General features: G+C 41.0%; 1 protein-coding gene across 2 annotated transcripts; it reads right to left on the reverse strand.

Moving 5' to 3' along the window:
- Window positions 1-5845: 5845 nt before the first annotated feature.
- slc13a4 (solute carrier family 13 member 4) lies at window positions 5846-121668 on the reverse strand. Of its 2 annotated transcripts, none has more exons than XM_072552155.1 (15): window positions 121026-121668; window positions 96828-96959; window positions 56682-56818; window positions 45561-45766; window positions 44681-44726; window positions 39027-39081; window positions 31848-32014; window positions 31176-31295; window positions 26282-26383; window positions 26069-26170; window positions 22512-22618; window positions 19143-19297; window positions 18311-18472; window positions 14911-15048; window positions 5846-7143 (listed from the first exon to the last, which is right to left on the reverse strand). In XM_072552155.1, the coding sequence occupies exons 1-15, from the start codon at window positions 121173-121175 to the stop codon at window positions 7006-7008; spliced, it is 1917 nt and encodes a 638-aa protein (XP_072408256.1). In that variant the 5' UTR covers window positions 121176-121668; the 3' UTR covers window positions 5846-7005. The 2 variants fall into 2 exon arrangements, with proteins under 2 accessions (XP_072408256.1, XP_072408255.1); XM_072552154.1 differs by having other exon boundaries at window positions 44681-44729.
- Between the last annotated feature and the right edge of the window lie 228 nt (window positions 121669-121896).

Genomic DNA, 121896 nt, shown 5'->3' on the forward strand with positions numbered 1-121896 from the left:
ATGCAAGACTGTAAATATTGAATTATCTATTCTGTTAGGGAGGAGTAGACATATCAACATCTGCAGAATGAATAACATTTCAGAATCACAGTGAGCCAAATTGCAAGTCACAGGACTTTTCACATGGTGACTGTGATGAGTAAGATCCAAGGGAACAAAAAAGGAGGTTTAGTCATATGTCCTCAAGAGAATGGAAGCAATGAGCTCAAAGTGAAGGTTGCTGTCTGTAGATAAAATACTGCTCTATGTTTGATTTTTTTAGAAAGTCATGGGGTTAGTACCAGTTAGATCTGAGCCTTCAATAATAACCAAGGTTAATAAAATTATAATCAGTCACACTTTGGGACATTGCAGGGATCTGAAATAATCCTTTATGATTTTAATATAGAATGATAGGCTAGAAATAAGTTATTAGATACATTAGAGTAAGAACATAAATGAAAAATCGTCTCAGCTTATGCTCGGAGATAGCATGCTTGTACTCTATGGAAAATCACTGATGTTGCTTAGCTAAACAGCAGAATCTTCTACTAATATATCCCAAGTAAATGGTCCAGTATAATAATTCACCAGTATACTAGTGCCAAGTGAATAACTTAGTGATGTAGATATTGGAGTGTTCTGTTGATGCAGCATTCCTGACTCAATAACATACTGATGTAGCTAATTTATCAGGGTTGCCTGGATATATCACCAACATATCGACTCTGATTGGTTAACTCATTGATGTACTGGAGCTGACCACATTCATTGATGTACTAGCACTGACCAGGTTTTTTATTATTTTTATTCACTCATGGGGTATGGTGATCGCTATACTAGCATTGAATAGCAATTTAATTGGTGGCACAGTGGCTCAGTTGTTAGCACTGCTGCCTCACAGCACCAGGGACCCAAGTTTGATTCCAGCCTTGGGCAACTGTCTGTGTGGAGTTTGCATGTTCTCCCCATGTCTGCGTGTATTTCCTTCAGGTGCTCTGGTTTCCTCCCACAGTCCAAAGATGTGCAGGACACGTGAATTGGCCATGCTAAATTGCCCATAGTGTTAGGTGCATTAGTCAGAGGAGCAACGAAATCGACATTTCGGGCAAAAGCCCTTCATCAGGGCATCAATGCGGACTTCAACTGTTTCCTCATTTCCCCTTCCCCCACCTCACCCTAGTTCCAAACTTCCAGCTCAGCACTATCCCCATGACTTGTCCGGACTTGTCCTACCTGCCTATCTTCTTTTCTACCTATCCACTCCACCCTCTCCTCCCTGACCTATCACCTTCATCCCCTCCCCCACTCACCTATTGTACTCTATGCTACTTTCTCCCCACCCCCACACTCCTCTAGCTTACCTCTCCACACTTCAGGCTCTCTGCCTTTATTCCTGATGAAGGGCTTTTGCCCCAAAACGTCGATTTCGCTGCTCCTTGGATGCTACCTGAACTGCTGTGCTCTTCCAGCACCACTAATCCAGAATCTGGTTTCCAGCATCTGCAGTCATTGTTTTTACTGCATTAGTCAGAGGGAACTGGGTCTGGGTGGGTTATTCTTTGGAGGGTTGGTGTGGACTTGTTGGGCTGAAGGGCCTGTTTCCACACTGATGGGAATCTGATCTAATCAATTAATCAACATACCAGCTCTAACCAGCTAGCTTCCTACTATATAATGCTGACCAGCTATTTCATCAATGCACGAGTGCTGAATGGATAACTCGTGAGTATGTGATATTGACTGGATATCTCAAGTTGGATTCTTCTCTCCATCAGCCTGTGACTGGGGACAGATTTAATTTGTGTGCTGCATTTGACTAGATGATTCATGTGAAGTGGTATTGACCAGAAAGCTGTTGAATACATATTTGTAGTATTCTATCAGTGGACGTGCCATTACATATTGTATCACAAAGTGCTGTTTCTTTCTTAAGTGATAAAGAGGGCAATGAGGTGCTGAAGGAGAATTTATGTAATTAAGAAAAAAGCTAAAAGGTAGAACCTCCAGAGTAGTAATCTCAGTGTGACGTATTGGTGAAATAATATGAAAATTGGTTGATTGAATAAGTGGTTCTAGAATTAGAGTGGAACAGAGGGCATCCGATTTCTGACATTGGAACTCATCCTGGGGGATTCTTTACAAGATGGATGGGTTACACCTTAGCTGCACTGGGACCGATATCATTGCAGGGAAATTTGCTAGTGCTGTTGAGGAGATTTAAAATGACGTTCAGGTTTTTGGGAAGCTGAGGGGTAGCTCAAACAGCAGGAAAAGCTGGTAACAGGAAGTAGAAAAGTGACAAGTGAAACTTAAAAGGTAAGCCAAACAAGGGTAGGCAGCAGCTAAAATTAAAACATCAGATTAGATATAAATTAGAATACATCTTCAAAAAAAGTGAAAGGAATTCTACATATATGCACTCTGCATTCGCAACAGGATAAGTAGATGACTTAAAGCCATGAATAGCAGTAAATGGATATGATGTAATTATGTAAAAGTGATTACAAAAACATGGCTGCAGGGTGAAAAATCTGGGAATGGAATAACAGAAAAAACTGCAGATGCTGGAAGTCTGAAAGAGAAACAGAAATTGCTGGAGGAACTCAGTAGGACTGGAAGCATCTGTGGAGAGAAACCAAGCTAACATTTCAAGTTCAGTGACCCTTCTACAGAACTGGACCTCCTCAAAACATTAACTTTGTTTTCTGTCTTCATAGATGCTGCCAGACCAACTGAATATTCAAGATATTCAACATTTAGGAAAGACAGGCAAAAAAGGAAAAGAAGGTAGATTTTCATTGGCAGTAAGGGATAGGATATATACATTAGTAAGGGAGGATCTCAGGATCTCAGATTTGTAGAACAATGTGTAGAATCTGTTAGTTAGAGCTGAAACAAAAATAGTAGCTAACATCGATAATTGTGCATAGGCCACTGAACAACAGCCGCAACATCGGGGCACAGTAAAAGTCAGGAGCATAGTGTAGTAATTATGGGTGACTTCAATCTATATATAGACTGGATGGACCTAATGACCACTACTGTCTTGCAGAAGATGAGTTCCTCAAGTGTGCTGGGAATAGTTTTCTAGAGCAGCATGTTGAATTATGTAAAGAGAAAAGTGGCTGAGATAAATGTGGATCTATTACGGGCAGAATGAGGAGAAGTTATAAAATGGGAATAAAGAAATGGCTCAGAAGCTAAATATTATTATTGTTTATCTCTGAATTAATTGAGGAAAATACAAGAAATCTTCTAGAATTTGAGATCCAAGGGACAGGAGTTGAAAGAAATTACATAGAAAGAAGACTGTGTTGGAGACATTACTAGGACTAAAGGTTGATAACTCCTCGGGACATGATATTTTACATCTCAGTGTTGAAAGAGGCAGCTATGGACACAGTGGGATCATTGATATTCATCTTCCAAAGTTCTATATATTCTGGAATACTTCCTGCAGATTGGTGGGTAGCAAATGTTATTTCAGTATTCAAAAACTGAAGGAATGAGAAAATAGCTTCACATTCAAAGTAGGTGAAATGCTAGAATTTACGATTCAGAATGTGATAAATTGACTTTTGTATAATAACTATCTGATTGCCATAATCAGAATGGATATGTGAATAGGAAATTATGCTTGTCCAAACTTTATCTTGAGGATGTTACAAACAGAATTGAGAAAGACGAGTCAGTGGACATAGTATATTTGAATTTTCGGAAGGATTTTGATCCAATCCCCCACAAGATGCTTGTTAACAAAATTAAAGCTCATTGGATGGCAGACAATGTTCTGACATAGTTTAAAGATTAGCTAATGGGCAGAAAACAGAAGGTTGAACTAAAAATATCATTGTCAGATTAGCAGTTTTTGAGTAGGGGGATACTGCAAGGATCAGTACTCAGGCCACAGCTGTGTACAATATATATCATAGATTTGGATTTGGGGACAAAGTGTAATATTCCCATTCTCAGTAACAAAGCTTTGTGGGAAGGTATGGTGTGAAGGAGATGCCAAGTGGCTTCAAGAGGATTTGGAAAGATATGGTAAGTATGGCAAAAGCATGGCAGATAGAATATAATTGTGAAAAATGTGAAATGACCCACTTTGGTAGGAGGAACAGATGAGCAGAATATTTCTTAAATAGTAAGAGATTAGAAAATGTATATGTGCAAGGACCTGGGTGTCCTTGTCAATAAGTCATTGAAGGCTAATATTCAGATGTAGCAAACAATTAGAAAGGCTAATGGTATGTTAGCCTTTATTGCAAGAAAATTTGCGTACAGGAGTAGTGAAGTATTTGCTAATATGTATAGAACCTTGATTAGAACGCATCTGGTGAAGTATATGCATTTTAGATTCCCTTACCTTAAAAAGGATAAAATTGCCATGGAGACAGTGCAATAAAGGTTCACCAGACTTGTCCCTGAGATGATATGACTGTCCTATGAAGAGAGACTGGGGAAACTGTGTCTGTATTCTTCAGAGTTTTCAAGAATGAGGGGTACTGTCATTGAAACTTCAAAGATGCTTAGAGGGATAAACAGTATAGATGTAGATAAAATGTTACAACTAGTTGAACAGGCTAAAATCAGGAAGTACAATTTTAAAATAAGGGCAAGCCACTTAGGACCAAAACGACAAGAAGTTATTTTGTCCAGGGAATTGTGAATCTTTGGATCTGCGGAAACTCACTTATTGAGTATGTTTAAAGTAGAGATTGACAGATTCCTAAATAACAATGATGTTAAGCCATATGGGGAAAATGTGGGACCATGAGCGTGCTGAATTGTGGAGCAGGCTTAATGGGCTGAATGGCTTACCAGTGCTCCAATGTTTCTAAGAATGATAATCTGAGAAGCTAAAGTATATGATAAAAACAGAAATGCAGTATTTATCTATTGCCAGTCACTGACACAGCATCTCCACAGAAGAGGTTTAATCACAGGAATTTTGCTTTTATAATGTGAAGCGCAGTATGTATAATAGGACATCAAATTCAAGAAAGATGTACTGATGCCTTTTTAGTGCTGAGTTACAGCTGTATTTGTCATTGAGATACTCTCATTGGCACAAAGGTTTTGTGACACAAAGATATTGCCTCTCTATGAAGTTACAGATGATTATTACTATTTCTTATATTAAGTGTTAGCTGTTTTTAATGTAGGATTAAATCTTTTTGAAGGCAATATTCCCTCCTCAACTTTCCACCGATCAACAATAGAGAGGTGATCATTGAGAGACTGTGGAGAGAAGTTGTTTCTTGTTTTCTAACTGTGTCTTAGCAATAAGATTTATGATCACTTCTCTGCTATTATCATGTTCATGTTGTAACTTGTCCTGAAACTCCCATATTTTGCATGTACTTTTGATAGGTATTAAATTGATATACATTTGTGCTTGGGGTGATGTGTATCAGTACACATGGACAATGGAACAATTTCCTATTTTAGCCTTCCCATTTGGTGTCCGCAAACAGCAACCCTAGGTTAGATTTTGCCAAGTTATCTGTCGAGTATTATATCCTCAGATTTGCCCTCATAATATGCCCTCAAATGCATTCCCATCAGACAAATTACCCATCTTCCAATTTTTACATTATCCCTCAATGTTAAATTAATCTTTTTGTAAAAGCACTGGCAATTTTGCACTCTGGACTACATCCAGTAGGGAACAGGCTGAGACTCTGCTCCACCATTAAAGAGAGGTGATCTTCAGTGTATAAAGGCAAGTAGCCTATGTCAAAACCAACCTATCAACTTGAGCTCAATAGTTCAAATCTTTACATTCTCATTGCAGGGCATCCTAAACAGAGAAGGCAAGGCAAGATGACGTAACTCACATAATGACTAAATCAATGCAATGTCAATTGCATCTTGTTCTATTTGTTTATTTGTTTTCTCTTAAGACTGTGTTAAAAACATTTTTTTTTTAAAAAAGCACCGTAACTTGACTCTCCAGCAGATAGAGAACCTGCTATGGCATAGCATTATTTGCATCCTGAAGGATTTTCAGAGAGAGCTATCCCCAGTTGAATTTATCCCAACGGCAGTATTCAGACAATGAGACATTTACAGTACTTCCTTTTTAATAAAAGAGATATCTGAACTCAGTGTTAAACCAGAGTCCAGATGTGTGATGAAACCACCTGTTGTAGCACTATGAGAGATGTTTCTGAACTATACATCCAGGGTCACTGTTAAACATTCCTGGGTCAGCAGTGGAATGTTTCATATGTGTATTTTGAACTGTCATACACATAGTTATACATCACGCGAGGAATCTGTTCCCATGGAAGTTACTGCTCTTAAACTATATTAAATTAATAGTTTAATCCATTGCATAGCCATCTGCTCCTTGATTAAAATATAATACTTTGAAAGGAGCATTAAGCTGTGATAGTAGGGACCAGACTGACCAGGAATGTTTCATATACAAACTCCAGCTTATGTAGAGAGCAGATGGGGAAATGTTGCAATCAGTCTCTGTACCCTAAGATTAGAAAGGAAAACATTGTCCAGGGTTTCTGCTCTTGATTGTTAATACATGATCCCTTTTGGAAAGAATGCTGAGTGAGGAGGCAGCATGATCACACTTGATCATGATGTCTCTTATAGTCAAACTCCCTTGTTTTGGGCCATCTGTGACTAATATCACTTTAGGGAGGATCCAAAACCTGTGGAACTGAATTTTGCCATGGGTCACCACCTTTGAAAGAAATAGAGATAGAAAACATAATTTGTAAAAACTTTGAAATTCCATGCCCCAGAAACTTTTCCAAAGGTGAAAAAGAAAAGCTGCAACAGTCCTCAAAAGGATTTATCAAATGCTCCCAAGTTTGAAGCTGCCAAATGAGAGGAGTTGGAGGGGTTTGTGCAAACTATATTCGCACTCCTTAATGCAGTGTGCAATCTGAGTAATGATTCTTATCCCTGCTGAAATAGGTCATCATTGATCAAGTGATTTTCAGGCTTGATTCCGTCTTTTGTGCAGACTCCTTGTGTCTCTTGTTCTGTGATTCCTGATTAAAGGCCTCTTGTTATGTTGCTAGTAGAAACCCAGTCAGGGAAGTGTTCAAGTTGGAATAAAGGAAAGCCCCAGGTGGTGATAGCCAGCATCACAGCCACCACCCCAATCACATTCACTCCGAATCCAGCTTTCACCTGAAAATACAGAAATAGGACTTTGAGACACTGTACAATCTTGAAAAATATCTGAGAACTAATTCTATCCTCCTAATGAGAAAGATGTGTCTCAAACATTGTGCGTAAGGAGAAAAGGTTACAACAACACACTCTTAAAATTGCTCCCAGCAAGCAACATCCCCGATTGGAGAGAGAGTTTACAAAACTCACTCTTTGTATGTCAGGGTATCATGTAGAGAAATTGCTAGCATACTTCATACAAGTGGCACATAACTTGATAAATACAATTTTATGAAGGAACCTTGAATAGATTGCCATTCCTTTTCCAATCCTACCAAACCACTTACGGCAGAGGCAAACAATAATGCAAATTAATATTACTTGATTTCTTCACAAGCACCTCCAGAACCTGTGTTTAAAATATCCAGAAAAAATAAGGGTAGCCAAGAAAGGGATCACTACCAACTGCGCAAGTTCTCCTCCAAGTCATTGTCATGCATTGTTTTGGTCTGGAACTAAATCACTTCCTAACAGCATTGTGTCCACCGGGTGGCCTAAAGTGGTTCAAGATGACAGCTCAACAGCAATTAAGACTATGCAACAAGTGTTCTCCTTGCCAGTGACACTCACATCCCGTGAATGAACAATGAAAAGAAACAGTTATTCTGGAAGGTAATAAAAACAGAAAATGCTGAGAGATTAAGCAGGTCTGATAATGTTTGTGGAGTGAAAAACAGAGCTAATATTTCAAATCTGATATGACTCTTCTTTGGAATACAGTCTTTTGAAGAAGTCATATTGGGCTCAAACATTACTTTGGTTCTCTCTTCACAGATGGTATCAGGCCTACTGAGTGTTGCGAACACATTGATTTTATTTCAGATCTCCAACCTCCATTTTCTTTTGCTGGGAGGTAACTGCATGCCACAGCTTTTTTTTAATGCAAACTATTTGGGCATGCTATGATACAGGTGAGCAACAGCTGGGATTTGAATTGATTAGACCTTCTGGCCCAGAGGAAGCAACATTACCATTGTGCCCTAAAATCAAAAATGGAATCAGCAGGATATTCTTCAAAATATTTTCTAATTAACCTGTCCAGAGATGCTATTACACACCCTCTGGAGCAGGACAGACTTGAACATGGGCTTCTTGTCTTAGAGGTATGGACATTACCACTACATGACAAGACCCCTTAGCAAGATATTCTTAGATTTTAACGTATAAGTGTGTCCTGTGGAAAAAAAAGGGGCTCAACTGTGCTTGGGAAATTGGCATTCTATGAGGTAAGGGTCTCAATGATGTTGTTGACTTATAATTCCATTCATACTAATGTTTTGGACAAACCCATTTTGCAAGGATGTTTTGAGTGGCCAGTGTACAGAGTTTAGGCCTTCAGATCATGCGAAGGGCCTGAATCATGCAGTTCAGATCCCGATTGAAATCCTATAGGCACACAGGATCTGTTCCTCCAAGCCACATGGCTACATGTGATAAACACCCACTCTGACAAACCATGCACAGCAAACACCATTCTGACACCATTCACAGCATTGACATGTAATAAAAAGAATTTGCGGAAATGCAGCATGTGGGTCTGGTCGGGCTCCACCATCTTCTGATCAAGAAATGACCCGGAAATCTATTTTCCAAAACATGCTTTTTGTGGAGTCAGAACAAGGATTGATTTTTCTTGAGCCATGAAAATAATGCTGAATAGTCTGACATGACTGTACATCTCCTAGACATCTCCTTGGCCATCCCTATCGAAGGTCTAACTGAGATCTCTGTCTCTGTCCTGGACAACCAACAGATTGTTGAGGCCACTTAAATACCAAGCTCAACTCAACTGGCAAATTTAAATGAGACTAGAGCCTACAAGTAGTCTCTTCACTGTTGGTACAGGTGGATGTGCCCGCAAAGATGAAAAATCACAATCAAACTCAACGTTGTTTAGAAATCCACAACTGTGCTAATCATAGTAGTGTTGGGAGCATGAGTGAGCACCATGTGTCAGTGATATGCACAGAGGGCGGGGAAACTTGCAAGCATATATTCAATAATCAGAAAGTAATTTTTGATCAGTCGTGAATGTGCAAGTCCAGATCACTGTGTATAGAACAATGGGATGTGGTTAAGTTGGAATGCGTTCTTTAATATCTGAAAATGACTTCAACAGAATTGTAGAATTTCTCTTGACTCCTCTAAAATAAAAAAAACAAATGTAATTGCATTATTGTATTAATTTATGGCAGTTCATTTAAATAAAGAAAGAAAATTATGATTTTCTCCTTTCACATTCATCCTGGTGCTTTTCTGTGGAGTATGGTTGATAAGTTGGGATAGTTTCTGTGAGTGCTATGAGTGCTCTTTATGGACTTTATGTTATACATAGATATTATTTGAGTGATTTGGTTCACCATTGGTGATGGTATGCAACACTAAGTTGATATTGTTTTAAAGCCTAATACTCCAGTAAATATTTTTTTCCTCATGTTACACAACTTGACACCTGTTCAAATGTAACTCACTAATGTAACTTAAATGAGATCACCAACTCCCTACAGATTAGTTGCGAGTGATTTCTTCTGCCTGTTTTGTGTGTTCTATATAGTTGTTTCAATTTATATTCATACTATCCAATGGTTTACTATTTGCTGTGGCTTAAGGGAGGTTACTGACTCAATGAGAGAGATTTATCTCAATAATCAGAAACAAGTAGGGAGAAAGAGGAGTGCCAGGAGAGGGGCACAAAGACAGTGGAATTCATTGGTGCGCTTGCCATCAGGAGGGCCCCAGCTCAGGTATGGTCACCCATCTCTCAATATCATCTAATCTGAGCAAGGTCACCCTGAACGTGAGGGAGAGAGAGATAGAGAGAATTCATTAGTGAGTGTTATCAGCAGCAAATGTGGGAGAGAGCCAACTAAAGGTAAGTGGTTGCAATGATGGAGTCACAGAAATTGTTGTTGGCCATGTTCCATGAAAACCAAAGTATAGCCCTCACAAATCAAAAGTAGCCCCAGAGAAAATCATTTTGATGTTGGATCATACTCAAAAAAGCAGAGCTAGTTCCTTAATATAATCAACCAGGTTCTGTGGAATTGTCTGATAAAGTTGAGATTGCACAGTGTTTTAGACTGAAACCTGAGCTTTTTATGGTCTTTATAAATAGAGGCAGAATGGACAAAAGAAAAAAGGTTTTGCTGAACGATTATAAAACAATTAACCCCGACTGTGACTATTCTGGGCACCAGGGGATGTGAAGGCTTTATAGAGCATTCTGAAGAGATTTACTAAAAAATGCTCCAGGGATAAGTGGCTATAGAAAAACTGGATTGTTTCCTTTGAAGTCAAGAAGCCTGAGGAAATTTGGTGGAGGTGCATAAAATTATGAGGGATTTAGACAGAATAATTCAATGGGGGCTGTGCTGAAAATTCTGCACAAGAAGCCAGTGAGGTCTTCATCAATACGAGGCTCATTTTGTTGATTTTTTTTAAATTAAGTTCCAGATTTTGAGTTGACATTGTCACTGGGCAGTGGTGAGTTTTAGCATCCGATCATACCACCTGCTGTGAATAAACTAAACATCAATATTTCTCAGAATGAAGTCAGAATGATTCCTGCTTGCTCCAATGGACTTCCATGTTGTACAGCAAGCAGCAACATCTCAGGGCACATTTCATTAGCACCCATTCATTAACAATCCAACACCTTACCATCTCTCTGTTACTTTCCCTCACTACAGTGCTCACTTGACCACAATGCAAAAAATCATAGCTGCTGCCAAACATTACAGTGCTTACATGATCACAGTGCAAATATCAAAGCTGCAGCCATAAAACAAGCACACCAAGTTTATAAATCAAAACATGCTTTATAGCATATGAAAAAATCAATAATCATGTACATTCCCTTGGTGTCTGTCCTAAACAGAGCTTTCCCAATGGCTGCAGCATTATTTATGAAAGACTGATGACTATCAATGAATGAGATTGCAGGTGCTCTTGTAGGAAAATCAGCAGGAATTATTCGGCAGGAATATCTTGCTGCTTGTGCAGCAATGGAAGCTGCAACTTTGGCTCACTGAAGCTGTGTAATGGTTGAGTCTTTAAATAATGCAACCAGACCTGGCCACCAATTGCACCCTGGCAAGAAGATGCTCCAAGCTCTGCTCAAAACCTTGGTGCCAAGGGTCCTCCATGCAGTGTGGCACACTGACTGCTAGTTCTCTGGAATGTCTCACAGCACATCAAGCATTTTGATGCAAATACCCTTCAGTATTCTCCTCAGCAGAACTTGCAGTGACGCCCCCCCCCCCCCACCCCGCCATTATACTAGAAGCTGTGCTACTCTTAGTCCACTGACCTGACTGCAACTTATTTATGTCGATGTCTCACTATCTCCATGCTATTCTGACAACCGTGCACAATATCAGTTTCTAAACTGATTGTTGTATGTGTGAAATTGTGAATTGAAAATGTGAATTGCAAATTTCTCATCACTTCTTTCTTGGTTTTCCTCCATTGTCTGGCTAGGTAGTATTTCTTTGGCACCTAAAAGGAAGGGTAGAGGTCTGAATGCATGGGATGGAGTTTTACAACTCTCTTCCCCACTCCCACTTTACCCCATATACAGTGCTCTCCCTAACCCAGCCCAGGATCAGACTAACAGGAAGGGGTACATTAAATCAGACACCTTTGTAGTAGTGCTGTCAACATCACCCACCTATTGATGATGGCATTTTACTTGCAGCATGGGAGATGTCACGAGCCCCATTTGCCCAATTATGGCTCTTAAATGGACAATTAATGACCAATTAAAGCCCACCTTTCACTGCCAATGCACTACCAGTTGCTGAGGCCAACATGGCAACTTGGCATCCTTTCAGCTGGCTAGGGATTGAACTATCCCTTGTTCAGGCACTTTTTGCTCAAGGAGACCCTCAAATTGTTCTCCCATTCCCTCCACTATCTCCAAATGCTGGAGCCTGCTAGTCTTGGCCTTGTGGCCTCTGTGTTCTACTCTATGACTCCCCTTCATTGGGAGCTACTTTCAGCAGCAGCAGTGACTATCGGTCCGAGTGTGTGTAACTTTTTAATTATTTATTCACTTATGGGACGTGGGCATCACTGGTGGGCCAGCATTTATCATCCATCCCCAGTTGCCCCTGACAAGTGGTGGCAAGCTGTCTTGTCAACCGTTGCAGTCCACATGGTGTAGGTTGACCCGCAATGCCCATAAGGAGGGAATTCCAGGAATTTTGATCGAATGAAAGAGAAGGAACAGTGATATATTTTTAAGTCAGGATGGTAAGGCTTGGAGGGCAACCTAAAGCTGATGGCGTTCCCATGTATCTGCTGCACTTGTCCTTCCAGATGGAAGTGGTTGTGGATTTGTAAGGTGCTGTCCAAGGATCTTTGGTGAATTTTTGTAGTGCATTTTGTAGCTAGAACACATTGCGGCTACTAAGCATCGAGGGTGGAAGGAGTGGATGCTTGTGGATGTAGTGCCAATCAAGTGAGCTGCTTTGTCCTGGATGGTGTTAAGCTTCTTGAATGTTGTTGGAGCTGCACCCATCCAGGCAAGTGGGGAGGATTTCATCACACTCCTGACTTGTGCCTTGTAGATGGTGGATAAACTTTGGGGAGTCAGGAGGTGAGTTACTCCCATTAGTATTCCTAGCCTCTAATCTAGTCTTGTAGCCATTGTGTTTATGTGGTAAGCCCAGATGAGCTTCCAGTCAATGTAAACCCCAGGATGTTGATAGTGGGGGATTTAGTGATGTTAAAACCTTTGAATGTCAAAGTGTGGTGGTTAGATTGTCTTTTATTGCCTGGCATTTGTGTGACATGAATGTTATTTGCCACTTGTCAGTCCAAGCCTGATATTGTCCAGATCTTGTTTCATTTGAACATGGACTGCTTCAGTCTCTGAGGAGTTGCAAATGCACAAAATTCAGCACCAATCATTGGCAAACATCCCCACTGCTGACCTTATGAAGGGGGGAAGGTCATTGATGAAGCAGCTGAAGATGGTTGGGCCTCTGGCACTACCCTGAGGAACTCCTGCAGAAATGTCCTGGAGCTAAGATGACTGACCTCCAGCAACCACAACCATTTTCCTTTGTGCCAAGAATGACACCAACAAACAGAGAGATTTCCCCTGATACTCATTGATTCCAGTTTTGCTAGGGCTCATTCATGCATTACTCAGCCAAATGTGGCCTTGATGTCACTCTCACCTCACCTCTGGAATTCAGTTATTTTGTCCAGGCTTGAATAATTTTTTTAGTGAAGTTGGGAGCTAAGTGGCCCTGGCAAAACTCAAACTGAGCATCATTGAACATGTTATTGTTAGGAAAGTACTGTTTTCCATCCTTTACGGATGATTGAGAATAGCCTGATGGGTCAGTACTTGACCAGATCAGGTTAGTCCTGCTTTTTGTCAGCAGAATATACTTGGGCAATTTACCACATTGCTAGGTAGATGCCAGTGTTGTGACTGTTCTGGAACATCTTTGCTAGAGGGGGTGGCAAGTGCTGGAGTACCGGTCATCAGAACTATTGCTGGAATGCTGCCTTGCTGCTGAGACTAGATAACGGCAGGTCATTTAATTAACATGCAGCTCTTGAAGGTGGGACTTCAGCCAAGATTGGGAGAGATCATTCCCAAACAAGTAATGGCCCAAGTTGCTATGGGCCTGCCTAGCAATGGACGCATGTTCCTTTATGTCTTAAATCAGAGTTAGGGCCATCGTCCCCATATGAATTTCTTCCCACTTGACAGAAGAGATAAATGATGACATAAGGTCAGAAGAGAATGCGGGTTGTGGGGAATTAGTTAAGAGAAGTAGGATTAGATTTGATGATATTGTCATCGTTGATGGTTTCTACCCTACAACTGACACTGGCCTGAGGAATGGCAACCCAAAATCAGCAGATACAGTCTTTCCATGAATAGGAGAGGTAGTTGGATATCTCTGCTGCTGATTAGGTGTTGCCTACCTGCCCCATTCTACTCCAGTTTGTACTTCAAGCATGAGACATATTGCTGAGTTCATGCTCAATTGCAGATACTGTGTGAAAACTGAGGGAAGTGGATTTGACATGTGCAGCAATATTGAATATGTGAGCATGAGATGAAGTACATGAATGTCAGATAGGGGTCTTAATTGATGGAAACAATTGATGGTTGAGTGGTAGAAGTATGAAAAACCCACTGATATATGTGGTGTGATTAAAATGCTACAGCATTTGAACATGCAATCACTGACCTTGACCACTTCCATAACTTCACTGACCAGGTTGCAGAATTACATTAAGATAGTCGGTGTTTGATTGCTGCTATTCACTAGAGTGACTGACTGATAACCACTTCCAGCCCCTCACAGACACATGACATATCTTCTCCTTTTCACCTCCCCCATCAGGACATCCAGTACATTACCTGTAACTTTTGATACCCATTCTGTCTGATGTTGTATCATTCTTTAATGGTTCACAGCTCCGTCACTTGCTGCATGATTTCCAGGCTTACTCTAAGCACAAAGCATTTCCTCTTCAGGAGGTCGAGGCTGGATTTATGCAGTGAAGAATAGCTTTAAGTGGAGCTAGTCATAATATTGGCCATCTGTGAATGTGTCTAGTCAATCAACAGCATGACCAGCACTGACTGGAAGCTGAAACTACTGAATAAAACCAGCCTCAACAAATGGCATAATCCCAATCAACTTGGGCAGATCGATTACCCTCATCTCAAACTTAGTCCTCAACGTTCCTTACCATATCCTGAATCTGGCAGTGACCATAGCTGAAGACAATGGCATTGGGTGGATTACCAACAGGCAGCATCACAGCAAAGGACACACACATGGTGGCTGGTATCAATGTGTACAAGGGATTAATCTGCAGAGTTTCAGACTACAAGAGAAACAGAGAAAGTATTAACCATCATGTAATTCATCCTGAGCAACGAGTTCCTGTTTATGTGTAGAATAATGCACACTTCACAAGGGATATGGACATTGAAAAAAAACCTGAGAGAGACTGTTATGAGCTTATCACAATGTAACTCTCTCAATTAACCATTAACATGCAATTGTTGGGCCTATGGGAATTGCATCCAGAAGGGAAAAACCAGGAAATTTCTAATGGAATCAGAGACGTCTTCACTGTCAGGATTTCTGCAATCATGAAGGGGTGAGGAAAGAGGAACTAAAGCATGAGAAAAGTGCTGGGGCAGATATTTTAAATAGTCCATGTAGGTGTTTAGATAACCATGTAAATTAATCACAATTACTTTTTAAGTTTGTTAATTTTTTAAGAGACATCACTGTTTGAGAATACGATGATTTGCACATTTTGCACCAATCAGGTGTTAACAGGCATGACACAAATTAATTTAAATGCAAGGTACATCTCCCATGATCCTATTCATTCAGGCATTTTTAGAACAGATGCAGTAGAGGCTGGGTGCCAAATGAAACTTCTACAATTGCGATTAAGACAAAAGGTTTCCATGCACTTGCTGGACTAAAAAAGAAAATATGCTTTGAAACAAACTGATTTATGATTTCATTGTAACTTGATGCAGAGAAAATCTTCCTCCAGTACACATGAACTCCAAATTTGAAAGATTCCCCATTTAGCCTTCATTATCCATAACAGTCTCATGGTCTCACACAATCAGACTGAATGTTCAGTGGTAATCGCTGTTGAATTGTGGCATTTTTTGCACTTGAATTGAGGTGAGAGGAATGTGGTTGAACTTCTAAATCAGATTTCAGGGATCTACATTTTCAGATTTAAAGTGCTAATACAGGCATTGACTCGTTTACTTCCTTGCTTGTCATATTCCATTCAAGGACTTTTCAACACAAAGCCTCATGGAACTTTGGAATTCTCTCCTCTTGGAGCTTTTGTGAATTATAAAAAAATCAAAACTGAGATCATTTTATAACATGAATTACAGAATCAAGTAGATTCACAGATGCATATAGTGCAGAAAAGACCCTTCGGCCTGTCAGGTCTGCACCAACATAATTACCACGAAAAGTGCACTAATCGCATTTTCCTGTACTTGTCCCATATCCTTGAGTATTAGCATATTTTCTTTTTTAGTCCAGCAAGTGCATGGAAACCTTTTGTCTTAATCGCAATTGTCGAAGTTTCATTTGGCACCCAGCCTCTACTGCATCTGTTCTAAAAATGCCTGAATGAATAGGATCATGGGAGATGTACCTTGCATTTAAATTAATGTGTGTCATGCCTGTTAACACCTGATTGGTGCAAAATGTGCAAATCTTCGTATTCTCAAACAGTGATGTCTCTTAAATACTTTTTAAAGGTTGTAAGGTTTCTGGTTTCCACTACCTTCCCAAGCAATGCACTCCAGATTCCCACCACCTTCTGAGTGAAAATGTTTTTTTCCCAAATCCCCTCTGAATCTCCAGCCTCTTACCCTAAAACTATGCCCCTCAACCAAGGGGACGAGCTCTTCTCTATTCACTCTGTCCATACCCCAATCTTATACAGCTCAATCATGCCTGCACCTATTCCTCTTCCGCCCCCACATCCCTCCTGTAGTAAGGTGACCAGAATTGCACAGAGTACTCTAGCTAGGGCCTGACCAACACTCTGTACAATTCCAACATCACCTCTTTGCTCTCATACTTGCTACCAAGAAAGCAAGAGTCCCATGTGCCTTCTTAACTGTCACATCTGCATACTCTGCCAACTTTGGTATCTGTGAATAATTACCCCAAGATTCTTCTGTTTTTCTAAGCTATCCAGTGTTCTGCCATTTATTAAATACCTCTTCATCTTGCTTCTTCTTCCAAAGTGCATCACCTCAAAGTTATCAGGGTTAAATACCATCTGCCACTGGTCTGCCCATCTGACTAACTCATCTATATCTTCCTGTAACCTACAAATATCTCCTTTGTTATTAACAACTCTTGGTGTCGTCTGCAAATTTGCTTAACATCCTCCCACATTTTCATCTCTATCATTTATGCATATAACAAACAATAAGGGTCCCAGTATAGATCATTTTGGTACATTGTTGGACAACGGCCTCCAGTCACTCAAATAGCCTTCTCCCACTACCCTTTGTGTCCTATTACTAAGCCAGTTTCTGATCCATCTCACCAAATTTCCTGCAAGTCATGTTCTTTAACCTTCTCAACTAGTCTCCTTGTGGGACCTTATCAAACGCTTTGTAAAAATCCATATAAGCTACATCAGCTGAACCTCTTTCATCCACACACTTGATCACACTTTCAAAAACTTCCAACAAATTTGTTAGGCATGATCTCCCTCTGAGGAAGATGTGTTGACCAACCCTAATTAACCCATGCCTTTCCAAGTGGGTATTAATTTGCTCCTTCAGAATTTTCTCCAGTAGTTTCCCTATTACTGATCTGTAGTTTTCAGGTTCATCACTACCACCCTTCTTCAAAGTCCTGTGGCACTGCCTCTCCATAGCCAGAGAGGAATTAACAATTTGCGTTAGAGCCCTTGCAATTTCCTGCCTCACCTCCCATAACAGTCTGGGATGCAATTAACCTGGGCTAGGGGATTTATCTGTTTTTCACCCCGACAGAGACTCCATTACAGCAATCTTGGAGGCAATTCATCTGGGCCAGGGATTTTAAGCCCGACAGAGCCTCCAATAACTCCCCATTTATGTCAAACAGTGTAAGCTCCTCACAGTCCCTTTCCTTAGATCCTGTACCTACATTCTCCTTTTCCAGAGTGAAGACCAAAAAGAAGCATTCATTAATATCCTTCCAATGTCCTGCAGTTTCACACACAGGTTGCTTTGTTGGACCCTGATGTGCCCTACTCTTTCCCTGGTTAACCTCTCCCCTTTAATGTATTTATAAAGTACTTTAGGATTGTTCCTAATTCTGTTGGCAAGTCCTTTTTCCTGCTCCCTTTTTGCTCTTCTAATTGTTTAAGTTTCCTCCTGCACTTCCTGTATTCCTCCAGGGACGCAGCTAAATTGCTCCCTCTGGACTTGCTAAAAGCAAAGTGAATGTAAATGAGCCATAATCCAATGGAATGACAGCACAGGTTCAAAGGGCCAATGACCTCCTCCAGTCTTTATGTCCAGAACAAAATGTAACTACAGAAACCTATGGTCCCTGCTTCTATCACTACAGGAAAGCAAGTTACGTACCAGCGTGGAAAGAATCGGTAGGAAAACTGTGATGGTAGCTGGATTACTTGCAAATTCAGTGACAACTGACACCAAAAGGCAAGCAATTAATGTAACAGCCCATGCAGGGAGGTTACTCATTGGTTCCATCTGACGTCCAATCCAATCAGATAGGCCAGACACCTGGAGAGAGAAAAAGACAAATTCAATAAAATGTGTGCATGGGGCGCTTGTGGTAGTATCTCTGCTTTTGAGGCAAGACGCTCAGGTTTAAGTTTTACCTGCTCCAGGGATGTGTGAACATGTAAAACAGGTTGTTTGGAAAATTAAAATGTGGGAAACAGCACATTGTATTTAAAAATCTTTTGTTCGAGAAACAACAATAGTTAATATCAAACACCTGAGTAAGATCTGTGCAATACAGTTCCTTATAGTTTTTACAGAGAGAGGGTTCTGGTCTGAAAACTAATTTCCTCCACACATCCTTCTGCAGTTGAAATGACAAATCTAACGGAGTTTAAGCCTTTTTCAGATCATTTCTCTAAATCCCTAGCTTCAGTCAGCAGAGTGTATTGTCAACTCATCAAGAGACAAGCCCATTTTCTTTTCCTTCAGGAGAAGAAAAGTCCAATCTTTTCTAATAGGGTTGTTTGTTAGTCTTTTTTTTAATTTCATTAATGTGAAGTGACTGAAACAGCCATTATATCACTTGATGTGAAGTAACTACTGTAATCAAGTGATTGTTAAGGGGTCCAGAGCTTCCGAGAAATCGTACCTATCCATAAACAAAATGGTAAAGTTAATAACACGTGCAACACATGAATATTCTGAACCCAATCATGACCAACTTTACCTTGCAGCCTGCTGCCAAGGCATAGCCCCCTCCCACGAGGATAACAATCTCCCATGGCATGTGCTTTTGAAAGTCTTTCCAGTTTATCAGTGGTGCCAGTGGATTGGGGTCCTTTGAGACATTCAAATTCTTTCTGTCTTTCGCACTTTCCTCATCTGCATCAAAACAAAATAATGGAGCTAAGGTGAAAATCACCCAATTGTCATTCCAGCTGAAGGTGGTTGCAAATGCTGATGAGCGCTGAACCCCCAATCTTCAGATGCACTGGCCGAAATGGAAACTGCTGAGGAGTCTTGAACTTCTGATGGATAATTTGTAGTTGTCAGAACCTTCACAAAAGACTTTGAGTTAGAATCAAACACTTCAGACAATACAAACCTTAACAGTATCCTGGAAATGTATGGCAGAAAAATCAGTGTCGAACCACTGCAGGTCTGGCCCCAAATCACTCACACTAGACTCATTGACATCGAACCAACTCCAACTCTCCCCCTATCCCTCTTCAACGCAGCCTTTTTTTTCTGAAAAAATCCATAACCAAATCATCTAATTAAGCCACTAAACAAGTAATGATTAACAAGCAGTGCTCACCAGTGGAGGGGCAGGCAGTCAGGAAGAACCCATCGTTTTAAAAATTAAACAACCACCAAATCATCTGTATCCCTAATTAAATTAAGAACTCATCTTTTCTTCCCAAATTAATTTTTTCTGCCAAATTACTTAATTAAAACAAATAAACTGTAATAATTAACAAGTATTACCCACTGGGGCAGTGTAGAAACTCTCTCTTTTTAAAAACACATCATCAAATCATCAGTAGTAGAATTCTTTTCTTTTCTATTGAGAAATATTATTACACCTCTAGACAGTTTTGGTACCATTGCCAATTCACTTATAAATTAAAACAACAAATGTCAAGCTCTCCTCACAGGAACAATGTACAATAACAAGGATTGAGGAGGGGAGGGAGAAAAGGAGGGGATTAGATTACTTCCAGTGTGGAAACAGGCCCTTCAGCCCAACAAGTCCACACCAACCCTTCGAAGAGCAACCCACCCAGACCCATTCCCCCTACAGCTAACACAGCATGGTCAATTCACCTAACCTGCACATTTTTGGACTGTGGGAGGAAACCTGAGCACCCGGAGGAAACCCACGCAGACACAGGGAGAATGTGCAAACTCCACACAGTCAGTCGCCCGAGGCGAGAATTGAACCCAGGTCTCTGGTGCTGTGAGGCAGCAGGGCTGACCACTGTGCCACCGTGCGGCCCACTAAATTAAAATGGTGTTAGAGGGGGAAATAGTGCTCTCCAAGCACCGCGGTGTCCACCTCTCCCTCTTATAGCATCAAGAATGTTGAAGATGATCTGGAATGTGGGGCTGATGTAAACCAAAGAGCAACAGAAAGCTTTTTAAAGAACTAAACATGGAGTGCAATCACCCACAACCAACATACATATGGTCTGCAGCATCACAAAATAAACAGGTGGGCTGGGAGTCCATGAACCACGGCAATCTGGGATTACATGGGACTGATGTATATAGCATGCTCCGGCCCAGTCCACTCCACTGAGGATGCCCAGCGATAAAATAAAAAGCCAAGTTATGTCTGGGTGAGGGGATAAAGGAGAAAAAGCAGCAGCCCATACAGGAAACACCCCGGTGTCATGCAGAAGGACATAGAGAGCATTTCCGTGAGGTAGTAGGGCATTTCTGGAACCCAGGGAGAACTCATCTTGTTGGATATTTCTAATTAATCTATTCAGAGATAATACAACACATTTCTGGACTTGAACCTGGCCCTAAGGGAGGGACACTACCCATGTGCCATAAAAGTTCCACTGGGACAATACCGATTTTCCATAATATCCCATGATCCCCTACAATCTCTTTGTATATCCTAGCCAATCCGTTCAGAGATGTTATTATACACTTCTGGAGCAACTGGGTCTTGCACCTGTGCCTCTTGGCTCAGAGGCTGGGGCATTACCACTGATTCCTCCTACCATAACACCACAAATAATAAGGCAATGAGGACTCTCTGTCTTCAATCAACCCTGGAGCTGACTTCCTCAGTGTTGGGTTCCTGTGGCATAATGATGGTTGTCCCAATCTCAGGACCAGGTGATATGGTTCAAGTTGCACCTACTCCAGAAGTGTGTCAATACATTTCTATATAGCAGATTTAAAATATCTTTAAAGTGTCTCTCTGTTTCAGCTTTAAAAGGATTTGAATATCTAATTCTGACATTGACAAACATTGAACACACCCACATCTTCTGTTTACTCATTCATCTGATGTTTAAAACATCATTCGTTAGTTTTGTAAAATTATAACTATGCTATTGTGCACATAAATCATAGAAAGACAGCGGGAAATGAACAGAGATGGCTGAATCACCAGCTGATTTGCAATAAAACTCTGCTCAATACTTGAACAAATATGTTATCGAGGGATTTATTCATTTCTACACGATATATTATCACTCAATTCAGTAAAGCAGTTAACAACTCAGCTGCTCATATTCCCAGATTTAAGTGGCTGCTGCATATAAGGTTTCCTCTAGACCAAAATAGCCCAACAACAACAATATTTAATTTGATGATATGCCCACTCCCTGAGAGATATCACTGTCTTCTAGTATCACTGCTCTCAACTGCTGAAAAGCATCATCCTCTCAAGTTCATGACTGATTACATTCTTCAACTTCTGAACACATCACCTAGTGAGAATATCGGCTGCCTTGCTGCAATGTCAACCTTTTAATCTTAAATGGAAGGAGAAGCTAGAAAATGGTAAGAGGTTTTTGCGTGACGTTGCTCTTCCTATTATCGATAATAGCAAATAGAGTAATAGAGGCATAGAGATGAACAGCACAGAAACAGACCCTTCAGTCCAACACATCCATGCATACCAGATATCCCAACCCAGTCTAGTCCCACCTGCCAGCACTCGGCCCATATCCCTCCAACCACTTCCTATTCATACACCCATCCCGATGCCTTTTAAATGTTGCAATTGTACTAGCCTCCACCACTTCCTCTGGCAGCTCATTCCATATACGTACAACCCTCTGTGTGAAAAGGTTGCCCCTTAGTTATCTTTTATGCCAAATGCCAAATTCCTTCACCTAATTATCAGAGAAACAGATTCAAGAATTGGACTTAAGGTGCATAATGGCTCAATGATAACATGCAACACTTGAGGATCAAAAGAGCCTTACTTTGATCTTCAATCTATGCTGAGTTATCTGATCTTAACAAAGATACAGACAATTGTATTAATGATGGACCTCTTAGACGAGGAAGGAGAGAAAACTCTGTTTGGACTGAAAAGAAGCCAGTAGCTCAGCCCATCAGAACTCACCTTCATTCATTTTGCCATAACAGGGGAAAGATGGTTTCTTAGCTGGAATCAAGAAGAGAAGAAACCCCAGGAAGATGGAAACAGTGGCATCTGTCCTGTAGCCTTTTCTGAAAGTCGCAGAAATGAATAAATTATTAGGGAACACCTAGTCAAGAACATTTCACAGATTTCATGTAAATCATGGCCAGTCTGAAGGATGGCTTTCTCATAACCAATTAAAATTAAATAATTTATTCAACCTTAGCTGACTTAAGTTTAAACACATGAAAGTTGGAGAAGAATTGGATTGGTTGGCAGACCAGATTGAAATAGGATTGGGATAACGTAAGAACAATAGAAGTAAGAGCAGCAATAGGACATTCAGCTCCCCTATATCCGTTCTGCCCTTGAATAAGATCACAGCCAATCTCACTGAGGCCATATTTCCACTTTCCTGCCTGCCCCTATAACGATTGCCTCCCTTGTAGATCTGTCTAACACAGACTTGAATATATGAGTTGTGTATAGTCACGGGGGTCAGGTCAGGTCCAAACATAGTGTGGAGTTGTAGGATGTTTGATTCCATTCTGGGGGTAAGGGGGGGGGGGGGGGCTGGTTGAATTCTAGTGGAATTTGAAATCTAACTCAGATGGGTCCAACCAGGTGGGATGGTGAAGGTGCATCAGATACGGATGAAGGGGTTAGTTGGCAGGGAGAAAGAAGGGGGTTAAGATCAAGTCTGGAGGCAGGGAATGGAAGAGGTGGGTTGGGTCCCAGGGTGGTGCATGGTAGTGGTGTTGGGGGAGGGGGGGAGGGGGTGTGATGGCGGGGAGGAGGATGCACGGGGTAGCTGTATGTTATCTGAGGGAGATATTGTTGGGTGTAAGGTAAATACAGGGTCTGTTTTTAGTGTTTCAGGAGTTAGACTATGGATTTAATAATCTAATCTTTCCTGAGTAGCTATTTTACTTAGGTTTTCTGGAGCCCTCCAAATAGCAACATTTACAAGGTTTCAGACAAAGCAAGATTGACCAGCGGAATCTTCAATTTCCAGGCAGTTCCTTCAGAATCTGTTACAATGGGGATTCCTCATGGTTTTCATAAATAACTTGTGTCTCCCCTGGAATAACAACTGTCTCATCAATGGCAAATCCAGGCCAGAATTGAGATTTTCTATTCTTCCTGTCAAGATTTCAATCTCACATTTCCAACCTTATACTCCATCTGCCATTTCTTTGATCCATTCATTTATTCTATTTATATCCCTTTGCAGACTTTTTGTATCCTGTTCACAAAACACTTACCTTACCTATCCATGTGCTGTTAGCATATTTGGTTGAAATATAATCGGTCCCTCAAAGCCATAAATTGTAAACAGTTGAGGCACTAGCACTGATATCTAGGGCATCTTATTTGTAATAGTTTGCCAAAGGGAAAGTAGCCCACTGATTCTCTATTTCCAGTGAGCCATGTCATTCTCCGTGCTACCATTTAACCATTAACACCACATGCTCTTAATTGGATGGAAACTTGAACGTAGTTTTTAAACTAACTTTCTTTTGGAAATGCAAATGCACTACATCTATCAGTTCCCCTTAATCCACTTTGTTCATTTCATTCTCAAATAACTTTCACAAAATTGATTGATGGTTCCAGTGGGATTAGGAGGTAGATTAGTATTCCAGTAGGATTGGGAAGTGGGATTGGGAAGTGGGTAAGTATTCCAGTATTATTGGGAGGTGGATCAATGTTACATCAGGATTAGGAAGTGGATTAGTCTTCCAGTGAGATTGGGTGGTGGATCAGTCTCTAAATGAGATTGAGCATTGAGTTATTGTTTTTCCAGCACCACATTTTTCAACTCTGGTACGCCAGCATCTGCAGTCCTCATTTTCTCCTAGTTGATCTTAACCTACTGTGAATCCTCTTGCAAGGATGTCTACCTTGAAGAAGCTCTCCTCTTCCCTCTAAAGGATCTCAGTAAGTCCCTCTCTCACTGCACTCCCCAGGTCATCTCCTCTGCCCTGAAACTCTTCAGCCACTTCCATTGAATTAGTGTTCCAATGAGATTGGGAGGTGGGTTAGTGTCCTAGTGGAATTGGGAGGTGGGTCAGTATGCCAGTGAGATTGGGAGTTGGGCACATATGTGGTGGGATTAGTAGGTAGATCAATGTCCCAGTGGGATTGGGAGATGGGTCCGTATGCAGTGGGATTGGGAAGGGGATCAGTGTCCCAACGGGACTGGGAGGTGGGTCAGAGTCCCGGTGGAATTGGCAGGTGGGTCAGAGTCCCAGTGGAATTGGGAGGTGAGTCAGTGTCCCAGTGGGATTGGAAGGTGGGTCAGTGCCCCGGTGGATCAGTTTTCCAATGAGATTAGGGGGTGGGTCAGTGTCCTAGCGGGATTGGGAGGTAGGCCAGTGTCCTGGTGGATTGGGAGGTGGATCAGTTTTCCAAAGAGATTGGGAGGTGGGTCAGTATCCAGTGGGATTGGGAGGTGGGCAGTGTCATGGTGGGATTGGAAGGTGGATCAGTGTGCCAGTGGGAATGGGAGGTGGGTCAGTGTCCTGATGGGATGGGGAGGTGGGTCCGTCTCCTGGTGGGATTGGGAGGTGGTTCAGATTCCCGATGGGATTGCGAGTTGGGTCCGTGTGCAGTGGGATTGGGAGGTGGGCAGTGTCCTGGTGGGATTGGAAGGTGGATCAGTGTGCCAGTGGGAATGGGAGGTGGGTCAGTTTCCTGATGGGATGGGGAGGGTGGTCCGTCTCCCAGTGGGATTGGGAGGTGGGCAGTATCCTGGTGGGATTGGAAGGTGGATCAGTGTGCCAGTGGGATTGGGAGGTGTGTCAGTGTTCTGATGGGATGGGGAGGTGGGTCCGTCTCCCGGTGGGATTGGGAGGTGGGCAGTATCCTGGTGGGATTGGAAGGTGGATCTGTGTGCCAGTGGGATTGGGAGGTGGGTCAGTGTGCCAGTGGGAATGGGAGGTGGGTCAGTGTCCTGATGGGATGGAGAGGTGGGTCCGTCTCCCGGTGGGATTGGGAGGTGGGTCCGTGTGCAGTGGGATTGGGAGGTGGATCAGAGTCACAGTGGGATTGGGAGGTGGGTCCGTGTTCCAATGAGATCGGGAGGTGGGCCAGTGTCCAGTTGGGATTGGGAGGTGGGTCCGTGTTCCAATGAGATTGGGAGGTGAGTCAGTGTCCCAGTGGGATTGGGAGGTGGGTCAGTGTTCCAATGAGATTGGGAGATGGGTCAGTGTCCTGGTGGGATTAGGAGGTGGGTCCGTGTTCCAATGAGATTGGGAGATGGGTCAGTGTCCCCGTGGGATTGGGAGGTGGGTCCGTGTTCCAATTAGATTGGGAGGTGGGTCAATGTCCCGGTGGGATTGGGAGGTGGGTCAGTGTTCCAATGAGATTGGGAGATGGGTCAGTGTCCCGTGGGATTGGGAGGTGAGTGAGTGTGCCGATGGGATTGGGAGGTCGGTCAGTGTGCCAATGGGATTAGGAAGTGGGTCAGTGTGAGTATAATGAATGCGGGCTCACGGATAGAAGGGTTACTGGGCATTAGAGAATTTTAGATTTACCTTTCAAAGAGTGATGTCCATCCAGGGACAAATCCTGGCTCCCGGGTAAACCATAACAATGTCATCAGCACAAAGAAAATTCCAGTCACCATTTCTGGATAGCTGAGATATTATAAAAGTAAAAGAGAGTTATATTTAATTAAATGGTGTGAAATTTGCTTTTGAAATAACCTCAATCTTTCCTAACAGTGAGAAATAAATAGCACTGTATACCTGAATGGCCCTAATTTTTCATACTCTTCCTGAATTCTCCTTTCAGACATTTCCTCACGTTTTGTCTTCCTCTTCTTACTAAGAGAACACGTTTCCTTAAAACTGTAATGAAAAATTATACAAGCGATGTAATAAAATTATGTATTCAACCCTTTTGTTTTGACTGGTTGATTTCCATTCCCAATTTATGTAGTCATGATTTGGAGATGCCAGTGTTGCACTGGGGTGTACAAAGTTAAAAATCACACGACACCAGGTAATAGTCCAACAGGTTTATTTAGAAGCACTAGCTTTCAGAGTGCTGCTCCTTTAACCACCTGATGAAAGAGCAGCGCTCTGAAAGCGAGTGCTTCCAATTAAACCTGTTGGACTGTAGCCTGGTGTCGTGCAATTTATGTAGAGTCTTGTTGTGTCGAATAAGGAAGCTTGTGGGAGATATATCATTACATTGAAACTGAGTTATTCACAAGTGAGAATTTGTCCTGAAGCCTTGAATAATTTTTAAAAGTTGCCATTTGAATAGAGTGAAAATTATCTCCTGGCATTCTATAGCCAAAGTCTTCCAAGTAAGTATTCACAATGAGGAATCTTCTCAAGAAGAGATACCTATCCAAAGATATTGGTTGTTTTGCAGTTGGCAGAAAAAAATTGACAAACACTCTTATGATTGATATACAATGGCAATGGGCAATCTTCCTCATTGTTAAGGCATAATAGGAAAATTAAATACTAAACCTATTATATCTAATATACCTGTAATCCACACTGTATCATAAGATGGCGAGCTGGATAACAAATACTAATTTTGCTGAACTTCATTTAATGATGACTCTCTCACATTATGACCTTGATTCTGAAATAAAATATATCTTCTCTTTGTCTGTCAATTGTAGATAAGAGATTGTTTTATAGTAGTTATGTTATTTTTGTGACACTGCCTCACTTGTCTTCGGTATAAATAAGTTCATAGAAATCACAGCACAGAGACAGGACCTTCAGCCCCAGCTTGTCAATGATGAGTAAAATGTTCATCCATGCTAATGGCATTTCCCTGCATTTGGCCCAAATCCTTCAAAACCTTTCCAATCCATGTATTTGTCCAAATATCTTTTAAATGTTGTTAATATACCCACCTAAAACACTTCCACTAGCAGATCATTCCATATGCATACCACCCTCTGTGTAAACAATGTTGCCCCTCAGATTCACATTATTCTTTCCCCTCTTACTTTAAACTGATGCCCTCTAGTCCTCGATTCCCCAACACTGAGAAAAAGACTGAGTGCATTCATGCTTCTCATGATCTGTTAAGATCTCACCTCACTCTCCTACACTCTAAAGAAAAACATCCTAACTTGTCCAACCTTTCCCTATACCTTAGTCCCTTGAGTCCTGGCAAGATCCTCATAAATTTTGTCTGTACTCCTTCCAGTTTAATAACATCCTTTTTATAGCAAGGATGACCAAAACTGAACACAATACTCCAAGTGCAGCCTCACTAACACTCTGTACAACTGCAACATAACTTCCCAACTTCTATACTCAATGTTCTGACTGATGAAGGTCAGTGTGCCAAAAGCCTTCTTCACGGCCCTGTTTACCTGTGACCCCACTTTCAGAGAACCATGCACCTGAACTCCAAGATCCTTCTGTTCCATTACACTCTTTAAGGCCCTACCATTCACCATGAAACTCCTACCTTGACTTGCTTTCCAAAATGAAAGACTTCATATTTATCTATATGAAGCTCCATTTCCTATTTCTCAGCCCACTTCCCCAGCTGACCAAAGTCCTCCTGCAATTTGCAATAGCATTCCTCACTCTCCACGATACCGCCTTTTTTAGTGTCATCTTCAAACTTACTAATCATGTCTTGTACGTTCTCATCCAAATCATTGATATAGATAAACGAACCACAATGGGCGCTGCACAGATCTCTGAAGCACTCCACTAGAGACAGACCTCCTGTGCAAAAAGCATCCTTCAACTATTACCCTCTGCTTCCTACCATGAATAGTGTATCCAATTTGCCAGCTCTTCATGGATGTCATGCGATCTAATCCTCCAGAGCAGCCTACCATGTGGAATCTTATAAAATACCTTACTGAAATCCACATATACTATGTCTACTGCCCTGCCCTCATCAACCTTCCTGGATATTTCATCGAGGAACTTGAACAAATTTGTGAGGCATGATTTCCCCTATACAAAGCCATGTTGACTGCTTCTAAACAAACCCTGTCTCCAAATACATGTACATCTTATCCCTCAGAATCTTCTTAAGTAACTTACCCACCACAGAGGTTAGGCTTACTGGTCTATAGTTCCCAGGCTTTTCTTTGCAGCCCTTCTTGAATAAGGGCTGAACATTTGCTAACCTCCAGTCTTCCAGGACCTCACTTGTGGCTAATGATGATGTAAGTATATTTGCCAGGATCCCTGTAATTTCTTTTCTAGCCTCTTGCAGTGTTCTTGGATATATCTGGTCAGGACCAGGAGATTTATCCATCTTCATACATTCTAATATGTCCAATACTTCCTCAACTGTGAGATGGACTGACCAAAGCTATGACCACTAACTTCCCTAAGTTCGCAGGTCTTCATGTCTTTCTCCATGGTAAACACAGAGGAGAAATACTCATCTGTTGCAATTCCACACATACGTGTCCACTTTGGTCCTTGAGAAGTCCTATTCTCTCTCTAGTTATTCTTTTTCCTTTAATATACTTAAAGAATCTCTTTGGATTCACCCTAATCTTCTCAGCCAAGGCTGTCTCATGCCCCCTTTTTAACCTCCTGATTTCCTTCTTCAGGAAACTCCAATATCCCCTATGTAGCTCCAGGGATTCCCTTGATCCTAGCTGCCTGTACCTGAACCATGCCTCCTTTTTTCTGGTTAAAGCCTCAATATCTCCTGTCATCCACAGTTCCCTACTCCTGCCAACCTTGCCCTTCACCCGCACACAAACATGTAGACCTCGAACTGCAGATTTCTCACTTTTAAAGGCCTCCCACTTGCTGGAGATCCCTTTGCCTGCAAACAAACTAATCCAATCAATCCTTGCAAGCTCCTGTCTAATTCCATCAAAATTCATCTTGTCCCAATTTAGAACTTGAACCTGTGGACCAGTTTTTCTCTCTCCATAACTATTTAAAAATTAATAGAACTATGATCATTGGTTCCAAAGTTCTCTCGCACTGTCACCTCCGTAACCTGTCCTGCCCTATTTCCCAAGAGTAGATTGGATTTTGGTCCTTCCTGAGTAGGACTCTCTATATACTGCTTGAGGAAACTTTCCTGAAGACACTTAACAAATTCCACCCCATCTAAGCCCTTAATACTATGGCAGTCCCAGTCATGTTAGGAAAATTAAAATCCCTTATTATGACAACCCTATTGCTTCTGCAAGTCTCCCCAGTCTCCCTGCATGTTTGTTCCCCTAATTTCCATTGACTATGAAGGGGCCTATAATATAACCCCAATAATGTCACCATCTCCTTCTTATTTCTTTGCTCCACCCACAAAGCCTCACAGGATGATACCTCCGTTATTTCATCTTTGACCGCTGCTATGATACTCCTCTTAATCTATCCATGTCCTGAGTTGATTGGCTTTTCCTCTCAGCCCTCTTGCATTGAAATTTCTGCAATTTAATCCAACAGGCATTCCTCACTCCAGCCTGACCTGTCTCTTCAACTTGCTATTTCTGATCAGTGCATCTCCTTCTGGCTTCACACTTGCCTCACTTGTAACACTGGAAAATGTGACCACCAGGATATTGGTCCCCCTCCAGCTGAAACATGTTTGATTCTGCAAAGTATCATGTAGCTTTTTGAGTTTGCATTTGTATAGATTAACTGAGGTGGAGTTCAAATCAATAAATTGGCCTCATTCTACCCACCATTTTCGGTCATGATGAAAAATTGGCTGTACACACAAAGATTTTCAATGCCCCAAGCATGCAAGGAACCCCAGTGGAAGAGAAGACTTTTAAATTATATCCTTCCAGTGCTGAGCTCCTCCCAACTCAGGGAAAAATATCTCACACTGTCACAAATTTTGATATGTGTTTCTGATGAAAATCATAAATTTGTGCATTTGGGTTGAATTCTGACTTACGTTGACAGGTTAGTGATGGAATGTGAGGAATGTGAAGACTGTCCACAAACATGAATGCTATTCTGCAATTGCAATGCCATGTAATAACACGAATGTTAACAGACTTAGCATTCCTGATGTTGGAGGAATATTCAAGCAAAGGGTCAGAAGAATGGCAGCATTGACTTGAGGGTTTTGGTTGACATTTTCAGTATCAGATTTATCTGGATACGTAGAGTGAATCTTGAGAAGCCCCCCGCACCGCCAACCCCCCCCACCCCCCCTGCCCTATCATCTAGTGCATCACATTTCTTGCAGAAACCATTGACCCATCCTGTGGTCATTTGTTAAGACTGCAGGGGAATGACCCACCCATCAATTATCAAAATAGTTGTTTCAGAGTCATTGAATTATCAATTATGGAAGTATTAATGCATCTCCTTGGTTATACGACATTGAAGTTCATGGTAGGGTGAGTGGCATTGCATTGTCAGCCTTTCAAATTCAGAAACTAGCATGGATTAGGAACAGGGGTGTTTTGAATGCTATTTGTGTTCCACCAATTGCTCCTATACCAGTGGGAACATAAAAGTCTCGACAACTAGATAGCTCTTCTCTCTATTTGGAGAGGAGACGATTTTCACATCCTTCCTTAATAGAATATCGGTGAACTTCTTGAAGTAATAGTGAGGAACTGGGTATGCTTAAGAACTCAGGAAATCAACTCTAACATGAAGAGTTACCTAGTGCTAATGCAAGATGCCATTGTTTTGATTTTTTAGCTTCTTTACTTACTTGCATCCCAGGAAAAGCCAATGCATCCAGATCCATGTGAGCACCAACATGATGATGGCAATAGGAAAACTAAATACGAACCATGTTCCAAAGTTGATAGATCGTGATTCTGGGTAGCGACTGTTAAATAAAACCAAGCAGATATCAGATAGGAGTAAAAGGCTGGAACTAAATGACAACACCAGACAGGTTAGCACTAACTTTACCATCAATCACGAAAGCAAGGCACTGAGTGCACTTATAGCAATCAAATTATTCCATCTGACTTTCCCTCTTATTCCTAGCCTCCTAATGTTTACCCTTAAGCTGTTGGCATTTGACTCTTTCAGTACAGGGAGCAATTTTCTTGAAACATTTTGTTGGTTCATGAATATACAAATGTATAAATTAGGAAGAGGAATAGGCTATTCAGTTTTTTGAGTCTGCACAGCCTTTTAATTATTATCTTGAAAATTTCATTAGATTACAGAAATGTAATTTGCCCAATTGAAACATGTATGACAACTTCAACCTGTATTTATAACTTATGTAATTGATAGCTGATATCTTCATTGTTCTTTGCACCTTAAGGCAAATAGCAATCTTATAATTTACTCTGGAGGAAGAGTTTACTCTTGTACCAAACTGACAGGTTAAGAAACAGATCCACAGTGTAAGAAAAGATGATCTTACTTGTTGAATTGTTCAGCAAAGATGAGATTGGTTGAGGTTCCAGTGATCGTCATGAGGCCTCCAATTGTAGCAGCGTAAGTGATGCTCAGTGACAGACACTTGCAGATCATGTGGTCATGCTTGGTTTTGTATTTACTGCTGTATTCCTTAATGGGATTAATCTGGTTCTGTAGAAAATCAAGGAACAACAACATAAAAATATCTGGGAAACTTTAAACTAGCCAATCACTCACATGAATATCATGCCCACCACAATTCAGTATTCACCAACCAAATCAATTACTTAAGCACTATTAGTCAAACAAAATTTAATAATGTCCCTTCCCTCTGTTTGATACAACTGGCCCATCCAGCTTCTGTACTTAGACTGAAAGGTTAGGTTGGCTAATCTGCTTCAGGGTATCTGCCAGAGTCAATAGTAGAAACTCACCATAAGGCAGATGATCATTTTCATATATTCTTCCCCAATTTTCTCCTTTTATCTTAAAAATGCTATTAACTCTAATGTATTAAGTCCTAAAGATGCTGGGAGTCTACAGCACATTGTCCAGGTAACCATTATCTATGTATGCCTGCAAACTGCTCTACTTACACTTGCTAGCACTTTCTCCTTATAGAGTATTTCACTGGAGGTCATTAGTCAGTACTACGTGGTGGTACTGGGAGGCCTGGATAATATTCTCCTTCCTGACAAAGCACAGTTGATCAATCATAATATTGTGACTGCTAAATTAGCTGAGACCAGGTTTAGATTTGTGGTAGTACTACAGAGGACTATGCATTTAGTCTCACACTAGCAGACCTGTTCCATGAAGCAAGGGAATGAAAAGCAAGGGAACTGTTCCACTCAATGTATTGGTTATAATCAACACATTTGTGTGATAAAGTGATTGCCATTGGTTCAGTAGGAACAGCACGATTCAAACAGATCAGAAAAGCTTCCAGTTCACTCCTGCTTGCTGCTGAGCTAGGTAATGTCAGATGGACAATGGGCATTGAGAAATAATCTTCTTAGTCACTATTTTTGAAGTACATGTTTGAATAAACAGAAAATTTGTGGGGAGGTAAGATTAAATTTGCTCACAAAATTTCCATGGTCCAAAAAAAAACAGATAAAACTCAAGGCTGAATTTTCCTCCAGTCCTTATTCACTAACTGAAATTTAGTGAGACAGGAATTCTGATTAGTTACATTGTTAATCCTGGTCCATTTCCTCAAAAGATTAAGTCTTGAGTCAGCACCTTTTAAACAAAATAGTTAACTAGAGATAAAACTCAAGCAAACCTATTCTGATGACAATGATTCCTTTAAAATGCACTTTAACCTTGATCAGCTGATACTGTGAACTAAGTGCATTTTCTTCACACATGGCTGCTTTCTAAAACTGAGTAAAATCCTGTCTTACTGTGACATTTAAGCATATGCATCATTTCCTTCTCAATTTACCATTTCTAGCAGAAATCCTGACGTGGCAAAAAAAAGTGTAAACTGGCATATTTTCCACACCGTTTCCCTGCAGAATACATTCAGAACACTGTGCCTTGTGCCAATGCACTGGATCAGGAAGTCGCTGCAACTGACATCATCACTCTGCACCCTCATTGTACTGGGACTGGGAGATGTACATTTGCTGTTGCTGTGTCTCTTCTGCCAGATTCACCACCATGTTCTCTGTTCCCATTACTACCCTGTTCCTGACTCCTCGTGCCATCACACACCTCTTCCTCCCTCTTCTCACCTTCCTGCTCTTCCTTCCCATTCTATTCTCTGATCCCCTTTCTGTCCATTTGTTGTTTCGTTTGCACCCCTCTGCCCCCCCCCCCCACCCCCACCGTTGGTCTTGCTGTGTAAATGATACAAGATTTAGCGGAGATATAAATTGTAATTGTGACATTTTCAGCACAACCTTGAGACTTACACTTTTTAAGGAGTAGTGAGCATGAATGGATTGGTTGTCTCAATTTGTATATGGATGCAGTTTTCCAGAGTGAACAGTCACAATGTTGATGAAGGGCTTTTGCCCGAAACGTCGATTTTCCTCCTCCTAGAATGCTGCCTGACCTGCTGTACTTTTCTAGCACCACTCTAATCTTGACTCTAATCTCCAGTATCTGCAGTGCCCACCACTGCCCAGTCACAATGTTCTCCCACATGTCGCTTTTGGAAAGTCTATGGTGATAAGTAGTGACATATGAGACACTATGACTGTATGGCCAACCCTGCAATTTCACTGTCAGCAAATGTAGCTTTGGCCAGTAGCACTGTCCATTTAAAAACATATCCCAATCTTTCAATTAGACTTAAAGCTACAAAATGACACATTCTGAGCAAGCATTAAAACAAAGTATGGCAGTAAAACTATCATTAGATTATGGCTACCACATATGGAAACTGTATCACAATGTGCGCGCATCAGTTCCGCTTTTAAAACTCTCTCTATTCCACATTAAACCAGTTTCTTATTCTATTGCTGTGTCTTCTAACTGCATAGACTTGTTGTGGGGCTATGATCTTTTAATCTTATGTCCTATCATAAAAATATATACTGTAGTGAGCTAAATCAGGTACAGGATTGACCAATTTCAGTCTTATTCACTCAGCAATTTTAAATCTGCAGCTGACAAGCTTCCCTTCTTCCATGTCCTTCTTCACAGGTTCAGTTGGATCACAGCTTTTCAGTGAATGTTTACTCCATAAACATTATCAGTTGTTAGGGGCAAATGTTGAGCAAATATTGTATCAATCTAAGGCCTCGACCTTTTGGATCTATTGAAGTGTTTGAGTCTGAATAATTGGGAGTCCTAAGATTATACGGTTGATGGGGTCACTAGGTCATACAAATAGCGGATTAAAAAAAAATCAATTGCTTTCTGGCTTGTTTATTTGTGTCTGTTTTCACCAATTCCAAAAGCAAGAAATGTTATGTATAGAAGGTGCAAAGCTCCACTTCTAGCTTCTTCTGACAACCAATCCGCTGATGCTAAGAACCAGCCTGTGACCCTTCTCTGCACCATGTCCAAGATTGAAGACGTTTTCCTTTCTGACTATTGAGGGTGTGGGTTAACCACAATAGGCAGTTACAAAATGATGAGCTCAGCTTATTGACCTGAACTTTTACCTTACAGGCCCACTCATCGAGTAATTTACAGCAGATCAGGCTGAATTTAATACTGAGTGAGCTTTTCTGTGGCTCTTTAACTCTGAAATGGCTTTAACATCCTATTTCTATGTTTCTGAAGCAATCATGGTGCAGATTTTGATGACCTGTACATGACCCCATCATGTCATGGCAATGTCAATAGTTGATTTCTGTTTAAAAGATCCAGGATGGGGGTCAGTTTGGTTACATGCTGCATGGTTCCAGAGACTTCAGAATGGAAATACAACCTGGCAAGGCTGCCCACGAGTTTTCTGCCTCTTCCCTGGAGGCCCTGCTGTAGGGGGTGAGGATGCACAATGAAGATTTCTTTTCCTTTGACAGGAGGGACCAGCCTTTCAATGTGAACAGGTAAGGATGGAAGTGGTTCAGGAAGTAATCAGGAGTACAATTCCTCAAACATACAGACAGGGCCTCTAAAAGATCCAGATTTTCAGAGGAGGAGGAAAGATGAGTGGCATATTGCTTGTGTTAATCCACAAACTCTGACTTCATCAATGTTTTATTGCCCAGCTCTTCCCAGCTTGACACACCATATAGTTCCACTCATTCCTCTCTCCCTAAGAACATCTGCATTTCCTTATTTGAACAGCCAGAGTTGTCACAAATTCCCATCCTATTGCCAGATCATACACAACCCTTAATATCTTTCCAGCTTGTCAATACTTTAGAACAATGAGTCTTCCTTATGTTCGCTGACACTGCTGAGATTCATCAAGCTTGGGCACGTGGTCACCAGCTATTAAAGTCAGGATGCTGGTTTAAAATTGGCATCATTGGCTGTTAACCTCTAAATTAGAAACCTGGCATCACCACCAGGATTTCTCACATTTTTCCATACGGCTCAGTTAATTCAGAAGTGAGCAGGATGACATTGGCTTTCTCAAAGGGTGGTATTTTGGGTGCCTGCACCAAAAACTGAAACCTGCCCCCCTCCTCCTTATCAGTTAAAATGGCCCAGAATTCTGTTCACTTTATTTACTGCTCTGCAGAGTCAGGCAAAGTGTTCAACATGCTCATTAAATTGAACTTCTTTTAGCCAATTCCATAGGATTTACTGAATATGTTGCACATATTTATCTCCCAATGTATAATATATAGTAATACTATTTGCAGTCACATAGTTCCTTAGCTGCTTTATCATATTCAATGCTTCTCCATCTAGTTTAGCATTGTCTGCAAATCTGACCTTATATATATCAAACTTCACTGTGAGTAAGTGCCATTTTCATTTTCACATCACCCTAGTTCATTACCACTCCTGTAACTAGTTGTGATGTTTCCTCGGTCTCCAACAATTTCTTGCATGTCACTATGTTTCACCTAGTATGATCACTACCTTATGTTTGTTATTACCTAATCATTACTACAGTGTTTCTTTTTTATTATTTTGTGTGACATTATTGAGTTCCTCGGTAATATAGTGGTTAGTATCCCTGCCTATCATGCGGGAGACCAGGGTTCAATTCCCTGCTGGGAACAACTGTTGCATTTAGCAGCACGGTGGCTCAGTGGTTAGCACTGCTGCCTCACAGCACCAGGGTTCCAGTTTTGATTCCAGCTTTGGCCAACTACCTGTGTGGAGTTTGCACATTCTCCTCATGTCTGCGTGGGCTTCCACCGGCTGCTTCAGTTTCCTCCCACAGTCCAAAGATGTGCAGGTCAGATGAATTGGCCATGCTAAATTGCCCATAGTGTTAGGTGCATTAGTCAGAAGGAAATGGGTCTGGGTGGGTTGCTCTTCAGAGGGTCGGTGTGGACTTGTTGGGCAGAAGGGCCTGTTTCCACACAGTAGGGAATCTAATCTAATTTGTTGAGCATCTTGAGTTCTCCTTTAACTGAGTGGCTTCCTGAGGCATTTCAGAGGGCAGCTAAATATTAATCCTATTGCTGTGAGTCTGGAATCAAATGTAAACAGGACCAGTTAAGGAATACTGATCATTTTCACTGGAGGATGTTAGTGAACTAGATGGGTTTTTACAACATTTGACAAAAAGTTTCATGGCATCAATACTGAAACTAACTTTGAAATCCAGATTTATTAATCAAATTTAAATCTCATCATTCACTAATGGTGGGATTTGAACCTTGACTCCACTGTTTTAATCTATGAATTCCTAGTCTAGGAACAAAATGACTGTACCACCATCTCGTTGTGGGAACATGCGCATGCCGATTAGATGCATTTTCTACATTATAACAATGACCACACTTGAAAAAGTGAAATGCTTTAAGACATATAGTAGTCATGAAAAGCACTTTATAAAACACAAGTCATTCTTTTCTCTATAACAGTCTTTGAGAAGGAACTTCCATGGAGGCTTTCTGTTAGTCCACATATATCACACCATAAGAGTTTTCAGTGCTTCCATGTGCTGCCTGAAGAAGCCCACAGGCTTGGCCAATAGGAAAGACACCACTCCTCTTTTGACCAAGTCTCAAGCTACAAGAGCTGTTTGGGCTCCAGCGATATTATCAGAACCTGACTTGCATATTAAAAGTGGACCAGGCCAATTTTGGCCAGCTGCTTAGCTAAGGGTTACAGTTCAAAAATAATGCATGGATACATTAATAAATCAATGCGATTTCTCTCAGTTCATGTCATGGGAATAAGGTGGTGAAAATCCTTGGTATATGAATTATATTTGTTGCCAAGAAGAGTTTTGTGATGTAAACTGTAGATGTATATGCACATGTTTGATATTATTTAGGTTGGATTTCTGGTTTTGAGTTAGTAACCTGTGAATGTCTGAAGCCAATAATTAACTTGTAAATACTTATAAAACCATGGTGATTTATTTTAAAACGGTTTTTAAGGCCTGGCTTTACAAATTTTGTAAACCACTTACGGGCATTTTTAAAACATAAATTTAAAAAGACTTAAATCTACTGAGGTGTTTGGTATGGAGACTGTGGTGAGAGTATTGTACAGTGATACTCTTTTAGGAGTGTGTTTTGGCTACTACACAAAAACTACTTTGTTTCTTTTCAGTTTATGAAGGAGTGTTTTGGTTTTAATAGGATCATACATTTACTATGTGTTCAAAAGTCTTTAAATTTGCATTATAAGTTGCTGATTTAGTATATTCTATTTTATCTTACTTTCTTTTGTTAATAAACTTCTGTTTTATTGTCCAAGCAAAACCTGCAGCATTGGATACTTATGTTTCAGTGGTAGCCATGATGTGGAAGTGCTGGTATTGGAGTGGAGCGGACAAAATTAAAAATTACACAACACCAGGTTTATTTGGAAGTACAAGGTTTCAGAGCACTACTCCTTGATTAGGTAGCTACTGATATTTCAAAATAAGTCTGTTGGACTATAACCTTGTATTGTGTGGTTTTTAACTACGTTTAAGTGATAGGTCACTTCATTAAAACCAAAATAAATCAAAATATGATCTATCGTGCCAGGTTGATCTGACTTATCTGGTAGCAACATCAGGTCAGGCAGCATCCGAGGAGCAGGAAAATCGACATTTCAGGCCGGAGTCCTTCATCAGGAATGGTGTTGAAGGGCTCCTGATTCCTGATGAAGGGGTCTGGCCCGAAACATCAATTTTCCTGCTCCTCAGACGCTGCCTGACCTGCTGTGCTTTTCCAGCAACACACTCTCAACTCTGATCTCCAGCATCTGCAGACCTTACTGTCTCCTGGTAGCAACATCAGTTCAGATCATGACAGTATATACAAGAAAACTTTTATCAAGATTTCATGTGTGTGTATAACTATCTAGTTGCCATATATTTGATTCACATTATCCTTTAAAATAGGACAAGGTACAAAATGTCAAGCCCCTGCTGGCCACATAAATGTTTAAGTGGGAGCCATAGCACTGGGAGCACACAATGGAAATTATCTGCTAATCCAGTTCCACTATCACATGTAATGAAGCAGCCATAAAACATCATTATCAGACTTCTGCAAAAAAACAGCAGGGCCATAAAACAGGAAGAAACAGAATCCAGTCAGCAACCAAACAAGATCAGTGATAATGCTATAAATTTGATGATGTTACAAACCTGCCCCTGTGGTTCAGTCAGCATTTTCTGGTCAAGTTGGTTCTTCTTTGCTGCACTAGGAAATTAAAATAAAGCTTAAGTAATTCCAGCAAAGCATTTCTGTTTTCTTCAGATTCATGTGGTCTGAAGGACACTCAATATTCAGCTCAAAAGAACATCAAATCATGATTCATAACTTCTGATGAATGAGACATTAGAGATTTCATTCAGCCCTTTGTTGCTGATCATAACTGCAAATAAAGAATTACTTTGAGTTACAGGTGATTTAGTCAATAATTCTTCCAAGACATTGCACATTTTCCAACTGAGCATGACTGAACAGAAGAAATTATTTTGCCTGTTTCAGAACTGATTTGCTTGAGAAAATTGGATTAGTCAGACAGAATATATGCTTAGGGCACTTGTTTAGATTGGACAGGGTGTGTAGCACACAGAGCTGATACATATTAATTTCAAGGATAACATGAATGTATGAACAGGAGGAGGACATGTAGACACGATTCAACTCCCAGCTGAGGGATGCTGATGTGAATCATATTTCTTGTGACTGTGTCAACTCTACATCTCTTGCTTTCAGATCTTCATTTCAAACTAATACTAGTCAAGGTAAACAGTTTTTTGGTACCAACACTGAACTATGATCTTTGTTCCATGTCTGCGTAGATATGAGTGCCCCAGAATTATTTGGGATTTGGTGGTGAGTTCAACTAAGTTTCACAATTCATGAGATTAGCATTTACAGATTTAATGAAAGGATTTAAACTGAATGCTTTCCTCCTTTTTAGCATTCCAAAAAATCCTCATAAACACTGCAACTTCAAGATTTATACCAGGTTCATTTGAATGTTGTGTGAGCATAGTATTCTAAGATGACTTTAGTAAGCCTGCACCAAGGATGACATCACATTTGCAGCAGGGAGACATTTCAAAACTGTACAAAAAGCTCGAATTGATCACCATTCACAATGCCAATTCATTATCTGTGATCCCAAACCACATTCCTACTTTCTGGTTGACCAAATTGTTGGGAGATTGACTGGAAGATTCAAATTGCCTTTATTATCAAATACTAATCTATTTTCTTTGATTCCATTCAATGCAACCAGTATCCTCGTTTCTAAAACAAAAATGTCTTATGTTTGCTCAAGAATAGTTGTTACAGACAGCATTCTCAGCCTTTATAAATTTAAATTTTTCAGTGAGGTCAATCACAAATAACAAAACTAAATGATCATACAATTTGCTTTAGGATACTGGTTGAGAGATAATTATTGTCTTGGGCACTGGAAGAACTTAACTGCTTATCTTCAAGTAGTGCTATCTTCACCCAAGACATGTGATCTCAATTAAAGATATGGCCTGAAAGATATTACAGTACAGCATTCCCTGTAACTTGCTCTGGAGTCTCAACTTTAGAGTAGGCTTGTACTTATATAAGTAGGGCTTGTATCTATGTCATGCTGACTAAGAAGTGCAAGTTCTACCACTGAATCAAGATTAACATCCATATATTCATTTTTACAGGTGAAAAACCAAGTGAATATCTGATGATTGTTCAGTGCAACATTCTCAATTAGAGAATAGCTCTTTAAATATTTATCCCATTTCATCAATGCTGATATTTGAGATATGGATATATTATTTAATTGCACCATTGTCCATTGTTTAGAGATTGTAAACACCCTTTCTTCTTACCAATAATATCTAATATGTGATAACATACTCTAGGAAACAGTGCCATATTGACAATGAGTGTGGTATAACTCCAGTCGAGGGCTCACTCTCTCTCAATAAACAATTGAATCCTAAGAAATATAAAGTGTAGATTTGCTTGAATGTAATGTGCACACACACAGAATGTATCACCACAGTAATCATATTATTATTTATATCTACCTGTGTAACAGCAAGAATCTATCTACACCTGTTGGGAAATTTGAGCTTCATTACATATCTTTTCAAGAGCCATTCTCATTCCGATATACCCTGTCTTTGGAATCAGTCCACTGAAGGTTCCAGGCCCTCTCCAGGATTTGAACGCACAATCAATGATTACATTCAAGTGTTGTTCTGCTGCAGAATTTCTTCTCAATGAAATGTTAAATTAATATTCCATCTACACATTCACAATGGATGTGAAATATTACATAACATTATTCAAAGAATAACAGTAATTTTTCCCAGTCTCCTAACATTTGGAAACATAGAAAATAGAAGCAGGGTTATGCCATTCAGCCCTTTTGAGGCTGCTCCACCATTCAATAGGATCATGGCTGATCATTCAACTCAGTACCCTTTCTTGCTTTTCCCCCATACCCTCTGCTCTCTTCAGACCTAGGAACTATTTTTAACTCCTTATTAAAAACATTCAATATTTTGGCATTAATCACTTTCAGTGGCAGAGAATTCCACAGGCTCACCACACTTTAGGGGTTAAAATTTCCCCTCATTTCAGTCCTAAATAGCCTATCTCACATTCTTAGACAACATCCCTTGGTTTTGGACTCCCTCCATAGCCAAACATCCTTCCTCAGATAAGGAGATCAAAACTGCACACAATATTCTAAGTTTTGTCTCACCAAGGCCCTGTACAACTTCAGAAAGACAGCTCTGCTCCTGTACTTGAATCCTGTTGCTATGAAGTCCAATATACTTCTTCGCCACCAGCATGCATTTCTTTCCTACCCTCAAAAAAAAAAGAGATTATGAACTGCCTCATGGCATTTTCTATTTAGAAAGCCTTGTAAAATTGTTTGTCTACATGATTGTACATCATATGCAAAATATATTGATTATAAGCATTTTGGATAGTTCTATATGTATGTATCTGCATCTCACCTCATTTATATGCAGTTTCCTGTTCTCCCACATGTCAGAGACAATTCCTGACATGAAAGTCAGAATGGGTCACTGGTAGCTCCAAATTACCAATTGTTCCTCTAGGCCTCCAGAATAAGCAGCGGTCTTCAACAGCTCAAATTATGCTTGCATCACACTATCACAGCTCCCAACACTCCCCACATCTGTGAAGGTTGGCATCGGACATGCACTAGCCTCACCACATCTCCCTGATACATTTCTGGCTCACATAGAACACAGCTCTCTACTTCGATACTAAACTTTGGATTGCACCAGTACCTTTCATTGTAATCATGCTGGCAGGCCACTTTGTGTGCAGTAAAAGACATCGAACTCACGGATTGGACCAGACCAGAGGGTTGTTACTTGCACTCTTGATGCTCCCTTGTTTTACGGCCACTTGGATATTCACTGCCTTGCCATTGCTTGTCTTTTCATGCTTTGCTATCTCATTCACAACTTAGAAGCTCAAATTCCTTCTGTCTTGCCTTGCCCTTCAGTACAGACATAAGGTTAGGCAGTTGTCATGTTTGCCACGGTGATGAAGCAAGGACATTTTGCTGTACGATACCATGCTACATCAATGTCACGCCAATGGTATCTGTCACCAGTTTACATAGCAAACTCACTGAATATGCTTCAAACAAATGACATTCTCAAAATACCTAAATACCTTAGTCACATCAGTGGGGATTGTATTCAGTCAAAGGGTAATGGAACAAGTGTACTCTGCACTGAGTATTAGCCAATGAAGCAATTCTAAGAAAGAAAAACATATTCCATGTAATATGTTTATTTCTTACGTGTACATTTGGTATAGCCCATGTATGTGCCTGTGTTCTATTATATCATTCCTTATCCTTATATACTCCACTTTATCTCTATATTCCCATTTGGATACAAAATTGGCTTGAAGGTAGAAGACAGAGGGTGGTGGTGGAGGGTTGCTCTGGAGGCCTGTGAACACTGGTATGCCATAAGGATCAGTATTGGGTCCCCTGCTTTTTGTCATTTATATAAATGATTTGGATATGAAATTAGGAGGTATTGTTAGTAAGTTTGCAAATGACACTAAAATTGGAGGTTTAGTGGACAGCAAAGAAGGTTACCTCAGAGTAGATCGAGATCTTGATCAGATGGGCCAATGGACCGAGGAATGACAAATGGAGTTTAATTTAGATAAATGTGAGGTGCTGCATTTTGGAAAGGCAAATCAGAGCAGGACTTTTACACATAAAGGTAAAGTCGTGGGAACTTGCAGTACAGGTTCATAGTTCCTTGAAAGTGGAGTCTTGGGTAGATAGGATAGTGAAAAAGGCATTTGGTGTGTTTTCCTTTACTGGTCAGTGCATTGAGTTTGGAGTTGGGAGTCATATTGCAGCTGTACAGGACATTGGTTAGGCCACTATTGGAATACTGCGTGCAATTCTGGTGTCCCTGCTGTAGGAAGGATATTGTGAAACCTGTAAGGGTTCAGAAAAGATTTACAAGGATGTTGCAAAGGTTGGAGGGTTTAAATTAAAGGGAGAGGCTGAATAGACTGAGGCTGTATTCCCTGGAGCGTCAGAGGCTGAGGGGTGACCTTATCGAGGTTTATAAAATCATGATAGGATAAATAGACAAGGTCTTTTCCCTGAGGTGGGGGAGTCCAGAACTAGAGGGCATAGGTTTAAGTTGAGAGGGGAAAGATTTAAAGTGATCTAAGGGGCAACTTTTTCATGCAGAGGTTGATTATGGAAGAAAATTTGACAAGATCTTATTCCCTGACACAATTGCGTGTGCACAATTTTGTCAAATTTTCTTCCACAACCACCCTCTGCATGAAAATGTTGACCCTGAGATCCACCAGAGGAAATGGTGGAGCATGGTACAGTTACAACATTTAAAAGGCATCTGGATGGTATATGAATAGGAAGGGTTCAGAGGAATATGGGCCAAACACTGGCAAATGGGACAAGATTTATTTAGGATATCTGGTTGGCATAGACGAGTTAGACCGATGGGTCTGTTTCTGTGCTGTATATCTCTATGACACCAAACCAAAATTTATCCCTCCCACCATTTCCATCTCATGAATATCACTTATAATTCCAGATACACCAGTGTGTTTTTCCACAATCCATAAACTCTAGTGTGTCTTTGCTAAATGACCAGTGACACCTGCTACCATGAAGACACCTGAAGGTTTTCCATTATTGACAAAAGTGAGATTCTTTTTCTTTTGGAGAATCTTTTTCTTTCGGAGGATCTAAATGAGCATGCAAATAAAGAGTATTACCCTGCTTAACTCAGAAGACTGTTCCTTTGTGATAAGATTTATCACTGGTTTACTGTTGTGATGTCTAACAGAATGTTGAGATGTCTTACAGAATGCAGAGATGTGGCTCGTCGGAGGACTTTTCAAAGCAATTCTTTATTGATATTATACTATGTACATTCTATCTACAAACCAAGTCTATGTTGTTGCTTCTGTCTTCAGGATCAGTTGATATGAGCAGAACATCCTCAAGAGTTAACCTTTTATTTTGTACTGGGAAGTGAGTGGCACCACTTATTATTGGATTTAAATTGAATACTCACAAATTCTAGAATTAATTTTATTTTCTCCAAGAATGACTGCATTAGTATTGCCAATTATTGATATTTAATAACTTACTTTGAATTAATAATCAAATAAATTGAATAAATAAATGGAAAAGATCAAGGGAAGCTGTTTCAAGCCAGCTCACTTCCTTAGCCCCATTCCTGGAGTCTGTTCTATATTTTTTGGATTGCATGCAAATAACGAAACTTACTTTTCTTTAAGATAGATTAGTTCCAGCTGCTTTTTCTCATTCTCATCTTCTGGAAGCAATAAGAGACAGTTAATGAAACATTCACACAATAAAGCAATTTTCTCACCTGCACACAAACAACATGGGTGCTGGGGAACACAAAAGCACTACCGCAGTTAGGCGGTAGTGTCGGGGATAATATTTTAAAAATGAAACAAAAAAGAGGAATGCCAGAAAAATAAAAGCAATTTTCTTTGACAAAAATGATTCAACAGCTTTGAGTTAAAGGTACTGTGCATGAGAGCACATGGAAACAGATCAAATTTGACTCCTGATCCATATTTATATAATCTGAGATTACAGCTGAGCTGCTGCCAATTACATCAATGCACCTGAAAGGAAAGGAAGCAAGTCAGCTGATATCCCCTCCTGATCACAATCCACTCACCCCTGGTAACAAACGTCTAAGTTGATAGATGTTATCTTGATTCGGTCAAAGTCAAAAAACTCGGAGATACTCAATTACATGATCAGTGATCAATGATTCATGTAGAATGATTGCATGGGAAGTTCTCTTTCAGCTCTATCCCAAATGCTTTCAAGAAAGGAAGGAGGAAAATGGGGTTGAACTTAACTTGCCCGAATTGACCTCAATGTGATAGTTATGGCCCCATTAATAGTAACAATTAGCTTGTAATTAGGGCAGCCTGTTAGATGGTTAAAGTATTTGTGTGTTTCCAATGGTTATGTGCCATGTAAATAATTTAATGCTGTCCACCAAAAAATAAGGAGAAAAGATAGAAGGAAACAGGATTTGGTTGGGGGACAGAACATACATTGAATATATGTTATCAATGTGAGTTATGATCAACAAAGCTCGTAGTAGATAATTAATACACACCATATTTATGGGAGCCAGAACTAGTGTAGGCATCTTCTATGCTGTCAGTGTCCGTGATTACAGTTAATTCCGCATCAGATTCCAGGCTGGTATTGATGAGCTGCTGCAGCACAGCTTCTGCAATTGGCATCACCATAGCAGTGGTAGAGGTGTTACTGAGCCACATGGACAAGAACACAGTACAGCACATGAAACCAAGCACCAACCTGTGAATAAAAGAGGAAGTAAATACCTTATAAGTAAACGTAGAACTCACCAAATAAGAGGGGAAAGAAACTAGTGATTTAAAGTTGATGTTATGACTTTGCTAAAGAAATTGTCTTTTAACAAACCGCCTCAAACTGGCATCGAAGCATGAAGTCACAGTGGCCAATAGACTAATGGCGCCACACCTATTGTGGACTTGTGATTAAGGAGATCACACTTAGTCAGCTTGGAGGGATTAGAACTCTGTCCCAGATTGGAAGAACACAGTCATTAGTATGCTTGAGGTGGACAGATCTTATAAACCAGCCTTGACAGAAACCAGGAATTCAGAAATGTCACAATTACGCCACTTTGATCCAAGAGAGAGCTAACAGACGAGGAGCCATGCTGTTTTCAATTTCAAAGGAGTACTTAGCTCCCTGTGTAATTAAATAATTCCAGGAATGATTAACTTTTCCCTTAGACATTTTGAAAGGCTTATAATGCATAAGCATGTTTTTTGGACATATATTTTCATTCTAACTCTGTATTTTCAAGTCATCAGACTTATAATTAAACATTGATGTATCAGTGTTTTTGATTTTGTCCTGTCTCTATGTCAATATTGCTTTGCCTTGAACTGAAGCAGTGAATTACACGTTGAGAGGTTATGGATATCTACACACTGTCCCTGAGACTGTTTGATTCCATCTCTAAGTAAGGCTTTCCCACCACTCCAGATGTACTGTAACATTCCTTTCTTTACAGCTGTATGTTGCAGGTAATCAAACACAGCTCACTAGTATAATGTCTGAGAACTCTCTCTCTCCACATGCTTATTATAGTCTACTATCTTCTCTCTTATTGTATCAGAGCCATGTCACCATTTACATCTTCACGATTTGCATGACTGTCATTATACTGCAAACGCACAGCAAGTCAGGCAGCATCCAAGGAGCAGGAGAATCAAGGAATCCTGAAGAAGGGCTTATGCCAGAAACGTCGATTCTCCTGCTCCTTGGATGCTGCCTGACCTGCTGTGCTTTTCCAGCAACACATTTTCAGCTCTGATCTCCAGCATCTGCAGTCCTCACTTTCTCCTATTATACTGCAAACCCCCACATCCTACTCCCACCCTGAATTTCTCTCTACTTGGTCGACCTTAGTCCAGTCATTTATTTTTACTTGCTTACGCAGTAACCATTATCATTAGCATCATCATTATTACCATCTTCACTATTATCATCAACAACAAATCCCAACCCTCCCAAGTCACAACACCTCAAAGTCTGAATCTCAAAGGATACTCTAATCTGAATTATTTCAGTTCAACAGTCAGAGTGTTACAAGGGGACATAAATTTAAGGTGAAGGGTGGAAGGTATAGGGGGGATGTCAGGGGTAGGTTCTTTACCCAGAGAGTGGTGGGGGTATGGAATGCGCTGCCTGTGGGAGTGGCAGAGTCAGAATCATTGGCGACCTTTAAGCGGCAATTGAATAGGTACATGGATGGGTGCTTAAGCTAGGACAAATGTTCCGCACAACATCGTGGGCCGAAGGGCCTGTTCTGTGCTGTATTGTTCTATGTTCTATGTTCTATGTAACATGTTAGTGATGGTGCTGTACCCTGTCTGAAATGGTGGTGTGACACCATGCACATTGGATGTAGTACAGGGATGGCTGCCTACATTCTATGATGATCATATTTGTTCTTACTTCTCAGCTCAACTATGATAAAAACTTTCCTGGTCCTCTTAAATATCCCTTCAGGAATTCTGACAATATACGTTTTGGTTAATCTATTTTTCTGACTATGGCTTCTGATTTCCTGTCCCCAATTAAGACCTTCTGCTCTAGCTTTAAGGTTGACAGATTTTGCTCCATGTCACGAGTTGTACCATCCCTGTTGCTTTTTGCTGTACCATTTCTCCTCTTGTTTGACTTTATCATGGTCTTGAGAGACTATATTTGGCCTGTATTCTAAAACTGGCCTATTCATTTTAACCTCCTTCCTCTTAACGGTTCTATCGGAAATATCCATTATTCAATGGTGTTGCTTTGTAACTGATTAAGCCAACTCAGAGTCTGCATTTGTATGCGTTAGTGACCTCGTGGTCTTGACCACACCCTCTGCCTCTCAGTTTAATTAAGGGTAGGGTAAATAACCTGTCACATAAGTAATGCCTGCCTCAAAACTGAACTTTCTGAAATCCATGCTCCAAATTGAGGTCCATTGTACAGGGAACTCTTCAGGAAAACTGCATATCACAATAATGCTTTTTTACTGATCCAATCAGTGGGAGTGCTGTGGTAAATGAAGCCTTGTTACTTCAATCAGTCTTGAATAACAGTTGATTAGGACTAAAATTGCTTTCTCTTAAAATCAGATATTCCATTGTTAACCTTTCCTGTGGTCTTTCCAGAAATCTTGATGAAATTATTGACTCTGTGGGTTTTGGTTGCGTATGGCATTACAACATGTAATCCTGTACATTGTTCAAAATTCTAGTGCCATCCCTGAGTGTATCAATTATTACCTGTACCCTGTCTGGAAGATAGACTTTGGAATATGGCATACTCACATCTCATCAGCAAAAGGCTAAGCTTTTATTTACAAACAGCGACCTCTGAGATTTTTATGAATCCCAGTAATATTACCAAAGGCTTACGTTCCATCTCAACATGAAATTTCAGTTTTGTGAAGTAGTTTGCAAATCTTTCACATCGTCATGTAGCTGCTAAGACTCCCTTCTCTATGGTTACATACTTTGTTCAGTCTCCATCAAAGCACTTTACATTTGTTTTGTCAGTCTGCACCTGATTAAGGACTGTTTCAAATCTTGTGGAATAATGCAGCCATATAATGTGTTAGAGCTTCAACAGAAAGTAATTACTCTTCAATCTTTTCAAAACTTGCATTCTGTTCCTGATAACAATAGCATTGCTGGCCTTTCTTCAAAGGTTTTCTGACAGGTTGTGTAAGACTTGTTACATTGGGGATAAACCTCCAATTCTAAAAAATGCAATATATCATTCAAGCACTTTAGTGCTGGTAAATCACTGATGATAGCTCTTATCTTCCTTGGATCCACCATTTTTAATTTATTCATTCGCAGGATGAGGGCATTGTTACTCATCCCTAATTAGAGACAAAGAAAGTTGCAGATGCTGGAATCCAAGATAGGCGAGCAGGAGGCTGGAAGAACACAGCAAGCCAGGCAGCATCAGGAGATGAAGTCATCAACATTTTGGGTATAACCCTTCTTTAGGTCTTGAAGAAGGGTTACACCCAAAATATCGACTTCACCACCTCCTGATGCTGCCTGGCTTGCTGTGTTCTCCCAGCCTCCTGCTTGCCCATCCCTAATTGGCCAAAGGGCATTTAAGAGTCAATTACATTGCTGCACCACTGGAGTCACATGTAGGGCAGACTAGGTAAGGATGGCAATTTCCCGCCATAAAGGACATTAGTAAACCAGTTGGGTTTTTCCCAGGAATCAACAACAGATTCATAGTCATCTTTAGATGCTTAATTCCACCATCTGCCATGTTGGGATTTGAACCTGGAGGCCAGGAACATTACTTGGGTCTCTGGATTAACAGTCCAGTGATAATACCACTCGGTCAGCGCCTCCTCTCCATAAAACCTTGCTCTTAGATTCTGTCATCTAGAAATGTTATTATTTTTCGAAAGAATTGCACTTTCTAACCTAGTGTTAGGCCTACAATTTGTAATGTCTTTAGTACATCCCTAATCTGCTGGTCATGTTCCTTCTGCATTTTAACATGCATTATGATATCATCCATCTGGAGAAAATGTTTCCCTTCCAGGATTCTAAACAAAGCTGTTTAGAAGATGTTTGGTGCAGCAAAGATCCCACATGTTCAACAATTGAAGCAATCCTGCCTGACAGTGTAATAAGTGCACTTATTAATTTTGACTCATGGTCTAAGAGTATCCGTCAGAATCCACTGTTAGCATCCAATACTTTGAAAAACTTCTTGTTGGCAATTTTGCCAAACTATTGTCAACAGCTGGAGTCAGATGGATTTCTCTTTGAACTCCTTTGTTTAACTGAGAGAGATCCACATACAATCAAAGTTTGCTATTGTGAGCAGTTACTAGGCCTGAGCGCAGTTGTGTTGGTTCTGTTACTAGCAATGTAACCTTGTTTTCAATCATGCTGTTTAACTGAAATTTAACTTTTCTCATCAAAGAACTTTTCTCATCAAAGGGTGTGTACAACCAGATGGGTTTAGTATCATTCTTACAGAGTAATATATGCTACTACTTCAACTTGCCGAAACATCTTTGGAAATTACTGACAAAATTCTCTGCTGTCTTCATTGTGAAGTATTATATTCAGTCTCCTTCAGTGACCAACTCACAATTCTGCTTAACAATTAGGTATTCGATCCTTCAGTACTTCAGTGACATTTTGTCTTCTATGGATAGGTTTTGTGGTGTTTTGCCCACACATCTGAAGATCTGTGCCTCCCAGACTTTGGAGTTTTACATTTGCTGGTCTGGCTGTCAGAGATTTCAAACAAGGCAGGCTCTCTGCTACTATGAAACAGCTGTTCCTGTGTCAAATTTAAATTTTGCTTCAAACCATTGCACCATCAAGTTGGTAGTCAGAATTGGTTTTGACTCTCTTTAACCTCATCTATGAATGTTGTCTTCACCTTATATTTGTATGTTTTTCTTCTTGAACTTACATCTGGTTGCGTGATTTCAATATCTCTTGACATTTTCCTTTTGCAGAACCATTTTGTTGCTGTTGAGGCATGAGGATGCTGTTAATTTACTATATTTCTTTAAGCTCCCAGCTAGTCACAGTTCGGCACTCAGTTTCCCGAACAGACATTCAGTGCACTTGTGATTATGTTTGGATCCACGTCTTGCAAAACCTAATATGGATGTTGACACTGACACCCACTTTTTTTTTTGGCATTTGACAAGCTTTTAGGGGAGTTACTACACCATTTGGACCATGTTGGAAAAGTCTCTGATGTTTCTTTGCAGAATTGACGCATTTTTGAGCCATGAATTTTTTTTTTTGCCTGTGCAGTGAATTAGATCATCTGTTCTAGTATTAAACAAAGTCTGACAACATCTCATTCTTCACAATTAATCCATCCTTCCAAGTTACCTGTCAGCAATATTCTGCTTGACAATATGAATGAATTAAAAAGGCTTCTATTGATTTTCTCACATGTCAAGATCACAAATTAAACATTGCCCAGCCTATGGATAAAGTTTTTGGGAGGGGCAAAAGAAAGCACTGGTTTGTCTGACCAGAATATACTCAGCTATTAGCCTGACAGCATATAAAGATGCTAGCTAGATGACATTACTCCTTCACATGTGAGTTTGAAACTGTTTTATAATGCTAAATCCGCTTCCTGAGCTCCACATTGGCTCCATTGTGAACCTTCTACATTACCCAATAATTGAGGTCATTGCAGGTCTGTACTGGAACTGCCATCCCTATGAACTATTTGACCTCACTCAGCTGGGTGAATACTTTGGTTTTCTCTTCTTACTGTCAGAAAATTCTTTTCCTGTATTTTTATTCTCCAAAATATTGTTAGTTCATGGCTAAGCTTTGAAGTTGACAATATTCTTTCTTCCACCATTAAGTCTTCCTACTCTATTGCTCTGTATTTAGAATCTTAGAGTCATAGAGATGTACAGCACAGAAACAGACCCTTCGGTCCAACTGGTCCATGCTGACCAGATATCCCAATCTAAACTAATCCCACCTGCTAGCACCTGGCCCATATCCCTCCATACCTTTCCTATTCATATACCCATCCAGATGCCTTTCAAATGTTGCAATTATACCAGCCTCCACCACTTCCTCTGGCAGCTCATTCCTTACACTCTGAGTGAAAAAGTTGCCTCTTAGGTCTATTTTATATCTTTCCCCTCTCACCCTAAACCTATGCCCTCTAGTTCTGGACTCTCCCACCCCAGGGAAAAGACTATTTATCCTATCCATGCCCCTCATGATTTTATAAACCTCTATAAGGTCACCCCTCAGCCTCCGACGCTCCAGGGAAACCAGCCCCAGCTTGTTTAGCCTCTCCCTGTAGCTCAGATCCTCCAACCCTGGCAACATTCTTGGAAATTCTCTTTTTCCAACTTTTTGCCTAAAGTCTTCTGAAGTTGTATCTTGATTTTGGAGTCTTCCTTTTTTAGTTGTGTGCCTTGGACTCTATTTTAACTTCATATCTTGGTTTGGAGATTTCTTTCCCGAAATAAATCTACATTACATTTGAAGCCAATACTGCTTTCTGCCTGTTGAGATACTAGTCTAGAGTATGGTTTGTATTATGGAGTATACCAGGTCTGCATCATGAGCTGTACATGTCTGCACATACACTTTCCCTGGGGCTGTTTGTCCCTTGTCTCTAAGTAAGGCTTTTGAACTCATTAGTTATACATGTCTGCACATTTTAAGTTAACAAATACCGCTGTCTAGTGTGACGTCTAAAATCTCTCTTTTCACATACTCATTGTGGCCTGATGTCTTCGTCTCTTCCTGATGACAGTCATGTTTATCAGTTACATCATTATTTGCATGGATCTAATTATATTACTGACATGTATGCAATTCTCAATCTCTGACCTATTCCCCAGTCTATGGTCCTGACCCTTTCTCATTCCTTTTGTCCTCTGGATCAAGCTGCAAATTTTCGTTGATTTGGGATTTTATGTAGCCGCAGTACCTCTCATTGCCACTGGAGGTCTTCGCATACTTTGACAGTATGTCGCAATTGTCAAAAAAATTCAGTCAAAATAATGGTAAAGTGAATGATGCTCAATAACAGTTATGTGCAGATGCAAGTGCAGATGTTATTGCAATGTCAGGTGAGAGCAGGCATGGGTTTAAGCAAGGAAATTGAGACGAAGCTGTTGAAGACGTACTGGTTCACTGTTAGTTTCTCAAAAAGGGCATCTTGCCATGAGGTTCATCATTAAAATGCACTGAGCAGTGTGAAGTTGCTCTATTTCCATTTTAATGTAAACTAAAGTCACTGCAGGAAGTTAGAGCTGGACTGAAATGATGCAAGAAGCCCAACTTGGAGCCATTTAAGGTCTGCACATGTTTAATTACTTGGACTAGCTGTCAAAGATTCTTCTAACGAAGTGTTAATTATTAACTACTGCCAATGAAACCTCTTTGGCACCAAAATATAACTTTTAGAAGTATGAAGTTTGATTTCCTCAGCCTTTGATGGTCATTGAACCTTTTAAAAACGTAAAATTAGAAACCTTGTTTGTTTTTCAATGCTGTATCTTCTTTCCTTTCGTAATCAAATTTTTCTTTCTTTTTATTCTGTACTTGATGTAACATGCACCCACTCGACTTTGAATATCCTCTCAGTCCTTAATTTCACAATCTTCACTCTGTTTACTGAAGGATATACCCAGCTGGTTGTTCTGTGTACTAATGTCCCCTGTGCTAATTTTACCCTCCCAGCAACATAATCAGCTCACACTTGCAGCATCATCCATGCAAAATATTGTCAAGATTAAACAGCTATAGGCAAGTCTAACTAATGTTGGATTCTGTTCAATGCCCTATAAATTATGGGCTAATGGGGATTGGGAGTAAATGAGATCAATAAAGCACAATTAAGAAAATATATCACAAGATAATTGTTGCTAAAGAACTATTGATGATAATCATGAATATTCAATCAATGGTATATTTCATTTGATGTCAATTCAAGTGATTAACAAATGGCAAAAGTATCAGAAAGCATTGGATATACTCCACAGATCATGAATTTTCTCTGGAGAATCAAACAGAGTTAATAGTTCTGATTTTCCAGTCAGCAGCAAAGTGATAGTATTCACTCGTTCATCCAGCCACCTCTTTGATGCAGATTCCCCCTTTTCTCAGCATTAGAGTCACAGAGTCATAGAGATGTACAGCACGGAAACAGACCCTTCAGTCCAACTCGTCCATGCCAACCAGATATCCCAACCCAATCTAGTCCCATTTGCCAGCATTTGTTCTATATCCCTCTAATCCCTCCTTATTCATGTACCCATTCAGATGCCTTTTAAATGTTGTAATTGTACCAACCTCCAGCACTTCCTCTGGCAGCTCATTCCATACATGCACCACCCTCTGCATGAAAAAAGTTGCCTTTTAGGTCCCATTTATATCTTTCCCCTCTTTCCCTAAACCTACGCCCTCTAGTCTGGACTCCCCCATCACATGGGAAAAGACCATGTCTATTTATCCTATCCAAGCCCATTATGGTTTTAAAAAGCTCTGTAAGGTTACCCTTCAGCCTCCGACACTCACGGGAAAACAGCCCCAGCCTATTCAGCCTCTCCCTATAGCTCAAGCCCTCCAACCCTGGCAACATCCTTGTAAATATTTTCTGAACCCTTTCAAGTTTCACAACATCCTTCCTATAGGAGGGAGACCAGAACTGCACACAATATTCCAAGAGCGGCCCAACCAATGTCCTATACAGCCACAACATGACCTCCCAATGTCTATACTCAATGCTCTGACCAATAAAGGAAAGGATACTAACTGCCTTCTTCACTATCCTATCTATTTGAGACTCCACTTTTAAGGTACTATGAACCTACACTCCATTAATTTGAAACCAACAGCAAGTCAAGGAGATTTTCAAGTATCTAGCCACAGTGATGTCAGCAAGCAGGGTAATCGCACCGATGTATTCTCAAAGACAGCAAACCAGAAGGTAAAACATACTGATTATCCTTCCATTTTAATTTAAACTTTATAGAGAGTGAAATAAATTATTTTGAGTGTACATTGAATTAAGGTGGAATATCACAATCTTAAAATACCTTCTAAAATGTTTTAAGAATGTAAATATTTTGTTATTAAAATAGAGAATTTAACGTTCCACAAATATAATGAGTTTTCTTAAACCAAATGAATTTTTCAGCAGTAATTATAAATTTCAGTACAAGAAACCCAGTCACATTTCACTCAACAAGGTGTAACTTTTCTAGGGGGGGCGGTTTTACTGTGAGACAAGTCGTGAAAAAGAGGACATTTTTATATCTCATAATTTCTATTCCATGCAGCCTGTGGGATCTATTTCAGCACACCCTATGGTGAAGTTTAGAATCACAGACTGTAACTTCTATATTTCCACATTTAACACTTTTAACTAAACTTCCTTCAGTTGCAGAGAAGAAAAGGGCAAATGTTTTGTTATAATTACTACTGCAAATACCAGTCAATGTTTTAATTCTGACCAATGATCACTGACATGAAATACTAACTCTGTTTCTCTCTCCACCAATGCCTTCCTGACCTTCTGAGTATTTCCAGCATTTTCTGTCTTTCTTTTTATTTACGTAGCTGCCAGTCAGCAGTATTTGGTGATAAGTTTGCCAGCTGGTCATATAATGCCACATTTGGTGACCCCAGTGAGCAGTTGCTTTCAGAGGCCATAAATTGGAGATTCAGAAGTGGAGATTTTTAATCCTGTCCGAGTGCTACTTCTCTTCCGACTGTGTGAATTCCTCTCCCCTCGACCCTCATTGCAACTGCTGAACTCCCCAATCCCAAAACGCAGCCTGCCAAATCCTACATCACAGCTCCTGCATCCCAACCCCTGTCCTTCAATCTCTTGTTGCATCTGATATAATTACAGGACAAAAATGGTTTACATACAATTAAGGTTGATTGACAGTGAAGGAGGTGTGACTTCTGGATTGGAATCAGCTAGATGATTATACCAAAGATTCTCAAACATTGTAAGAGTCAGAAGTCTTCCAGTTTCCTACTAAACCAAGCTCTTCCATTGTCTGCACTTGAAGAGAAAATCAGCCTTGGAGATTTTCTTTCCAATCGATCTTCCAATCGTTTGTTAGCATAATGTAGCACCATCATTTGGCTGGCCACATCTTTATTTAATTTGGCTTATATTAGGCCTGGCATTGGGAATTTGCCAACGAAAGAATATGGAACAGAATGGAAGCAGTCCAGAAAAGCTGACTGTCTTTACAAAGCAATATATTACTTCTAATATGCACATTTCCTGCTTTTCAAAAGATGTTTGAATTGCAAAAATAATTGGCAAAACACTGTGTCGAGCACAATAAATGAGAAAGCAAGAAATTGTTATTGTGACTAATGAGAAGAATGGTAGAATGCTTGACCCTCCATTTGATGGCTGATGCAGTGCAAGTGAAGTGTTCTGCATGAGGAGATAATGAGGACTCTCCAGGCAAACCTGTTCTGATCAATCCAAATAGATGGTTCTCTGCCTGTGAGTGATCGTGCGAGGGAAGTACCAATAAACCCAGTCTGTCTGAAGTGCATTTTGAATTAGTCTCTGTTGCTTTTGCCTACTTTCCTGCACATAAACAGAAATAAATGTGAATTCCCAAATGACATCCCACTGGATTACTGTAGTAGATGTATCAAAAAAAGTATCCTTCGAACTGATTGGTGGCAAGGAAAAATAAACAAGACAAACAGCTTTTATTACAGAAAAGCATTGTCCAACATTCCTTACGTAGATATTGCATAAAATTCAGCCTTTAGCAATCCATATTGATATTCTATATGGGGAGATTTTGCTGTCTAGCAGAAAATTGAGGAAAATAAACTAATGTGTAAGTTCATCATCAGAACGCCTATTAAATAACATCATAGGGAAAGGTGGCAAGAGTGCCAAACCCCATTTAAAAATCTGATGGTAAGATTATGTGAGACACTAAATAGGTCATAGGCATACTTGAGTTCCGTCCATACTTTTTGATACATTTCTTAGGTATAACTAATTTGGTTACTCCATCCTTCATCGAACCTTGAAGGTAAAGCTCTGATAGAAGCTAGATTTTCACTGTAGTCCTGCTTTTATGTTCTTGGGTCCATTCCTTCTTAAGAATACACCCGAAGCCTGAAGTAATACTCACATTCCCGGTTTAGCACCTGCCAACATCACCATACGTAGAGCAATCCTCTTGTGCAAATTCCACTTCTCAATGGAAGCAGCCAGGCAGATGACACCAATCAGCAGTAAGGTAGTGTCCTTGAAGTACTCCGATGCAACCTACACAAAGCACAGCAAGTATCAGTGCTGGAACTGAAAAATGGTGTCACCTCTCATGATGCTACATGGGTCTATCTGCTGAAAGAGTTCCCATAATCCAACACAACACACAGCAGAACCGGAATGGTTTGCATGGTGCTGTGTATCGTGCTGGTAGATCTGCACAAAGAAATGAATCATAGTGACAGTCTCTGCACAGCAAACTCTGTTTGCAATACATTGAAATAACAGCATTGATCTTACAATCTAATTGACTTCATCATTAGAGCTGAGATAACAATAGTAATGGGATATGGCAAATCCTCTGTCATGATTTGATTTGATTTATTTATTTGATTTATTTATTGTCCTGTGCATTTATGACAAATACAGTGAAAAGCGTGGTTTTGTGTCGCCACTCTCGGCTTAGGCTTGGAGGGCCAAAGGGCCTGTTCCTGGGCTGTAAATTTTCTTTGTTCTTTCTAACCAAAACACAGAATATACAACCAGAAAAATAAAACAATAAAGTTCATCTTATGTTCTAATCTCAATAAAGTTAGGTGGTGTTTGGACAGCTCCAGCTTCGAGCTCAGCCATAGAGATGGATTCAGGCTCTTCCACCCCCATGCCTCAAGTCCTTACTGCTAAACTGACAACACTGCTGCAAACACACTTCGCCAATGCCACTGAAATAAACAGTTGCCACTCTCTAATGCTAAATTGCAGCCACTAATACTGCTCTATGAGTCCATGCTGGGCCAACCTCACCAATGCAGCTGCCACCGGTGCTGCAGGCTCCTGCACTAGGACCAGACTCGCTGTTGTCAGGTGCCTGGGCCTACCTGCAGACCTGGAGCCTTGGCTCAGCCTGTGAGTCTGGACTAGGGGATTAAACCTGGGACCTGCTCATCGCTCGCTGGAAGACCTTGGGCTAGGGAGGTAGTGGAGCTGCATCTGCCTCATCCTGGCGCTGTTGCCAGAATCCTCCTCCTTTGACATTTACTCAGCCTCACCAGTCCCCAGGCCCGTCTTCATCTGCCATTCCACACTGGGCCTGATCTCATTGCTGCTGCTGTTGATGCTGCTTCAACTAAAGTGAAAAGGTAAGAGAGAAGACACAAAGAAAAAAGAAAAAAAGGAAAAGTAAAGCAAAACAAAAGGAAAGGAGATGGAAATGCTGGATCCATTGCAGCTCATTCAGTCAACAACAGAAATAAATGGTTTTACAGACACTTATGAACCTCTTAACTTGTACTCTCATAGTCGCTAACATGAACTTATGTTCCAAAAGACAGACTCAAATCATACTGTGACAGGCTGCCAAATCACATTGTGAAACACAAGGCCAATTTAAAACTTACCCAATTGGTGATAACTTGAATGGGAGAAAGTAAAATGAACAGGTTACGTACCTGCCAGAAATTAAATTAAAGTCTGGTTTGGTCAGACAAGCAGTAAAATATTATAAGAGGTGCTAGATCTGTGAAAAGTATAATGTGGAAAAGGCTATTAAAGTCAAATTAGCGAACCAACCTAGACAAAAGAACAAATGTATGGATAGACCTTATGAGGTACCTACCGAATAACAGAAGGGAAACCCATTGTCTTGTGATTATGAACCACTATTGATGGGTGGATGCATTCCAAACATGAGACTGTTCCACTTTGATTGTGGCAAAAGTCCTGACTGAAAAACTAACACCAAGATGATGAATGTCAGATACAGTCAGATTGAGGGTCTCAATTTATAGGGAAATAATGAAGCAACACATCAGATACTGGCAATAAAGCCAAGCTTCCATAATCCATACCATTCCGTTCGGGTATGGAGAAACAAACTAACTGAACATAAGCTCTGCCATCACAAAGGCCATAGAAACAGGCGGAGAGATGGTGTGGCTATGAAACTTTCCCTAAGCAATTAAGAGCAACCGAAACTGAACAATTGGGTTATCAATATTTGTGCTAATGACTGGAAGGAAAACATGGCTCTGACGGGAACCATAGCAGAAAGTGTAAATGTGAGACCACTAAGTGATAGTTAGAAGGTATGTGGTAATATTGTGTGAGCAGTTAAAAGGTTTGATACCCAGCATGAGAGAGAGTTGGAGATCATAAACCAGGAAAGGAGCAAGTGAAGCGAGGAGTCGCAGGATGTACTGAAAGCAGGAGGGAAGGTTATGATGAAGAAGTACAATGACGGGCCCAGGTTTCCTGTAAGATGGCAGAGTTTATTGTGATAATGATCAGAGGCAATTGCATATGTCTGGGTATGGCAGGAAAAGGAAAGCGGAACTGTCATTGCAGGTGAAACCACATGTCACACCACAGGAAAATAACCTGTCATCCTTTTAATTATTTTGTATCACATAGATCTCCAGGACAATAGCTGCCGGGGAGATTGTCATAGTAACAACCATTCCACAATGGTCAGCCAGAGCATGAGAGTCCCTCAAGTTCGAAATCATACTGAATATTTGTATATAACCCCACAAACACATGGAACGCAGGACTGGGAAACAGACCACCAAGGCAACATGTCACCTATTTACTGGGATTACTGGTGCAGTTCTAATTCAAGCTGCCCAGACACAGGCTATCAGAAAGACTGAGAAAGCCATTGTGCCAACTAGATTATAACTCCCATACCAGATCCTATAATGTTGACAATCAGAGGGCCCCAATGGAAGTGTCCATTGATGGAGCCAATTACCACACTCAACAAAATTATTCACAAAATCCATTGTGGATACTCACAGAGTTGTAACAATCACTGGAATACATATCAATAAGATGAGATTGGATAGATGGCAAAAAGTTGGGGTTAGTGTGTTCCTGCAGTAAGCATCACCATGCAATGGACTATTATGCCCCCATTTATTTGGTAGCCAGATTTAAAGAGGCAACATTGTGAAAGGTACTGTACCGATGTGGTTAATCAGCTTGGACATAACAATGTGCAATGTGCAATTTATTAATTTGTCGCCTAAGTGCCGAACTCTGAAGTCAGGCTATTAGAATAGGAAACACCTGCTTGGTTACCCAAAACAGTGCAGGAGGACTATGATTTAACAACCTAGGCAACAGAACACATTCTTATGATCATACAGCTATAAGGAGAAGATAGGAAAGAAGGATCTAACATATTACCCAAAGGCTTCATCAAAATCACTGACTCCCAGCAGAAGGGAACAGAATATGGCATACTAGCTCAGAACCTTACAGATGATGTTAACTCAGATATTGGAGATGGGAAATTTGGAACGGTGCCTCAGTATCTGTGTGAGACTAGATCTTAGTGCTTTTCCTTTCAGAGAGTTGGGAACTGGTGGTCATGCAGCCAATGACTGGAGGAGTGGAGAACACAGTTAGGTTCCTGATATAGGTATGCCACAGAGACATGCAGAGGAAACAAATACAGGTTTGACATTCAGGGAGTGGTTTGGGTAGGATTAAGATGGAGGGAGAGAGAGATTGACCCACCCCAAATTTCAGAGGTGCCCTCTTGATGACAATGTGACAATATTGCACTAAGCAACAACATTTATGCTCCTGTAGTACCATGAATTGGTGCTGCCAGAACAGGATGAGTTAGTAAAGTAATTTTAGCAATTTAAACTTCCCCTACTCAATGTTGCGTCTAATGGATAGGAGAGGGATGGAGGATTAGATTGTGCAATAATCATAATTTCTGTTTCCAGACCATCCACTTCTTTACCATGGGAGATTTGCATCTCACAGGCAGGTTTCTATCATAGAATCCCTCAATGTGTGGAAACAGGCCATTCAGCCCAACAAGTCCACACTGACTCTCTGAAGAGTATCCCAGACCCATTCCCCTACCCTATTACTCTACTTTTCCCCTGACTAATGGAGCAAACCTAAACATCTCTAAACACTATGGGCAATTTAGCTTGGCCAATTCACCTGACCTGTACATCTTTTGGATTGTGGAAGGAAACCGGAGCACCCAGAGGAAACCAACGCAGACACAGGAAGAATGTGCAAACTCCACACAGACAGTCACCTGAGGCTGGGATTAAACCTGAGTCCCTGGTGTTGTGAGGCAGCAATGCTAACCACTGAGCCACCATGTCGCACATAAAATTAGAGGCTTCAATTTACATCTCTTTCAAAACAGGCATAAATTCAAGAAATTCTTCCGCACTGAACTTTCTCATAATTCAATATTTGGTAGAGGGCAAATCAGTGTCAAAACTGAGGAGATTCAAGCAGTCCATAAAAACTGGTTTAAATAACTTATGGTCAAATTTCCCTAACCTATTGCAGCAAACATGAGCATTTAAGATATACTCATGATCAGAATTTCCAGAAAACATATGCATATGAGACAGGTCTTCTTACAGCACTGTTAAAGGTATGGGTACCCAACACTTAAAGGGACTGAACAAAGAACAAAGAAAATTTACAACCCAGGAACACATCCTTCGGCCCTCCAGGCCTAAGCTGATCCAAATCTACTGTCTAAACCTGTCACCCAATTCCTAAGCATCTGTATCCCTCCGCTCCCACCTACTCATGCATATGTCCAGATGCATCTTAAATAAATCTACCGTGCCTGCCTCTACCAGCTCTGCTGGCAACACATTCCAGACTGCTACAAGTGCCACCCAAAAAAAGCAAGTATTTTCTTCTGTGAAGCCTGTGGGAGCAAAAGTACATCTCCTAGCTCCTCAACAAAACTACAGGACATTGCCTATACTAGAGCCCCTCCTGTTATTCTTTATTCCCAAATGTTAGTCAAGGATGGATTGCCCAAATTGGTCTCCTTCAAATTAGGAAATAACTACTCGTTGCCTGGTTTCTATTGGCAACTCTCTGGAAATATGTAAATGACATTGAAGGCACAAGTTATTTTAGCCTGATGCCTTTAACTTCTGGTGCATTTTTCCAGCAATTAACCATTCTGAATTGTGAAGGAGATATGGGCACAAAGCCTTTCCAGTTTGACTGTCATAATAGGGCATTGGATTGTATAAGAGAGGAACGTACTGATATTTTCCTCTAATTTGTAATGAAGACATTTTACATGCTCCTAAGCTTCCTGTGAAAATAATGGAATCCCTACAGTGTGGAAGCAGGCCACTCAGCCCATCAAGTGTGCACTGACCCTATGAAGAGCATCCCACTCTAGCCCTGTAATCAAACATTTTCCATGGCTACTCCACCTAGCCTGCGCACTTGGGCAGTTTAGCATAGCCAAACTACCTAACTTGCACATCTTTGTACAATGGGAGCACCCAGAAGAAACCCACGCAGATTCAGGGAGAATGTGCAAACTCTACACAGTCAGTGGGTGGAATCAAATCTAGATCCCTGGTGCTGTGAAGCAACAGTGGTAATCACTGAGTCACCATGCTGCCCCTACTAAAATGTTAGTAGCTTAAATCTAAAGTTTAAACTCTCCCCTGTTTACTTCACAGTGCTCAAATGTTAGCTTAATAGAAAAAAAGGTGAAAGTACCCTATGTTTCAAGTTTACACAGGACAGAGGAATGGCTAAAGAGCCTCACTCTCAATGATCACTTCACAGATAATTAGATTTATCAACTACTTTACAAGTTGAAACCCCACTCCCCTACCTCAGAGGCAGAAGCTGCGAAGAATGCACTCTGCATTTTGGTCCCAGTTCAATGCACATGTTAACTGCTGAGTAGACATGTGATAATGAATAATCCACTACCTTGATGACAAGTGATGTGACTTTAAAGAGGGAACTTTAGCCTTGTCTCTGACGCATTGATCACAGAAATGAAGTTACAAATTGACTTATATCACTTGAGGGGTTTTGCATACAATTGAGTTTTTTTATTTAAAAAGTAACATTTTAAGTGACATGCTGCAATTTCCGTGTGTTGCAAAAGAGTTGGCATATATGCCAATTGACCTTCAGACAAACTGCCATGGGATAATCTCAAACAAGGAACAGAAAGTTTTCCATCCGAAGAAGCAACCTAAATGGGAGATGCAGTGTTTTCATTGGCCACTATTGTACCCCTATTTTTCATCATATTTTCCCATTCCCTTTTACATAGGTTTATGCATAGGTTTATGAAAGAGGAATCATGCTTAACTAATTTACAGGAATGCTTTGTGGATGCAAATAGAGAATGGATAAGAGAGAACCAGTAGCTGTAGTGTATGTGGGTTTCAAGAATGCTTTTGATAAGATCCCAGAGAAAAGGTTAATGGACAATATTAAATCATACCAGACAGGGGTTAATCGAGGGGCATAGATTGAGAATTGGATGACAGACCAGAAACAGCAAGTTGGAATGAATGAGTCTCTTACCAGGAGGCAGGAATTGACTAGTAGTGTACCACAGGAATCAGTGCTTGGGCCGCAACTATTCACACTATACATATCAATGACTTGACAGATCCAAATGCAATAGTCCCAAGTTTGCTGTTCGCACTGAAATAAGTGGGATTGTGAGTTGTCAGAAGGGTACAAGGAGATTTCAGGATGACCTAGGCAAGTTAAATGTGTGGGTAAACACATGGCAGGATTGATATAATGAGGTGTGAAAAACAGAAAGACATAGAATTTTTTAAATGCTGATACATTGGGAAGTGTGGATGTACAAAGAGATTTGAATGTCCTTGTACATCAGTCAATGATAGTAAATAGGTAGGTGCAGCAAACAGTTAGGAAGGTGAATGTACATTAACTGTCATTGCAAGAGAATTTGAGTTCAGAAGTAGAGGTGCCTTGAAGAAGGTATATCGGAACTTGGTAAGACTGCACCTGGGCTATGTGTTCAGTTTTGGTCTCCCACATAAGATAGATAGACTTAGATAGAGTGCAGCAAAAGTGCACTAGGCTAATCCAGGGATGGCAGCACTATTGCATGCAGAGAAATTTATTCAACTGGGCCTGTGTTCACTCGAGCTTAGAAAAATGAAAGGGAACCTGATTGAAACATATACAATTCTAACAGGGATGGATACACTACATGAGGAAATGTTTCTTCACATATGGGGTGGTCACCCTGAAGAATTTACTGCTACAGAAGGCTGTGCAGCCTGGGCATTGAGTATATTCAAGGAAGAGATTCATAAAACTTCTATATTTTGGAGGCATCAAGAGGTATGGAGAGAAAATGGGAAAATGTCATTGGGATAGAGGATCAGTTATTGCTATATTGAGTGGCAGAGCAGGCTCTCAAGGATGCATAGTCTACTCTAATTCTTGTTTCTCTGTTTCCATTCCCTCTTCAAAATGCAGTGAGGAAGGGGCATGGTTGAAGGCATTCACTGATTACTGGGTTGGAAATGAGAAGCACCATATTCTACTTATGGGTCCCTGTGATATGAGTGCCTGTACTTAACCGCCCTTTTCACTAGTGCTTCCAGTGGTTATCCATTAATAACATTAGTAACTGCAATGTTAACTGACACCAACAATCCAATAATATATTTTGTTTGTGCATGCTCACCTCCAATTTTTTTTCAGACTGCATGTGCTTAATCTAAAGCTGATTTTTAAAAATAAAAGACTTTTACTTTCCTTCACATTTTTTCTTCACATTTATGCTTCCTCATTAATATTTGTTCATTGTTAGGCATTTACTAAGTTTTATTTCTCTTCATTTTGATTTTTAGATGGATTTTGCTGCTACTGCACATACTCCTGACTGTCCGCAGACATGGTTTTTAATAATAATAATGTCGCGACTATCTGACAGTAATCTCAATTCCACAGTCCAGCCTCCCCTAATAGTCCTTCACCATTTTGCTTACCAAGAATCTTTAAAATATCATACAATTCTTCTTCCACAACCTTTTAAGGACAGACTACAAAATACTTGAGACTTTAAGAGAAAATAAAATTCTGTTCAGCTGTGTCTGAAATGAGTGGCCCTTTACATTTTAACCGTGATCACAGACTTCTAGGGTATACCACAAGGGGAAATATCCATTCAATATCTACCCTGTCAAATCTCCTCAGGATCGTAGGTTTCAACTAGGCCACCTCTTACTCTTCTAGACTACAAAAAATAGATCCCTAGCCTTTCTAACCTTTCCCCATAAGATAACCCATCCATTTGAGACATTAGTCTTGTAAACCATCCCTGAACCACTTGCAGCACATATCCATTCTTTCTTAAGTAAGGAATTATCAATACTGAACAAAATGCTTAAATGTTGTCTCACCAGTGTCTTGTATAAATGAAATACAAACTCCCTACTTTTGTTAATGTTAAGAGTTTGGTCACTTTTCTTCAGAACTGTTCCTTAGAATGATGGTGAGACTTGAAACATTAACTCCACAGATGTTGCCACACCTGCTGAGTATCTCTTCCTGTTTTTGGTTCAGATTTCTAACATTCACAATATTTTATTTTATTTTACTCCCTACTTTTCTATTCAATTTTCTCATAATAAAATAGTAATGTTCCTTAGCTTTCATACATATTTACTCTGCCATATCAGCATATAAACCTTTTGCATAGATTCATAGTGATAGAGGTCTATGGCACAGAAAAGGCTTATCAATAGGGTCTGTGCTGGTCATAACAAAGACATAATTTTCTAATCCCATTTTCCAGCACTTGGCCCATAGCATTGTATGCCTCGGAATCACAAGTGTACATCTGAGTACATCTTAAATGTAACAAGGATTTCTGTTTCTACAACTCTTACAGGTAGCGAGTTCCAGTTTCCCAGTACCTTCTAAGTGAATTTATTCTAACATGCCCTCTAAACCACCTGCTCCTTGCCTTAAAACTATGCCCCCACTCATTGATCCATTCACCAAGGAGAAAAGTTCCTCCCTGTTTCTCCTATTATTGTCTCTCATACTTTTGATACATCCTAATCATCTCTCCCCTCAGTCTCCTCTGCTCCCAGGAAAACAACCCCAGCGTATCCAATATCTTGTCATTGCTAAACCTCTCCAGCCTAGGCAACATCCTGGTCAATCTCCTCTGCACCTTATCCAATTTAATTATTCCCTCCAATTAAATGGATTCTGGAATTGCATACAATAATCTAGCTGTGGACCAACCAATATTTTATACACCTCAGCATAATGCACTGCTCTTAAACTGTATGCCTCATCTAGTAAAGGCCAGTGGCCCATATGCTTTCTTAAATATTCTATCTACCTGTCCACTTAATCAAGATCTATTAGGGATTTGCAGAAATGCTGTTCTAGTGAGCAACACCATTGCTTTCCTACTTGCTTGCCATGCTTTCATGTTAACTTTGTAATTTGTATATATGAACAGTGAGGTCTTTCTAAATACCAGCCTCTCTGCATTTGAAAAGTATGCTGTATTTCTATTTTGCTTACCAAAGTTGATTGCTTTACATTTCTGTATATCATAATCCATTCTTGCCCCTTACTTAACCTGTATAAATCTTTTCTTGGCATCATTTTGTGTTCTCCTCAACTCAATTTCCTATCAAACTTTGTATCTTTAGCAACCTATGATACATTACAGTCAATTGCCCCACGAAAGCCACTGGCACGGACTGAAACTAGCTGAAACCCAAATTTGATTCTTCCAGTACCTAAGAAGTTACAGACTGCCCACTTATAAATGACCTATTGATTCCTACTCTGATTTCTATCATAACCTATAGTTGGACAAACCTAGAAGACCTTTTCATTACAATTCCCAGCAGCTTAAACCTCCTGCTCCATTGACATCCCTGAAAAGCAGACGTAGAGGATACATCGCATCAAGCTTACTCTTGCATTCAGTATTCCACTAGTCTGACTTAATCCTCAATCCAGGTTAACATATTACACATAATCTCATCAATTCTAGTTTTGTATTATAAGATCTTGAGAGGCCAATTTTAAAAAAAATCCAATACACTACATTAATTGATTCTTCTTATCAAGCCTGCTAACCACCTCAGAACATTCTCTGACAGATTGTCAAATAGGCAACTAGCACACATGCCACAAAAATACTAAGACCATTTCCAATTACCATCACTGAACCCTCCACCATCAATATCCTGGGTGACATGATTGATACGAAACTGAACTGGACTAATCATACAAAAGAAGTGGCCACAACAGCAGGTTAGAAGCTAAAAATCTTGCAGTGAGTAATTCATCTCCAGACTCCCCAAAGTCTGTCCCACCATCTACAATGTAAGTCATTAGTTGGATGGAATATACCCCACTTGCTTGGATGATTGCATTTCAAGAACATTCAAGAAGTTTGACACAATTCAGACCAAAGCACCTTGCTTGACTGGGACCACAGCCACATCCACATCCACTCTCTCCATTATCTTCCTACCATGGCAGCAGTTTGTACCATCTTCAAGATGCATTGTAGTAAACAACAGGTATTTATTTATAAACTTTTCCAAACCTGTGAAGTGTAACATCTAGAAGACCAAAGGTAGCAGGTGCAAAGGGACACAACCATCTTTATGTTTCTCTCCAAGCCACAAACCATCCAGACTTAGAAAAATGGTCAGAATTTTATAGGGGTCTGAATGATGTGGTCTATGGCAAGTCTTGTGGCAGAATCAAGTGAAATGTATCCTGATTCTGGGAGTGTCTTGCTTTATCTTTTCACCTTTCTAGAGCAGCTTAGGGAGTTTCTCACTAGGCAGCGCTGAGTTACCAGTTAAGGGAGACTGTTGATTGTTAAACACTTTGTATTGACAGCCCAACTCACCTCATTGATATTCAGCTTTCTATCTTACCAAACAAGAGAGATTTCAAATAAACTCTACGTAGAAGCCAGAGCAGGTACCTGGTCAATTCAGCTTTCTGTGTGCTTTCGACAGTCTCCATGTATGGGGTTGGATACGGCCAAAGTGCAGTTCGGGACATGATCCACAGAAATAAACCAGCTGCATCCCTCATTGGTAGGAATTGGCATCTGGCATGAGCCAATTATGGCTACTCTCCAATACATTTGCAGGCCACTTAGGAAGCACAGGCTTGTGTTGCAAGTCACTCTGGTAATTAGAACTGAAAGGTTGCAGCAAAGAGCTTTGCACCAAGTACAGAAGCCAGTTCAAGGATTGGACCAGGTTGCATCTCAGGCTACTCATTTGCTCTCTTGGCAATCACTCACTTAGCACCTACTTGCAAACTTGCAGAATCCATTCTTTGCATTGCCTTACCTTATCATGCCATGCCTGTTAACTTCAGCCAGACCAAAGGTTATCACTACTACTGTTTTGAGGTGCTCTTTAGCTCAGACACACAGATAGGCTGCTTGCCATGGTGATACATCTGGTGAAGTGTGATACATCTTGATGCATGCTTCACCAATACTACAAATTCATTCAAACAATTAGCCATGTCAGAAGCTGGTGGGGACTCGTCAGACTCAGTCCAGTCACGTGGGAGCCACTGATAATAACTGTGCAGACAGACACAGTCTAGGAACTTCGCTTCAGTTAGTTATCCACTTGGGATCCTTTGGCTTGTGAGTACCTATTTGCTGTGTGGAACTGAAGTAAAGAACAAAGTGCCTTATAGCAGGATAAGTAAGAATGGGGGAAAAGCTTAACTAACCAGAAGTATATTCCAGGAAGCTTTAATTTTAATAACTACATATTAAAATATTAAGGCAAGATTGAGGAATGTAAGAGTTTCCCATAGTGAATAGGTCTTGAGAAAAACCAGTTACTCAAAGGTTAAAACCATTCTCTGGTTTTATCAGAGAATGGTGAAGCTAACAGCACACACTAGTATAATGGGGTAAATCAAACAGAAATGTTCAGCATCCACTCACATATGCACAGTTAAATATCAAAATCTGGATGCTGTCACCAACAACACTAAACCTCTTTCCATTCCTCATTGAGTGATTTAGCATAGAAATAACTGAAATGTTATGAAGATGGTTTTCCACTAGTTCAGCATGAAAGATACTAATTAAAGTTAGGACTGGAGTAAATTAATTTGAGAACAGATGATAATGGCTTGTTATTTGACAATTGCTCCTGTGTGGAAGATTTTTAATGAAAAGATAATTTAATATTTTTACATTTTCACAAATCTCTTGTTAATTCAATACATATTTTCAATTTTTGTTCACTTTCTGACTTTCTGTGAATGATTTAAATCTAATTTATTGCCACTGCTTCATATTCCTTATTTTAACTCTATCTGGCTCAATGAAGGCTCTGCAATCTGATTGGACAAAAGAGTAACTAGGGAGAGAATAGAGCCCCTTAAAGATCAGCAAGGCCACCTATGTGTGGAATGGCAGGAGATGGGTGAGATACTAAATAGGTATTTACTGTGTTTACTGTGGAGAAGGCCATGGAACCCAGATAACTTGGGGACATAATTAGCAATATGTTAAAAAGTGTTCATATTACAGAGCAGGAGTTACTGGATGTCTTAAAATGCATAAAGGTGGATAAATCCTCAGGACCAGATCAGGTGTACCCTAGAACTTTGTGGGAAGCTACAAAAGTGATTGCTGGGTCCCTTGCTGAGATATTTGTATCATCGATGGATATAGGTGAGGTGTCAGGTGGGATAATATGGTGCCATTATTTAAGAAAGGTGGTAAGAAAAAGCCAGGGAGCTACAGACTGGTGTGCCGGGCATCAGTGTGGGCAATTTGTTGGCAGGGATTTTGATGGACAGTTTTTACCTACATTTGGAAAAGCAAGGACTAATTAGGGATAGTCAACATGACTTTGTGTGTGGGAAATTGTGTCTCACTAACTTGATTGAGTTTTTTCAAGAAGTGACAAAGAGGATTGATGAAGGCAGAGTGGACATTATCTATAGGGACTTCAGTATTGTGGTTGACAAGACTGGTTAACATGGTTAGATCGCATGGAATACAGGGACAGTTAACCATTTGGATACAAAATTGGCTTGAATGTAGGAGACACAGCATGGTGGTGGAGGGGTTGCTTTTTGGACTAGAGGCCTCAAAGAGTGTGCCTCAAGGATTGGTGACTTTTGTCAATTATGCAAATGATTTGTATGTGAATATCGTAGGTATAGTTAGTAAGTTTGCATATGACATTAAAATTAGTGATGTAGTGAACAGCGAAGAAGGTTACCTCAGAGTACAATGGGACCTTGATCAGATGGGCCAATTGTTCAAGGAGTAGCAGATGGAGTTTAATCTAGATAAATATGACATGCTATATTTTGGTAGTGTAGGACTTACACACTTAATGGTAAAATCCTGGGGAGTGTTGCCAAACAAAGATACATTGCAGTGTATGTTCATAGTTCCTTGAAAGTGGAGTCACAGGTAGAAAGGGTAGTGAAGAAGGCATTTGGTATGCTTGTCTTTATTGGTTAGAGCATTGAATATAGGAGTTGGGAAGTCATGTTGCCGCTGTACAGGCATTGGTTAGGCTAGTTTTGGAATACTGCATTCAATTCTGGTCTCCCTGTTTTAGGAAGGATATTGTGAAGTTTGAAAGGGTTCAGAAAAGATTTACAATGGTATTGCCAGGGCTGGAGGGTTTGAGCTATAGGGGGAGGCTGAATAGGCTGAGGCTGATTTCCCTGGAGCATTGGAGGCTAAAGGGTGACATTATAAAGGTTTATAAAATCCTGAGGGGCATGGATAGAGAAAATAGACAAGGTCTTTTCCCCAGGATAGAGAGGTCCAAGACTAGAGGGCATGGGTTTAAGGTTAGAGGGAAAAGCTTTAAAAGGGACCTAAGGAGCAACTTTTTCATGCAGAGGGTGAAAGAACTGCCAGAGAACATGGTGGAGGCTGGTACAATGACAACATTTAAAAGGCATCTTGATGGGGATATGAATAGGAAAGATTTAGAGAGATATGGGCCAAATGCTGGCAAATAGGACTAGATTAATTTAAGATATCTGGTTGGCATGGCTGAGTTGGACCGAAGGGTCTGTTTCCGTGCTGTACATCTCTATGACTCTATGGCTCAGTGTTTCTTGCCCTGTTCACAAATACGACTGACATCCTAAAGAGGGTGATGTTTTGAGTTGAATCCTGATTAGATGAAAAGTCCCCTCTAAATTCCATAAAGTCTGCTTTGGGCTGTTGTTTGTGACATGAGCACTGACGCATGTTACCTTTGCACCGATCACAATACTGCAGCCAGATTGGTGGGTCCTGGCAGCACTCCGCCATGAGGTCTACAAACTTACCATTCAGATTTTCTGACACCTAGGTCTCCAACTAGTTCACTTGCATATGTCATTCTTGGAATAAATGCATACAAACAGAAAAATTTGATCATTTATACATTTGCTCACTCATGTTCATAAATACATAATTGTATCTTTTATTGCCCTTACACTTTGTTGAAACCCTAAAATATTTATTGAACAGAATTGTGAAAAGTCTTCTCTTCCTGCTGGTAGAGCAATAAGTTCAAGTGTCAGTTTCCAAGTGCGCAGAGAAAGCTGATAGCCACAGTAAGTATATGGGGCTGGCAGGATTCCTTGTCTGCTCCCAAAGTAGCACTTCTACTACAGCACGTCAGAAATGGAAAATCACAGCTTCCCTTTTAAAGATGTTCAACAGCAGAATATGTAGGTAAAGCAATCCATACCTTTTGTATAATTTCTCACAAGATTCTTCCTTTTCTGGGCGGATAGAGTCAGCATGTCCTGATAGAGGCATCTCTAGATTCAGGAGGTTATAGCAAGGAACTTAGAAAATTTCAGTGCAATCAAGCACAATTAACATAGCTTTATTAAAGGGAAATCATGATTAATTAATTTATTGGAGAGTTATTTGAGAAAATGACAAGAAACACCGATAAAGCCAAAGTTTGGGATGTGATACATTTAGATTTTGAGAAGTCATTTGGCATGCCATCACATCAAAGATTATGACATAAAATAAAAGCTCATGGGTCAGGGTAGCATGTTTGATTGTGGAATGGTTAGCTTACAGGAAGCAAAGCATTGGGTATTTCTGGATTGGCAAGATGTACCAAGTGACGTGACACAGGCATCACTGCTGAGGCCTCAGATACATATGGTATATAACAGCTACTTATATGAAGAGACTGAATGTATGATTATCAGATTTGCTGACGGCATAAAGATAGGCAGGAGAATAACTTGTGTAGAGGACGTAAGAGGTCTGCAGTGGAAAGCTGACAAGTTAAATCAGTGGGAAAAGGTTTGGCAGGTGAATTAAAATGTGGGAAAGTGTGGAGTTGTCCACTATGGCAGGATTAATAGAAAAGCAGCATATTATTTCAAAGGAGAGAAATGGCAGGACTCTGAGGTTCAGAAGAATCAGAAGTCCTGATGTGTTGGTATACATGTACAGCAAGTTATTCGGAAAGCAAATGGAATATTGTCCATTCTTCCAATAGGAATGAAATGTGAAATTAGGGATTTTTTGCTTCACTTGTACATGGCACTGATGGGATCCATCTAGAATGACATGTATAGTTTTGGTCTTCTTACTTAATAAAGCTAATTGTATTGGAAAAAGTTCAGAGAAAGCTCATTTGACTGATTCCTATGATGAGGGAGTTACCTGTTGAGAAAAGGTTTGAGAGTTTGGGTCTGTATCCTGAAAGTTTGAGAGGCAATTTTATCGAAACATATAAGATCCTGAGAGGATTTGACAGGGTAGATGCTGAAAGGATGTTTTCCCTGATGACGTGGTGAGATCTAGTTGACACAGTTTAAGGAGTATCCCATTTAGGGTCGAGATGAGGACAGTTGTTTTCTGTCGGAGGTTCGTGAATCTGTGGAACTGTCTTCCCCAAAGTGTGGTAGAGGCAATGGGATTGACTATTTTTAAAGCAGAGGTTGATAGATCCTTGACAACAAATGAGTCAAAGGATTTTGAAGGTAGTCAGGGAAATGGAGTTGAGACAATAATCAGATCTGCCATGATTTTATCTAGGGACTGAATGGTATATTTCCATTGCTAATATTCTATATATCAACAAATTTCTTTCACAGATGCCTATACCCTGAGAAGCAAACTCACCCTTCACACCGATCCTCCTCTTATAGAGACCTGTCCCTATCTATCAGGCCCACCCTGCATAAATCCCATTTCTATTTATTTTGTGAGCATGAAATTTACATTGTAAGACTTATAATCTCTTTCGTAATGTTATCTTCAATGAATGTAGTGGTAAGAAAAAATCTTAACACGAGATTGAAAGATTAAACAGAAAAAAAAGTTTGAAAGTTTATGGTGCAGAAGGAGGTAATTCAGCTCCATCTTTTAGAATATTCATTCTTAATTTCTCCTGTTAAAAGAACCTGGGTTACGAAGAAAACTTTAGAGTGAATGTAAAGTAACATATTGAAAATATATTGCCATGTTCCAACAGTGTAACCTGAGAAGCATCAAGACATAAATGTATTACATGGATTACAGACAAAATAAGATAAAGGGCTGACTCATGGATAATTATTATTATAATTTCCTGCTTTTTTCTCATTATTTTCTCCACTCCTTTCCTGAACTCAATACTGGAATACTGTACTGATAATTTCAGCAATCCTCCAGAACCTCGCTTACGCCACTGTTTTTGCTGTGCAGAGAAAACTTGTACAGATGCATCAATAATGGGCAATAAATAATGACATAGTCCTCACCCGCAGATGGAAGAATTCATGGTGCAAAAACTTTCCCTAGGCTATGGATACTGCGCTTAAACAGAGTAGGTGTAAATGAAGGAATAATAAAGCAATAAACAAGCTGCTAGGTGGCTGCAAGCTTCAATGGAGGACCAATCTTCACAGGCCTTTGTCTCTGTGCTGTCATGTCTGACAGAGGCAAAGATTGTAAAGGCCTCAGCATTGGTCATACCAAGGGACACTGCAAAATTCTCCAAGATATGTCTAAGGTATCACTAAGCTGGCTATTTGCTGCCTGGCTTTCCATTTGGACATTAAGCACACGTCCTGCCTCATTTTATGAGGAGATCTGTGCAACCTTGAAGGTTTTCCTTGGGGAATAATAGAAGGCTGTCTTCATCTTCACCAAACACACACTAAGTGCAAGATTTTTACTACCATGGATATGGTTTACATCTTCAAACATTCAACAATGAACTCTCTATGGAATTGGATGTTGAAAACCCTTCAGGAAAGTATCTCAGCAGAGGAGCTAGATCATGCAAAGGTCACATCATTTGAAGGTAACGAACTTCTTAAAGCCAGCCTACAAATCTTAAAAGGGAGGCGCATCCTTTCTGAAGCAGATGATAAAAGTTAGTTCATGTAGAGCTTCCAAGTAGAAAGCAGAATGGAAATGATAAAGCAGATCAACAATTCTGTCCAAGTTCTCCAATGTCACAGTGGTGGTCCTCGTCCATCTATACAAGGCATTATAAAGGCAATGGCAGTATTATGGACAATGCCAGCAGACTATAGGAAGCCAGTTTACTATTCTTTAACACAAATTGAAACATAAACATAAGACAATGCATCATGATTGAATTTATAATGTTCTCTTCTAATAGTTGAGAACTTGGATGCAGTGCCACAAAGTCAGTATCTCACTCAAGGAGTCAAGGTGAATGAATGTTACTTCAAAATGCCATGTTGTTACATATGAAATATTCCTGGAACCATTCACCTCTCTACTTCACCTCATGAACAACATTTTCCATTAAGATTCATAACTAATATTCATAGATTTTTTTTAACCCACACATTTAGCACTGCTGCAAACTTCACACCCAAACATTACAATTTACACACATTGTGAGCCATTCAGTCAAGTCAGATACCCCAGTCACTGACACAACAGCCCCTCTCTTGCAGGACAAGCTTGCATCTAGCCAGTGTCGCCAGCATCAGATCAGCAGAAATAGGAGAAGAAAGTGCTTGCTATCATTAAAGCAAGCATTGGGATATTTAGAAAAATGCTTCAAGCACTGTATCTTTTAAGTTAAAAATCACACAACACCAAGTTACAGTCCAACAGGTTTATTTGAAAGTAGTAGCTTTCAGAGTACTGCTCCTTCATCAGGTAACTAATTACCTAATGAAGGAGCAGCGCTCTGAAAGCTAGTACTTCCAAATAAACCTGATGGACTATAACCTAGTGTTGTGTGATTTTTAACTTTGTTCACCCCAGTCCAACACCAGCACCTCTACATCATGTATCTTTAAGTATCATAGCTGTGCAACTTGAGAGGTCATCGCAGGTATATCAAAGAACTAAACCAAAAGTTATTTTATTTATCATATTGAACACTAGCCATGTCCATTGTAGATTCAGCAGGAGTCTTGCTTTAGCTCTGTAGGGAAGGCCCATTGGAATGTAGCACTCATCAGTTGAGGAGAACCTGGACTGATTTTCTAGGGAGCAATTAAAATGACATTGGGACATTGTTTAAGACATTTGTTGGAAGTCACATGGCTTAAGTTAATTGTCTCAGCTTGTTTAGTGGAAATCATACGGCTGGGTTTACAGTTTTGTTTTAGATTTTGAAGTTTACTTGAGATACAGTCTGCTGAGAGAGTGAGAGAGAAAATCTACCAAGCTCATTCTCTTCCAATTTAAGAAAACCTTTTTCAAAAGTCCAGTGTGAAACCTAAAAAAAACTGATGCAGCTATTCTCCTGAAAAGAAGCTGAGTTTCTGATATTTAAAAGAAGTAAAAGGTTTTAAGAAAAGAAAGAATATAGCATTGTAATGTTACGTAGTATAAAAGCTTTGAGACAAGGAAATTAAAAAATACTTGCAGAAGTACAAGTCTTCAAGGGAGTAAGGATTACAGTAACACTGAGGCACTGAATAACTTAAATGCTGTAAAGTAAGAAGCATGAATAATTACATTAGAAAGTCGTGGCAGTATAAATAATATTAGCTGCAAGATTTTCATATCAGAGAAAATGTAGTGCTGCTCTAAGTTTAAATGCTAAATCACAAGCTGAACTATTTGAACATTACTGAATGCAATTGTATTCAATAGGACTTGCAATGTAAACCACTAAAACACCAAAGAAGGCATAGATATGTTTGATGAAGGTTGGCATTACTTTGACAATTACTTTAATTTGAGAACATTGTTGAAATAGCAACATTTAAGAAAAGAATTCGGCATTCAGGGGATCTATTGATAATTTCATAAATGATCTATGGATTAGTAGGAAACTGTTACTATGAAGCTCTGAAATCTGAATTCATAAAAGATAAAATTATTGTTGGAATTACTGATGAGTCTTTGTCAGATTTATTGCAGTCCAAAGAAGACTTGACTTTGAAGAGATTTTGCATCCTGCAATGAATTAAGTTGAGAAATAACCTGAGAAAATGACAAAAATGGGCATAATTTCTCTGGTGATAATACCAGCTAAATGCTGCTGGGCTTACTTACTTACTTACTTTACCCCAACTTAATGGGTCCATCATGATATGCATTCACCTCAGTAGCTGATAATTGCAAGGGTAACCCACCCTATGTCTCCAGTGGACAAGAATTAAGCCAAATTGACTAAAAATAGAGTTTTCACTAAGTTGATGCAAATCAGGCTCTGGCAGGCGTGCCCATAGATGAACAATCAAGACTACTTACTAAGTTTCTCAATCCATTTGTGAGGCTTCAACAAAAAGGTATTAGAGATTGACACTGCCGCCAAGATTTTTCAATAGACTATTTTGAATATTTTATAAGGTTTAGAAGGTGGCATGTGCCACATGGATGACATTTCAATATAAAGAGAAATGGCCGCAGAGGAACCATGTAGTTTTAAAATACCTATAGGCCAAAGAGCTTTTCTTCTAGTGTGAATTTTCCTAATCTATTCATTTCTTGAGACTTGTTCATGGCAAGCTTAGAGTAATGGGAAACTCAGAAATTAAAGGCTATTAATGAACTGCAAAGACTTCTGAGCATGGTAAACGAGTTGGAAATTTTTTGTCGCCTCAAATGGCAACTGGGATTGATTGCAGTTCCTGAAGAAGACACAAGGTCAATGCTGGAATTCACATCAGGAGGATACTTTCCAAAAAGTGTCCAATACATACTGATGTCAACAAATGTCCTGGTCCAGCTTTTGATTTGAATATGTAAAAGCCTGCCAGGACACAGAGTTGTAGGTGCTAGCCAAATGTGGTGTACAGATGATTAAATCCCTTTTGGAGAAAATTGGTAACTTTCATACAGGCATAATAAAACAGTAGGCCAAGTCATCCATTGTGGCTTATCATCATTGAACTTACTGATGGATATAAATCTGAAGATTCAACTTTTTTCTCGCACAAGAGGGTAACTCCACAGCTGAGTACATATAACAATAAGAATCTATAAAAAGAAGCTGGCTTACCCAGAGTAAGGCTGCCTTCTTGGATGTATCACAGCCACCACACTGGGGATAAGGGCAATAGGAATAGATAAGGAATTTTAACATGAATACTTCAAGAGACAGTGAACCAACAATGATTATATTTTGTCCCTACAGCTGTGGCAGAATTATAGAGGAACCACAAAGACCTTATCTCATTGCACACCAATGATTGATGGGACTGACCCAAAGAAGAACATATTGATGACATGCATGGTCAAGATCAGAACTGGGATCAAGATCAGAATCAAAATCAACAGATCTCAAATCAAATACCTACCAATCATGCAAGACTGAACAGAACATATTCTGGAATTGAACCATCAAGCTCCCGCAAAAAAGCCATTTGATAATAATAATAGCCCTGTTCTTTTTTACTGTAAAGACATAGGACTTCATGTACATCTGATGGAATAGAAGCATCTTTGTTTTTTCACCTTCTATCTGAAAGGTGGCATTTTGATGTTTTAGCACTCTCTCAGTATTGCAGAGCAGCATTAGCCTTGAAAGCAAAGATTGCTTCTTTCAGAGTGTTTTGGAGGGTGCCTTTAAGGCCAATGTTTTCCCAGATGCTATGATTTTGTTTTGCTGATTCTGCTTTCAAATATGCTTGCCAAGTTTCCTGATCACAGAGAACAAAGAGCTTGCCAGTAACACATGTTTTAAATGCTGCTTCTGTAAGTAAGTCTCAGCTGCTGCTTCACCACCAGGAAGTTGGCCAGGTGCCCATTCCAAGGCCTTGACATCATAGAGAACCGTGTACAGTCTGGCGGCAAATTGCTGCTTGCTTCATCCTGAATGATTGAGCACATCAGCCACTGTAATGAAGATGGGAGACTGCTCCCCTATAAGGCAGTTGATTTGTGGTAAAGAAGTCCATTTAACATACCAATAAGACAAATCCATTGTCTATTGATAAATGAACAATATTATAGCAGGTTAATACCCAGACTGTGCCAAGGCAATTATAGCCTTTCAAACATACCACATGCCTCTCCTAACACTGTGGATTAGCAAACTAGCTCTTAATTAAAATCAAACTTAGGTGGTCAGAACTGAGATTCATTAGGAAGGATAGAAGATAATGGGTAGAGCTGAGTGCATGCAGTGACTCAGAAGAATTATTCCAAAGAAAGAAAGGGTGAATAGTTAACAGTAAAAAATTCAGATCTAACTTGATGAATCTACCATGATTAAAGACACTAATATGGTGATCTCTACTGCTTAGAAGAATAAGGGGATTCACTGAGTGGCAACACCAACACCTAGTACCTCATGTACCATCTTGAATTCGAAATAGATCACTATGCTTTCATCATCACAAAATTACAATTCTGGCAGTCTCAAACTAACTGCACTGCAGGATTGCTTCCAGCAATCAAACTGCAGATGTTCTTAGAATTTTGACAGTGTGGAAGCAGGCCATTCAGCCCTTTGGGTCCACACCATCCCTATAAAAAATATCCCACCCAGACCCACCCCACTACTCTATCATCCTGCACTTCCCACAGCTAACGCACCTAGTCTGCAATATGGGAGGAAACTGCAACAAACCCACACAGACAGAATGTGCAAACTCCACAAAGACAGTTGGCTGAGAGTGGAATTGAACCAGGTCCCTGGCACTGTGAGGCAGCAGTGCTAACTGCTGTGCATGTTGAAGAATAGTGATTTATCTTCAATCTCTCAAAGGCAATCTGTCTGCTTATTAGGTTTGCACAATAAGTACTGACCTTGCCAGTGATGCTGACATCCTTTGATCAACTTAAAAACAACAGCAAAGAACAAAGAACAATGAAAATTACTGACAGAAACAGGCCCTTTGGCCCTCCAAGTTTGCGCTGATCCAGATCCTCTATCTAAACCTGCCATCTATTTTCTAAGGATCTGTATCCATCTGCTCCTTGTCCATTCATGTATTTGTCCTGATACATCTTAAATTACAGTGTTTTGCCTACCTGTACCACCTCCACTGGCAACCCATTCCAGGTGCCCACCACCTTCCACACACATCTCCCTTAAACTTTTCCCCTCTCACCTTGAACTCATGACTCCGAGTAATTGAGTCCCTCACTCTGAGAAAAAGCTTCTGGCTATTCACCCTGTCTATACCTCTCGTAATTTTGTAGACCCCAGTCAAGGTTCCCCCTCAACCTCCATATTTCTAATGAAAATAATCCTAATCTACTCAATCTCTCTTCATAGCTAGCACCCTCCATACCAGGCAACATCCTGGTGAACTTCCTCTGCATCCTCTCCAAAGCATTCACATCCTTTTGGTAATGTGGCAACCAGAACTGTACGCAGTATTCCAAATGTGGCCAAACCAAAGTCCTATACAAGTGTAAAATGATCGGCCAACTCTTGTATTCAGTACTCTGTCCGATGAAGGAAAGCATGCCGTATACCTTCTTGACCACTCTATCGACCTGTGTTGCCACCTTCAGGGAACAATGGACTTGAACGCCCACATCCCCATGTACATCAATTTTCCCCAGGGCTTTCCAATTACTGTATAGTTTGCTCTTGAATTGGATCTTCCAAAATGCATCATCTCACATTTGCCCATATTGAACTCCATCTGCCATTTCTCTGCCTAACTCTCCAATCTATCTATATTCCGTTGCATTCTCTGATAGTCCCCTACACTACCTGCTACTCCACCAATTGTAGTGTCATCTGCAAACTTGCTAATCAAACCAGCTATCCCTTCCTCCAGATTATTTATGTATATCACAAACACCAGTGGTCCCAGCATGGATCCCTGTAGAACACCACTGGTTATTGTTCTCCATTTTGAGAAACTCCCTTCCACTACTACTCTCTGTCTCTTGCTGCCCAGCCAGGTCTCTATCCATCTAATAGTCCACCCTGGACCCCATGTGACTTCCCCTATAGAGCAACAGCGCATTAAAATAGTAAGCCTTATTAATGCTCATTTCCAGAATGAAACCTTAGCCTGAGGGCCACCGTGCAACAGCTGAGGAGAGACATTGAGAAGGTGGGAGCTTCGTGGTGACCTTAGCTGGCACAGCAAGTGTATCTGCCCTGTTGGTGTCATTTTGCATTACAAACCAGTTATCCAGCCAGCGGAGTTAACTGACCCCCTATTATCCAGCAATTATGCCACTAAAGTCCACTTTCATTGGTGTCAAATAATGATAGAGTTTAATGATAATGTCCTCATTGCAAATAGTCCATCTATGCTCACTTCTAGGTTGAACATGAAGAATAGCTACTGGGGTGAAACACCAGGAGACTGTGGAAACCATATAATCACATCACAATTCTCCTCTTATGGTATAAATGTAGTATCCATGCATCTGACTCAAGAGGCCCATCTTCAAGTCCCACTGTCTGCAGAGATATGTAGTAACATTTCAGAACAGGTTAATTAGAAAATGTCTGTAATCACATCACAGGAGAAAATTGTAAAGAGGGAAGTTAAGCTACAGTTTGCTAGGACTGATTTTTTTTCTGTATGAGATCTCTAGTCTTCATAACTAGAGGTACATGAGAGAACAAGGGATTATGGGATTATGCATAAAACATCGACACTCTCCTTTAAATAGCATTTCCAAGAATGCTACTGTAAATTATAATGTAGACTACAGCCTCTGCTTCACAATGCAGACAGTGCCAGGCATAAGACGCCTTAAGGAGCTCAGGTATCAATCGGGAAACTTAGGAAGGCAGTTTGAAAGTGACTGAGTCAGGATGTTTAAAAAAAGCTGAGCTTCATATTTTCTTCCTTGCGTTGCAGGCAATGAACATTGGTACAAAATGTGTAAAGTCAAATAAACTAATTGTCATATGACTTGTGACCCACTTTCCAAATTGTTGCTTCTTCATTACACATGGTGTCCAACATCAATTAACATTAATTGAAGGCAGGAGTTTAAATTAATGAGATTAAACATTTACACATTCAGCTAAAATGTATCTTCCTCTTTAAGATTTTATTTTCCTCTTATTGTCAAATACAGTCGGGCGCAAGTATTTGCAGCTCTCCTCAATGATGGGAGAAAGTGAGGATTGCAGCTGCTGGAGATCAGAGTCAAATGATGGTCATGACAGAAGTATATGCCAAGAATTAAATTTGATATAAGTTGTTACAATATGAGGTTTATAAGATTGCTATGTTTTGGGGCTGCATCTGTAAGGAAAAATGAAGAATGTCACATAACCTGTTCTCAAGTCTGCCTGATCAAGTTTGATTGTTGGTGATTAAAGACAACCCAGATAACTTTAGTGAGGAGTAGGTGCAATGTGTTAACACTTTGCAATAAAACAATAGTTAAGTGCTAACAATGAATAAACCATACGTTTCCAAAGTCCCAGGAGAGTGCTCAAAATATTGGGTACAAGCAATTGTGCATCAACCCGTCTAGTTAGCTCCAAAATAAATTAGAATTGGGTTTTAAAGATGAATAAATCAGTAGTTACTTGAACATTTTTGATGGACATTGAGAAGGGAAGGATATGAAGGAAGCCAGTGTGATATCAGGTTTAGATATTGCTGATTATTACAATCAAGGTAGTTTTACCACAGTCTGAAATAGATGGACCAAGTCCCTATGATTCACCATTAAAGAATATGGATGGGCACTCATGATTGGATGGGAAAGATCAAACTTGTCAAGTGTTTAAACAATCTTAGAAGATTTGCCTCGTTTTAGCCAGGTTGGGAAATGAGAAACTTGGATTTAAATCCTCAGGTGCCAAGAATCAATTTGTCTAACAAATTTGATTAACTTTTCAAGGAGTTGATCACATGTGTGGATAAGGGTAGCGCACTTGATATAGTTTCTATGGATTTCAGTAAAGTCTTTGACAAAGTCCCACATGGGAGTCTGGTAAAAAAGGTAAAAGCAAGTGGGATTCAGGCTAACTTGGCAAGATGGATCTATAGTTGATTTAGTGGTGGAAGACTCGATGTATGAATGGAGATTGATATCTAATGATGTACCACAAGGTACAGTACTGGGACCCTTATTACATATAATATATGTGTATAAAGCAATTGATGAGAATATGCGAGGTATGATAAGTTAGTTTGCAGATGACATAAAGATTGGCCAAATGGTTAATAGTGCAGAATACAGTCTTAGGTTACAGTTAAGTTTAGATGGGTTGGTCAGATGAGTTGATCGGTGGCAGATGAAATTTAACCCTAAAAAGTGTGCAATGATGCACTTTAGAAGAAATAACAAGATAAGGGAGTACTCAATGATTGGCGGTTAACTAGGAAGTTGAGAGGAACATGCCCTAAGTTGAAATGCTTGTCCAAAGATCCCAAGGCAGCAGGACAGATTAATAGTTTGCCTAAGAATGCATACAGGACACTTGCCTGATTAGTTGTGGCAGGGCGATTATGTTGGAACTGTAAAACACATTGATTAGGCCACAACTGGAGTAGTGTGCAGTTCTGGTCACCACACTATAGGAAGGATGTGATTCCACTAGAAGTGGTGCCAAAGAGATTCATCGTGGTATCGCCTGGGTTGGAACAATTTCAATATGAAAAGAGCCTGGAGGGGCTCAGGGTATATTCTTTAGAACAGAGGAGACTAAGGGGTGACCTGATTGAGATGTATAACATTATAAGAGGTATGGACAGAGTAGGATAGGAAGCAATTGCTCCCCTTAGATGAAGGGCCAGTAGTAAGGGAACATAATTTCAAGTTGAATCACAGGAGGTTTAAAGGGGATTTGAGGAAAACCATTTTCACTGATAGGATGGTGGTAAGTTGGAATACACTAACTGGAGTGCCATAGATACAGGAAACTTCACAACTTTTAAAAGGTACATGGACGAGAACTTGAAATGTTATAATGTTCAAGGCTATGGACTAAGTGCTAGAAAGTGCACATAGATCAGCACAGACCTTATGGGATGAAGACCACTCCGTGCTATATGACTTCATGATATGACAATAAGCATTTTGGACTAATTTTGGTTAAAACATTATCTACTTAATGGACAGAGAAAAGTATTGGTGTGAAGTGTGTTTTCTCAGTTGTGCTAAAAATAGAAAAAGGAAATTCTATTCTATTGTTTCAAGTAAAAGGTGCCAACAAAAGTAAGGTGTTTCGTCAATATTGCATTTAGATTAGTGTTACAGCAAAAGTCTTAAAACACAAAATATTGTTGTGATATTGTATCAGCTATTAACTGGCGATGGTTTTTTCATTAATATTATCAGTTCCTACAGGGATTGTAATACCGTGCATGTAAAGAGTATGTGTGAGTACTGTCCCGACGGGCACAACACTAATTTCTAGCTACCAATGAGAAGCAATCTAAGCACTTTGATGCAATGTAAGAGAAGCTAAATAGGTGGCTGACATTTTCCCAAAATAAATTCTTGGAAAATCTGAATCACTGTTCTTAAGTTTGCTTGTTCTGGTAAAGCCTTCATTATCTCCACTACTGAAGTGGGCACTGTAATGTTTTTACCCTTGTTTGTTATTCTGTTTATTTCTGGATGGAATTCAACAAAACATTTTGTTAAAGAGTCTGTTCACATTGCAAGATGGGTTGAATTGTTTTTGTTTGTTTAGAATGTTATGGATTGTTCAGCTCCTGCAAGCAAACCTTTCAGCAGGTTGTTGGATGTATTTTCGTTGAAAACTCCTCAGTGAGATGGAAGACCTTAATAAAAACATCTTTTTCACCTTTGTAGCAATAGAACATCGATCAGGAAGGACAAGCCTTAAGGAAGGGCTGTGGCAGTGTCATAAGATTGCATTGGTGTAGAATGGCCCTTTAAGCTGCTTCAACTCTTCTGATAAATATTATGCGAGATCATATTTCCCGAACTATGAACACCTAAAGACTGGCATCAGGAGATAACTATTGTTTTGGAGTTAGGCTGGGTCTGGAAACTATAATTTGGGGCAAACAGTGTTTATCGGCACTCTATCAGCAAAAGCTGCAGACTAGGTTGGAACCTGTGAAAAATTGGTTAAGCCATTCAGTTTAAGTGTAAGCCCCTTTTGGGTTCTGTCTGTAAATGTTTGATCGATGACTCTTATTAAATTGAAGAAATATATATTTACGTCTTGTTTTCCTGAGGCATTGATTTGAAAAATTACTTTTGCAGTCTATGTGGGTAACATTTCAAAGGCCATCCTTATCCACCAAAGAAAGAGACACACAGCAGAAATGTTTCTATGGATGGTCAGCACAAATCCTACATAAAGACAAAACGTAACCATATTGAGCTGAAGTTTATTTTGTTTTGGTTAAGTTGAAGTCACATTGTGTTTTTGGAGGGTTTTTTTGCTACAATGTTGAGCAATATTTATCAATGTCTCTTACCAAACTCACCCCTTTATCTATCTACATCACCCCTATGGTTCCTTGATGTCTGATTCCAGCACCACCTTACCATTTGCCATTTCCAGAACAGTGGATATCTGTCAAAAGACACTTCATTATAAAAGACCATGGTGCACCTGGATGAAGACTGGCATTGTGAAGCTGCCCTGCTCGGTCAAGGGCAAAGTCTGAACAAATCAGAGGAAGGACAAGTTGGCACAGTGATTCTTCGTCAGGTACATGGAGGTCCTGGTCAAAAAGAAGCTGCAAAGGAGAGGAGTCCTCTTTTGGAGAACCAGCAAACGATACTGTGCCACCAGACTCTGCCAGCCTGGTCCATACTCACTACCTTTAATCTCCAGAGTGCAGAGAAACAACCAGCAGTATTGAAGGAAGATCAAATACTTTTACCACGGTGCCAGAGTAAGTGCCATACTCATCCCTCTATCTCACACTCACTTCATAGAATCTCTACAGTGTGAAAGCAGGCTACTCAGCCCATCAAGTCCATACTGATCTTCCAAAGAGCATCCTACCCAGACACCCCACACCACCACTGCGCCCCCCACCCCACCGTCTTCCTGTAATCCTGGATTTCCCATAGCTAATTCATCTGACCGGTACATCCCTGAACACTATGGACAATTTAGCATGGCCAATCTGCCTACCCAATCCACTCCACGTTTGGCACTGCACCCTATCTCCCACTAAGGCTCATGCTCTGCCATTCTCACCATTACCTGCAATCTCTGCCCTTGGTCATTCTCACACCCCCACAACCTCCCAAATCACTAACCCTGCAATGTTTCCAGGCACTGCCTACTCACTCCCTCATAAAACCTCAATACTTTTATACCCTCTCACCAGCAATAACAGTTGTGCAACCCACTTTGCGTCTTTCTCAATTCCTCATTTCTCTCATAACAGGCCAGATGGGTAGGGGCAGTGCATCTCTTTATTGGTTCCTCCTGTAGGTGGAGAGAATCCTGCAGCTTGCAGGAAAAAGTTGGGACTGCTCCTGCAATGATGCCAAAACATTTATGTCCCATCAACCTAGTGAGTACCGTTCTTCATTTCACTGCAACCCACACAGTGACCCTGCTGTCAGTCTCCTTCATTTTACAGCACTTCTAATCATTGGCCACAATTCCCTCTCGCTTGTGTTTTGCAGCTACAGGCAGCAGATCTACCACTTCTGCAGTGTAAAAAAAAACCAAAGCTGCCTCCTTGATCTCTGAGGATGAAAATGTGGAGGTCTCAGTAAAAGCATCAGCAAAGCTGTCTCCTGTAGCATTCTCTCCACATCCCACAACCGAAACCTTGGATGCTAAGTCAGATTTCAAGAGTGTGGGAGCTGGTGATCAATTTACTGGGTTAGCTCCACCATGGCCAAGGAAGAAATACTCTATAAGCCATTGGCACACAGAGGTCTGCCAGACGCCAGCCTCCTGCTCTGCTCTAAGTAGGAGAAAATATGCTTGTGTTGGCAGTCCGGGAGTTCATCCACACGTTCCCATCAGCAGCAGAAGACAGGAATGTGGGATGCAATGGCCCTTGATGCTCAAAAGTTGCAGCAGTGCTGTGAATCATGTGACTATCTATCTGCCGCCATGAGCTGCCATGGAGAGGCGGGCCCAGCATCTTCAAGGTCTGTTGGGGAGGCAGACACACAACTACGCTCCATCAGCCCAGCCCTCAGGGCCCAAAGGCATATGCCAGAGGGACAGGATGTACACGCCAGGGGCTCCTTCCTTACAGCTAGTGAGCGTGGTCCTGGAGGTGGAACCACACACAGGCCTCAGAGAAGTCTTCAGCCAGCCCATGCTGGTGGTGGCTGGGCACTCCAGTTCCACCAACCCTTGGAAGTTCATGTTGAGCAATATAACATTTGTGTCTGGAAAGAAGAGTCAAGAGTGTGGTGCTGGAAAAGCACAACAGGTCAGGCAGCATCCAAGGAGCAGGAGAATCGATGTTGCGGGCATAAGCCCCTCATCAGAAATCCTAGAAAGAAGACACTTGATAAAGCCGTCCAGAGAGAAATGCACCACAGGCCACCCAACCAAACCTCCAAGACTAAAGGCTGATTTGCTGAGCAGGTTTCCTCCATCCCAAAAATGAGACCAGCAGTTAAACTAGTTGGAAGGAAAGGTAAAAGAAAATTTACTGAGGACAATTCAGTGGCACTGGTGACAATGATGTGTCAATGTTTATGAATTTATATATCACTGTATGTCCTTTAACCATATAGCTGGCTGCTAGTCTCTTTATGTCGGGTGGAGGTAAGACGAACAATGTGTGTACAGGTCATTGGGTCAAGCTGACACTTTTGGTCCTCCACATGCAAATTCCCTTTTTTTTGGCAATCTTTGCCCAAAAGTCTAGTTGTTAATGAGATGTCCAGCAATGTCTATGGCAAAGATGTGCAACACATGTACAAGGGAGTTCTTTATGATAGCCAGGGAATAGGGAGTCTGCACATCTGTGTCATGTTTAGCATGTGGGTCTATGTAGAATGTTCTTTACCTTCAAAAGACCTGTCATTGCTTGGTGCAGGAGGGTGGCACAGTGGCTCAGTGGTTAGCACTGCTGCCTCACAGCACTAGGAACTTGGGTTCAATTCCAGCCGAGGGGGACTGTCTATGTCTATGTGGAGTTTACACATTCTCCCTGTGTCTGTATGGGCTTCCATTGGATGCTGCAGCTTCCTCTCACAGTCCGACCATGCTTAAAAATTCCTTAGTGTCCTGGAATATACAGTTTAGGTGGATTACACATGGTACATGCTGGGATATATGGGTAGGGTAGGGAACTGGGTCTGGATGGGATGCTTTTCAGATGGTCAGTGCAGACTCAATAGGCCAAGTGGCCTCTTCCTGCACTGTCACTTATCCTGCCCAGTCCAAGCGTGCTCACAACCTTTCCCCCTCTGCACATTTTCAATTCCCAGCACCGTGAGTGCTCTTTGGTGAATGGCTTCCAGCCTCAGTGTCTCAGTGAGCTTCTGAACACCACATTCCCCTCCTGATAGCGCATCCCATAAATTCCACACTGGACAATGGATGACAACCCCTCTCCCACATGACCCCCTTCCTAGCCAAATGTTTCCATATGTCCCTTGTAGACACTATCTCCCCTTTATAATTGTGATCCACCTGCTCCCAAAGCAACATGCCTTAATCCCAAGAACTAACTTATCAAGTCTACTTCAAAACAGCATTAAATCAATGTTGCCACCCCCACTCCACCCCTCCACCTTTTCAATTTTTGTGGATGGACCCAATGGGTTAATCAGTGACCACCCCCTTGAGTAGACCAACTAGACAGCACTGGACAAGAAGTGCCCAGAGCCCTGACTGTTAGCTGTACATTTCCTAACCGTGGTAGCCGTATCTACTAGATTGGCCACTATGGAATCACTGCACTGGCCATCTCACAGGTTCTGTATTGCAGGAGTATGGGCTTCCTGACTAAAGTCACCCTGAGAGAAAGCCTGGCCAGAAGTAGCCCTTGCTGAAGGGTCTCTCCATGGAAATCTGTGGGGATTAGTTCCATAAACCTTGGGACATGGCTGCTTCCTTATTGCACATGCAACGTGTTTCAAGATGTGGTCCCTTGGCTGGGTACTGTTGGCCAGAAAGGCAAACTGCCTGGTTGTGTTACTGTGCTAACAGACAAGGCATGGATGCAGTGAGTATTGAGGTAGGTGCTAAGTGAATAAATGCTGACTCCTGACCTGCAGCCTGGTTCCAATTTTGAGCTGGGTTAAGTTATTGTGCTTAAAGTATCCCTGCCACTACCTTTCAATGTTATTGAACCCTTAGTGCAAGTCTGTGCTTCCAGGATGCATTGCCAATTTATTGGGGAAGTGTCAGGACGATCATGAAGAGTTAACAAATGTTAAATGTCAATGCCCATAGAGAAGGGGTACATGCACTGGTGCTTGTTGGTTGTACCCTGAGTTGCTGTTTGATTGTATGCAACATGGAGATTGTTTGGAGCAAGTGGCAAGGTGCACTCACCAGGTACATACTCTGGTTTCCAGGTCAAACTTTCCTAATATTGAACTTGCTTAGTGATGTTGGTATGATAGAAAGATGGATACTAATGAGGCAAGTTGTGCCAGTTGACAAGCAATAATCCCCCTTAAGTGGCAATTTACTGTTACTTTCCAAATGTCTCACCTTACCACTTGTGAAGGAGTGGCGTTTTTGATAAGGGATAGCATTACAGCTGTGCTGAGGGAGGATATTCCTGGAAATACATCCAGAGAAGTTATTTGGGTGGAACTGAGAAATAAGAAAGGGATTATCACCTTATTGGGATTGTAATATAGACCCCCTAATAGTCAGAGGGAAATTGAGAAACAAACTTGTAAGGAGATCTCAGCTATCTGTAAGAATAATAGGGTGGTTATGGTAAGAGATTTTAACTTTCCAAACATAGACTGGGACTGCGATAGTGTTAAGGGTTTAGATGGAGAGGAATTTGTTAAGTGTGTACAAGAAAATTTTCTGATTCAGTATGTGGATGTACCTACTAGAGAAGATGCAAAATTTGACCTACTCTTGGGAAATAAAGCAGGGCAGGTGACTGAGGTGTCAATGGGGGAGCACTTTGGGGCCAGCGACCGTAATTCCATTAGATTTAAAATAATGATGGCAAAGGATAGACCAGATCCAAACGTCGAAGTTCTAAATTGGAGAAAGGCCAACTTTGGCAGTATTAGGCAAGATCTTTCAAAAGCTGATTGGGGGCAGATGTTCGCAGGTAAAGGGTTGGCTGGAAAATGAGAAGCCTTCAGAAATGAGATAACGAGAATCAGAGAAAGTATATTCCTGTTAGGGTGAAGGGAAAGGCTGGTAGGTATAGGGAATGCTGGATGACTAAAGAAATTGAGGGTTTGGTTAAGAAAAAGAAGGAAGCATATGTCAGGTATAGACAGGATAGATCGAGTGAATCCTTAGAAGAGTATAAAGACAGTAGGAATACATTTTTAAGAGAGAACAAAGAGGGGACATGAGATAGCTTTGGCAAATAGAATTAAGGAGAATCCAAAGGGTTTTTACAAATACATTAAGGACAAAAGGGTAATTAGGGAGAGAATAGGGTCCCTCAAAGATCAGCAAGGCGGTCTTTATGTGGAGCCGCAGAAAATGGGAGGGATACTAAACGAGCATTTTGCATTAGTATTTACTGTGGAGAAGGACATGTAGAATGTAGGGAAATAAATGGTGACACCTTGCAAATGTCCATATTACAGAGGAGGAAGTGCTGGATGTCTTGAAATGCATAAAGGTGAATAAGTTCCCAGGACCTGATCAGGTGTACCCTAGAACTCTGTGGAAAGCTAGAGAAGTGATTGCTGGGCCTCTTGCTGAGATATTTGTGTCATCAATAGTCACAGGTGAGGTGCCAAAATACTGGAGGTTAGCTAACATGGTGCCACTCGTTAAGAAGGGTGGTAAGGACAAACCAGGGAACTATAGACCAGTGAGCCTGACCTCGGTGGTGGGCAAGTTGTTGGAGGGAATCCAGAGGGACAGGATGTACATGTATTTGGGAAGGCAAGGATTGATTAGGGATGGTCAACATGGCTTTGTGCATGGGAAATCATGTCTCACAAACTTGATTGAGTTGTTTGAAGAAGTAACAAAGTACATTGATGAGGGCAGAGCGGTAGATGTGATCTATATGGACTTCAGTAAAGTGTTCGACAAGGTTCCCCATGGGAGACTGGTTAGCAAGGTTAGATCTCACGGAATACAGGGAGAACTAGCCATTTGGATACAGAACTGGCTCAAAGGTAGAAGGCACAGGGTGGTGATGGAGGGTTGTTTTTCAGACTGGAGGTCTGTGACCAATGGAGTGCCACAAGGATCGGTGCTGGGTCGTCTACTTTTTCTCATTTACATAAATGATTTGGATGTGAGCATAAGAGGTACAGTTAGTAAGTTTGCAGATGACACCAAGGTTGGAGGTGTAGTGGACAACAAAGAAGATTACCTCAGATTACAACAGGATCTGGACCAGATGGGCCAATGGGCTGAGAAGTGGCAGATGGAGTTTAATTCAGATAAATGTAAGGTGCTGCATTTTGGGAAAGCAAATTTAGCAGGACCTATACACTTAATGGTAAGATCCTATGGAGTGTTGCTGAACAAAGAGACCTTGAAGTGCAGGTTCATAGCTCCCTGAAAGTGGAGTTGCAGGTAGATAGGATAGTGAAGGTATGCTTTCCTTTATTGGTCAGAGTATTGAGTACAGGAGTTGGGAGGTCATGTTGCAGTTGTACAGGACATTGGTTAGGCCACTGTTGGAAAATTGCATGCAATTCTGGTCTCCTTCCTATCAGAAAGATGTTGTGAAACTTGAAAGGGTTCAGAAAAGATTTACAAGGATGTTGCCAGGGTTGGAGGATTTGAGCTATAGGGAGAGGTTGAATAGGCTGGGGCTGTTTTCCCTGGAACGTCGGAGGCTGAGGGCGTGACTTTATACAGGTTTATAAAATCATGAGAGGCATGGAAAAGGTAGATAGACAAAGTATTTTCCCTGAGGTGGGGGAGTCCAGAACTAGAAGTCATAGGTTTAGGGTGAGAGGGGAAAGATTTGAAACTGACCTATGGGGCATCTTTTTCACGCAGAGCGTGGTACGTATATGGAATGAGCTGCCAGAGGATGTGGTGGAGGCTGGTACAATTGCAACATTTAAGAGGCATTTGGATGGGTATATGAATAGGAAGGATTTGGAGGAATATAGGCCGGGTGCTGGCAGATGGGACTAGATTGGGTTGGGATATCTGGTTGGCATGGACAGGTTGGACCGAAGGGTCTGTTTCCATTCTGTACATTTCTATGACTCTATGACTCTAAAAGCACAAAAGGTGGAGCAAGTTGTTCCCAATGTTGAGATGAGCCTAGGTAGATTTCTCTGTCACATAGCCCATATCACTCAGACCCCTATAAGAATATGCCCTGTCTCGAATCCATTTACAATGCAGATTAATATAACTACATTCTCCAACTATTTCCTATTTTATAATGAAAGACTGTTAATTCTGTAGCTATTAGCTATTAGAACCTTTGATCACATATCCAGGGATTTTGAAAAGATATGTTTGATAGATTTAAACTTAAAAATAGCCATGTGTTATGATTTGGATAGAGTTTATTTAAATTATTGTGTACATCATAATTTATTCATTTTGTTTATTAACAAATTATTGATTTAGCCCTAAGTTATTTAAACATAACAATAAAATCAGAATGATATTGGGTAAACAACAATTGATCTTTAATGCATTTCTTGCATACGGAACCAGGCACATAACAGGTCATGGTATCACATTGCAAACCAGAAAGTGGAGATCAAACCACAACCAAATCAGTTATGATCTTCTTATGTTTCTATGTGAAAGTGGAAAGTTGACCCAACTGTTTGGCATTAAAACCTATTTCTCATTAATTATTGGGCTAACTTTAATTAGATTTGAATAAAAGTTACTTAAAACATAAAGCATACCTTAGTGAAGCAGAAAATGATACACAGCAAACAACTTGTTGAATGACCATGTATTTGGAGGATATTTGGTATGAATTTATGGTGGAAGTTACAGGAGAATTGCAAGGACCTCAAGTAATCAGGTTTTGGTCTCTGTACACGGTACCAAAAGTATGTCACAGTCTGTAAGCCACTCCTACTCAAAAGCAATTCACCATATTATTGCTACAAGATTCTAACAGTCTATATTCATAAGCTGCTTAACAACAAAGAAGTTATTGTTTCTTTGTCCTTGTAATACACAAATACACACATCGCAGGTTTCTAAAGTCTTGCTAGCGTCTGCAAGGCATATGACAGGAGAATGATGAAATACTCTCCACTTCCCTTGATAAGTGCAGATCCAACAACATTCAGGAAGCTTGACATGATCCAGAATACAGCAACCTGCTTGATCAGTATCCTATTCACCATCTGAAGCACTCACTTCTTCTACCACCAGAGCACAATGGTATCATTGCTTGTCATCTACAAGATGCACTACAGAAACTCACCAAAGTTCACATTGCAACATCATTCAAACCTGCGACTCTGCTATAAGAACAAAAACGACAGATGCATGGGATACTACCACCTGTACATTTTCCTCCAAGTCCTGATTTTACAGAATTTCACTGTTCCTTCCTCATCTCTGGCTCAATATCCTGGAACTCTCCAGCTAACAGTAAATAGCTTCTGCATATCAACTGCAGTGGTTCAAGAAGATGCTTTTCAACAGCAATTGGGTTAGCAACTGGCCAGAAGGCAAACCCACCTTTAATGAAGACATGTAAAAAACAGCAATGCTGAGTGAGCCTGTTTAATCAGTTCAGGGTGGGAAGTTAGTAATTAATTCCTGATAGAGATACAATGCTCAATGGGGAAAGTTATTGCCACATGAACAGTAAGTCTCAGTTTTCATCTGGATTCTCTGTTGAGGAATAAATCAATTAGCATGAGAATCCATCAATTAGTGTTCAGTACAATGCCTGTTTCTGGTGTCAGCCTCATTTAAGTATCATGGGAGCTCATCTATTACTGGATGTGAAGCCATAAAATGACACTTCTATATGTTTTCAAGCAGAAACACAGAAATGCAGAAACTGCAAGAGATAACTAGTTGTGCCAGGAGATGGATGGAGATCCTGTTGTTCTATGCACCACCTTTGACTCTTCAACATCAGTCTCCAGATCTCCCAGATACTTATTTGCTGGTGCATTTTCAAATGTTCAGCTAGTGTTAAGAGGAGCATCACAGACTATATGCCAAGAGGTGTCTTACAATGCAATGCAAGTAACACTATTCAACAATAGTATGCACATTCCTACAGTTGTTTAATGAAATCATTAGGTGCACCAAGATGGAAGACTTTGTCAAAATTATATAAATGCTATGTATATTTACTTTGCAGTTGTAAAGCCTTATAACGTTTTGGATGGTTCCCATGGACAACCAATATGCTGCAGGTGGTCTTTGCATCAGCTCCCTCAGTCTCTGAGTGCTCCTTTTCTATTATTTTTACATGATATTCCTCAAATACTTTCTTTTTCTTACAGTTCATATAGTATGCCTCTTTCTGTTCTCACACCCTCCATGGAAGACACACAGACATGAATATCATTATTGATTCTCTTGAGGATATCAAATTATTGTCTTTTGGGCTATATTTACAGGAAATGAACCATACATAGCAGAAGGGAAAAATGTCACAAACCAAGAGATCCCTAGGCAATACCTCCTGATAGCCTTTGAGAATACTTCCACAGAGATCAAAGGCAGAGAGGCAATAATTATTAACAACCCAAGCCCAGCTCAATAGCATCAAAAGGTGAACTAAAGAAGAATTTCATGTCATTGATGTATTACTATGCCTCTCTACTTTCTCACAGTCTTGCAGAACAGTCAGGAATAAATGACCTAGAGACATTTTGAGATTTTCAGTGCAACTGTCCAAGGGCATCTGGGAAGTGGATTTGAAAAGAACACTACAGCTGATTTAGAGAGTAACTGTGGGTAGAAGTAGGTGGTGCCAATACCTAGAGGAAAAAGAGCCTGCTTTTATGACAGTCAGCATACAATTATAATTTAAATGCCTTGACATTCAATTGCATTAAAATGGCTGAATTTCCAACTATCAATATCCTGTGGCTACCATCGACCAGAAACTAAATTGAACCAGCCATATAAATATTGTGGATACAAGAACTAGTCAGAGATTGGGAATTCTGTAGTTTGTGACTCACATTTGAATCCCCAAAGTTTGTCATCATCTACTTGACACAAATCAGGAGTGTGGTGTAATACTCTCCTGTTGCCTGGATGAGACCTCTGCCATCTCTCAGCTTATAGAGAATGTACTTTTTTAATTCTTTCTACCAAAATGGACAATTTCATATTTTGCCACATTGTTCTCCATTTTCCAGATACAGTCGGTTTTGCTATAATTCAATAGTTTCATTCTCATGCAATCTTGTGTTATAAGAAAATTGTATAATAGCAGCTCCATTTAAATTAAGGGGACTGGAATCACATTATAATAAGTACATGCTTTAAAAGTTCGCGCTTTAGAAACAGAGTCCCCAATTCATCAATTGTGTTGTAGCAAATCCACATTAACAAAACACGCTTTATAGCAGAACGACCCATATTTGTGTTAACCTATCTCACTGAATCACAATTTTTTAATGGCATGGAAAGATTTGATTCAGCTCATCATGTTCACACTGGCTCCCCAAATGAGTATCATGACTTAGCAATCTTCTCCTACCTTTTCCCCATATCTTTGTAGATTGTTTCTATTTAAATGCCTCAATTGAACCAACTACCACGAGTCCAGATGGTGCATTCCATACATAAACCACTTACTGTGTGAAAGAGGGTTTTCTCACCTCGCATTTGCTTCTTTTACAAATCATTTAAAAACTGTTCCCTTAATCCTCTTCCCAGTGGGAACCGTTTCCACTGGCCGGTGAAGTGAGAATGAAGGGGCATAGCCTCAAAATAAGGGGGAGCAGATTTAGGACTGAGTTAAGGAGGAACTTCTGCTCCTAAATGGTTGTGAATCTATGGAATTCCCTGCCCAGTGAAACAGTTGAGGCTACCTCATTGAATCTTTTTAAGGCAAAGAAAGATAGATTTTTGAACGCTAAACCAATTAATGGTTATGGTAATCAGGCAGGTAAGTGGAGCTGAGTCCATGAAAGGATCAGCCATAATCTTACTGAATGCTCGATGGGCCATTTGACCTACTCCTGATCCTAGTTCTTCTGTTCTTAGTTCAGTTTATCTCTATCTGCTCTACCCAGCCATTTCACAGTTTCAAAAACTTCTCTCAGCTCTTTTCAGCCTTCTTCCCTCCAAGGAGAAGAGTTCCAACCTCTCCAATCTAGACTTATTAATGCAGTTTCTCATCCCTGGATCGATTCTTGTAAATCTGCTCTGTACTCTCTCTAATGCATTCACACCTTCCCTATAATCTGATGCCAAACCACAATAGTTCAGCTGAGGTCTAACTAGCATCTTAGACAAGTACAGCATCACCTCCTTGCTCTTGTACTCCATGACCTTATTAATAAAAACTAGGATCCTTTATCCTTTATGTATTACTGTCTCCACCTGTCCTGCTGCCTTCAATGGGCTGTGTAAATATAATCCCAGACCCTTCTATTCCTAAATCCCTTTTAGAATTGTACCCCTTATGTGATATTGTCTTTCCATGTTCTTCCTATCAAAATGCATCACCTCTTCTTTTCTGCATTGAACCTCAACTGCTACCTATCTGCCCACTCCATTAACTGGTCTTATCTCCTTTTGATACTCTAACTTATCATTCTCACAGTTTGCAATGCTTCCATGTTTCATATCTTCCAACAATGTTGAAATGGTCTCCTGCACACCAAAATCCAAACCACTAATATATATCAGGAAAAGCAAGGGTCCCAATGCTGACCGTTGGGAAATTCCAGAATAAACCTCCCTCCAGCACAAACAAATCCATTGACTGCTATGCTCTGTTTCCTATCACTCAGCCAATTTTATTTCCATGTTATCACTATCCCTTTTATTCCACAAGTTATAATTTTTCTCACAAGTCTGTTGTGCAACTATTTCAAATACATATCTATAACATTTGCAGTCTCTTTATGCTCTTTTTACAACTTACTGTTTTACTTATTTTGTTTCATCACCTAATTTAGCAACCATATTTTCAAACCATTCATTCAGGTTATTTATATAAATTGAAGCCCCAACATTGATCCCTGTGGCAAACCACATGTTACATCTTGCTGACCAGAAAAAAACCCATTTACATCTACTCACTGTTATATATTAGATAACCACTTTCCTATGCACACCAATATGTTATTCCCAAACACCATGTGTTTTTTTTTTCTGCAATAATCTTTGATATGGTACTTTATTAAGAAACCTTCTGGAAATCTAAGTACAGTGAATCCCATGATCCTATTTATCCACAGCATATGTTATTTGTTCAAAGAATTGTAGTAAATTGGTTAAAATGATTTTGCTTTCACAAAACCTCTGCATGATGACCCTATTTTTTAGAGGTTCCTGCTAATAAAATTTAACATTAGCCTCTAACATTTTCCCTAAGTCAGATGTCAAACTAACATTCCTGTTGTTTCTTGCTTTATGTGTCCGACCCCTTCTAAATAAATGAATTCTGTTCTTTACTTTCAAATCAAATGGCACATTCTCTGAATGTTGAGAGTTCTAGCAAATTAAAAAAGACATTAACTCTCTCACTGGTCAGTTCTCCTAAGACCAGAGGCTATCTTACAATTTTCTGTGTGAAGCTCACTCATTTAACCCTCAGCCAGCATTGTTTCTGTCACAACTATTAAAAATGGAAGAAAGCACACACATCTATCGGATAATAAATAGATTGATTATTTTCTTACTTCACTGGCCTTTAAGACTCCAAACAACGGGAAGAGAAAGGCAGGAACCATTGCTGCTGCACCAAGTGGGACTGCCTCTGAGACCCAATATACTGCAGTCACTATCAGGACATAGGCACATTGAGCTTCTGGCTGAAAGACAGAAACAGAAAATGTACTCATTAGGTAAAAAGTTTTATATATCTTGGCACATTGACAGGAGTAATACATTGAGAAATGAGATATTACATCAAGACACATTGTGCCTGCGCAGCAGTCAGAAGACTAAATCAAAATATTCCTGATGAAGGACTCCAGCCCGTAATGTTGATTTTTCCTGCTCCTCGGATGCTGCCTGACCTGCTGTGCTTTTCCAGCAACACACTCTCGACTCTGATCTCCAGCATCTGCAGATCTCACTATCTCCTAAATCAAAGTATTACTGATGCCAGAAATGAGAGCGAAAGAGTTAACATTTCAGGTTAATGTCTTTGTATCAGAATTTAGGGGCAGAGAAAAGGTAAGGGAAGGAGAAGGGGCCATCAGCGATAAGGGTGGAAGGTGGGATAACTTAATTGACAAATCAGATCATAGTGCAAAGTCAAAGAAGATGGTAATCCACAAAAAAAAGTGATGGCTTTGGAGGAACTGTAAATAGAAACAGCAGTACAATTACCTGAAGACATGGGAGTAGGCATTTCAGCCAATCTGCTCTGCCCCACCATTCAATGAAATCATGGCTGATCTGAGAATCCTCAACTCCACCTTCCTACCTTTTCCCGTAACCCTTGATTCTCTTATTGATTAAGAATCTTTCTCTCTTCGGCTTGACTGTACTCGACAATACAGCCTTGCAAAACCTTATTCTGTAAAGAATTCCACAGATTCACTCCCCTCTAAGAAATGAAATTCTTCCTCACCTCAGTTTTGCCTTAATTCTTAATCTTGCAAGAAATTAAGGGATAGGAGGAGAGTGCAGGTAAGTGGTGTCGAAATGCCCATCAGCCATGATTGAATGGTGGAGTAGCCTTGATGGGCCGAATGGCCTTACTTCCACTCTTATTTCTTATGGTCTTATGGTTTTTATAGGTGTGATCCCTTATTCTGATATTATTTCCTCTGGTCCCTAGACTCTCACATAAGGAGGAACAACCTTTCTGCATCTACTCTGTCAAATCCTGTAAGAATTGTGTATTTCAATAAGGTCACCTCTCATTCTTCTAAATTTCAATTAGTATCAGCCCAGCCTACTCAATCTCTCCTCATAAGGGTTTTCCAATAAAAATATGCCAACACTTGCTTTCCAAAATAAAAACGGACTCTAGATCAAAATCTGTGAAAGAAACATATCTGGAAAGTGTGTGTCCAGAAAATCCAACTTTTGCTCAAAGCATTTAAATTGTATACTTTTTAAACTTTTACAAGTTGTGATCAATGCTGGCAAGATTAGTAATGGCTGCCCCTGCTTCATCATCCTTGAATTGGGTGGTTTTCTCAGCCATTTCAGATAGCAGTTAAAATTGCATTGATTTGGAGTGGAGTCACATATAGGTCAGACGAGGTAAAGTTGGCAGATTTCCAAATGGGCTTTACATCAATCATTGATAACTTCACGATTACTGTTACTGAAACTAGCTTCATGTTCCAGGTTTATTAATCCAAGTTTAAATTCTACTAGCAAACGTAACAGAAGTTGAACCCATGCCCCCAGAGTCTGGGTCTGGGTTAATCTGGGTCAATAAAAACCGAAAGAACTGCAGATGCTGTCAATCAGAAAGATTTACAGAGCTGACATGGTGGCTCAGTGGTAAGCACTGTTGCCTCACAGCACCAGGGACCAATGTTCGATTCCAGCCTCGGGCGACTGTCTGTGTGGAGTTTGCAGATTCTCCCTGTGTCTTTGTGGGTTTCCTCCGGGTGTTCCGGTTTCCTCCCACAGTCCAAAGATGTGCAGGTTAAGTGAGTTGGCCATGGTAAATTGCTTATAGAGTTAGGTGCATTCGTCAGGGATAAATACAGGGTAGAGGAACGGGTCTGGGTAGGCTACTTTTCGGAGGGTCAATGTGGACTTGTAGGGCTAAAGGACTTGTTTCCATACTGTGGGGAATCCAGTCTAATCTCAAAAATGGAAATTGCTGGAAAAGCTTAGAAGGTCTGGCAGCATTAGACAGAGAAACGTTTCAGGTCAATGACCCTTCCTCAGAACTGGGTGGTCAGGAAAATGTTGATTTATGTGCAGAAAATAGGGTGGGGGGAGGGGGTAAGGAGTAAATGATAAATGGGGAGAGAGCCCAAAGAGAGAGAAGGGCAGTGTGTGTGGTAGGGCCTAGGACATGGGGGAGCTCAGGCCCTAAAATTATTGAACTCAGTATTAAGCCTGGAGGGCTGCAGGGTACCCAAGTGGAAAATGAGTGTTGTTCTTTCAGCTTGTGCAGAGCTTCACTGGAGCATTGCTGAGATAGAGATATTGGCCAGGGAATAGGGTGGTGTGTTGAAGTGACAGACAACTGGAAGTTCAGGGTCCTTTTTGCAGACAGAACATAAGTGTTCTGCGAAATAGTCATGCAGTCTATGCTTCCTTTCCCCAATGTAGAAGAGAGCACATTATGAGCAGTGAATGCAGTAGACTAAGTTAAAAATACAATACCAGGCTATAGTCCAACAGGTTTAATTGGAAGCACTAGCTTTCGGAGCACTGCTCCTTCATCAGGTGATTCAATCTAGTAGACTAGATTGTGTGCAGTTCAGTTAAAGCACTGTTTCACCTTGAAGGTGTGTTTGGGCCCTTGGATACTGCATTAATCTTGTCTCTAGCGCAGAACATGAACAATATGCCTGTGCCTCCCTATATCTGAACAATCAAACTTATAGCCAAACTAACTACTCCATGTGATCAGGAAACCAAACCCATCACAGCATTTGCACTACACGCCTAGCATCTGCAGTATAAATTTCTGGAACATATTAGTAAATCTGTTAAAACAGTGTGATCCCTGAAATACAAATTTAATTCTGAAGAACTAATATTCAAATTCTTGGAAAGCCAGTTCCCACCAGAAAATAGAAGGTGAGATTTCAGACCAACAAACGGCTGACTTGGACATACCAGACTCATATGTGTCACAAAGCTGTTCGCGAGTGTGCTTAAGTTGCTGATGAAATAACATAGCTGATTGGAGACACAGTGCTCAAATCAACAGGGAGATAGTTTGAGAGCATATCAAAACCAAATCATTTTGTGATTTTAAGCATCTTATTTAGATCACTCTTCATGTTTCTTAACTCACTTGACCATTTCCCAAATGCATAAAACTTGTCCTCATAAGTTAATCCTGTAAACCTCAATATCATTCAGTTGAATGTATGCAATGTTCATTCTAAAGCCTACATGTCCTTCATTAGGTGTGTGCCTCAGACTGAGTATGGTGCTCCAAATGTGTGCTGGCTACTACTTTACCCAACTGAGACATAATTTTGTTCCCACTCCAACTTATTCAAAATCATTGCTATAACCTCTTTAACTTGTTGAATTACTATTTGTTCCTGCACACTAATTTTTATTTTATCTGGATACCTAAATATCTTTCATCCTCCACAGTTCCCAGACTCTCACTATTAAAAAAAAACAATTCTGAAGGGAAATTATAGAGAGTTAGGCAGAAATTTAAAAAGGAGGTCCTCAAGGGTAGTAATATCTGGATTAGTCCCAGTGCTACGAGTTAGTGAGAGTGGGAATAGGAGGACAGAGCAGATGAATGCATGCCTGAGGAGGTGGTGTAATGGAGAAGGATTCACATTTTTGGATCATTGGAATCTCTTTTGGGGTCGAAGTAACCTGTACCAGAAGGATGGATTGCACCTAAATTGGAAGGGGACTGACATACTGGCAGGGAAATTTGCTAAAACTGCTTGGGAGGATTTAAACTACTAAGGTTGGAGGGGGTGGGGGGGGGGGTGGGGGGGGGTGGAGGGGGGGGGTGGTGGTGGTGGGACCCAGCGAGATAGTGAGGAAAGAGATCAATCTGAGACTAGTACAGTTGAGAACAGAGGCAGGGACAAGGTAGCACTAACAAATTAAACTGCATTTATTTCAATGCAAGGGGCCTAACAGGGAAGGCAAATGACCTCAGGGCATGGTTAGGAATATGGGACTGCGATATCATAGCAAATACAGAAACATGGCTTAGGGATGGGCAGGACTGGCAGCTTAATGTTCCAGGATACAAATGCTACAAGAAGGATAGAAAGGGAGGCATTTTTGATAAGGGATAGCATTACAGCTGTGCTGAGGGAGGATATTCCCAGAAATACATCCAGGGAAGTTATTTGGGTGGAACTGAGAAATAAGAAAGGGATGATAACCTTATTGGGATTGTATTATAGACCCCCCAATAGTCAGAGGAAAATGGGGAACAAACTTGTAAGGAGATCTCAGCAATCTGTAAGAATAATAGGGTGGTTATGGTAGGGGCTTTTAACTTTCCAAACATCAACTGAGACTGCCATAGTGTTAAAGGTTTAGATGGAGAGGAATTTGTTAAGTGTGTACAAGACAACTTTCTGATTCAGTATGTGGATGTACCTACTAGAGAAGGTGCAAAACTTGACCTACTCTTGGGAAATAAAGCAGGGCAGGTGACTGAGGTGTCAGTGGGGGAGCACTTTGGGGCCAGCGACCATAATTCTATTTGTTTTAAAATAGTGATGGAAAAGGATAGACCAGATCTAAAAGTTGAAGTTCTAAATTGGAGAAAGGCCACTTTTGACAGTATTAGGCAAAAACTTTAGAAAGCTGATTGGATGCAGATGTTCACAGGTAAAGGGTTGGCTGGAAAATTGGAAGCCTTCAGAAATGAGATAACAAGAATCCAGAGAAAGTATATTCCTGTCAGGGTGAAAGGGAAGGCTGGTAGGTATAGGGAATGCTGGATGACTAAAGAAATTGAGGGTTTGGTTAAGAAAAAGAAGGAAGCATATGTCAGGTATAGACAGGATAGATCGAGTGAATCCTTAGAAAAGTATAAAGGCAGTAGGAGTATACTTAAGAGGGAAATCAGGAGGGCAAAAAGGGGACATGAGATGGCATTGGCAAATAGAATTAAGGAGAATCCAAAGCGTTTTTACAAATATATTAAGGACAAAAGGGTATCTACGGAGAGATTAGGGCCCCTCAAAGATCAGCAAGGTGGTCTTTGTGTGGAGCCACAGAAAATGGGGAGATATTAAATGAATATTTTGCATCAGTATTTACTGTGTAAAAGGATATGGAAGATATAGACTGTCAGGAAATAGATGGTGACACCTTGCAAAATGTCCAGATTACAGAGGAGGAAGTGCTGGATGTCTTGAAACGGTTAAAGGTGGATAAATCCCCAGGACCTGATCAGGTCCTAGAACTCTGTGGGAAGCTAGAGAAGTGATTGCTGGGCCTCTTGCTGAGATATTTGTATCATCAATAGTCACAGGTGAGATGCCAGAAGACTGGAGGTTGGCAAATGTGGTGCCACTGTTTAAGAAGGGTGGTAAAGACAAGACAGGGAACTATAGACCAGTGAGCCTGACCTCAGTGGTGGGCAAGTTGTTGGAGAGAATCCTGAGGGATAGGTTGTACATGTACTTGGAAAGGCAAGGACTAACTAGGGATAGTCAACATGGCCTTGTGCGTGGGAAATTATGTCTCACAAACTTGATTGAGTTGTTTGAAGAAGTAACAAAGAAGACTGAACTTAAGGGAATTTATATTTGCCAGGAATTGGTGTTGGAGAGACTGTTAGGTCTGAAGGTTGATAAGTCTCCGGGGCCTGATGGTCTACATCCCAGGGTACTGAAGGAGATGGCTCGAGAAAATGTGGATGCGTTGGTGATTATTTTCCAGAGTTCGATAGATTCAGGATCAGTTCCTGCAGATTGGAGGGTGGCTAATGTTGTACCACTTTTTAAGAAAGGTGGGAGAGAGAAAGCAGGAAATTATAGACCAGCTAGTCTTACTTCAGTGGTGGGAAAGATGCTGGAGTCTATTATAAAGGATGAAATTACGACACATCTGGATAGTAGTAACAGGATAGGTCAGAGTCAGCATGGATTTATGAAGGGTAAATCATGCTTGACTAATCTTCTGGAATTTTTTGAGGATGTAACTCTGAAGATGGACGAGGGAGATCTAGTAGATGTAGTGTACCTGGACTTTCAGAAAGCTTTTGATAAAGTCCCACATAGGAAGTTAGTGAGCAAAATTAGGGCTCATGGTATTGGGAGCAAAGTACTAACTTGGATTGAAAGTTGGTTGGTTGACAGGAAACAAAAAGTAGTGATAAACAGCTCCATTTCGGAATGGCAGGCAGTGACCAGTGGGGTACCGCAGGGATGAGTGATGGGACTACAGCTTTTTACAATATATATTAATGATATAGAAGATGGTATTAGTAATAACATTAGCAAATTTGCTGATGATACTAAGCTGGGTGGCAGGGTGAAATGTGAGGAGGATGTTAGGAGATTACGGGGTGACCTGGACAGGTTAGGTGAGTGGTCAGATGCATGGCAGATGGAGGTTAATGTGGATAAATGTATGGTTATCGACTTTGGTGGCAAGAACAGGAAGGCATATTACTACCTAAATGGAATCAATTTAGATAAAGGGGCAGTACAAAGAGATCTGGGTGTTCTTGTACACCAGTCAATGAAGGTAAGCATGCAGGTACAGCAGGTAGTGAAGAAGGCTAATAGCATGCTGGCCTTCATAACAAGAGGAATTGAGTATAGAAGCAAAGAGGTTCTTTTGCAGCTGTTCAGCGCCCTGGTGAGATCACACCTGGAGTATTGTGTGCAGTTCTGGTCTCCAAATTTGAGGAAAGACATTCTGGCTATTGAGGGAGTGCAGCGTAGGTTCACGAGGTCAATTCCTGGAAAGTCGGGACTACCTTACGCTGAAAGACTGGAGTGACTGGGCTTGTATACCCTTGAGTTTAGAAGACTGAGAGGGGATCTGATTGAGACATATAAGATTATTAATGGATTGGACACTCTGGAAGCAGGAAACATGTTTCCGCTGATGGGTGAGTGCCGAACCAGAGGACACAGCTTAAAAATACGGTGTAGACCATTTAGGACAGAGATGAGGAGAAACCTCTTCACCCAGAGAGTGGTGGATATGTGGAATGCTCTGCCTCAGAGGGCAGTGGAGGCCCAGTCTCTGGATTCATTTAAGAAAGAGTTGGATAGATCTCTCAAGGATAGTGGAATCAAAGCTTATGGAGATAAGGCAGGAACAGGATACTGATTAAGGATGATCAGCCATGATCATATTGAATGGTGGTGCAGGCTCGAAGGGCAGAATGGCCTACTCCTGCACCTATTGTCTATTGTCTATTGTTTCTACGGACTGCAGTAAGGCGTTCGACAAGGTTCCCCATGGGAGACTGATTAGCAAGATTAGATCTCATGGAATACAGGGAGAACTAACTATTTGGATACAGAACTGGCTCAAAGGTAGAAGACAGAGGGTGGTGGTGGAGGGTTGCTTTTCAGATTGGAGGCCTGTGACCAGTGGAGTGCCACAAGGATCGGTGCTGGGTCCTTTACTTTATGTCATTTATATAAATGATTTGGATGCGAGGTGTAGTGGACAGCGAACCTCAGATTACAACAGGATCTGGACCAGATGGGCCAATGGGCTGAGAAGTGGCAGATGGAGTTTAATTCAGATAAGTGCAAGGTGCTGCATTTTGGGAAAGCAAATCTTGGCAAGACTTATATACTTGGTGGTAAGGTCCTAGGGAGTGTTGCTGAACAAAGAGACCTTGGAGTGCAGGTTCATAGCTCCTTGAAAGTGGAGTCGCAGTAGATAGGATGGTGAAGAAGGCATTCAGTATGCTTTCCTTTATTGGTCAGAGTATTGAGTACAGGAGTTGGGAGGTCATGTTGTGGCTGTACAGGACATTGGTTAGGCCACTATTGGAATATTGCGTGCAATTCTGGTCTCCTTCCTATTGGAAAGATGTTGTGAAAATTGAAAAGATTTACAAGGATGTTGTCAGGGTTGGAGGATTTGAGTTACAGGGAGAGGCTGAACAGGCTGGGGCTGTTTTCTCTGGAGCATCTGAGGCTGAGGGGTGACCTTATAGAGGTTTAAAAAATTATGAGGGGCATGGATAGAGTAAATAGACAAAGTCTTTTCCCTGGGGTCGGGGAGTCCAGAACTAGAGGGCATAGGTTTAGAGTGAGAGGGGAAATACATAAAAGAGACCTAAGGGGCAACTTTTTCACGCAGAGGGTGGTACGTGTATGGAATGAGCTGCCAGAGGATGTGGTGGAGGCTAGTACAATTGCAACATTTTAGAGGCATTTGGATGGGTATATGAATAGGAAGGGTTTGGAGGGATATGGGCCAGGTGCTGGCAGGTGGGACTAGATTGGGTTGGGATATCTGGTCAGCATGGACAGGTTGGACCGAAGGGTCTGTTTCCATGCAGTACATCTCTATGACTCTAATTAATTCATTTTTCTTGGAACGAAGAGGATGATCTCTCACTTCCCCACATTGAAATTCATCTAAAAGTAGTTCTTTGCTCCTTTGGCAGAAGTATTGGTTTAATATTTAGACTAGATTCCCTACAGTGTGTAAACAGGCCCTTCAGCCCAACTAGTCCATACTGACCCTCCAAAGAGCAACCCAACCAAACCCATTCCCCCTAACTCTACAGATAATTTAGCATGACCAATTCACCTAACCTGCAGATCTTTGGAAGGTGGGAGGAAACCAGAGCAGCTGGAGGAAACCCAGGCAGACACGGGGAGAATGTGCAAACTCCACACAGACTTCTCAAGGCTGGAATCAAACCCGGGTCCCTGGCGCTGAGAGGTAGCAGTGCTAACCACTGAGCCACCGTGCCGCTAAATGTTCCAATATTTCTCATTCCTCGTCTCTAGGTTTATGCATTAACACCTCCACCCAATTTACTTTGGGTGATTTGTTTCCCATTCTTTTGAAGTTTTGCTGATTAAATTTAAAATCTTGCCTTTGACTCTCTATCTCAAATTAAATATCAAATTCAATGATATTATGGTCAATAGTAGCAAGATGTTTCCTTATACAATGAAATTGTTAACTTACTTTGATTTGAATGTAAGAAAATCAGGCACGTTGGAACATAAATCTGTAGACACAACAACAGAATAGCTGGGCAATATTAACTTGCTAACTACTGTTTTGCAAAGTTGAACTTCACCTACTCAGAATGCTACCAAATTGTCTCCTTTCTCTCCACCATTTTCAGTTCTTTCCTTTTATGATATTAAGTGATTGGTTATACTTGAAGAAAATATGACACCTTGAATAGTTCTTGAAGAGGAGAATGTGGCTTTCTTAGTCTGGGATAAAAGTTAAATCAGTTTACTTGAACTCTCTGACCTTGTTTCCTGTGATAGAAGAATGGTATTTTCTGAGTACCAAAACATGTAAACAAGTCTGTTCTTGGACACCATGTTTACTCAAATGCAAGTCACAGCTCCTTGCCTTGTTAAATTCATAGAGGATACTCAATGACAAACAACTTTGTGTTTTTGTATGATATATCAAACAACCAAAATGTAGTTAGAATAGCACTATCAAATCTGAAGTGTATGGGGCTGTCCACACTTTTGTCAATGATTTCTGCTTCAATTCTTGATTTACGTTTTATTCAATGTTATTTCTGACAATTTTTATTAAGAGGTCATGAATTTTGTGCTGGCTAAATGGGTATCTAGACCACATGATATAGCACTGAAGTATCCAGCTCAGGAATATCCCAGACTTGGCTACTGGTCAATGTTGTCATCTCATCTATTGCAGCAGTTGGAATCCCTGTAAGTGATCTCAGTTACCCTGATCCAAGAAAGATAAAATAATCAATCATTACACTGATGATGATTATTATCTGAAAGTGTTCATCTTTAGACAGCCACCAAAGAAGGACTTGAGCTCAGCTAGAAAGTATTCTCTCAGTATTGAACTGCCTGCAGATACACTTTCCTCAAAACAAGATCCACAGGCAGCAATAGGATAAATTACCAAATTATCTATTTTGCTGCTGTTGTTTAAGGGATTAATGTTGGCCCTGAACACCAGGGAGAATTCATGTTCTCCTATTCAAGATCAAATACTAAATTGGGATTTTGTTTCAGTCTACCTGAGGGGCTGACTGGGGCCTCAGCTTAACGTCTTCATAGAAAATCTTCTCATTCAAAAAACTTGTAATATTTTCATCTCCAAATCACACACACATAATTTTCCAGCAATTCTATGGGTGATTCACAGTCTTGTGACTTCCATTTTCATTTATCCTGCATTGTGAATATTAACATGTCACCAGGACTTTTTTATATATTGTTTTTTTTTTCATGGGATATGAACATTGCTAAAAAGGACAGTGTTTGTTATCCATTCCCCCATTTTCAAAATTAGCTTCCTCATTTTATATTTTTGGTGTCATAACTGAATAAGAAGAGACAACTGTTTTTGCCCTGTTTCTTCAGATTATGTGTTTTAATTTACTGTGGCAAGTCATTTAATTATATTTACTGTTATTGGAATTAACTTTGAATATTCAGATTTTTGAAGATACTGTGGGGTATGTGATTGAAAGTGTGAGCTGATAATGGTGCAGTGAGAGAAACAGGGTGTCATTTTAACATGCAAATCAGTTAGTTTTAGGTCAAGTGGAATTTTAAAATGCAAAATATCGCAAATCAAAGTCACACATTTCTAGTTTTAATGGGATGAAGGAAGGCAATCATCTGGTCCCAGGAACTGGATCACTTATTAGATATTTTCTCTCCTTTCCAATTTTAACTCTGAAGCAGGAAACCCAGAAACTAAAGGGAGACAAAACCCATGTTATAATTGTGTTTCCGACATTATTCGGGGGCCATGATAATTAAACCTGCTTCCTTATTCTTTTGGTGAGACAATCTTTTCCACCCTCTGATTTGACCCTTTCCCAACTCCCAACTCATCATATAAGGTCACCACTCCAACATCTCTCTATGCCATCTTCCTAACCGCACTGAACCCACATGGCAATCCACACTCAGAGCTGCAGGAATATCTGCTGCTGGGCTCTGACTTGTTCTCCAGCTTGCCTTTCCCAGAAGTTTGGCAAGATTAGAATGGTGCTGGAAAAGCACAGCAGGTCAGGCAGCATCCAAAGAGCAGGAAAGTCAATGTTTTGGGCAAAAGCCCTTCATCATGATTCCAGCACTACTCTAATCTTGACTCTAATCTCCAACATCTACACTTCTGCCTTTCCTAGAAGTTTAACAATCTGATTGGTTCAATTCTTTTGACTTCTAGGTGGAGAATCTGTACAAAGAAACTACAGAGCTTCCTGGTTACTGTTCATCCAACAAGCCCCACACTCAAACTTTACCATCAAACGTTGCACTCCAGCTGTCATACCAAGCCCCATACTCTAACCCTCCTGTCCCACCAAGCCCCACACTCCAATCCCCCTGTCCTCCCAAGTCCCATACTCCAAACCTCCTCTCCTCCCAAGCCCTGCACTCCAACCCTCCTGTCCCACTGAGCCCCACACTCCAACCCTCATCTCCCACCAAGCCCTGCACTCCAACCCTCCTTTCCCACAAGCCCCACACTCCAACCCTCCTTTACCACAAGCCCCACACTCCAACCCTCCTTTACCACAAGCCCCACACTCCAACCCTCCTTTACCACAAGCCCCACACTCCAACCTTCCTTTCCCACAAGCCCCATACTCCAACCCTCCTTTCCCACAAGCCCCGCACTCCAACACTCCTGTCCCACCAAGCCCCACACTCCAACACTCCTGTCCCACCAAGCCCCGCACTCCAACCCTCCTGCCCCACCAAGCCCCACACTCCAACCCTCCTGCCCCACCAAGCCCCATACTCCAATCCTCCGGTTCCCTCAAACCCCATACTCCAACCCTCCTGTCCCACCAAGCCCCACACTCCAACCCTCCTGTCCCACCAAGCCCCATACTACAACCCTCCTGTCCCAACAAGCCCCATACTACAACCCTCCTTTCCCACCAAGCCCCATACTCCAACCCTCTTGTCCCACCAAGCCCCACATTCCACCCCTCCTCTCCTCCCAAGACCCATACTCCAACCCTCCCCTCACACGAAGCTTCAAACTCATATCCTCCTGCCTCACCAAGTACCCCATTAACAATCAGTCCTGTTGGGCCAGCAGCAGCAGTTATGGGAATTATATACTATCAGACAGGCAATTAGAGATGTAGGGCCATCACAATCCTAGGGGGTCTCTCCATCGATCATTAAGAAGCATGCAAGGGTGGGGGGTCTTTAGCACAGCAGGGTGATCATTGCCGAAAGGGGTACATAAGAGAAGGGTATGTGACATTTAGGAAGGACTGGAAGCTAGGTATGGTTTTAGGAGGAGCTCTGTTAATTAAAGATGATATTAGCAAAGTAGAAAGGGCTAACCTAAATTTAGGAAACCAGGATATAGAAGTAGTCTGGGTAACGATGAGGCACAAAGGCACGTATGGGAATGGCATACATGCCTGTTAACAGTAACCACATTCTAGGAAAGGACATCAAGGAAGAAAACATGGAAGCTTGTCAAGAGGGTACAGCAATTATCATAGGGATTGGAGAATTATCATAGGTTAGGTGAATTGGCCATGCTAAATTGCCTATAGTGTTAGGTGACAGGGTAAGTGTAGAGGAATGGGTCTGGGTGGGTTGCGCTTCGGAGGGTCGGTGTGGACTTGTTGGGTTGAAGGGCGTGTTTCCACACTGTAAGTAATCTAATCTAACCTAATCTAATCTAATCAATCGCTGATGTCATAGTGAAAGCACCCCTGGCTTGCAGTGGCCATAATATGATTAAATTGTATGTAAAATTCAAGGGAAAAAAGTGTTTGTCCAAGATCACTATTTTCAACTGAAACAAAGGCAATTATGAGGGCATGAAAGCAGAGCTAGTGAAAGTAAACTGGCAATTTATCTTAAGGGATAGTCAATAGAGATGGAGTGGCAAATATTAGGGGAATATTCTAAAGAGTACAGTATAGGGAGTTCTTGTGGGGCAGTAGTAGTGTCCCTATCCCCAGACTGGGAGGCACAGGTTCAGTCCCATCTGCTCCAGAGGTGTGTAATGCATGAAGATACATGGACATGGAGAGATCGCATCTAGAGTACAGTGCACAGTAGTGTACTTATCAAAGGTTGTTAGTGCATTACAAGCAGTTCAGAAAAGGCTTACTGGGGGGGGGCGGTTGATTTAATAACATCCAACTTATGAATGTTTATACTTATGAAAATGATCTTATACAGGGTGTAGTTTTAAGGTCCTGATATATGAACATTTCCTGTACCCTCAAATAGCTCCTTTATATTGTCCTGAATTGTGTTCCAAATTGCAGACAAATTAATTTGCAAATGGACTCCAAAACAGAACCCGGTTGCAACCTGGGGACTGTCTGTACTAGACTAATACCTGGAGTTAGTGCATTGCCATATGAAAATGTCAGATAGGATGGGCCTGTACCTTTTGGAGTTAATGGTAACTTAATTGAAACACAGAGATCACTTGACCTGGTGGATAAGAAAAGGATGTTTCCTGTTGTTGGAGAACCTCGAATTACAGATCATAGTTTAAAAGTAAGGGGTTGCCCATTTAAGACAGAGATGAGAAAACATTCTCTCGCTCAGAGTGTTGTGAGTCTTTGGAGTGGTCTACTCCTGTTCCTTGTTTGTATTCATCAAGGTTGGGGTGAGATGGGAGGGCGATGAAAGCAGAGATGTTTGTAGAGACAGGGACAAGGAGTAAGACAGTGATAGGGAGGCATTCCAGGAGTATGAGGGGCATTTGGATCCGCATCAGAAGCGGAGGTTATTAGCAATGACCATTATCATGGTCTCCACTGGGGAGTACTGAAGAGGAGGATGAGATTCATAAAGATATAATGTCAAGGTTCAACAGGCAGGCAGGCAGTTGAAGGCAAAATTCAAATTATCATGTCTCCAATTGGCAGGGGAGGATGGTGAAAGTGTTAGGTTATAGCGAGGTGAAGGATCCATGGAAGATCTGGGGGGATACCTGTTGGTCAGGCAGAGCCCAGTGTTGACTAAGTCCACCATGAGCTACACTTCCTGCCATTACTTGCCATTTTCTAGGTGCAAATTGCAACTGAGAAATGAATCAAACAATGTGTCTGGTCAGTTTGATGGGTAAAAGCACAGCATCTGTGTCTGCACGACAATAGGATGTTGAAGGGACAGAAAAAAAAGCATGTATTTGCAAGCTGCAGTGTGAATTAGCTTGCAAAAATTTCTTTGTCCATATGCAATGCACGCAGAGTGAATGTGCTGAGGACTCAAATGTCAGGTGAAGTCATTTTGCACCCTGTAATTTGTACTTGGAAACCTAACATTATCATTTAAATGATGTAGAAGTTAGTGGCATATTGTGCTTTGTACAATGGGAGCAGACAAGGTGATGTGATAGATGCTGAGGAGCCAGGGCAATGGGGTGCAGTCATGCGGAGAGGAGGATGAGGACATTGAGCTGGATGAAGGTCTCCTTATGGATGACAGGTCTCAGCTGCCTCAAGCATTGGTTGAAGGTGAGGTGCAGAAGACCATCACGGAATATGGAATAGTTGTTGCTTATGATACCAGCATTTGGTTTGCGTTGTGGGGTGAACACTATTAGTTTTTTTTGTTCCTTTGAGATCCAGAGAAGGTCCAGAATTTCATGGACTTCCTTTGATATCTCCCAATGGTACAAGACCTGCACTGATATTATTCGGTACTGATATGGAAGGTCTAATCTAAGAGCTAAACTGAAGCTATGCCTAGTCTGATATGGTAATGGTGGTGTGGATCTGCCGGCATCATGAAGAGATCAATAGTGGGAAGAATCTAAAGAGAAATTAATGGAAAATATTCTGCAAAAATGTGAGTTACTACCTGAAGTGCATAGACCTTTAAGAAAGGAGCAGCCAGTCAGTCAACTGCTGAAAAGTGTTCCAGTGGACCTCTGTCTGTACAGGCTTGTGGAAGCTAAATCAACTAGTATGTGCACTCCATGGCAAAAAGGCAACCAGAAGCAGGGAGAAACATTGCAGGTAAAGTCAGTTTGAGCTACAGATAGTCACATTTGGGAAGTAAGGGAGTAGATCTGAATTGTAATAAAAACTGAAAGAACTGCGGATTCTGTGAATCAGAAACAAAAACAGAAGTTGCTGGAAAAGCTCAGCAGGTCTAGCAGCATCTCATGAAGAGAAATCAAAGTCAATGTTTCAGGTCCAGTGACCCTTCCTCAGAACTAGTGGTCGCTAGGAAAATGTTGGTATACATGCAGAAGTTAGGGTGAGGGGAGAGAGTAAACGATAGATGGGGATAGAACCCAATGAGAGAGAAGAACAGTTGGACAGACAAAGGAGTAGATAATGATCCGGTTAGGAGGATGAATAGCTGTTAATGGAAATTGTTAGTAGCTAACAATAGGTAGTGTGCAATGACAGACTATGTGATAACAAGGCCTGGTGTGTGTGGTCGGGGCTGGGACATGGGGAAGTTCGGGCCTTAAAGTTGAACTTGATATCGTGTCCGAAAGGTTGCAGGGTTCCCAAGCAGAAAATGGCATGTTGTTCTTCCAGCTTGTGCTGATCCTCACTGGAGCACTGCAGCAAGCCAGAGACAGAGATGCTAGCTAGGGAACAGAGTGGCGTGTTAAAGTGGCAGGAAACAGAAAACTCAGGGTCTTGTTGCCGGCAGAACGTAGATGTTCTGTGAAGTGGTCACCCAGTCTACAGTTTGTTTCCCCAACTTAGCGGAGACCACATTGTGAGCAGCGAATGCAGTTGACTAGATTATGTGAAGTGCAGGTAAAGTGTGGCTTCACCTGGAAAATATGTTTGGACCCTTGGGTACTGAGGATGAAGGAAGTAAATGGGCAGGTGTTACACCTTCAGCAGTTGCAGGGAAAGTGCCGTGGGGGTTGGTGTTCGGAGTGAAGGAAGTGTGGACTAGGGTATCCTGGAGGGAAAGGTCCTTGCAACCCCTCTGCCCATCCTATAGACTCCTTTACCCAACTCCAACATTCTCCCTTCCCCTGGACTCTTCCCTCTTTTACCTGCACTCGATCTGTTCATTGAGAACCACCGACGTGACATTGTCACCTAAATTTCTCTGCCCCCCCCACCTAATCAAACCTATCTCCCTCTGAACTGACAGCACTCTATGCACTACAATCCAACCCTGACTTTGTTATTAAGGCTGCTGATAAGAGTGGCGTACTGACCTCTACATTGCAGAGACTGAGCACCAGCTCTCAGATACTTCCCCCATCTTCCCCTGGTCCATGACCCCATCATGGCACATCAGGCCATTGTATCAACTGCACTCACCCAGTGATCTCCCCCCACTGCCTCCAAGCGGATAGATCCCCAGCTCCGCACAACTCACTTCTATCTCCTTCCAAAATTCCACAAACAGGACTGCCTGGGCAGACCCATTGTTTCAGCCTGCTCCTGCCCTACAGAACACCTATCTTCATACCTTGACTCAGTCTTTTCTCCCCTGGTCCAGTACCCCCATCAATATACATCCCTGATTCCTCTGACATTTTATGCCAGTTTCGGAATTTCCAGTTTGCAGGCTCCAGCCACCTTCTCTTTACCATGGACGTGCAATCCCTTCACATGTCCACCCCCCCACCAGGATGGTGACAGAGTTCTCTGCTTCTTTCTGGAGCAAAGGCCTGAACCGTCTCCGCCCACCAGCACCCTCCTCCACTTGGCCGAGCTCATCCTCACCCTACAACTTCTCATCCAACTCTTCTCGTTTTCTTCAGGTCAGAGGGGTGACCATGGGTACTCAGCTGGGCCCCAGTTATGCCTGTCCCTTCGTGGAGTGTGTGAAATATTCCTAGTTCCAGTCCTATTCCGGCTCACACCCATAACTCTTTCTCTAATATATCGATGGTGTCATCGGTGCTGCTTCCCTCTCTCATCCAGAATAGGAAAAGTTCATCAATTTCACTTCAAATTTCCACCCCTTCCTCACTTTCACCCGGTCTATCTCTAGCTCCTACCTTCCCTTCCTTGACATACCTGTTTCCATTTGTGGGGATAGACTGGCCACTAATATTCACTACAACCTCAGACTCCCATAGCTACCTGAACTATACATCCTCAAACCCTGAATCTTGTAAAGACTCCATTCCATTCCAGTTCCTCCGTCTCCATCACATATTTTCCGATGATGCCAACTTTGACAAGGGAGCCTCTCAAATGTCCAGCTTCTTCGTCAACCAAGAATTCCCCAGCACTGTTGTCAACAGGGCCCTCAACCAGGTCTAACTCATCTCCTAGGAGAAAGTGAGGACTGCAGATGCTGGAGATCAGAGCTGAAAATATGTTGCTGGAAAAGCGCAGCAGGTCAGGCAGCATCCAAGGAACAGGAGAATCGACGTTTCAGGCATCAGCCCTTCTTCCTGAAGAAGGGCTGATGCCCGAAACATTGATTCTCCTGTTCCTTGGATGCTGTCTGACCTGCTGCGCTTTTCCAGCAACACATTTTCAGCTAACTCATCTCCCACACTTGGAGCCTCACCCCCTCTCTTCCCTCCCACAACAGCGATAGCATTTCCTTTGTCCTTACCTACCATGCCACCAGCATCTACATCCAACAGATAATCAGCCACCATTTCTGCCACCTCCAACGGGATGCCACCGCCAGACACATATTCCCCTCCCCTCCCTTGTCCGCCTTCCGCAGGGATCGTTCCCTCTGGGATACCCTGGTCCACTCTTCCTTCACTCCCAACATCCCCCACTGCAACCACCATACCCCCGCACCCCCACCCCCCACCACTGCCCCACGGCACTTTCCCCTGCAACTGTCAAAGGTGTAACACCTACCCATATACCTCCTCCCTCCTCAGTATCCAAGTACTCAAACACACCTTTCAGGTGAAGCAGCACTTTACCTGCACCTCACACAATCTGCATTCACTGCTCACAATGTGGTCTCCTCTACATTGAGGAAACAAAGCACAGACTGGGTGACCGTTCCGCAGAACATCTGCATTCTGCCCACAAAGAAGATCCTGAGTTTCCTGTTCCCTGCCACTTTAACAGACCTATCCGTTCCCTGGCTAATATCTCTGTCTCAGGCTTGCTGCAGTGCTCCAGTGTAGCTCAGCACAGGCTGGAGGAATAACACCTCATTTTCCACTTGGGGACCCTGTGGCCCTCCAGACTTAATACTGAGTTCAATAATTTTAGGGTCTGAGCTCCCCCATGTCCTAGGCCCTACCACACACACCAGGCATTGGTATCACATCATCTGCCATTACACAGTACCCATTGTTAGCCACTAACAGAGTCCATTAAAAGCTATTCATCCTCCCAGCTAGATCATTATCCAGTCTTTTTTCTGTACAACTGTTCTTCTCTCTCTTTGGACTTTATCCCTACATATTGTTTACTCCTTACCCCCTCTCCCCATCTGATCTTCTGCACATAAACCAATATTTTTCTAACTACTATCAGATCTGAGGAAGAGTCTCTGGACCCAAAACATTAACTTTGATTTCTCTTAACAGATGCTGCTAGACCTGCTGAGCTTTTCCAGCAACGTCTGTTTTAGATCGGAATTGAAAACTGGCAGAGGAGTGGACAATGTTAGGATCCATCTGTAAGTTAAGTCCCAGATGGTAAAGGTAGAAAACTTATCTGTTCTTCATTGTGAAACTAGAAAAGGAAGAGAACAGAAATACTTACTATTAAAAAAAACATGCTATCATTATGAATAATGCTCTAATGTGCTGAAGGAAAATCTAAAACAGGGCAGACAGGGAGATATCAGCACGCTGCTTTGCATCACTAACATGGAGCTCCTCCAGGATAGAACACAGGCAGGACTTCCTCTTCCCCAGGACTAGCAGAGGAAGCCATGACACCAGACCATGCCAGCTTGCTCCAAGGATGCCACGTGGGTTAAAGTAGTCCCTGCCATCTTGAGGAATGCAATGTAGGAAGAAGCTGAATGTCCCTTCCACTCAGTCAGTGTATGTGCCACCATCTCCGCCCCGTAATTTCACAGATTCATTTTGAACAAAGGGAAATTGACGTCTCACTTTGCCACTGGGGACCTGGAAGTCCTGGTGGACAGGGGGTACACACAGTAGCTGCCCATGGAGTATTCCCTGAGATGTTGGTGACCAATGAGGAATCAGAGGAGCAAATGGAGAGCTGACTGACAGATGACTGCTTCAACTTTCATATCAGGAATTTCAGCACCTAATTTCTATCTGGAGAGTGGGAGAATGGGAAACTGTGTGTTGATGAGGTGAAATAATGAAATAACACAGATGTGAATCATGTTAATACATAGAACTAGGCCTTTCACCGATCACTGATGAGAATCTCATCTCACTGCTCAACACTTAGGTGGAGATGAGACTTCTTGCTCTTAACATCAGGAATCCACTTACTTTTGAGGAATGTCAGACTGCCAATCGTGTACATTTCTCTCAATGGCAAAGCAGCATGCCAATTACCCTTTGTCCAATATGTTAGATGCAACTGAAAGGAACTGTCCAGGGCAGCTGTGGACTGCCAGCTTTTGACTGGGTGCATGGTTGGATTTCTCATTCTGCGGCCTCCTCAGAAAGAACGGCATAAACATCCTAACCTTTGCCAGCCAGCCTGACCTGCACGAACAGTGTCCAGTTATCTATGGGCCACTTCAATCTTTTGGCTTCATTTTGAAAAATATCTCTATATCCCTTTCCTCAAATGATGGGATTGACTGATTTAAATAACTCCAGACCTGACCTTGATTTTGAGGCAAATCTCTCCTGCACTTCTTATACCTGATGTGGAGGTGCCGGTGTTGGATTGGGGTGCACCAAATTAAAAATCACATAACACCAGGTTATTGTCCAACAAGTTTATTTGAAAGCACTACCTTTTGGAGCACTGCTCCTTCATCAGATTCTTATACCTCATCTCGTGATACTACCATACTGAGTCATTGGTATTTGCCACAAGCTCCTTTTTACCTTAATCCTGTTATATCACTTAACATCCATAATTCTCTGGTCTTAGTTCCACTCTTTTTCTTTATGGTAACATTTGCCATATGCTTTCACTATTTCCTTCTTTAATGCCTCCCACTGCTGACTTTTTTTGTTAGGAAGCAGCTGCTCCCAATCCACTTGGGCCAAATTGCACACAATTTTAGTGAAATTAGCCATCTCCAGTTCATAAATTTTATTCCAAGATTATCCTTCGCCTTTTCCACAAATATCATAAATCCAACTGAGTTATGGTCACTATCTCGAAAAATGCTTCCATATTGAGACATCTTCCACCTGCATGGGCTCATTTCCAAATATTAGGTCCAGAACTATCCCTTTCGTTGTTGAGCTTTTTACATACTGGATAAAATGCTCTCACACACAAACTTTAAAATTGTGTCCTGCACACCAAGACCTAGATCATTATTTCCACAAGGCAACCTGCTCCTGTAACTCACCAATCCTATTAATATTACATTGTGCATTCACTGAACTCTAATTTAAGTCTAATTTAGACTTCTCCTTACTCCAATTCCACCAATTACTATTGCCTCTCTAGTGCTATCTGCCTCTCCCAGTATTTTGTGCTCCTTGTTATGACTTTCAATATTCTCTTCAGTTTCCTATATGCTTGTTAATTCAGCTTAAATCCTTCCCAAAAACCATGGACAAAATAAACTACAAGGAATTCCGTTCCAGCTCTGTCAGGTACAACCCTTTCAGTTTGTACAGGTGCAATCTCCCCCATAACCAGTCACAGTCTCCCAGGAATACAAAAATCTCCCTCCTGTACCACTTTTCCAGCCTCATAAATGTCTGGTTTATCTTCCCATTTATCATATGTGGCACTGGGAGTAATCTAGAGATTATGACTTTTAAAGGTCCTGCTTGCTAAATTCCTACATAGGTCCCTAAATTCTATTTTCAGGATTGCATCCCCCTCCCCATATATTTCATCAGTACCAATGTGATCCACACACTCTGGCTGTTCCCCCTCCTCCAGAAGAATGACATGCAACTATTCTGTAACATTCATGACTGATGTATCAAAGAGGCAACAAACCATCATGGAGTCACGCAGATGGCCACAGAGTTCCTTGTCTGTTCCCATAACTAAAGAATTCCTATCAGTATTGCCCTTCCATTCTTCTTTCTCTCCTCCTGAAAAGTTCAAACATCTGTGATGCCATGGGCTTGGTTCTTGCTGCATCCTTCAAGGATCAATCATTCTCATCAGTATCTAGAATGGAAAACTGGTTAGTGAGTGAGATGTCTGGAGAATGCTGCACTAAAGCATGTTTCCCTTTGGACTGCATGGTAACCATCCCCTCTCTATCTGCCTGTTTGCCCCTAATTTGTTGTGTGACCACCTCGCTGAACATTCTATCCATGTAGACCTCTGTCTTACAGATACATCTCCAGCCACTAATGGAGCTCCAAACCTTGGAGCTAAAACTTGTGCTGCCAAAGACACACTGCACATGGGCTTACCTAGATCGCGTGCAGTGTCCACGACTCCCCACTTACCATGTAGTCGCATTGTGCTTGGTTGAGCTGCCCTGCCCCATGTTAAACAATTTTTATCGCTTTAATTTTACTTTTTACTGTTTACCCCAGTAGAGGTGACGTAATTTTTTCATTCCTCCAAAACAGATTCTGACTGTTGCTTCATACAGTCAGATACTGATTGATATTTAATATGCCATTTAATTGTCACATTTGTAGTTAATTGATAGGAATGTGTTAGAAGTCCGTCGTTGAAAATATACACTTTTTACTTCAGTTTAATGTTCTGATTTTATTTAGCGTAACGTATCTGTTTATGTAAAAATGACATCAGATAGATCTAATAAATCAGGGATTTTGGTCAAATCAGAGTACTGCAATTTGACCAGGAGAACTTTTTATGCGTATTCCCGTTCAGGTAGATCAAGAAACAACAAAAAATGTACAAACACGTGGTCCCAAGCAGAAAATGCAACACCACTAACACCAGTGGCCAACTCAAAGCCGACTATTTCCACCTTGCCTTACAAAACTTGGGAGGAGCTGAAGCCATGAAAATTTAAAATTAAATATCTAGATCGTGAGTGGAAGCTTACTTCAAAATGCATAATGTATTTTTCTCGTTTCTTAAGTATACAAAGACACAAAAAAACAGTGGAAACAAACATTAATTTGTCCCATGATTTTGCTAAATAGTAATCAGATTGCAATAATTTCCTTTGAATGAGAGCGATGAAGCCTTTGTTCACGGACAGTCCTATTCCAGCAATGAGCTCAGTACATGTAAAATGTTTGGTTTGCTAAATCCTGAAGGTGTCTGCAGTACAGACTTTTATGGTACGCACATCCCAACTTTTAAAATGACAACAATCATTAACTGGATGCCAATATTGTCTCCTCATTCATGAGCAATATAAGAATCCCAGTAGGTATGGGATGTGCTGGATGCAGTAATTGTGGCGGTATACGAATTCTTTGCTTCATCCCGTTTACTTATTTACTTCTTTATTAGAGACGGAGTGCGTGAGTTGTAGAAACTTATCTCCTGTTATCTTTGTTTTTGAATGTAATCCTGAAAAACTGATATAGATGACAGTATGTAAAGTGCACTGAGACATGATTGTGTAATTAGATCAAATACCCACTGCCCTTGATGTGATTAATTCCTCCATCAGCACGTTTTTAAGTACGTCTGACTGTGGATTTACATCTTCCTGAGACCAAAGTCCATCGTAATTCCTTTTATAACTGTTTAATTTCTCAGGAATCTTGAAAAACAAGGATACACCGAAGTGTTATGCACCATAAGCCCCAAAGAACTTGTTTTCCCAAGTTCTCTGAAAGAGTGCATACAGTTTTGAAACTTTTAAATGACAAATTTCTAACTGACATTATCACACTTACAGATGGGAGTAACCTAACTTTATTCAAAAGCATAATAGAGCCTTATTCTGAATATTTTTAACGTGTTGTAGAATGGAAATGAAAGTCAACGATCTATTAAACTCCCATGATCCGGGCTCCTCCTATAGTCGAATGTAATTAAATGATTAGTTGATACAATTGTGAGCACAAAGACTCCGATGGTCCAAGTTTTAAAAGGTGATATCATTCGTGTCCATGATTCAGGGAAGGGTACAAGTCTGACACAAAGTTCAGGCCGCCACCTACATTGCAACACATTGTCAGAGGTGTCATCCTTCAGGTGAAAGGTTAAACTGAGACCTTGTCTGTCTGTCTGTTTCTGATTAGGCCGAGAGTTATAAATCCTCAGGTACCTTTCAAAGAAAATCGGTGAAACTGCTGCTCCCGATCACCACCAGAACTAGATTTAACTGATATGTCATTGGTGTTCACATTGTAGTCGCATCTCAAGGTAATTGATTTTGTATGAGGCACTGTGGGACATCTCTGAGGAACTAAATAGTGTCAATTCTTTATTTCATTCTGTCATCTTAACCAGGATACTTCAGTTCATCCCAGGAATCCTGCGTTAAGGAGTAATAAAAGTATGGGGCCTCTCAATCTCAGTGCTTGATAGCTGTTATTGAAAGCAGGTGTAATATTGAGGAGAAACTTGAATTCAATTGTCATACCTCAAATTTAATAACCCACTGTAAAAGAAAAGCTCCGGACTCACATTAATAAAATCAACTTGGACGAAGTAGTGAAGGATTATACTACATTGGAGAATATCCTTAAATGAAATCACCATTTTGTAGAAAGAAGTAATGTTTAAAACCCATCTCTTTGACCTCTAATTGCTGTCTCCTCATACATTTGTGGGACACACTATGCATCTTTCTACGTTAAAGATATTTTAGAAAGACAAGTGTTTTTCACTCCGGAATCTGCGCAAACTATTGATCTGAAAGAACAACTGGCTCTACTACCGAGCATCACTGGTCCTATGCTATCTGAAGTTATGAATAGATTAACTGTAACCCCATAATTTAACTCATTCATTGCTTAAACTGTACAAGCAATACCCCTCCCCATTCAAGAGTTTTGATTAACCAATGCAAAGTTGCTCATGATGCCTGCAGTTAAAGGCATTAACCTGAAACCCGAGCAACAGATGTATTTTTAACAAAGCTAGATGGTAACATTGAATGAAATAGAGCACTTACACTGTCAGGGTAGAGGACAGGCAGGGGTAATAACAGAAGAGGGATCAAGATGACCAGCAACAGCTTCCGGGCTCTCCAGATGTTCCTCAACATCCCGGTGCTGTTGAAACTGCGGGTGTTTTGATGTGGCTGAATGACGGACTCTCTCATTGGACAGAAGGTTGGAGCCGGGCCTCTGACAAGGCTGGGTACCTTCTGGAAGTTTGAGTGCTCTTCGGAAACACCTGTCCAGTTCCAGATAGGAGAATTTTCCTAACGTCTTCAAGAACTTTCTGTGAAAATAAAACCCACCAATAATTCTGCTCTGACTTTCTGCGAGTCTCCGGCGTCCAGTGTTAGTGACAATTTCTTAAGGTCTTCTTTCCGAGGGTTGTTCAAGGGCGTTTCGGGTGTGTAACTCCCTCCCGTGTGCAAGACGTTGATTTCTTCTGCTCAGTTTCAGAGGGTCAGGTTCAGCCACGGAGGCGGTTGTAGACGCTGCGGCGTTTTCTTTCTCCCCTTTCCTGGGACCTGTTGGAAATCTGCAAGTTCGCTGTTGACTTTCCTGGATCGAGTTGGAATGTGCCAGACTAACTGCAGTTCTTTCTGCCTGTCCTTTACCCTGTCCCCGTGTCTCTCTCGACCCGTCAAACTTTGCCCCAGAACTTTTAGGGCTTTCCCACCCCCCCCCCCCCCATGAGGGAGGTGAATTGGAGCTTTGATAGGGTCTGCCCACATGCCGGGAATCCCCGCCAATCAGTGAGTAACAAACTCCTTTTCCTGCCAATCAACTCGTAGCAGTCGAGAGCAGGACGCCTCCCATTGGAAAGTGGGCGGGTGTAATACCGACAAACTCCTCCTGCCATCGTCAAAGACACAGACTGAATCAACA

Source organism: Chiloscyllium punctatum, chromosome 32 (genome assembly GCF_047496795.1).
Source record: "Chiloscyllium punctatum isolate Juve2018m chromosome 32, sChiPun1.3, whole genome shotgun sequence".
Classification (NCBI taxonomy): domain Eukaryota; kingdom Metazoa; phylum Chordata; class Chondrichthyes; order Orectolobiformes; family Hemiscylliidae; genus Chiloscyllium; species Chiloscyllium punctatum.

Coding starts and splice junctions, on each gene's coding strand:
- slc13a4 (XM_072552154.1), bottom strand. CDS start 121,175: ATGAGAGAGTCCGTCATTCAGCCACATCAAAACACCCGCAGTTTCAAC. Junction 39,082..44,680: donor CTAATCTATCTTAAAGAAAA/GTAAGTTTCGTT, acceptor TTAATTTCCTAG/TGCAGCAAAGAAGAACCAAC. Junction 26,171..26,281: donor GAAAAATTAGGGCCATTCAG/GTATACAGTGCT, acceptor ATAATATCTCAG/CTATCCAGAAATGGTGACTG.